A 132851-nucleotide genomic window follows, 5' to 3' on the forward strand; every position below is an offset into this window, starting at 1 on the left:
ATTGCATATGACTTTTGTTGCATCGCGATCTGAGAAAGATGTATTCACTATTTCTGCCTTTCTGCAGTTGATCATTAGGTTTTTATGCTCTAGTACATGGTCAGTTTTGGTATAAGTGCCATGTACTGCAGAGAAAAAGGTATATTCCTTTCTATCCTCATTCAATTTCCTCCATAAGTCTACCATATCTAGTTTTTCTAACAATCTATTTACTTCCTTAACTTCTTTCTTGTTTATTTTATGATTCAATTTAACTAAATCTAAGAGCGGGGAGTTAGGTCTCCCACTAGTAGAGATTTGCTGTCTTTGTCTTCCTGTAGCTCTTTCAGCTTCTCCTCTAAGAATCTGGATGCTATACGATTGGGTGCATATATATTCAGTATTGAAATCACTTTATTGTCTATGGTACCTTTTAGGATGATATAGTTTCCCTTCCTTATCTCTTTTAACACTATCTATTTTTTCAGCTGCTTTGTCTGAGGTAAGGATTGCTACCCCTGCTTTTTTGACTTCAGCTGAAGCAAAATATATTTTGATCCAGCCTTTTACCTTTACTCTATATGTATCTCTTTGCTTCAAATGAGTTTCTTGTAAGCAGCACATTGTAGGATTCTGGTTTTTAATCCACTCTGCTATTTGCTTATGTTTTAAGGGAGAGTTCATCCCATTCACATTCAAAGTTATAATTACTAATTCCTTATTGCCCTCCATGCTATCTTCCCTCTGTTTGTATTTCCCCTCCCCCCTTATCCATATTCTCCAGTATTTTGTTTCTGAATACCACCCCCTTGAGTGTGTTTGGCCTATATACTATATCCACCCCTCCCCTTTCTTTCCCCTTTCCTTTTTTCCATTTTCCCTTCCCTTCCTTCTGTTAGTTCCCCTTTTTCTCCTCCTTCCTTTCTCTCTCCCCCCTCCCCTTTTCCCCTTTTAATACTTGAGAGGTTAGATGTTTTTTAAGTCAAACTGAATATGTGTGTAAGTCAACTTTAAGCCAAGTCTGATGAGAAGAAGATTCAGGTATTTCTCATCTCCTCCCTTCTTCCCCTCTATTACCATAGGTATTTTGTACCTCTTAGTGTAATGAGATTTACCCCAGTGAATCCCTTCCCTCCTCCTGTCTCCTTCCTGTCCTCCTTTTTAAGGAGGTAGTGTTTTTAAATCATTCTATCTGAGTCATAAAAAATTCTGAGTATCTGTCACTTCTAGCTAAGTACATTCTATCTAATAGAGTTACAATTCTTAAGCGTTATTAGAGTTTTTATCCCAAGTAGGGTTGAATCCAGTTTTATCCCATTGGATAGCAGTCTCATGGATAAGTCATGAGTGTCCATCATTTCTGCCTAGGTATATTCTCTCTGTTAGAGTTACAATTCTCAAGAGTTATGAGAATATTTTTCCCCATGCTGGAATATAACCAGTTTCAACTTATTGGATAGCAGTTTTTTCTTTACCCCCAGCTTTTTTTACCTTTTCATGTGTATCTTGAAGCTCCTGTTTGATGTCCAAATTTTCTATTTAGCTATCATCTTTTCATCAGGAATTTTTGGAATTCTTCCATTTCATTAAATGTCCATCTTTTCCCCTGAAAAAGAGGCTCAGCTCTGTGGGATAGTGGATTCTTGGAAGCATTCCAAGCTCCCTTGGTCTTCAGAATATCTCATTCCAGTCCCACCAATCCCTTAATGTTGATGCAGCCAGGTCCTGCATAATATTTACTGTGGCTCCTTGATATTTAAATTGTTTCTTTCTGGCTCCTTGCAGGATCTTCTCTTTTATCTGATAGTTCTGGAATTGGGCCACAACATTCCTTGGTGTTTTTGATTTTAAGATCTGTTTCCAGAGGGGATCGATATATTCTTTCAATAACTACTTTGCCCTATGGTTCCATGATATCAGGGCCATTTTCCATCACTAGATCCTATAATATTAAGTCCAGGCTTTTTTTTCCTCTTCAATGTTTTCAGCAAGTCCAATAATTCTCAGGTTGCCCCTCCTTGACCTATTCTCAAGGTCAGTGGTTTTGCTCATGAAGTATTTTACATTTTCTTCTATCTTTTTCAATTTTTTGATTTTGTTTAACAGGTTCTTGCTGTCTCATGAAGTCAGTAGTTTCCGCAGACTCCATTTTTTTAGAGAGGAGTTTTCATTTACCTTTTGCAACTCCATTTCCAATTGGTTAATTCTACTTTGAAAGAGCTTTCCATTTGATCAGTTGAGGTTTTGAGAAAATTATTTTCTTTTTTGCATTTGTCCAATTGAGGATCTGAGAGATTTATTCTCATTTTGTATTTGTCCAATTGAGGATCTGAGAGATTTAGTCTCATTTTGTATTTGACCAATTGTATTTTCCAATGATCTGTTTTCTTGTTTCAAGGTGTTAATTGACTCTCCCAAATTTTCCAGTCAATATTTAAACTCCTTCCTTATTTATTCAAGAAAGTCTTTCTGTGATGGAGACCAGATCATATTCTCCTCAGAAGTTCTAGGTCTTTTTGAGTTAGGGTCTTTTCCTTCCATGTATTTTTCTATGGATCCACCTTTCTGCTGACCTTTTTTCATTTTGCTAAGACCTTGAGTTGGGGAGGGGTTGGTTCACAGAGGTTTGATGTTGGGATCCCTAGAGGCTTTACTCACTGAGTGCAATTTCTCCGGCCAGTAGGATGTGCTGGTTGCTTTCTCTAGAGTGTTTGTGACCTTGATTGAGGCCCTGTCCCTTGGCCTGGAGGGAGCAATTGAAGCTGTTAAATATCTTTGCCTTCAATCAATGGTGTGCTCTAAATTGGGGTGAGGTCATCCCTCTCCCTTTTTATCAGATGGGCTGGTTCTTCTGCTCACACACCTGTGCCTGGGGCAGAAGTAGTCTGTAATTGTGTTTGTTTTGGGAAGAGGCCTCAGCAGCAACGGAGGCCTGGACTCAGAGTTCCTCAGACCAGAGGAGCCCAGGGATGGGGTCTGCAGCTCTCCTGCATGGGAACTCTCCCCCCAGCCCTGTCGGCAAGCTCCAGAGGGTCAACGCCAACACCAATGCCTCTGCTCCCTAGTAGACCCACATCCCTGTGGTCTAGCCCCGCCACTGATCAAGCAAGTCCAGCACTGGGGCCCTCAGGCTCCCAGGGCTCCAATCCAACCCCTAATCAGGCTGATCCGTGGCTGATCCACCCTCTGTTTGCAGACTCACCCACGGCTGTGGAATACAAATCCTGAGGTAGATGTTCTTTCTCCTGTCTTTTCTTTCTGGGTTTTGTGGCTCAGATTTCTGTTAAGAGGTTTGCTTAATATCATAGATGGGGAAAGATCAGGAGATTTTAAAACTGTGTCTTTCTTCTCCCTGCCATCTTGGCCAGAAGACTCCTGTAGTTTTCTAAAGAAGCTCTTGTCAAAGACTTCTGTTGTGTCAGAGGTTGGAGGCTACAAAGACTATCATCTACCAAACATAGCCATGAACTACTCAGAGGGGGGGGTCCAGTGAGCCCAGCACAGTGACAGTCATTGCTGAAACATCCTGCTGGAGAGGAACCCACAAACATCTCAGAAAGAATAAAGAAATATAGAAGTTTCTGAGATGTGGAGTCCCCATGCATATGTTTTATATGATCTCTATATTTATTCTGTTTTTCATTGATATAATTGCAAGAGGGTGTGCTATGAATTCATTTGGGGTGTGAGGGGGCAATATTCTATTGGAAATCTAGATATAGTATTGAATCAACTTTTTTTGACCTAATGGTGTCCTCATGCTAAGTACTGATTGGAAAAATCCATCAGTGTGAACTTGTGAGTCCTGAATTTGGCATTACTCTGGAGATTTCTCCCTGTAGTTTGTTGAGTTCCTTCAAGGTGCAATCCCTCTTCAATGGCCACTGGAGAGGTAAAGAAACTGATATACTTATGTTCTTTGCCCAAAAATTAGTATCTTGGAAGCTATTTAAGTACCATTTGTGGTCCCATGGATTTCACCTTAAGAGAGTTGGAGTCATTGGTCTTGATGTGGGTTGAGAAATTCTTGTTATGGTCCAATATTGTTATTGTCCTAATTCTCTCATTTATAAATGAGGGCAATAATAATACCTCTAGTAATTACTTCACAGTAGGGGCATCTAGGTGGCACAGTGGTTAGAGCATCAGCCCTGGAGTCAGGAGGACCTGAGTTCAAATCCAGTCTCAGACACTTAATAATTACCTAGCTGTGTGGTCTTATAAATTTAAATAAATTTAAAAATAAGTAAAGTTAAGCACAATTATCACTATTGAAGGCAGACAGAGTTAGAATGTTTGTCCTTCATTTCCAAAGAAGACCACAACAACAAGAAGGTGATGCCAAGACAAGCACACATGAACTGGATTTGGGTGAGGGGGTGCTGTGCTAAGTTACCAGTCTCAATCTCTCCTCCAAAGTCATCTGGATACAGAGGCCAGGTATGATTCAGGACAACTGGAGATGGCTCCAGATGCAAGGCAATGAGGGTTAAGTAACTTGGACAAGGTCATGTGACTAGTAAGTGTCAGAGGCTGTATTTGAGCTCCCATTCTGATTCCAGGGCTAGTGCTCTATCCACTGTGCCTTCTAGTTGCCCAGACAGAATTAAAGTGACTTGTAAAGGGTCACATAGTAAATAAGTGTCTGATGCCTATTTGAACTCAGATCTTACCTGAGTTCTAGATTATCGGGTGAGCACTCATTTTCCTTGTTCTTGGCCTTAAAAACACTAAGTGAATCTATTCAAGTATTGGAGTGGATGCTGAGTCAGCAAAAGTCAATATTTTACCAAGTACATTCCTTTATGTTAGAAATAGTTATCTTTTAACTCTCTTTAATCTGAAATTCTTCTTAACTGTATTGATAAATCTTTATTACATTTAACTGAGGAAGCCAAATTCTCATTGTCAACCCAAAGAGTCAGAAATGTGTTTGTTTTCCAGTCCAAGCCTTTCCCTTTCCTTTTATATCTTCAGACATTTATTCATTTCAGATTGAGTCACCTGAATTTTTCCTTTCTTGATCCCAGATCATTCTAATACATCTAAGAGTCTCATTTACCCTGTAAATGGAGATATGAAATACTGAGGTTTTCATAGTGAATTCCACATGATTTTATGCAACTGCCACCTTTTAATGACTTCTCCACAAGTTGATTTTCAATTATTCAATTTTATTCTAATCAATTTAACTCAGTCAACATTTATTAGACCATTACTGAACCAGGCAGCATTCTGGGTGATGAGGAAACAGAGAATTCAATGAAATAGCAACAAAAAAAAGCCAATCCCTGCCTGCTGGGAGTTTACATTCTCTTGGGTGAAAGGTACATATAATACATATAAAAAATAAGTTGAGGAAAGAAAGGATACTGATAACTAGGAAAAAGACCAATATTTTTTCATTGGAGTTAACCCTTAAGGATTGTCAGGTAGAAAGGAAAGTTGAAGGAACAACCCTAGGTCTAGGGGCACAGCCTGGGCAAATGCATGTCAGTGGGAGATTAAGAGACAAGTTTGTCCTGAAGAGAGGTAGCAAAAGGAGAATCAGAAGAACTAAGTTTGATTGGAACCAATTTGTGGTGGATTTGAAATGCCTGGTAGGCAGAAGAATTTATCTTTGATCCTAGATGCAAGAAGACACACTGGAATTTTAGAAGAAGCTAAGTTGAAAACATCAGAATTTGAGTTGTTGCAGCATCATGTAAATGGGCACAGGGTGTTTGAGACTATTTTAAAAATGAGAGAATCAAGTCAATAATAATTTGAGTCACATTTGAGTCCCCTTTCCAGTGCAAACATCCTGGAAAAGCAATATTCTTCTCTAGGGCAGGACTATCAAAGGGCTGATATTCAGGCTGCTAACATCTGAACACTCTGAGTAAGGGCAGCATCAGGTAAGTGGGCACAGGGTGTCTGAAACTATTTTAAGTGCATTTGTATTTATTGATCTGGGTTTGTGCTGTCTCCCCAGATAGTATGTGAACTCCTGGAGATCATGGCTGCCTGGATATGATGTTTTTATCTCCCTGTTCATAATTTTTTAGCACCAAAATAATTCATCATCCTCAAATACAGAAACTTTTTCATTCATTCCTGAATCGATAGACATGCCTTCAATTACTTACTCTTTGCCAACACGAAAAGAGCGGCTATAAATTATTTTTGTACAAGTACGTATTTTCTCCTTTATTAATAAAAATCTCTTTGGGATAAAGACTTAGCAGTGGTATTGTTGGATCAAAGAGTATAGACAATTTGACTGGTCTTTAGGCACAGTTCCAAACTTCTCCAGGGTGAATGGATCAGCTCACAATTCCACCAGCAATGCATTAGTGTCCTACTTTTCCAACAATTATCATTTTTCTTTTCTGTTACATCAGCTAAATATTAGGTATGAAGTAGTACAATACAGATTAGCAAGTATTTATTTTACATTTGTTGATTGATTTACATTAATGAAAGCTTTTGGAAACCTAGAGTACATACAGAAGCACTGGTACTCTAAAAACTATATGCATTGCCTCCCCACCATGAGAAGAGTACAGCCCAGATTAAACTACAGTGGTTTTTTCTTCTCAATCATACTCCTGGAACAATTCTAAAATTGGCTTATTTTCACTGTGATGTCACCCTCATCTCTTGGTTGTGTTTCTCCTTTAGAAGATCTTCCATGAATAAATGGGAAAAAAAGGAACAAATATGAGGATGATTAATGGAGAGGAACGAAGGAAAAAAGAATTTTTCAAACACCCACTATGAGCCAAGCACCACCCTAAGGATTTCAAATATTTCCTCATTTGATTGAAGGGAAAGAAACTTGTCTGAGTTGGAGAGCCAAGAGGCCCTGGATGGCCACTGATCACTGGCTAGCAATAAAATGAGCACTTGACTTTGCCTGCACCCTGGTGGTCTTCCCTTTTTCCCAATGGCTTTTATCTCAAACTTCTATCAATCTGGGCAGCTAGGTGACTCAGTGGAGCACCCACCATGGAATCAGGAGGAACTGAGTTCAAATCCAGCCTCAGACACTTAATAATTGCCTAGCTGTGTGACCTTGAGCAATTTACTTAATCCCATTGCCTTAAATAAATAAAAAAAATTTTAAAAACCCAATCCAACAAATATTTATTAAGCATGTGTTATATGCTGGTCACTAGGGATACAAATGAATAGTGCACAGTGGAAAGAGTCCTGCTTCTGACTCATTTTACTTAAGTGATTGGGGCTGACCTGTTTTTTTTATCTGTAAAATAAAGGAATTAGACACTTTGAGGTCCCCTTGATACAGAGAATTATGAATGTAGCTTTATTGCTGTTAAAATTGTGTTTATTATGGAGGGTCATTTGTTCCTGAGATGTAAATTGACCCCCTGTTGATTGTATCGTGTCCCCCCTTGACCCTGTTATTATATATCTTGTCCCCCATTTTCCTTCCACTTAACCTTAGGTTAGAAGGACCAGCAGGACACTGGTGTGACCAGAAATGACATGTTGAATTTAGAGTCTCACACCTTGGGACAGGAAGGGATCTGTACATAGTCTGCCATTGGAAGATACCTGGTCCAAGATATAGGGCCATTCCCTAAGTTCCACTCCTTGCCCAACCTACTAAAAAAGGGTATTTAACAGAAAGGATGCCCCTTCTGGTTTTTTCTTGATTCTATCCTTCGATCTTGCAGGATGTCTACATCTCTCTTTCCTTCCTAGGCCATATGCTCCCATGCTAGGCCCTAGTGGGTCACCATGGGCCCCTGTGCCATGTGACTGGGACTGCTTCTCTCTCCCCCCCCCATCTCTCTCTTCTCTCTCACTCTCACTCAAACTTCACCTATCCTATTCTAAAAGTGGTTACTGATTTTCAAGGTGTTTTAACCTGTATATTTGTAATAATTTGCTATAATAAAATCCTGAGTAGTTTTAACATCACAGATAGCATGCAGATTCTTTTTCTTTTTAGTGACTCTTAAATTCCTATGCTTATCCAGTAATTCCAAAAATCCCAGCAGACACACTTTGGCGACCTCAGGAAGGGACCACATTGAATCTCTCTGGATCTGCTTGGACATCGAAGGGGTGAGAGAGACTGAACTAGGCTATCTTTCTGAGTCTGGCTAAAGTGAACTCTCAGGAAAAACCCTCCCCATTTAGGCCTCTCCTTTGCTCATGGGAATTTGTGGGGAAGAATGACCATACTGATGCAGGGGAAAGATGAAGAAATTTGTGAATGTAGAAATTTGGTAGAGATGTAAATTGACTACTCTTGAGATGCAAATTGACTAAAAGTAGAAAACTATAATTGTAACAGAAACAATTTGTATTCTCAAATTGGGTGGAGATCCCCATTACCATTGATTCATTGTTTAGTGTAAAATTTGTATCCTGATCTCCTTAGACTTTACCCTCTACCTAATTCCTGGTCCAGCATAGGGGAAGGGAGTGTACCTTTTGCCCTCTGGATGAGAGACAAGACATAAAAACCTGGGTTGGATTCCAGCTCAGTTTTCTCTGATCATGGACCAGCCAACACTGTTCTCTCTTCTCTTCTCTTCTCTCTCTCTCTCTCCCTCTCTCTCTCTCTCTCTCTCTCTCTCCTCTCTTCTCTTTCTGTCTGTCTGTCTCTGACACTGTCTCTGTCTCTCTGTAATAGAGTAAAACTCTCTCTCTCCTCAGGATGGCTGGGGGGAGGGGGGAGAAAAGATTTCTCATCCTTTTTAGGTTGCAGAAGTTTATCCTATGTCTCAGCTGGATTTCAAATCTATAAGATCTCCCCAAAACCTGGTCCAGCCCCATAGCTTACAATTAGGAAACCCCCATACCTTCTTCCTGGATTGGGGAGAAGGGAGCCAGGTGAATGGTCTTTTCCTTAGACTCAGCACCAGATTACTAATTCCCCATTCCCAATAGGCATTAGCTCCCACTGAGGAGGCCCCATCTTTGAGAAGGCAGGAGAGAATGGGAAGCAAAATATGCCTCGGGGTCAGTAGACTAAAAGAAGGAAAGGGAAGAATGAAATTTGTGCTGGGAATTAATAAGCTAAGATCTTTGTAATAGTGTAACTGGATTTGAACTTTAAGAATGTATTTAACTATTGTAAGGAATTTTAACTATTGGTTGGCTATTTTGAGTTCTTAATTTATCATATGAGGTTCCTCAAGAAGTTCTAATTGGGGGTGGCTAGGTGGCATAGTGGATAAAGAACAGGCCCTGGAGTCAGGAGTACCTGGGTTCAAATCCGGTCTCAGACACTTAATAATTACCTAGCTGTGGGGCCTTGGGCAAGCCACTTAACCCCATTTGCCTTGCAAAAACCTAAAAAAAAAATTCTAATTGATTTTAAAAATTATTTTTTGACTGGTCTTAACTGGTATGATTCAAAACTTAATAATATATGTGTGTTTATTTAAAAATATATTTTTTTGAAAATAAGACATCTTTGTGTAATTTTTTCAGTGAGTCTTTTCAATTCCCTCCACTGACCAGTAAGGTTTTGTCTCTACATTTGAGATTTAATAAGCTGGGTCAGAGTTCCTTAAAGTCCCACTACATAATTTGATCAGAAGTTGTCTGTGTTTGTGTCTGTATCTAAAACCCCTGTGTGTGTGTGTGTGTGTGTGTAATTCAAATCTGAAATTATTCCTGATTGTTAACTGAATTAAATTGTTATTCTTTCATTTTTAATTTAATTTTTTAAAAAAGGCTAATTCAAAATTAATGTAATAAGATTGGAGCCTACCTCCTTACTAGGGAATTTTAATACATTTATCCTCAATTAGAAATTGTAAAGACTATTTTCCTTTAAATCAGATTTAAATTAGAAAATAAAAAGCACAATTTGTGTTTGCATTTGAAAGTGTGCAAGTTATAAATTTTATGTTATGAATACCTTTGTATAATACCTGTGAAACAACCATATTCAGCCTATCTTAATTAATTGAACCTGGTTTACAAAAATGTAGTTATTTGTAATTTGTTAACTGGACTGGGTGACTTTTTGTTTCATTTCTTTGTGATTGTAAAAGTGTCTGACAGAAATCAGTTAGTTAACTATTGTCTAGCTTCAAGTAATGGAAATAAGTGTTAATTTCTTTTGGTCTAAGACTTATCTTGCCCTCAAGAAGCTTTGAAAGGGGGACAGGAAGACTTCTGATGGGTAAGGTTTCCCCCATATTGTGATTAAAAATAAAAATGATAAATTGAAAAGTAATTTAATCTCTAATTTCAAGCTATTTAGAAGTTCTGTAACAAACTTGGGAATTTATGTTACTAAGAAGACAAATATATAATTAGGATTAATTGTATGTGAAGAAACTTGGGAGTCTATCTGTGCTATAGAATAATATATAATTATGTTATCAGAGATATTTACTGATTTCTTTTGGGAAAGAAAATATTGTACTAAATTCTATAATTTGATTTGTTTTGATTTTGAACTTATATTGGTAATACAATGTTAATAATCTCACAAGGCCTTTTGTAGTTAAAAGAGGAAAGTGTAATTTTTGTCTTTCACATATTTATGGAAGGGTATATATATATATATATGTATATATATGTACATATATATATAAACACATACATATGTGTGTATGTGTGACTGAAAGTAAAATCTACTTAACATCTATCATTTGAAAGTAAGAGAATACATTGTCTAATTTGATATTCTTTAAATTGGAATTAATACTTCTGAACTACACACTTCTGATCAGAAATGAGTCTCTTAACCTTCAACTAATAGTTATAAAATGTTACTCTGCTATGTAAGGCCTAGCTCCTACAATATTGACTAGGCCTGTGTCAATACCACCTGTCATCTCAGTGATGGCACCAGCGAATTCCTTTCCTGATCAACAAAACTCAAGAGACATTTTGGATGAGGAGAGAGAAAATCTTATTGTTATTTGGAAACGTTTACTCTTCCGCCTAAGTGATATTCTTGTCAATAGGAATTTTAAGCAAATATGATAAGATTTGAGAGAATCGTATTGTATAACCATGTCGTCTATATGAAATCTCATTGGCTCCCTAATTCAGTTTTTATTATTCTTTGTTCATTCTGTATAAAATGCCCTAAAATTTTGTATCAGATGGGGCAACAAGGTGGCGCAGTGGATAGAGCACCAGTCCTGAAGTCAGGAGTACCTAAGTTCAAATCCAGCCTTAGACACTTAATAATAACCTAGCTGTGTGGCCTTGGGCAAGCCACTTAACCCCATTGCCTTGCAAAAAAAAAAACAACTAAAAAAAAGATCATTTTCTCTAGATCTCTTATACCAAATTACAGCCTGGCACACTCTTGATTCTTCTTAGTGCTCAAGTCACCTGAAACTCTGGTTATAGGTAATTTCTATATTACAATATACTGATGATTGATCTGTGTGACATCAGATATGTTAAAATAGGAAAATGACAACATGCTAATGAAGCAATTAAGTGAGGTTTGATTTTAACGCTGCAGATGGAGTGGCCTTTCAGAGAACAATCTCAACCTCAATTGCAGTAGGCTTATTTTAAGGGAGGCACTAAATTGGCAGACCTGGAACCTGGCTCACTGAAAAGGATTATCTGGAACCTCTGCCTGTAAAAGACATCTAATACATCAGGGAACATAGCTTCATGTCCCTCTCTGTTCTTTAATAGCAAATTCCCATAATCATGCCAGGTGCACTATAATTCAGTATGAGAGTGAGCCATGGAACTCTATCTTCTAAATCTTAAATAATTGTCAAGTTATTTTGTCTTGGCTTTTTCTTAACATAGAATGTGTTTTTTTAATCACAAGTTCCCTTAGGGGAAAGGAAATATCAGTATTGCTGCTTATTTCAGGATAATGCCTATTGGTCTAGTTTTTATAACTGTGTTAAGGAGAGGTCCATGCTTCAACTAGAATTTTGTTCATTCCAAACTTGGCTAAAGTCAAGGTAGAAAATTTTGTTGCAAATTATTTAAAGCATACGTGCGTTTTCAAACTGTTTGTTCACTACATTTGTTTATATTATTCTTAAGCTTTTGGTTACAACTTAATGTAGACTCCATTAACGAATCTGTGTTATATTAGAACCCATGTCCTTATAAAAAGTATTCTAATAATGGCTTAGGATCATAAAGTATAATTCTTGCTCGTTATAGACCTAGTTTTTTTTTCTAATCATTGAGTCTCTGTTAGATAGCTTTCTCTATTAAATAGCACTCTCTTTTAAAATATATCTCTCTGGTTGTTGCTTGCTCAATCTTTTTTTCCCTTGAGTTTCATTTCTCTAGTTTGCCAACTGTACATCTCCAAGATCAATCTCTGTAAGATGCCAGTCTGCTGTACCAGTCCTGCTGGCAATCATTCACTGGACCCTGCCTCAATGGAGTTCTCACTACAATGCATTCATCTCCAAATGGACTCTGAAAGGTCCAGAAGAATTTGGGTCCCGAATAATTTTGAGGGGGTAAATGATGCAGAGAATTATGAATATAGGTTTATTGCTGTCAAAATCTTGTTTATTGTGGAGGGCTGCTTGCTCCTGAGAGCAAACTGACCCCCTGTTGATGGTATCCTGTCTCCCATTGACCCTGTTGTTTTGTATCTTGTCCCCCATTTCCCCCTCCACTTAACCTTAGCATAGGAAGGACCAATAGGACACTGGCATGACTGGAAATGGCCTGTTGAACCTAGAGGTCTCACACCTTGGGACCAGAAGGGACCTGTACATAGTCTGCCATTGGAAGATACCTAGCCTAAGATGTAGGACCACTCACCAAGTGCCACACATTGCCCAACCTACCACAGAAGGGTATTTAACAGAAAGGACCACCCCTTCTGGTCACTTGGGATTCTATCCTTTGATCTTGCAGGATGTCTACATCATTCTTTCCTTCCTAGGTCATGTGCTCCCATGCTAGGCCCTGGAGGTGCACTATGTGTCCATATGCCACATGGCTGGGGCTGTTTCTTTCTCTCTCTCTCCCTCTCTTTCTCTCTCCTCTCTCACTCTCACTCAAACTTCACCTACCCTATTCATAAAGTGGGTACTGCATTTCTAGGAGTTTTAACCTGATATAATAAAATCCTGAGTAGTTTTAACATCCCAGAGAACATGCAAATTCTTTTGCTTTTCAGTGGCTCCCAAATTCTTATGCTTGTTCAGTGACCCCCCAAAATCCCAATGGCAACTCTAATTCTCTGATTAAATTAAACATTCTGAACTTTTGAGAAATTGCAATTCCACTGGACAAATCTTTCTTTCTGTGGCCAATGGAGAAATCAACTGGGTTTGAGGTGGAAGACTTGGGGTCAGATCTTCTATTTTTGCAAGATCCTACCCCACTTTGGACATGCTTCCTCAACTATAACTTAAGGAGATTAGATTTGATAATCTCTGATGTGGATGTCAGAGCTGGGAAGGACCTAATATATACAGGGATATATGGTTATAACCCCCAATATCACACGATTATTAACTGGTAAGCTAGAACTTGGATCCAGATCCCAAAATGAGCACCTTTACATGTTATCACAAGATGTCTGACCACTCTTTATCTCCTTGACTGCCTTTCTATCCCCTTCCTGCTACCTAATGTTCAGGAAACATTGAGGGGCCCTTGGTTTCCTGGACCTTGTTTTCTTCTTATCATTCCACCTCTCTGATCATCTTTCTGTATCATTAATTAGCTTCTCATACTCTTTTCTACTTCCTCAAAGGGAATGGAAAGAATGTTGGTTATTTTTGGCTCTGTTGTGTGAAGGTATTACAATAGTATTACTGGCTAGTGTGAATACAAAGATAAAGTCAGGGACAGTCCCAGCCTTCAAGGAATTTACTATCTATACAAATCATACACACTCCTTTCTTCCCCTTCTCTTATAAGAACAAACTCCTTAGACCCAGTTGGACTTATCTAAAAGAAAACTGTTGAGACTGATGCCTTTCTTTCTCTCCTAACCTTTCTGGTGAATATCATAGAATACTTCCCTCTCTCCATCTAATCATATCCCACCATCCTTTTCCAGCCCTGGAAAGGTCCTAAAAGCAATACTTCTGGAATGACCTTGTCAGTCAGTTCCCCTGTGGCTCCACTCTCCCTCCCTGAGACTCTCCAGAACTAAATATCCTATTATCCCTATAATTCTCTCATAAGTGTTTTCTTTCCCTTGTAGAATATAAGCACCATTCTCTGCCACTTACTAGCTGTGTGACCTTAAGCAAGTTACTTAACCTGATTGTTCCTCATCCAGGGCTCTTTCCTGTGGACCTTATCTGTATCTGACCACTGGACCCAGATGGCTCTGGAGGAGAAAGTGAAGCTAGTAACTTAGCACAAACCCCCCCTAACTCAAATCTAATTCATGTGCCTGTTGTGCCATCACCTCCCTGATGCAGTGTTCTTCTTTGAGAATGAAAGACAAACATTATTATTATTATAAGTTCCATTACGGGAGATGCTGTTCACTTGCATATTTGTCTCTCAAGTGTTTAGCACAAAGTTTTATTAAGCATACAATCATTTTAAATGTATACATGCCTTCATTCCTCTAGTCCAATTTTCTCTATTTACAGATGGGGCAAACGAAGCAGAGAAAAGTTAAGTGACCTTCCCAAGATTTCACAGGCAATACTCACCCACGTTGTATATCTTGGATAGTGTTCGGCATTGTCTGGTTCTGGGTTTCAGGGAGGAAGAAAAAGATCACAAGGCTGGCAGTGACAGCTATGATTCCCAAAATGAACTGTGGAAGAACTGGAATGTAGTACTTGAGTATATTCACCAATGGGGCTAGAATCACCCCAATCCGATCTATTGTAAGAATAAATCCATAGCTCATGCTCCTGTAAGGACAAAGACCTGATTGTCTTAGATATGCCCAGTTAATTTTCCCCTTCCCCTACTCCTTCTTAATAGAGTCCTTAGAGCATATCCATGGAATATTGAAATTCTTAAAAAACTACAGGAAACTTAGGTCTCCTGGAATTTATGCATTTGAAAGGAATGAAACTTTTTAGACTCCAAATGATCATTTCAACAAGTAAGTAGATATTTTAGTTTCATCTTACCTCAACAGTTCTATTTACTATTTTTACTCTTTTCTTCTGATATCTAGAGCTGATTTTCTTATAGCTCTACTCCTACTGTAGTGTAAACTACTTCAGACTAGGGACTGTTGGGGAATGTATTGACTCAAAAAACTAGGAATACTATAGGCAGCAAAAACAAATTATGTTGAAAGATAACACAAAGAAGAGTTATGAGAAGACCCCTTCCACCTCTCCCCAACTTCTTTGCAGAAGTCAGGGGTCCAAGGGCATGAAATATAGTAGATATTTTAGACTTTTTCAATGTCCTAATCACTTTTGCTGATTTTTTTTTTTACTCTTCCATCTCTTTTTCTTTTATAAATATTATTTGTTATATGGTATGGGTTTCCAGGAGGAGAAGAGGGAGAAGAGAGGAGAAATTTAAGTGATATGAAAGCAATAAATATTCCTACTTTTTTTTAAAGAAGGAATAACCAGGGGCAGCTAGGTGGTGCAGTGGATAAATCACTGGCCCTGGAGTCAGGAGTACCTGGGTTCAATTCTGGTCTCAGACACTTAATAATTACCTAGCTGTGTGGCCTTGGGCAAGCCACTTAACCCCATTTGCCTTGCAAAAAAACCCTAAAAAAAATAAAGAAGGAATAACCTCAAAAGCTTTATTATTTTTCCTCTTCTTCTGATATGTATGGCTGATCTCTCCTCCTAGTGGAGTGTAAGTTACTTTGGACTAGGGACTGTTGAGGTATGTATTAACTGAAAAAAACTAGGAATTCTATAACCAACAAAAACAAAATATGTGCAAAGATAACAAAGAAGAGTTATGAGAAGACTCATCTTCCCCCTTAATGAAATTTTTTTCTTCTTTCTCTCCTTTTCTCTTTACTCTTATCATCCTAACTCTAAAGTTTTCTTTTCCCCTCCATCTCTTCCTTCCTTCCTTCCTTCCATCCATCCATCCTTGCTCTTGTGCATACAACCTAACACTAAGGATAAACTATAGGACCTGAAATCAGAAAGACTTGGGTTTGAATACATGAACCTTGGCACAGACTTGTATAGAATCACAGAATCTGAGAGTTGGGAAGAACCTCAGTGGTTACCTAATTCAACTTATGCATGAAGTAATCCCCCTTATAATTCACTCAACAAGTGGTTGTCCAGCTTCTGTCTAAAGGTCTCTAAGGAGAAGGGACTCACCACCTTTAAGGGTAGTTCATCATGAGCCCATTTATAATATTGAAAAACTTTCCTGACATCAAAGCTAAATGTGCCTTTTGAACATTTACTATTATACCTGGTTCTGATCTTGCTTAGAGCCAAACAGAACAAGACTACCCCCCCTCCACAAGACAACCCTTCAAAAACTAAAATTCCAGACCTCTGAATCAGCTTTTCTTTAGATTAAACATGTCAAGTTCCTTCAATTACTCCTCTTAGATCATAAACTCAAGAATTCTCTCACAGGTTGGGCACAAAAAGTTCATGGATTCTCTAAACTTGCACATCTTGTCTTTCTTTTGTGACTTCAATTCTGCATTGCTCATATAGCACAGCACTCTCTCTGAGAAGGGCATGTCATGCTGAGTGGCCCTGTTCCAGTGTCTTTCATGCTGCAAAATCAATTCCAAAGTTCTTAAGAAAGGCCTTGAATGTTATTTCCCTGTGAGCACTTCCCTATGTGAGTTACCCATGAAATAATCTTTTGGGACAAGCCTATGATTCGCATTCAAACAATATGGCCAGGCTATTGGAGTTGCACTCACAGTAGTAACATTTGAATGTTTGGAAGTTTAGCTTACAAAAGGACCTCAGTGTCTGGTACCCTCTCCCACCAGATGGTCTTCAGAAATTTTTCTAAGACAATTCAGTTTCCTGGCATGAGACTGGCAAACTGTCCAGATTTGACAGGCATACAACAATGAGGTCAGTTCAATGGCTCTGTAGAACTTCAGTTTGGTACTCAGTCAATACTTCTCTCCCACACTTTCTTTTAGAGACACCCAAATACTGAACTTGTTCTAGTAAAGTGTGTGTCAACTGAAATATTAATTTGTACCTCCCTAAAAAGTATACCGCCAAGGTAAGTGAACTTATCCACAGTATTCAAAATCTCTTCATTTACATTAATCAATGTTCCACATATGACTGGCATGGTGCTGGCTGATAGAGCACTGATGTTTTCCTGGTGTTAATTGTTAGGCCAAAATTAACACAAGGAGAGAGTCAATCCTTTCTTTGTTGCATCTCAACTTCAGAGGCTGCATTGAGGGCACAATCATCTGCAAATAGAAGATCAGGCACCAATTCTCCCTCCACTTTGATCTTGGCTTGTAGCCTTTCAAGTTGAGGAAGTTGCTATCAGTGATGTAGCTGACCTTGATGCATGAAGGCATTTGATAACATGGTTGAAAACATCATGCTAAATCCTTGGGAGCAAGGACACATCCTTGCTTACTCCATTGGTGACTGGGAAATCACGAGAGTCCATTAACCAGAACTGGAACAAGCATACCGTCATGAAAGTGATGCTCAATACTGATGAACTTCTTCAGACAACTATATTCTGACATAAATTTTCCACTGGTTCTGGCAACAGACAGTATCAAATGCCTTGACAGTTCTACAAACATTGCATAAACCTCTGTTCTGCTCCTGGCCTTTCTCCTGGAATTGTCGGTCAGCAAACATTAACAACCATTTCTTAGCCCTTTCTGAAGCTACACTAGCTAGGAGGTAGATGACCATGTACCAGACAATGGATCAGCCTATCAAGCTAATTTACATCTTACTGAGAACAAGAAGAATCCCTCTCTATAGAGAAAAAAGGAGGTGGATGGGCTCCAGAAAAACAAGAATCTTGCAGGGAGTGACTAAGGGAACTACTAGTCTGTGATTGTCACAGGACAATTTATTCCCTTTGCCTTTATAGAAATGAACAATGGTAGTATCCTTGAATTCCTAGAGAGAAACTCCTCTTGCCATATAACCAAAAGATTTCTATCAACTTTTGTATGAGCAATCAACCTCTCATCTTATAAATCTAACTGGAATAAGTATCAGGTTCTTTGCCACTTGAAAGGAGCCTAATGCCATTCAAAATCTCTTCTTCTTTTGAAGCTTCATCAAAGAAAGAATGGACTTCAACATGAGGTAAAACTTCTATGAATTCAGCATTGATTGATTGTAAGAAACATGCATATTTCCAAAACTTAGAACCATCATAAGTGGACCAAAAAGGATGGGTGTCCATAATAGAAATGGGCATACCCTATACATGAAATCAGGGCCTTTATCTCCTATCTAGAAACAAACTCCTGTCTTTTGTCCTCAAGTGACTGGATATTGCCAAGGTTAAAGGCCTATCCAAAGTACCCAATTCTCTCCTTTTGTGGGTTCAAATTCTTTTTCACACTTCCCCTTCCCCACTATCTGGCAGTCAGGTTTTGAAAGGGATAATACAGATTTGTGAATCTGACTCCTGGTTCCACTTCCTTCACTAATTCACCTAACCTAACTTAACCAACATTCCAGAGAGTCTATTACTATGGCTTCTTCATCTTCCCTAGCAGTTTCTCTGTAAGATATACTTTCCTCAGTTTCCCACAACTAATGTAGAAATCACTACTAATCACTTATCACATTGATGATAGGCTATTGAGAGCACTATGAAAGAGCCAAACCCATCTTCCTAGGATCATTTTCTTATTACTAATCAATATGGCTCCTTCAGCACTGAGTGGCTGAGATGCATGTTAGGTTCCTGACCAAAAAAATAATCTTCAGGGTATCATAAATGAATTTTAAATTGTAACTTTACACATAAAACTGAATTTCACCTGCCTTCTTGCACAGCCAAGAATCCTACATCTCTCTGAGTTTCACTTCCACTTTACTTTTGATCTTTCCTTATTGTTCTGGATAAACAATCCTAATGGAATATTTAATTGCTTCTAAATTTCTCCATCATTTTTATCAAATCAGTCTTGATGTTTGCAAGAGTTCTGTTCTGATTGAACAAATGCAATTCTATCCACCAATCTCTGAAACCTAGCCACTCTTTTTCTGCTTCACTGTTGCTTACTGTATTGGTCCAACAAGCTAGCAAGAAATCTCAGAGAAGTGCTCCAATCTGTTGAATTAATTCTTCTAGTAGTCATTTTGCTTTGGGGCACATCCTTCCATTGAAGGGAAATATTTAGCTTGGAGAGTGTAAGTCAATAGTCATTCCAGCCATATTGGCTTAGTCACTCTCATACTCTGACTACTTCTCTCCCCACAGTCTCTTAGTCTATTAGATGTCAATTTTTCTTGAGGTGATGCATCCAGGAAGTTTTATTGTATTTAGGTAAATGAAAGACAGTGTTGAGGATGAGAGGATCATGAGATGCACAAGTTTTCAGTAGTGGGTGACCATTGCTCTTACTGTTTCTAATTCCATTCCTCTCAAGGACTCCCTGCATTGTCTTGTAGTCTGACCTTTTTCTAACATTAAAGTCAGTCAGAATTGGGACAGCTAGATAGTGCAGTAGGTAGAGCACTGGCCCTGAAGTTCAAATTTGACTTCAGACACTTTTTTACTTACTTAGCTGTGTTACCTTGGGCAAATTATTGAACTTCAATGCCTTGCATAAAATAAAAAGGCACCCAGAATAATGCTTGCCCCATTTGGGCACATTGAAGATAAAGGTTTACAGGTCTTCATAAATTTTTCTCTGACCTCATCAGGGTTCATCATGGCAGGAGCATAGACACTGCTGATACTGGTGTGGTATTTTCCTGCAAGTGACATTCACATTGTCATGAGTCAATCATTCACTTCTTTTGGTAGACATACAAGCTTATTACTAGATTAGTTTGTACTGCAAAACCTACCCCAACTTCCCAGCCTTCATTTGACAGTCTTATTTCAATCAGGGCTGCCATTTTGATGTGACACCTGCAGAGTTCTCTTGCTAAAACAGCTGCTTGTCATTCAGATTGACTGGATCTCCTGTTTTCTTAAAGTATGTGTGCATTCACTGAACCAATGGGGAGTAGAATCATCTTTGCAGTAGCTTTCTTATATGGGGTGAGTACATGAGTGTCTCTATGTCATTGTGTGTGTGTGTGTGTTTCAAATATAGGGTTGTATTCCTGTGTCAAAATAATCAGTCCAGGATTGGAGAAGCAGACAATTTTAGTGCACCTTTCCTAGCCCCTCCAAGGGGGCTCGCAAATCTCACTCCCACTTCCAGTGAGATGACCCTGGACTGTCTATGTGAAGGGTTGTGACTACAGCTCTGACTATACCTACACCTGCTGCTTCATCACTTGCCTATTGTCACAGGACTTTGAGATGGGTAAAAATGGGAGAATAATATGTAGGATGTCTTTTGAATCTCATACTAAGACATTGACTCATTCTTTCTTCCAGAGTCATCACTGTGGCTAGACAGAGTTAAGGTGACTGTTTATGGTTTGAGATGCAGTGGATGACCTCACATCTTTGATATCTAACCAAGTGTTAAGCAATCCATAGCACTTCAATTGCCTTCATGGCCATTGGAAAAAATTGTTTTCATTTGCCCATTCCACCAGGGATTCTTCCCATGCTTGAGGAAGGATAGTTTGTTAGTAGTTTTACTTTGAAATTGAAAAGGCCCATGAAATCATATAAATGATGGCATGATTTACCCATTATATTAATTATAGGGAGAGGAATGTTGTGCAAAGACATCCTTCTCACTGCCTTTATGAGAACTTTCTCAATCCATGGTCTGATTTCAGGGAAAATAAAACTTCTGGTGATGGTCTGAATGCTTGAGGAGTCTTTGGTCTTGTGAATGTGGCTTCTCTCCAATATCAATGAGGCCCCTCAATGCTCCAGCATCAATGGCCTGGAACAACGTGTACTATCCAAGCCTGACTCTCAATGATATAATCAGTAGCATGAACTTTTCCTCCCAGGACTCCAACCATAGCTTTCCCCACAGTCTAAAGACTTTGGTTTCCTAAAGGTTTCCTGGAGGGAGGGGGACAAGTGAATAAGCCACTAATACTAGTTGGCATCATTTAATGTCAGAACTCCAGCTTTTCTTCCCAATTAATTAAAACAGTCTTGACAAATACTTTCACTCTGGTCCATCTTGATAATTCACCAATGTGTTTGAGATCCCTTAGTTACCCTCAAACTAATTTAGCCCCTCTGCTGAAACTGTTTATTGGCTGATGTACATACTACAACTTTTTTTTGCAAGGCAATGGGGTTAAGTGGCTTGCCCAAGGCCATACAGTGGCCAAATTTGAACTCAGGTTGTCCTGACCTCAGGGCCAATATTCTATCTACTGCACCACCTAGCTGCCCCAAAGTTAGTGGTGTAATGGCTACTTTTTATCCCCAAAAGCTCTGACCTACCTGACTACTGTAGGTAGGAGCTCAACAGAATAGACAGTTCTACAGGAACTGCAGACCACAACACAGCTAATTCCTAGTATTGTCAAAACAACTCGCAAAATTCCTGTAAAGCAGAAGACCAAAATGTATAAATTAAGCAGAGTTCAACACATCTTGGAACCAACCATTTATTTGCTCATGTATACACCCTGTAAATTCACAGGTCCACCCATATAATCATCCCTCAGTTTGTCCCCCCAGTCATACATCTGCTTCATCTACCTATCCATCTATCAATTTTATTAGAGACAGCTAAGTTAGTATAGTTATAGGGCTCTACAGCCAGAGTCAGGAAGTTCAAATCTTGCCTTTATAACTTTCTAAACTGGGAAAGCCTCAGTCATTTAACCTCTCTCAGTCCAGTTTCCTCATCTATTATATGAAGATCTTGGGTGGTTCTAAGGGGGAAAAATGACATAGTACATGCAATTTTCAGATCTTAAAGAGCTCTGTAAAGGGTAACTATAATTTATTTGTTTCATGTGACAAACACTAAAAACATATTGCATTTTATTGTGTGTAAGGCTCTGTGCTAAGTCTTGAAGAGGTAATGTGAATATAAATTCAACAATCCCTTCTTTAAGGAGCTTGAAAAAGCTAAATTCAAACTATATGTCATTCATTCACTATCTATTCTATTCACTTGTTTATCCTATCAATTCATCTTTTTGATTTTCTGCCTCTCTACCAGTCCAAATTCTATGCTTCTAACCATCTGTCCCACTGTCTATTTATCTATCTACCCAACCATCTATTCACTGACCTATGTATCCACTCATCCACCTATTAATGTATCCATTTATGTTTATCTATATAATCTGTCAATCTGTCTGGCTATCCATCCATTCATTCATCCATCTGACTGCCCATCCATCCATCCATCCAACCATCTGTTCAGTGATCTAATTATCCACCTTTTGATTTATGTACCTATATCTATCTATTTATCTACCATCTATCTATCATCAATCCATCTATCCATTTTTCTATCTTTTAATCCTCTCTACCTAGTCATCTCTCCTGACAAGGGTTTGAATACTAGTTCTGTCATTTATTAGCTCTCCAGTTCTGACCAAGTTGGTTCTCCTATCTGAGCTTATTTTCTCTTTTTTAAAAAATGAGAAGGTTGAAGAAGTGCCATGAACCAGTGAAAAGAGTGATGCCTTTGGAACCAGTGGACCTAAGTTCAAATTCTGCTTCTGAGGCTCACTGAAGCTACACATAGATATAGCTATAGACATAGCTTTCTAGTACACTAAGGTTTAAAGAAACTTGCTCAGGATCATTCAGCTGGGAACTATTTGAAGTTCAATTTAACCTCACTCCTTTCTGAATCCAGACCCAGGACTCTATCCTCTAGGTCACCTGGCTACCCCTCATCCTCTGCTACTCCTCCCTCCTCTTTACCTAGTTCCCCAAACTCTCTTACCTTGAGGCAGAAAAGCACTGGCAAGTATTGACAGTCCACCAAGGAGGAGGCAAGCCACCACAATCATTCTACGGCCAAAGCAGTTCATGATGAACATGGAAACAAATCTGCTTACCAAGGTAGAAGCCCCCATCAGAATCTGGAGCATTTGAATATTGCTTCCCAAGTTCTGAATATCCAGAGAGAGCCCATAAAAAAGCATAGCTGTTGTGAAGCTACAGCAGATGGGGGAAAAAGAGAGAATCCATCACACTTGTAGCCCAAAATTTGCCATTAAATGCAGTTCCATTCAACAAGCCTTTTATGAATGCCTGTTGGGTACCAGGGTCTATACAAGTGCTAGGAGTTCATGTTCTGCTAGGGCTGGCTCTGCTCCATGAACACAGTTAAATGAATAGCAGAAACATTTGGGAGGGCAAGGGGATCATTAAGGAATGATCAGAAAAGGCCTCTGTGGGAACTGGTGTCTGGGTTTGAGCTTTGAAGGTAGCCAAGGATTCCAGGAGGCAAAGGTGAAGAGGAGTGGGTTGTAGGCCTGAGGAACTATGATGCAAAGACAGAGAGTGGAAGATGGACTCCTTAGTTCAGGAAATAGCAAGAAAGTCATTTGGGTTGTAATGTAGAAAGTGTGAAGGGTTGTAATTTCTTTCTTTAATAATCAACTTTTTCTCAATTATATTTAAAAACAATTCAATAATTTATTGTTTTTCTTTAAGTTTTGAGTTCCAAAGAAGAACTGTAAATGACTTATATATTCTCAGCAATGCTAGGATCCAAAATAGTCCCAAAGATCTCTCTCTCGCTTTCCATTTTTCTTTCTCCTAATTTTCTTCCACATAATGGCTATGAAAATGTTTTGCAAGGTTGCACATATATAGCCTATATCATGTATAGCCTTTCAGGGAGAGGAAGCATTTTCCAATTATTTAGATCTGGCTTTATTTGTGTGAGAAATATTCTGTAATTATGTTCATATAGTGTCTGAGTTGGTCTTCAGAAGTAGTGTCAAAAGTATTTTATATTATCTACAGTTATTTTAAAAGGAATATCTCTATCACTGCTGAACTTTGTTGGTAATATACAGAAATGCATATATTTATGTGGGTCCATTTTATATCCTGCAACTTTGCTAAAGCTATTAATGATTTTGACTAACCTTTGATTAATTCTCTAGAATTTTCTAAGAATACCATCATACCATCTGCAAATCATCATCATGGTATTACCTAATTTCATATAGTGTTTTAAGGATATTTAGAAGGAAAAGAGGGGAACTGGGGGATAGAGAGGAATATATGAGACATCAAAGTCTAATATAATGAGGAGATATGATCACTCTGGTCTCAGAAAGAAAAGAAACCTACAGGGTGAGAAGTAGGAGAAAAATATTGAAATGATGAGAGAAAGAAGGTATTACTTTGGAAGTGGGAGAGGATTCCACTCAACAATACTAATATGAAGGTATAGAATTAGTGGGATAGGAGGATGAGAACCTTACTCTGGATGAAGCCTAAGGTTTTGGTGTTTGAAAACGAACAAGTTCTGGAAGGGGGGATAGAGCTGAAACCACTGGGGCCATTGGTAACTAGAGGCACAGGAAAGCATGAATATAGAGAGGAAATTTCCAAGTAAATATAGAAAATATAGAAAATATAGAAAAAATGATCAACAGAGGGACCTCCCATGGGCTCATGAAGTCTCTGACATCTGAAATAATTGGTGTTGTTCTGGGAGAGAGAGACTCAGTGGAAAAGAGCAATTTGTGGGGTAAACCCTACCAGACAGTGATAGAAAACACATAGAGTGAAGAGTCATGAGAATGGTTCTCTTAGATGCTTCAATGCAAGATAAGTACAGGCTATAGTGGAAAACCAGAGAGTTAGAAGGGTTATGAATCAGATAACAAGCAACTGGAGGACAGAGAAGATGGATAATAAAGAAATTCTCTTTTTAAAAAGTTGCAGATATGGTGTTCACAGAGAATCCTCCTTCTGTGATCTGCCTTAGATTGGAGTGAGCTCTGTGTGTGTGTGGTACATTAGCCTCTTTGTATTTGATTTCTATATATTACTTTAATATATATATATATATGTATATATACATATATATATATATATATATATGGAGCTAATAGTATTACCCCTTGTTAATTATTTGGGCTTAGAGACTTTCCACAGTTACATCTGTGATTCAAAATATCCAAGCTAGGAATATGCTTTATTTATTAAAATAAAAAATATGTGGATCAAAAAAAAGTTGTAAGTAAGAAATTTTTTAAAGTAATGAAAAGAACTAGCTGAAGTGGAGGAGAGGAGAGAGAATTCTACTTGACTGAGAGCAAAAAAGGAGGAATAGAGAATGAGATAAAAGTGAGAGAGAGAAAAAAGAACTAATAAGCAAAACACTGAAGGGGAAAGGATAGCAAACAGGGAGAAGAGAGCCAGTGAAATGTGGATCACCTTAAAAAAGATTAAAGGAAAGTAACTCAGTGGACACAATACTCTGCTTACAGCAGTCCAAAGGAGAAAATCTTACTTGCCCAGGGTTACAGGGTCCACGGTCCAGGGACTTGTCCAAAGTCACAGGATATGTCTTAGATGTGGGAGATCACAAAGTCAGCTCTATTTTCACTGCCCACTTCTTAGAGTGAAAATACCCTCTTCTTTTCCTGAACCAGCTTCTAATCATAGTCAAAACCAAGGTTTGTGATTTTTCTTCTAAATTGCCTAGCCAGTATTTTGCATCTCCTTTGATTGCAAAGAGATTCCCTTTTTCCCAAGAAACCACTTTCTAACTAATACTTTAACCTTGGCAAAAACTTTAGGGATCCAATAGAACTCCAACTTCTTGCCTTTACTGAGGTTTTCATTCTTTTTCATGTCACTTTTTCCCCCAACATGATAAATGAGGGGACTTTATCCTTTCCATCTTCCTCCTCTTCTTTAGGTGAATACCTGACAAACACAGAGAACTGGGCAGGGGGAGTAGAAGGTCATTTCTCCCAATTTATTGTTTGCATAGTGAACCTTTGGGCTCCAATGTCTGAGGTACAGGTCAAGTGACATTGAATGTCTCTACAGAAGAAATATTTTAGGCTAGGAATGATAATCTTATCACATGTTTGGCCTTCAAATATGATAGCTTTACAGTTGAAGATGATATCATGTATCTAACTATGCCTTGATGTAGATTCCCACTCATTCATGCCTTCTCAAACTGTTTATATCTTCCCATAGGATTGCCACAGAGGACCATGCCCCTGTCCCTCATCATTTGACCAGTCCATACTGTCTTCCTCCCAGAAATTCCTTAATGAATTTTCTCTACTTCCTGTCCTTCAAATTTGCTCATTGTATAACTCACTCACACATAACATGTACCTTCCCATAACCCTCTGGGTGATATTCCTTTCCAGTTCTTTGAAGACTGGTGTTCCACATCTCACTGTCATACACAATACTGGTAGTGTATCAGCATTAGAAAGAAGGGTCACTGTTTTTGGAAGAGGCTTATAGTAATTAAAGGGAGTTTTGCTTACAACCTAAGTATGCTTATCTTCTACTATTGGTTTCTTGATTCAACACATTGGTCACATGTACTATCTCTACCAGTAAATTAGATCCCACTTAGAAAGTGTGAAAAAGGTTTCATCAAAGGGAAATATTTAAATTTAAAAAAAACAAGAGATATAGGGCGAAACCTGAGAACCAAGAAGAAAAAGGTAGTAAGTAGATTTTTTGTATTAAAGAGAGGAAAGATATTCTCCAGCCTTCATATAGGCAAGATCTACAGATCAAATCAGAATCTTTTTAATTGACATGAAAGACATCTCAAAAATGATGCATGATTTCATCTTGCATGTCAGGAGAGGAAGAGGGTAAGTAACTGGGCTGCCCAACTGTGGCACTGATACTTGGGAAATATAAAGAGGTCAAGGGAGGTCTGTGAAGAGGCTAAAGTACTCACCCTTGACTCAGGATCTCTGGAACAACATGGACAAAAAAATATTTAAGGAGAAAGAAAATGAGAATGGGTTTTAATATCCATCAGATGGTATCAGAGAGATAATCCCTGTCCCTAAAATTTTGGATCCATAGAAACATAATATTAATTTTTGAATTCCTTATTTCCATGATCACTTAAGAAAGTTCTCGGGCTGCTTCTTGCAAAGACTTTTCTTCTCTGAAATATGTTTCAGATGTGTTCCAGCAAAATGGTGAAAGATATCATACTCAGGTCACCTGAAGATCACCTGAAGAAATTGAGATGCTTCATTTGGAGGATAGAAGACTTGAGTAGGAGTGATATGAGCCCTGAATTCAAGGACCTGAAGGGTTGACATATGCAAGAAAGTAAATATTTCCTCTTCATGGTGCCTGAGACAGAATGATTAAGAGCCAGAGAGTGAGTAACAGGGAAACAAGTTTAGGCTCTATGTAAAGAACAACGTTATCATTCAGGTTGTCTGAAAGCAGAATGAATTGTGCCAATAGACTGTGTATTCCTTCTCATTAGAAGGTTTTAAGCAGAAGCTGAATAATTGTTAGTGAGACTTAAGTCATTAATACTGGTGAGAGAATTTCTTAATTTCAGGCTAAATTGGATGACCTCAAAAGCTTCTTGTTGAGTTTCTTAGTTGTGTCTGACTCTTCATGACCCCATCGGGCCTTTTCTTGGCAAAGATACTGGAGTGTTTTACCATTTCCTTCTCTGGCACATTTTATAGGTGAGGAACCTGAAGTAAAGAGGTTCAAACAACTTTCCCAGGGTCACACAGTAAGTGTCTGAGACCAAATTTGAACTCAGGAAGGAAAGTCTTTCTGACTTCAGGTATAAAAGGTTATCCTCTGTGCTAACTAGCTCTAAGATTCCACAATACTGTGACTCACTGATACAATGATTGAAGCTCAACCTAACTTTTTCTAGCACCCATTTATCTGTCTCCCTGCGGTATTCTTTTGGAGGTGCCCATAGACTTTATTATTCCTTAAACATTATAACATTATACTGAACGTACCCTTCGAAGGACAAACACAGGATTCTAGTTTTCAGGACTGGAAACCGGAACAAATCCAACATATTGTAATGGGCCTTTGATGCAATGAGCTTCTCCCCTGCAGTGGATCTCAAAGTCTTTAAAGAGAAGAACCAAGGATAGAATGAATCTGGAGTTTGGAGTATGGAAGTACATAAGGAAGGAGCAGGAAGGATTTGGTTGGTAAGAGGTTCTAAGCAGGAAGAGTACCACTGAGAACCCTCAGTTCACACAAGATCAGCAGAAAGAACAGTTGTACCCAGGTGTATGACTACAGCATTAGGGGTGTAACTGTGGACTCATAAACCCCCTATAGCGATGCTCCTCCATGGAACTATTGACATCTAACTTAGACATAGACATGGAAATCTATGGAACATCAATGCATTTTAAGAAAACTAATGAAAACACATCAGAGGACTATCTGAATTATAAGACTAAATGATTCTCAAACTTAGTGAGCTCTAATACATGTAAACCATAAACATTAAAAGTCAATAAAAGGAAAAAATCTGCACTTTAGCATTGACTCTGGAATCAGAAAACCTGGATTCAAATCTTGCCATTCACATTCTCTGTGTGACCTAAAATGGTCCTTTATTCTCTCTGTGCCAGAGTTTTCTAATTTGTAAATTTAAAGGTTCAACTAGAAAGCTTCTGGGATACCTTCCATCTTCAAGTCTGGGATATATGGTCCCTGAATAAATATTGATCACACACTCTCCCTCTGTGTGTCTCTCCAGGCACTTGTAATACAACAGAAAGAATGCTGACTCTGGAGTCAGATTGCTTGTGCTCAGATCCCTCCCTTAAGACTGGTGTGAACTTGTGCAAGTTCCTTGAAACCTCTTTGGACCTCCAGTTCCTCATCTGGAAAATAAGGGACTGGACTAAGTGGCTTCTAGACCCTTATATAGGGATTTATTAGTGTAAGACCTTATTTGCCCTACACATGACTACTTTAACTGATGATGCTATATTTTACAGTTGTTGAAAGTGTTCACCAGATTTGTGGGAAAAAATACTGAGACTTTCTTTTTATACTATTTCGTGAAATGCCTTTACTATGACTTGTGTTGTTTGACTTTACAATAAAGGTGACCCTACCAGTGGGAGCTTGTGATTTCTGATTCTGAGAGATTGTAGTGTAGAGAGAATATCATGTTTCTGAAGGATGGTTCCTCTCCTTGGAATGAGACAGAAGACTGAGGCTTTAGCTTTGACAGCACTTTCACCTACTGTGTGAATTTGGCATCATAGAAATTCAAAACTTAGGAATCAGAGCTGGTTATGCTTGGATAATGCACTTATAAGTTAGACAAATTCCCTAGAAACTATATATATATAGATGAAGAAGCTGAGACCTGAAAGATTAAGTGATTTGCACCCAGGATGTGGTTGAGGAAGTTGACTAAAATGTTTAGCATTCTCCCACATTCTCAGTGGCTTCTGTGCCATCCTTGTGTTCCTATAATTTACTAGAGTACAACTCATTAAACTCCTTTCATACAAATTTGATTAGGATTCTTTTTCTAAATTTTCCATTTGTAAGTAAGTGACCTTTGGTAGCCTAACCACAGTCGTGGCTGTTATGGGGCCAAAGAGAGGCAGGGAATAAGCCCTTATTATTTCTATATGACAAGCACTGTGACTAGTGCTTTAGAAGTTTAATCTCATTGAATATTTATTATATAATTTTCTCATTAACCATTTTACATTGTTTCTTTATAGAAACCATTAGTAAAAAAGAAAAGAGAAGGAAAGTAGAACTAGTAGACAAGAAGGAATATGAAGAAAAGAAGTCAGGAGGGCAGAGTGATGCAGGAATCCATAAAGCAGAGAGAAGGGGAGCAGCTGGCCCTGGAGTCAGGAGGACCTGAGTTCAAATCCAAGCTCAGACTCATAATAATTGCCTAGCTGTGTGACCTTGGGCAAGTCACTTAACCCCATTGCCTTAAATAATTTTTTTAAAAAGCATGGAGATGGAAAGAGACTCCCCTTTCCCACCTCCCTCCACCAAGGCAACTTCACCATCTTCCCATAATTCAAGTATCTCTTCTTCCCCCATTCCTCTTTCTGATACAGCTGGGAAGTCTGAAAAATTAATGTCTTCAAACAGGCAAATTTATTATTGCCTCCAGGGACCTCAATCTCTCTGTCCCCCATACTTCTCCAGTATGAATGAAAGCATTTCCCCCAATCCCTTGTTGTTTCCTGACCCACTGAGATTTGGAGAAGCATTATTAGAGATGAGACTTTCCTCTTCTTAGGCCTCTAGCTACTTCAGTTTGACCTGAAAACCCATTTCCCGCTTGCTAGTCCTGACTCCTCCTTCCCCTCTCACCTCTACAGTCAGGTTTAAATCCTTTACTCCATTGAGTTTTGCAACTTTTCTGAGCACCCTTAAGGCATCATCATATTTCTTGTGGACAATCAGCCATCTAGCAGATTCTGGCAACCACCTAATGAAATAGTGTAGGACAGATAGGATTAATTCTCCATTTTTCCTTCTTCAAAGTCACATTTTTTGGTTGCATTTGTTTGTTGTGGCGGAGTTGGAGTTATTTTTAAAAATTCTAAAATTAATTACTTTGTATTTCATTATTCAATAGAAAGTTCACATGTAAAAGTTTTCATTCTCAATTATGTCACACGTCTCATAATATGACCAGTTACTGATCAACTATTGTACTTCTTTTTTGAATTTTTTTTTAAAAATTTAAAGCAATGGGGTTAAGTGACTTGCCCAAGGTCACACAGCTAGTCAATGATTAAGTGGCTGAGGCCACATTTGAATTCTGGTCCTTCTGCCTCCAGGGCCAGTGCTCTATCCATATAGTACTTCTGGATTTTACTCTTTATATGAGTCAGAACAGGTTTTTTCCTTTTTTTGTTTTTGTTGTTCAAATTTGTCCTATTCAATAGATAGATTAGGCAGCATTTAAATCACCCTTCAATTCCTTGAAGCTCTAACTGGGAGTAAATCTCCTCTTTCTCTGTGCCATGGTAAGAGGAGATCTCAGGTGCATAGTTCAACAAGAATTCTATTGTATCAGCAAAGCAAATATAGATAAAAGAATTCAATCATGTGAATATGTCTTGAATTTCTAGTCAAGAAATGAATATTTCCCTTCATTCTAAGTGAAACTTGTCTGACCTTTTCTATTAGAATTGGTTTGTTTCTCTGATTTTCAGACTTCCCTCCAAAACCTCTTCATTTTCTTATTATGCTAGTAAAAGAAAAAAAAATAAATCAATATCGCAAGTTTAGCACCATGACATAATAAAAATAATAATGTTAAAACAAAGACCTTCTGAAGTTACCTAATATTTCTTCTTGTTGTTCTGATTAGGAAAATTAAATATGTGCTTAATAAACCCTCTTCATATTGTAAATACAGTTTTTCCTAGAACATCTTTGAGAGTAGCAGAACAGATTACTCTTCTTTTGGACTGTGTGATCTTTACTGCTTTGGCCAAACCAGTTCAAGAATTCTGTAACAGAATTTTATATCTTGATGAGCTAGGAGTCTCCTTGGAAACAAGAGAAAGAGTCAAAAAATAAGAAATAGAAATAAACTATTCTAATTTAACTAATGTTATTACTACAGCATAGATCATTAACTTCATTCCATACAAATTTTATTGGGACTGTTTTTTAATGATCACTCAAGTTCCTAAAGTCACGAACAATAGCATAATTATACAAGACTTTCCTAATGCTGTTTTTTTTAATTTTAGAAAGGTTTTATTTATTTTGAGTTTTACAATTTTTCCCCCAATCTCTCTTCCCTCCCCCCACCCCCCACAGAAGGCAGTTTGTTAGTCTTTACACCATTCCTATAATATCCATTGATCTAAGTTGAATGTGATGAAAAAGAAATCATATCCTTACAGAAGAAACATATAGTATGACATATAGCAGAATTACGTAAGACAATTTTTTTTAGATTAAAGGTGCATAGAAAGTCTTTGGTCTTTGTTCAAACTCCACGATTTTTTCTCAGGATACAGATGGCATGCTCCATTGCAGATAGCCCAAAATTGTGCCTGATTGCTGCCCTGATGGTATGATCAAGTCCATTAAGGTTGATCATCACTCCCATGTTGATGTTAGGGTGTACAATGATCTTCTGGTTCTGCTCATCTCACTTAGCATCAATTCATGCAAATCCTTCCAGGCTTCCTTGAATTCCCATCCCTCCTGGTTTCTAATAGAACAATAGTGTTCTATGACATACATATACCACAGTTTTTAAGCCATTCCCCAATTGATGTACATTCACTCAGTTTCCAATTCTTTGCCACCACAAACAGAGCTGATATGAACATTTTTGTACAAGTGATGTTTTTACCCTTTTTCATAATCTCTTCAGTGTTTAGGCCCAGTAGTGTTATTGTTGGATCAAAGAGTATGCATATTTTTGTTGTCTTTTGGGCATAATTCCAAATTGCTCTCCATAAAGGCTGGATGAGTTCACAGCTCCACCAACAATGTATTATTGTCCCAGATTTCCCACATCCCTTCCAACACTGATCATTGTCCTTTCTGGTCATAATGGCCAGTCTGAGAGTTGTGAGGTGGTACTTCAGAGATGTTTTAATTTGCATTTCTCTAATAATTAGTGATTTAGAGCAATTTTTCATATGACTATGGATTGCTTTGATTTTCTCATCTGTAAATTGCCTTTGCATATTCTTTGACCATTTGTCCAATGGCTTGTCTTTTTTAAAAAATTTGACTCAGTTCTCTGTATATTTTAGAGATGAGTCCTTTGTCAGAAACACTAGTCATAAAAATTGTTTCCCAATTTACTACATTTCTTTTGATCTTGGTTACAGTGGTTTTGTTTGTGCAAAAGCCCTCAGTTGTGAAAGGATCATAAAGCTAGTAAGTGACTAACCTCAGAGTTGAACTCATGAAGAAGAGTCTTCTTGACTCCGAGTCCAGTACTCCATCTATTACATCATCTAGCTGCCCTTAGCAATCTTAAAGTTCACTTAGTCTGACCAATCATTTCACAAAGTAAGAAACTTGGGTATGCAGAGGGTAAGTGATTTATCTAAGACTTCATATTTAATAAGGAGTAAAATTGTGATTTGAACTAATGACTTACGATTTGAAACATAATGATTTTTCTATTCTACTCTTGAATCTTGGAATATTCTTCTTGGTACATTGGCAAAAGTCTATTTATCACAAATAACTGTCATTTCATTTTCTTTACTTCTTATAAAGCAGAGATAATTTGATGAAGGTCTCCAGGTCCAAGTCTATCTCATTCACTCATGGATTTTAATTCGTGACATTTTTCCCAAGATGGGAAAAATGCTCGTCCTCTTACTAGATTCTAAACATCCTGAAATGAGCTTTCCTAGTATAAACAAAAGTTTGAGATTCTTCATCCTCCATTCCAATCTCACAAAGAAAGAGCATGAAGACACTTACCAAATAGTCAGGAAGAAGGTGAAGAAGGGGGCAAAGACTATCAGCTGGAATTTACGCCATTCCTGGATGCCATAGGCCCGAACCCCAAGAAGTAGATGCCCCACACTGATGCATAGTCCTATGAAGACTGCTGTCTGGGGTCGGTGCTGGATGGTGGTCCATTCAATGACTGAAAGGAAACCCCAGCACAGGATTAATTTCAGATACATGTGAGTTCCCAAAATTCTCACTTATGCAAATCTTGAGGAAGCCCCCAAAGAAAACTTACCAATGGCCCCACTGCTAAACATGGCTCCTGATATTGAAAACCCAATCAGGAAGCAAAGACAACAGTAAACTGAGAATGTCTGAGCAAAGGCAGGCCCAGAGCTGGAGACAGCCACCATGAGGAAACTTGGAGGCAGCATTCGTTTTCGCCCAAACCTATATCATGGGAAACCTGATGCTTGTGACCTCAGGACAAAGGCATAAAGTCATCCCTCCACCCACCAGTCTTTGCTTACTCATAGTCTTCATTGCTAAACCAACTCTTAAATGCCTTCCCCTTCATCTCCTTCCTCTAGCTTCCCTGGATTCTTTAAGTTTTAGTTGAAATTACACCTTAGGAATTACACCTCAGTTCCCCTTAATGCCAACATCTTCCTTCTGAGACTACCCACAATTTATCATGTATGTTTCTTACATGTGTCTACTTGTTTCCATGTTTTCTCCCCCACTAAAAATGAGCTCCTTGAAGGCAGAAACTAATTTTATTTTGTTTTCTTTCCTTAGTACTTAGCCCACCCAGTTCCTGGCACATAGTAAATGTTTCAGAAATACTTGTTGATAAAAGGAGAAGCAAGATGGTGGAGTAAACAGGAACGCAACAGAACTCTCCCCCAAAGCTCTCTAAATACCTTTAAATAATGGCTCAAAAGAAATTCTAGTGTCATAACTCACAAAAAAAAAAAGAGTGAAACAATTTTCCAGCTCAAGATAACTCAGAAAATCAGCAGGAAAGGTCTGTTGCACCAGGGTGAGAGAGGTGAGAGAGGTGGATGGTTCAACACAGACCCCACCAGTGCAGGCCTGGCCCCAGCAAACCAGGAGCAGACTTGGAAGCCTCAGAATGAGCAGTAGTGGCTATTTTCTGAACTCTCATCTCACAGAGAGTAAAAAGGTTGAACAATAGGTCAAAAGGAAATTATATAGGTCTCTTTGCAAACAGGACTCTGTTGCTCTGACCATACTTGGATCCTGGTTGCAGTCCTGGGTAGCAGTTCAAGGGAAAGGAGGAGTACTAGCACACCAGAACTTGGGGCCACAGAGGAGAAGGGATCTCTTTACAGTTCTAAGACAAAAAAAAAAAAGAATTCTCGTGATCGCTTACAGACAAGAACATAGGCCTGGAGAATAGCAAACATTTATCCTTAGATCATATCACCTTGGAAGAATTGAAACCATACAGATCCTCAGAAGTATCTCTGAAAACTGCTACACAAATCCCTAAAAGTTTGGGACAGGGTGCCATCCACCCTGGAAGCAGAGCCGTTTTCACAAAGAGTTAAAATCAATTCATAGATTGGAGAAATGACCAAACAACAGAGAAAAAAATATGACCACAGAAAGTTCTAAGTGAGAAAAAAGTTCAAAACCTGCACTCATGATCAACTTTGAAGGATGCAGCTCCTCTCAAGAATTCAGAGAACTAGGACAACCCTGGGAGTCTTGTTATGGACAATATCATCCACATACAGACAAAGAAAACAAAACAGAACAGAACAGAACAAAAGAAAAAAACAAAAAAAAATAAACTACAGATCTGAAAGTATACTAGGATCACATTTTAAAATTTTCTCATATTTCTATGCCATGGTTTTCTTTCTTTTCCCTCATTCTTCTTATTTCCCTAATTCTTCATACAGAAAGTGACCAATATATAAGCATGTTAAAAACAAATATACATGTACAATGTTCACTAGACTGACATTGAGGGGAGACGGGTGGGAAGGGAAGGTAGAAGAAAATTGTACAACATAAACATGTATGTGGATGAATGTGGAAAATTTTTTATTTCATGTAATTGGAAAAATAGAGTAAAATATCAATAAAAATGCAAACTCAGAAGAAGATAGCAATGTCCCAACAGCCAAAGCTTCCTAAAAATTTGAATTGGTCTTAGGAAATTAAAAAGAATTTTTGAAAATAAAGTAAGAGAGGTAGAGGAAAAAAATGAGACTGATGTAAGAAAATCATGAAAAACAAGTCAGCAGTTTAGTAAAGGAGACACATAAAAAAATACTGATTAATTCCTTAAAAGCAGAATAGGCCAATTGATTAAAGAAATCCAAAAAGTCAATGAGAAAAACATCATAAAAAGCAGATTTAGTCCAATGAGAAAAGAGACACAAAAATTCACTGAAGAAACAAACTACCTACATGGGTAGATGATTCTGATAATGCCTGAGAACATTCTCATTATTAGAGAACCTAGAGTGTGTGTGTGTGTGTGTGTATACAAAGATAGAGACAGAGAGACAGAAAGACAGACAGAGAAAGCAGGTATGAGATGAATAAGAAGTAATATCTAAAAAATGAAATTAAGAGGTGAGAGAAGACTAGACTGGAAGAATGGGAAAATTAAAATGGTAGAAATTGTCTTACTTAAAAGAGGCAAGACAAAAGGTTTTATAGTGGATGAAGAAGAGAGATGAAGTGAAGGGAGAGTGAGTGAACTTTACTCTCATCAGAAATGGATCAAAGAGGGAATAACATACACACTCAATTGAGTATAGAAATAAATCTTTCCCCATAGGAAAGTAAAAGGGGAAAGAGATAGGGTGTGTGTGTGGGTGGGTGGGGGTAATATAATAGAAAGGAGGATAGGTTGGAGGAAGGATAATCGGAAGCAAAACACTTTTGAAGAGGCTCAGGGTGAAAGACTAGATCAAACCAGGGATGGGTAGATGGAGATAAATATAATTAGCCATGGTGACTGTGAAAAAAATTTGGAAGCAAGTTTCTCTGATAATGGCCTCATTCCTGAAATATAAAGAACTGAGTAAAATTTATAAATGAATGATCAAATGATACAAACAGTTTTCAAATGAAGTTATCAGTACCATGTATAGCCTTATAAAAATGTTCTATCTCATCGTTTGGAGACAAACAAAACAATTACGAGGTACTACCTCATACCCATTAGACTGGTTGATAGGACAGAAAAGGAAAATGACAAATGTTGGAGGCGATGTAGGGAAAATGAGATATTGACATGCTGATGGATTTAACCAATCCTAGAGCAATTTTGAGTTAGGCCCAAAGAGCAATAAAACCATGCATGCCCTTTAATCTAGCAATGGCACTACTAGGTCTGCATTCCAAAAGAGATGGGGAAAAAAAGGAAAAGGATATTTGTGACAGTTCTTTTCTCGTAGTAAGGAATTTGAAAGGAGGGGAGCAAGTCAGTGGAATGACTGAATTAATTGTGGTATGTGATTATAATGGAATGCTAGTTTGCTATAAGAAATTATGAACAGGGGGCAGCTAGGTGGCACAGTGGATAAAGCACCAGCCCTGGAGTCAGGAGTACCTGGGTTCAAATTGGGTCTCAAACACTTAATAATTACCTAGCTGTGTGGCCTTGGGCAAGCCACTTAACCCCATTTGCCTTGCAAAAAAACCTAAAAAAATAATTATGAACAGGAAAAATGATAAAAATCCCACATGTACAAAAATATTCATAGCAGCTCTTTTTTGTAGTGGCAACAAATTGGAAATTGAGGGGATGCCCATTAATTAGTAAATGACTGAACAAATTGTGGTATTTGTATGTTATGGAACACTATTGTTCTTTAAGAAATCATGTCGGATGAGATTTCAGAAAAGTTTGAGAGAATTGCATGAATTGATGCTGAATGAGATAAGCAGAAACAGAACCTTATACACACTTACAACAACATGGGGGTGATGATCAACCATGATGGACTACCTCATTCCATCAGTGCAATAATCAGAGACAATTTTAGGAGATTTGCGATGGAGAATACCATCTGTATCCAGAGAAGCAACTGGTGAAGCATAAACTAAGACAAAGCTTATTATCTTCACTTTTTAAAAGTTGTCTTATATATTATGTAATTTTGCCATCTCTAATGTTTTCTTCCTTTTGGATCTGATTCTTCTCTCACAAGTTCAATTCTGAACAATAGTTATCATGGATGCAAATGTGAAGCCTGTATCAGATTGTCTTCTGTTGAGGGGAGGGAGAGGGAAGGGAGGGAAAGAGAAAATTGTAAAACTCAGAACCTTGTAAAAAAATGATTGGTAGAAACTACCATTGTATGTAATTGGAAAACAAATAAAATGTTTATATAATAAAAAAGAAATCATGAATAGTGCGTTTTTCCCCGTTAGTTCTAATTCCTCTTTCACAACATGACTAATATGGAAATAAGCTAAACAAGATAGTAAATGTAAACCTTTTACCAGATTGTTTGCTGCCATCTGGAGGACAGTGGAAAGGAAAGACGATTAAAAAAAATAGAACTCATCAACTTGCAAATGGATGAATGCTGAAAACTACCTTTACATGTAATTTTAAAAAATTTTTTTAAGTAGGGAAAAACCTGAAAGGCATACATGTACTACATATACAATAACAGCAAAACTAGAGGATAATCAGCTGTGAATGACTTAGCTTTTCTTGGCAAAGATCCAAGACAACTTTGAAGAATTTATAATGAAGAATGCTATCTATCCCCAGATAAAGAGTTGATAGTTTTAAGATTGAAGCAGATTGAAGCAAACTGTTTTCCTTTATTTATTTTTCTTAACATTTCTTTTTTAGGGGCAGCTAGGTATTACAATGAATAGAGCACAGGTCCTGGAGTCCGGAGGACCTGAGTTCAAATTTGACCTCAGACACTTAATAATTACCAAGCTGTGTGACCTTGGGCAAGTCATTTAACCCCACTGCCTTACAGAAAAAAACCTAAAAAATATATTTTTAAAAAATATTTCTTTTGGGGGGGGCAAAGGGAAGCCTATGTTTTATTTCTCCCCATGACTATTATGGAACTGTTTTGAATGCCTATAAATTTATAATCACATCAAATAGCTTCTTTCTCAAAAGGGTGGTGGGGGATAAGAAAGAGAGAGAATTTGGAATTAAAGCTTTAAAAATAAAATATTAACAGAAATTTTAAAAAAGAAAAAAGAGAAAAGAAATAAAAATAGTAAATAAGTATTTATACTTTTATTTGCAAATTTAGTTTCTTAAAGGGCCTCAAAGAAAAAAAAAGAAATTCTTGATGATTGACTATTGACTGAATGACCTTTGTCCCATATTTAGCCCATCACCAATCTGACCATTTTACTGTTCTTTCCAGTCTTGGATTCAAATCCACCCACAGTCCTGAATCTAGCCCTAAATGTTCTCCTTGCTATTGTGAACTGTTAACATAGCATGGGGGGGGGGGGGGGGATATTGGATCGGAATTCTGCTTTTGACTTGAAGTCTCTTTATTTCCCTGGATCTTGAAATCCTCCTTTGTTAAAAAATTGGGAGTGGACTAAATGATCTATTTTATCATCTTCCAACTTTCAGTCTTATGGTCATAGGTTCCCTGGGTTTCAAAAGTATCTGTGTCCAGATGAAACTCACCTGTCTATGAGACAGCCCCATGTGAGATATCCCACCAGAATCCCAGAGAGAAATATTGACTGAGACAAGGACCTCAGTGACTGGGAGTCACACACCAGGTCCCACTGAAAGAGAAGATAAGAGTATTAACTTTTAATGTGAGGAGAGAGAATGCAGGGCTCAAGACTCTTGTTGATGATGTGATAAGAAAAATTGTGGTGGGAAATACTTTGGCTCAGACTTCTGGCCCTACTATGATAAGAAAAAGACACTGACACTGTCATACAATTAGATAGCATACAAAGTTGAATTTGGGACATTCATTTCTAGCCTGTTTTGACCCTGACCTTCCTTATATATCCATTCTTATCTTCCTTCTTCTGATATGTACTTTTATCTTCCCCTCCTGCTTTCTGTAAAATTCCATTGTTCCCACACTGCTTATATATTTTATATTCCATGTAAAGCTGCTGAAGTTCTTTGACATTTATTCTCATACAAATGAATCTGTATTTTGAGCAAAAAGAAAATCTGCAGAATAATTCTCTGCATTATTGATCTGGTATTTTGCAGAAATCAATAGATGGATCCTCTACTAAAATATTTTTTACCACAAAGGGAGCTGTGAATTAGAAGGGTGGCAGAGGAGAGAAATTTAATTGTATCATTCATCAAATCAAATTCCAAATCACTGTTACCACCGCAAAAGGGAAAGGAAATCTTCATGGAATGGGAATGATGCAGCAGAAAGAATCTCTTACCTCAGTCACAATGAAAGAAGTGATGATGCTTTGGTCATAAACCCCAACCATCAACACATAGCTCCGTCTCCAGCAGGCTCTGGCTTTGTCCTGTGACATTTGGGGACAAGGGCAGCCACTGTGGCCAGGAGAACCGGAGACATCTTTCTAGTTTCCCATTGGAATCCAGAGGGATGGAAAGCTTTAGTAGGGAACTAAAATTAAGGTTCTCACTGACACTGAGAAAAGTTGAGGTATTGTCAAGGAAAGGAATTCGACACCGATGATTAGGGACAAAGGCTATGAAATTCTCTAGCAGAAAATGGCTACTCATAAATATTAGAGGAATAACCAAAGAAAACATCTGAAGTATCTGAAATCTTCCCCGGTTTCCAACTTCAGAGAGAAGATCCTCAAATGCCATCACGACTGGGATATTGGTCTCAAGAAGAGAATTCCTTCAGAGAGATACCTACAGAAGAAAGTTGTCCTTTGATCACAACCAAACTTCAAATATTTATATTTTTATCCCAGAATCTTTCTCCTCACATTAATGGAGCTTTGTAGACAATCAATGTTCTTGGGTTTGTGCAGAGAGAAGGATGCCAAAATACTGCAGACCATTCACCAAGAAAAACTGGAATAGCTTTAATATCTAGCTGGATGGTTTCATCAGTACCAAGCCTGTATACTCAAATACAGGATCCCTAGTAGAGCTCCACTCTACACATGTAGTCCATGTTAATGACAGGAAGATCTGTTTAAAAAGGGCTCATGAACTTCCAAAACAAGAGAAATGTTTTCCTCAGGAAAAAACAGATAATTCTGAGCCAGTTTTCTATGTTAAGTATGACAAATAATTTCCAGAATGCATCAGTTAAAAATCAACTTCAGATTGAAGATGTGTAGCTTTGAACTGGCTAAGTTCTCATGGTTTTCTCATTCTGATTTGGGATTAGCTCCTCACCTTTGATACTGGCCCATTCTTCTTGCTTGCTCCTTGTACTCATGAGCAAGGGGGCTGCACACTCCTCTTACATGCTCTGCTTGGCTTGGCAAGAGAATTATGAGAGAGGATATAGTCATGGAGCCAGCAGTCTGCTTGGCTCCACTACCTGCTTTCCTGGAAAGAAGCTCCTTCAAGATCAATACCAACTCTGCAAAATGTATGGGTGCACTTGACTCCAGTCCAGTCCCCAAAGTAATATCTCTAATGGGAGGCTGAGTCTTTGTAGGGGAGCAGGATTATGTAGGAAATAACAAATAAAATTAAGAGAATACAGAGAAATTCAGAGAAAATGGCAATTTTGTGCTAACCAAATGCACAATAAAATAAGCAGGACTAGATGAACAATTTATAAATTAAGAACACTAATATAAATAACAATAACACTGGAAGGCAGCCTAACTCAGGAATTTCAAAAGCCAACCTTAATCACAGAGAATTAGAACCTAGTTCCATGCTTTCTGGGGATCTAGAACCCAGGGGAATATTGGGGTCAGACTCATCCTTTGTGCATCAAACATGATCATTTTGTCAATTTTCCTGAATTGTTTTTCTATTTGATATGATTTTGCCATGTTAGGATGTCTATGGATAGACAGGCATCTTAAGGGGAAGGAATAGAAAGAGTTCTCCTTTCCTAGGGACTTCCCTTAGCCTGGGTCTTCCTCTCTGAGATGCCCTTAGACCCACAGTTTCTACCTGGGTTCACTTGAACTCACTGACTCTGGGACTTCTCATTCAGTCAATGAACTTGGCTTCAGCTCAGAAAGGAGATGCTGAACCTTTACACTTAATTTAATATCTCCTCATTGACCTTTGCTATTATTGGATTCTGGTTTTCAAAGACCAACTGCCCAGAACTTAGGAGGTTTAATTTACCTTCTTGCATCAGGACCTTTGATTCCTTTATCTTGTTATCTAAACTTTGAACAATTGTGTACAAACCATTGAAGCCAGGGATTTTACTACAGGTTCCATCCTCAAATTTTGCTTGCTTTGAAGTTATGAAGGTCCCAATTACTGGTCTTCATATTAGCTACTTATTTTAGAATCCTCCTGGGTGGACTGTCCTAGGCCACTTCCTCCTTCCCCACCCCTTTTTATTTAAAAATACTTTTGTCTGTAATGAGGATGATGTTGATGATGATGATGATGATGTTTGTCCTTCATTGTTGAAGACCATGACTCTAGGGAGGTGAAACCATGACAAGCACATGAATTGGATTTGAGTGAGGGAGTGTTGTGCTAAGTCATCAACCTCTCTTTCTCCTCCAGAGCCATTTGAATTCAGTGGTCAGTTATGAATCAGGATGACTGGAGATGACCTTGGATGTGAGGTAATCAGGCTTAAGTGACTTGCACAAGGTCACACAGTTAACAGGTATCAGGTGTCTGAGGATGGATTTGAACTCCTGTCTTCCTGACTCCAAGGTCAGTGCTCTTCCAATCCAGGTTTCCAATGGATAAATGGACAAAGGATATGAACAGGACATTTTCAGAAGAAGACATCAAAGTTAACTTTAGTCTTATGGAAAATTGTACTAAATCACTATTATTAAAAGAAATATAAATTAAAACAATTGTTTTACACCTATCTGATTACCTAATATGACAGAAAGAGATAATGATAAATGTCAGAGGGAATATGGAAAGCTTGGGATGCTAATACACACTTTTGATGAAGTTATGAACTGATCTAATCATTCTGGAGAGTAATTTGGAATCATGTCCATACATATAAAACCTTTGATTCAGCAAATCCACTACTTGGTCTGTTTTCCAAAGAGACCAAAGTAGGAAGGATCTATTTGTATAGAAATATTTTTATCTCCGCTTTTTGTGGTAGCAAAGAATTAGAAACTGAGGGAATGCCCATTAGTAGGAGAATGACTGAACAAGTTGTGGTATATTAATATTATTATTATTATTGTTATTGTTATTATGGAATACTGTTGTGCTATGAAAATGAAACGAAGGATGCTTTTAGAAAAATCTTAGAAGATAGCAAAGTGAAGGGAGTAGAATCAGAACACTGTACAAAGTAGTAGCAATACTGTCCAATGATCAATTGTTATTGACTGAGCTATGGTCTCAGCAATACAATGATCCAAGACAGCTCTAAGGACTAATAATGAAAAATGCCATCCAGTTCAAGAAAAAGTAATGATTGAGTCTGAATAAATATTAAAGCATGCTATTTTTTTCTGTTTCTTTTTTTCTTTTTAGATCTGTTTCTTTCAAAACATGACTATTATGAAAATGTATTTTGATGATCACAAAGGTATAACTGATATCAAATTGCTTAGTGATTCAGGAAGGAGGGAGTAGGAGGAATGACAAAGAGAATTTAGATCCAAAAAAAAATTTATATGAATGGAAAAAAATTGTCTGGCTGTGTAATGGAGGGAAAACAAAATAGTAAAAGGAAAGAAAGCTGCCTATTTATATCCTTTGGCCATATATCAATTGGAGAGTGATATATCTGGATTTTTCCTTTCTTTATTCCCAAGTAATTCTGTTAGAGCTTCGAGTCTCACTACGCTGTTCATGAAGATAGAAAACTTGTGAATTCCACTTGATTCATGCCATCTGCCAAGTCTTATTGTCCTCTTTTTATATTGATTAATAATCATTCAATTTGAGGCAATTCCATTTAATAAAGCCTTAGGAGACAGAGTACCATTCTGAGAGCTGAGGACACAAAAAGGAAACACACAAACAAAATTAGTCCCTGCCTTCTGGGAGTCCACATTACATGGCAAATGGAAGACAAGGCACAAATAAAGAAGGAATATAACAGGCAATTTAAGTAAGGAAAGTTCACTAATAACTAAGAGAATGAGGAATATTTTTTTCCATTAGAGTTGGGACCCAAGGATTATCTGAGGGAAACCCAAGTTGGTAAAACAACCCAGGTGCCAAAGCTAAACCTGAGAAAAGACACTTCAATGGGAGGTTGCAAGACAAGGTTGGGTAGAACAGTGTCATGATAAAGGCAAAGTCTTTGAATCAGAGCAGTTTCAAGTAAATGGGCACATTTTATTTAATTTTAATTACATTTAATATTTATTTTTCTGGATTTGTGTCATCTCTCCACATAGAATGTGAGCTCCTGAAAAGCAAAGCTTGTTGATTGATTCACTCCTCCTAAAACTTTCTGGAATCCTGAGACCAAGCAGGACTATCAATGCAGTGTAATGGGAACCTCACATTGGATCAGGCTCAATGGTTTTCTTCTCTATCGGATTCCTGGAGCAATGCTAAAACTGGCTTATTTTCACTATCGTGTCCCCCTCATCTTCTGCTCTTGCTTCTCCTCTTGAATGCCTTCCCATGAAAACAAATGTGAGGATATGCAATGGGGGAAAGGGAAGAGAATAAGCATTTTTTCCTACTGTGTCCCATCATGCCACATGCTTTTCCAAATGTTACTTTATTTGTTATGGTGGCAAATTTTGCTGAGATTACCAGGAGGCCCTTGGTCATTATTGGATACAATGAGCCTATGTCTTTTGGCACCCCTTTATGGTAATACCTTCATTTTTTAAAAAAAAAAAAAAGAATTTTCAGGGTGACTAGGTGGTGCAGTGGATAGAGAGAGCACTGGCCCTGGAGTTAGGAGTACGTGAGTTCAAATCTGGCCTCAGTCACTTAATAATTACCTAGCTGTGTGGCCTTGGGCAAGCCACTTAACCCCATTGCCTTAAACCCCACCAAAAAATAAATAAAAAATAAAAATAAAAAAAAAAGACTTTTCATCTCAAAATTCAATCCAACAAGCATTTATTGGGCATTTCATGTAACTGGAGATACAAAAACAGTCATCTATTATGGAAAGAAACCTTCTTCTTGATGCTTCTTCCCTATGTGACTGTGCCCAAATTATTTGATTTTCAGAACTATAAAATGAGGGCACTTGACTCCCTAAGTCCCAACCCCTTCTTTGATGTATGGTAATATGGAACATTCCAAACACCAGACAACTTTAAATTTTCCTGCTCAAGTGTTGCCTTCTGTGGCCCAGTGGAGAAATGAGCTGGGAACAGATCTCAGCTTCACAGCTTTGGCAAGAAATTTTCCCAATTTAGGCCTGCTTCCTCAACTATAAATGAGGGGATTAGACTTGATGACCTCTAAATTGGCCTTCCAGAATTAGGAAGGACCCCAGTTGTCTCACCCCTGTATGATCATAATACCCAAGGTTACATGATTATAAACTAACCAATTTGAACTTAGAACTAGGACTTCATAATCCAAGTCAAATGCCTCTCCATTGCATCACAGGACCTCTGACCACTCTTTATATCCTTTACTAGATCTCCATCCCCTTTCTGATAACCTTAAAATCAGAAAACATCACAGAGTCCTCTCCATTCTTCTCTCTCCTTCGTTTCCCAGATCCTGTTTTTTTCCTTCTTGTTACTCTTTTATGTCTCTGACCAATTTTTCTGAATAATTAACTGGCTTCTCATGCTCCTTCTAACCCTTCAATGTGAATTGAAAGAATGTAAGATTTCTTAGTTTACTTTTATGTGAAGGCATTCCAATGGTGTGTTGGGCATTAACAATACAAAGATCAAGTTAGGAATAGTCCCTGCCCTCAAGGAGGTTACCATCTATACAAATGACACACATTCCTTTCATACTATTCTCCTAGAAGAATAAATAGACTTCTTAGGAAGGATAGGACTGATCTCCATCAAAATTATAGAGTCTGAAGACTGATGTTCTGCCAACTTCTCAAGCTCTTTTGGCAATGTTATAGGCCCATTCCTTCTATTCTCACAAACCTATTTCTAGTTCTGGAAAGCTACTGAAAACAATACTGTCGTTGTGGCCCATAGAATAGCTCATGGAATAACCTTGTCAATCAATTCTCCTGAATTCTACTCACCATCCATTAGACTCCTCAGACCAAAACACTCCTTCAGGTCCATGATGATTTAAATGACTTTTCCAAGAGACCACAGGCAATACTTACCTATATTATATATTTTGGATGCTGTCAGGCAATGGTTTATTCTGGGTTTCAGGGAGAAAAAAAGACCACAAAGCCAGTAGTGATGGCCATGATGGCAAAGATGATTGCTGACATGGCTGGATTATAGTGCTTCATTGTAATCACCCATCCTTACCTCCAAGAGAATGTAGTCTTTGCCTATATTCCTGTCAGGGCAAAGGAAATCTTATTGTCCTAGACTTAATACCTATTCAATATTCCCTTTTTCTAACTCCCTCTTAGCACAGTCTGTACTATATAGGAATTATTTCTGGAGTAATACAGTTCTTTCCAATGACAAGAAACTTGGGGATTTGGGGAATTTATACATTTGAAAAGAAAGAAACTTGCTGTATCCTCTAATGATGTCAAAAAGCAAGCAGATATTTTAGTTTGATCTTGCCCCCCAAATTGTATTTTTCCTCTTTCTTTTTGTATCTAGAGTATGACATGCCTTCATTAGTGGCATCCTGAGATGGATGGGTACCACCATTCTTTTATATCTCCTAGAGCTTAGACTATCGGTTTATTCATTTCCTAGAAATGCTAAGAAAGCAATATACACAATGAAGACAATAAAGTGAATGGAAAGAATGACACAAAGAACTATGAAAAGATAGACTTCCTTCTCCCCTACCCCTCTGAAGATCAATGAGCATAAAATATTGCTGATGTCATCATACTTTTTTAGTGTATTAATCAGTTTTCCACTTTTTACTTTCCTTTCTCTTTTTTCCCCTTAAAAAAAAGAAAGTTTTAGAAGGGAACAAAAATTAAGGTTCTCACTGACACCGAGCAAAGTCAAGGTATGATCAAGGAAGGAAACGGGGTACTGGTGCTTAGGGAGAAAGGTTCTCTAGCAGAAAATTGGCTACTCATAAATATTAGAGGAATAGCCAAAGAAAATACTTGAAGGACCTGGAATCTTTTCCCATCTCCAACTTCAGGTAGGAGATCTTCAAAAGCCATTACAACTGGAATATTGGTCCCAAGAAGACAATTCCTTCAGAGAGATACAAGGGAAGGAAGGAGTCATTTGATTGCAACAAAACATAGGATATGTTTTTTAGATCACTAAGCACACCTCCTCCAGAACTGCCCTCCTCATGTTGATAGAATGATGTAAGAAGACAGTGTTCTTGGGTCTGTGTGAAGTTAAGGACACCAAAATACTCCAGATCCTTCATGTAGAAAAATCACCACAAGTTTAGTATCTATCAGGAAAAACACATCAGCACCAATCTTGGGTAATTAAATATCCATTGTATAGGGGTACTTGTGCCCAAAGGATATATAGTTGACCTCCAACTTCTGAGGTAATGACAGGGAGACTCATAAAAAGAATTCCAGATACTTCCAGAAAAGAACAATGTTTTCGCTCTAAGCCAGGATCAGAGTAGTATAAGTTTTTTTGTGTGTTAAATATGACAAAAATAAATTTCCAGAATTCATTGTTTAAAAATCAACTTCAAATTAAAGATGGGAGGCTTTGACATGGATAAGTTTTTTGAGAGTCAGAGAGAATATGCTACAGAAAAGCATTCTCCTAGGCACATCCACTCAAGGTTTCCTATTTCTGATTGTGGTAAGTTCTTTCTCTTGCTCCCTGTCCTCATGAGCAAGGGACTGCACACCCACCTGACCTGTTCTGCTTGGTTTGGGTGAGAATAATGGGAGATGACATAGTCAGAGAGCCATCAGTCTGTTTGGCTTCACTGTCTCCTTTCTCTGATTGATCTTTCCCAGAAAGAAGTTCCTTCAAGTTCAAAAGTCAGCTTTGTGAAATACATAGCTGCCTATATGAAAACACCTGGCCCCAATTCAGTCTCCAAAGTAATGTCTCTAGGGGAGTTTGGGTTTGTGCAGAAGACCTAGATTAGCTTTTGTTTGTTGTTTGCTCTTCATTCTGAAAGAATAGGAGGTGATGCTATGACATGCCTATGAATTTAATTTGAGAGAGGGGGATGTTGTGTAAAGTCAAACTCATTTTCTCCTCCAGAGCCTTTTGGGTCCAGTGATCAGACATGCACCAGGATGACTAGAAATGACCCTGGGTGTCAGGCAATCAGGGTTAAATGACTTGCCCAAGGTCACAGTTAGTAAGTATCAAGGGTCTGAAGATGAATTTGAACTCAAGATCACCTGACTCCAGGGCCAGTGCTCTATCCACTGTGCTACCTATCTACCCCTTAGATTAGATAAGAAATAACAAAAAAAAGTTCAAAGAAAATGGAAAGTTTGTATTAACTAAATGCACAATGAAATAAGCAGAAGTAAGTGAACAATTCACAAAATGAGGACACTGATACAAATAATAATAACACTGGAAAGCAGCCAGACTCTGGGGAATTCTTGAGGACAATGTATTGGATTCCACTTCCATGCTTTCTGTAGAGGTAGAGGGCCAGATGGAGCTTCAGCATCAGACTGTTGTTTAGGGCATCAGATATGATCATTTTGTCAGTTTTTCTATACTGTATGATTTTTTGTCATGCATTTTTGTTGAAAGACAGGGATCTTGAGAGTCCTTTCCTGGAAATTTTCCCAGCCTGGGTTTTCCTCTCTGAGATGCTCAGGGTTTCCCCCTAATCTCATCTGAATTTACTGAATCTGAGACTTCTCATTCAGTCAATGAACTTGGCTGTACCTCAGAAAGGAGTCCCTAAATCTTTATTTTAGTTTAATACCTCCTCAGGGGTCTCCTTGATATCGATGCATCCTGATCTTTCAAAGATTAAGAGATTGGGCTTGCCTCCTTGCATCAGGAACTCTAATTCTTTTTTTCTTATTTTCTAAACTATGAACACTTGGTATGAGCTATTGAAGTCATGAATTTTACTACTGACTCCTTCTCTGGATTTTGTTTGCTGTGAAGTTATGAGGACCCCACTGCTAGTATTTGTTTTATGGAAACCAATTGGGTGAATTGGCCACATTAATTTTTTTTTTAATTTAAAACCTCTGGTAAGGGACAGTTAGGTGGCACAAAGGAATAAAGCACAGGGCCTGGAGTCAAGAGGACCTGAGTTCAAATCTAGCCTCAGACACTTAATAATTGCCTAGCTGTGTGACCTTGGGTAAGTTGCTCAACTCCAGTGTTCTAAATAAAATAAATAAATAAATAAAGTCTTGGGTAGTCTTGCAGGGTGCATTTTTAAATTTATTTTCCAATTGCATGCAAAGATAGTTTTCACCATTCTTCCTTTTACAAACTTTTGAGTTCCATATTTTTCTACTACCCTGCTCCGCCCTTCCCTCTCCCCTTGGAGACAATTCAATATAGATTTTACATGTATAATTCTTTTTCACATATAGCCATATTAATCATATTGTGAAAAAAAGAATTTGAATTAAGGGGGAAAAGACATTAGAAAGAAAAAAAACAGAACAATTTTAAAAAGTGAGCATAGTATGAATTTCTTTGCATTCAAAATTCTTAGTTTCCTTACTGGCTGTGGATGGCACTGACCTTAACAGGTCTCTCAGGATTATCCTTGATCCCTGAACTGCTGAGAGAAGTTGCTTCCATAGTAGCCTGATTATCTCACAATGTTTCTGTTTATGTGTACAATGGTCTCCTGGTACTAATTCATGCAAGTCTTTCCAAGCTTTTATGATTTCTTTTTCTTTTTTTTTAAGTTATTTTTAGGGATATTTTTGCAAGGCAATAGGGTTAAGTGGCTTGCCCAAGGCCACACAACTAGGTAATTATTAAGTGTCTGAAGCCGGATTTGAATTCAGGTACTCCTGACTCCAGGGTCGGTGCTCTATCCACTGTGCCACCTAGTTGCCCCTGCTCATGATTTCTTACAGAACAGTAGTACTCCATAACATTCATATATAATAGCTTGTTCAACCATTCTTCAATTGATGGGCATTATAAGAAATATTTCACAAAATTTCACAGACACATCTGTTACTTAACCTTTGCTTTACAATGTCTTTCTCCTTCCTAATTCCTTTAAATTAGATCCATTTTTACTTTTATTCTAAGACTAGAATTATGCTGAAACATAATATATTGTGCTCTATTCTTTTAGCTCTCAGTTTTGAATTTCTCTGTTTTGAATGTATTTAATGTAAACAACACATTGTAGGATTCTAGTTTTTAATCCACTCTGCTATCCCATTCACATTCACAGTTTAGATTATCAATTCTGCATTTCCCTCCATCCTATCTTCCCTTTCTTTGTCCTTTTTTCTCCCTTCTTATTCTTCCTCATTAATGTTTTGCTTCTAACTGCTACATCTCTCAATCTTCCCTCCCTTCTACCGGCCCCTTCCCTTTTCTTCTCCCTTTCCCTTTTTACTTTACTTTTAATTTTTCTTATTTGAACTTTAACTTTACTTTTGCTCTCCACTTCTTTTTTTATTAGCCTGACTTTCTTTCTTTCCCTTTCCTCCCTTCCCTATAGGATAGGATAAATTTCTAAGCCATTTGGAAATTTATGTTATTTCCCCCTTTGAACCTAATCTGTTGAGAGTAAGATTTACTCTGTACTCAGCTTTCCCTTCTTTCCTTTTACTATAATCAGTCCTTAGTGGTGTTATTTTTCCTCTAATGCTTTCTGCAAGTGTGTTCTTACAATTCTTTTTTAGTTATGTTTGTCTCTAAACATTTTAAAGCACCTACAATGCTAAACTGTACTGCAATTCTACAATGCTACACAATACAACATCAAAAGAGTCAAAAGGCAGTCCCTGCCCTCAAGAAGCTCACAGTCTAATGAGACAAATGACAAACAAGTATATACAAACCATAGACAAGATAATAGGAAAGTATTAAGTGAGACAAGGCAGTGAAATCAAAAGAGATTGTACTTCAACCCAGTCAGTGATCTGTCATTCCCATATTTTATATCATTGTTCAATAATTTTTTTCCAAGTGTAAATTTTTAACCTTTTATTTTTGAAATTTGGATTCTAAATTTTCTCTTTCACACTTTTTTTCCTCCCTCTTCCCTCAACTGTGAAGCAGTTTGATGTTGGCAATAACTTTGTAATCATGCAACACATATTTCCATATTTGTCCTTGTTATAAATGGCTTATAAATACATAGCCCAGAATGATTAAAATGGCTTTTATTAAGACATTTTAATGAAAGGACCACTTCTTTCTAAAAGAAAGAGGGGTCCCAAATCCCTAAAATGCTAGGTCTTATATCCACTTTGAAAGGCCTGTACCTCCCCCTTCTTGCCAATCATTGGCTGGGGTCACAATCTAATTGAAACATTTTCCCCAGCCCACAGGGGAGGAAACAGTAATCACCTTAGCATGTGAAGAGCCTAGGTTAACTCAGAACTGAGTGGCATAGACTTGATCTAATTTCAGGTTTTGATCAGGTGGAGGCTAAGTCTTTTGTCCCAGACTCACATACCTGCCCATAGACACCAGTGTAATGTAAACTAACAATCTTGCCTTCACATTCTTGTGGAAGCCAAACACCCCTATATTCCTTACATCATTCTGTAAAAGAAAATATACAACAAAAAAAATTAAAATTAAACTACATACATACATACATAGACATACATACAATAAAGCAAGAGAAAAAATAGTAGATTGTAATGTGCATTCCTACTCCATCAGTTCTTTCTTTGGAGGTGCATAGCAATTTTCTTTTTTATAAATTTATTTTTATTAAAGATATTATTTGAGTTTTACAATTTTCCCCCAATCGTGCTTCCCTCCCCGCCCCCACAGAAAGCACTCTGTCAGTCTTTTCTTTGTTTCCATGTTGTACCTTGATCCAAATTGGGTGTGATGAGAGAGAAATCATATCCTTAAAAAGAAGAGAAGTCTAAGAGGTAACAAGTTCAGACAATAAGATATCTGGTTTTTTTTTCTAAATTAAAGGGAATAGTCTTTGAACTTTGTTCAAACTCCACAGCTCCTTATCTGGATACAGATGGCACTCTCCTTTGCAGACAGCCCAAAATTGTTCCCGATTGTTGCACTGACGGAATGAGCAAGTCCTTCAAGGTTGAACATCACTCCCATGTTGCTGTTAGGGTGTACAGTGCTTTTCTGGTTCTGCTCATCTCACTCAGCATCACTTCATGCAAATCACTCCAGGTTTCCCTGAAATCCCGTCCCTCCTGGTTTCTAATAGAACAATAGTGTTCCATGACATACATATGCCATAGTGTGCTAAGCAATTCCCCAACTGAAGGACATTTACTGGATTTCCAATTCTTTGCCACCACAAACAGGGCTGCTATAAATATTTTTGTACAGCTAATGTTTTTACCCTTTTTCCTCATCTCTTCAGGGTATAAACCCAGTAATGGTATTGCTGGGGCAAAGGGTATGCACATTTTTGTTGCCCTTTGGGCATAGTTCCAAATAGCTCTCCAGAAGGGTTGGATGAGTTCACAGCTCCACCAACAGTGTAATAGTGTCCCAGATTTCCCACATCCCTTCCAACAATGATCATTATCCTTCCTGGTCATACTGGCCAATCTGAGAGGTGTGAGGTGGTACCTCAGAGAAGCTTTAATTTGCATTTCTCTAATGATTAATGATTTAGAGCATTTTTTCACATGGCTATGGATTGCTTTGATCTCCTCATCTGTAAATTGCCTTTGCATATCCTTTGACCATTTGTCAATTGGGGAATGGCTTTTTGTTTTAAAAATATGACTCAGTTCTCTGTATATTTTAGAAATGAGTCCTTTGTCAGAATCATTAGTTGTAAAGATTGTTTCCCAATTTACTACATTTCTTTTGATCTTGGTTACATTGGTTTTATCTGTGCAAAAGCTTTTTAATTTAATGTAATTGAAATCATCTAATTTGTTTTTGTTGATGTTCTCCAACTATTCCTGTCATAAATTGTTTCCCTTTCCATAGATCTGACAGGTAGACTAGTCCTTGATCTTCTAATTTGCTTATAGTATTATTTTTTATGTCTATGTCCTGTAACCATTTGGATCTTATCTTGGTAAAGGGTGTGAGGTGTTAGTCTAATCTAAGTTTCCTCCATACTAACTTCCAATTATCCCAGCAATTTTTATCAAAGAGGGAGTTTTTATCCCAATGGCTGGACTCTTTGGGTTTATCAAACAGCAGATTACTGTAATCATCTCCTGCTTTTACACCTAGTCTATTCCACTGGTCCACCACTCGATTTCTTAGCCAATACCAAACAGTTTTGATGACTGATGCTTTATAATATAATTTTAGATCAGGTAGGGATAAGCCACCTTCTTTTGCACTTTTTTCCATTAAGCTCCTGGCAATTCTTGACTTTTTATTTCTCCATATGAATTTACTTACAATTTTTTCTATCTCGTTAAAGTAATTTTTTGGACTTTTGATTGGTAGGGCACTAAACAGATAGTTTAGTTTGGGTAGAATTGTCATTTTTATTATATTAGCTCTCCCTATCCATGAGCTGTTGATATTTGCCCAGTTATTTAAATCTCATTTAATTTGTGTGAGAAGTGTTTTATAATTGTTTTCAAAAAGATTCTGAGTCTGTCTTGGCAAATAGACTCCCAAATATTTTATATTGTCTGAGGTTACTTTGAATGGGATTTCTCTTTCTAGCTCTTCATGCTGTTTCTTGCTAGACATATATAGAAAAGTTGAGGATTTATGAGGGTTTATTTTATAACCTGCAACTTTGCTAAAATTGTTGTTTCCAGTAGTTTTTTAGATGATTTCTTGGGATTCTCTAGGTAGACCATCATGTCATCTGCAAAGAGTGAGAGTTTTGTCTCTTTCTTCCCAATTCGAATTCTTTCAATTTCTTGTTCTTCTCTAATTGCTGATGCTAACATTTCTAATACAATATTGAATAATAGTGGTGATAATGGGCACCCTTGTTTCACCCCCTGATCTTATTGGGAATGCCTCTAGCCTCTCCCCATTGAATAAAATGCTTGTTGATGGTTTCAGATAGATACTGCTAATTATTTTAAGGAACAGTCCATTTATGCCTATACTCTCTAGTGTTTTTAATAGGAATGGATGCTCTATTTTGTCAAAAGCTTTTTCAGCATCTATTAATATGATCATATGATTTCTGATGGGTTTCTTCTTGATATAATTGAGTATACTAAGAGTTTTCCTAATATTGAACCAACCCTGCATTCCTGGAATAAATCCTACTTGATCACAATGTATTATCCTAGTGATGACTTATAATCGTTTTGCTAAGATTTTATTTAAGATTTTTGCATCTATATTCCTCAGGGAAATAGGTCTATAAATTTTCTTTCTCTGTTTTAACTCTTCCTGGTTTAGGTAACAGTACCATATTGGTTTCATAGAAAGAGTTAGGCAGAGTTCCATCTTTCCCTATTTTTCCAAGGAGTTTATATAGAATTGGAACCAATTGTTCCTTAAATGTTTGGTAGAATTCACTTGTGAATCCATCTGGCCCTGGAGATTTTTTTTTAGGGAGTTCAATAATGGCTTGTTGAATTTCTTTTCCTGAGATAGGGTTGTTCAAGTATTTAATCTCTTCTTCATTTAACCTGGGCAACTTATATTTTTATAAATATTCATCCATTTCACTTAGATTATCAAATTTATTGGCATACAGTTGGGCAAAATAATTTTGAATTATTACTTTAATTTCTTCCTCATTGGTGGTGAGTTCACCTTTTTCATTTATGATACTAGCTATTTGGTTTTCTTCTTTCTTTTTTTAATCAAATTGACCAGAGGTTTATCAATTTTATTGGTTTTTTCATAATACCAACTTTTGGTTTTATTTATTAATTCAATACTTTTTTTGCTTTCGATTTTATTAATTTCTTTTATTTTTAGAATTTCTGATTTGGTATTTAATTGGGGGGTTTTGATTTGTTCTGTCTCTAATTTTTTAGTTGCATGTTTAGTTCATTGATTTCCTCTTTCTCCAATTTATTTATTGTCCGGGGTCTTCTTCCCCGGACTCCCGAGTGAGCTCCTCAGTGGGCACTGCTTCAGGCGTCCCTGGTGTTTTCCCTCCCCCGGGGATCAGCGAGGAGGGACTCAGGCAGACACTTCTTCAGGAGGCATATGTTTTATTAGGTGCAGAGGGATCCCCCGAATAGCTCAGGGTGATGGCTAATATAGGGGGTTCGTTCTGGGCTGCCACCCCGATCCGCCCCGAGGGCAGGACCTACCACCCGATTGGAGCAATGGACACAGGCCAACCAGGTGAAGCCACTGCTCCCCTTAAGGAACCGTATCTTCTTTAGATTGGCCTGACCTCACTCTCGGGGAGGTCCTATCCACTCAGGCGGTCAGGGCCGACCCCCGACAAACTCCCCCTTTTTGTTTAACACAATTAGCGCCCCACCTGCTTATGGGGGGGGGCAGAGCACCCTGGCTCGGTTCGGTCAGTAATCATACAGGGGCTGCCCGAGCCCGGCGATGGCGTGGGCCTAGAAGGTCCGCCTTCAATGCCTCCAGAGAACGAGAAAAGATGAAGAACAATAGTTTCAGGATACATGGGAAAAAGAGACAAATCATAATAAACATTCCTACAGCCGGCAAGAAGGAAAACAACCATCTCAGGTGGAGGGCACCCGTAAACCATTTTAGAAAGGAGTCTTCTTGATCATCCCACTCAGCTCTGAAATGGGAGGAAATGTTGTTGAGCTGGGCTATCAGCATATCTAATTGGTGGATGTCATTGGAGGTGTTGTAGGCTAACATCGCCCCCTGTAATGCCTGTTTTACTCTACCCCAGTCTGATGGGAACTGTGACATATTTACAGGCAAATTAAGCACACAGAGAGGCTGATACTTATAATGGCATTGAAGTTTCATGTACCCTGCCATAAGGGCCAGTCTATCCCCTAACCAGAGGACTGTTGTTTCCAATGCTCCTATTTGCTTCTGTAGAAGGGAGTCAACATGTTGCTGGTAATGCCAGAGGGAGACCTGGTTTGTTATGAATGTTTGGATAGTAGAAGCTAACATAGTCACCTCACTCTCTAGTTCCTGGATCTGCCATTCCTCATACATCTCAATAGCCAAGTTCACCAAACTCAAAGCATCCCCGATCCCATCCCTCCTGGTACGTAACAACTTTTCCCCCAACACTGCACGGTACAATTTTTTCACCAAAGAATCAGCGGGGGACAACGCAAAATCTTCTGCTTTGACAGGTAGGAGTTGGTAGGGAGGGGATACAGCTAGGAACACAGCATACCCAGTATGATTATACCGTAAAACATTTGTAAAAATCGGGTCAGTACAAGTGATGTTAAAAAGGGGTAAACCAGCGGACTCCCCCTTTAGTTGAATAGTCAAGTTAGCAGGGGGACAAAGAAGGAAGAGAGCGTCCGGAGGGGTGTGCGCGGTGGCGCTCAGCCGGTAGCACAAGCGGTCTGTGCCGTCCTTGGTTTGATGGCAAGAGATGTTAAGAGTCTTAAACACATTATACCATTGTTGGAATGAAAAGTCATGACAGGCATCGTCATTACGAGGGCATGGCCACAGGCGAAAAGAGGCGTTCACTCCTCCTAAGGCCACTCCTATTTTCCAGAGGTCGGGATGCATCTGTCCATACGGTAAGGCAACAGGAGTGGGAGAGGGTCTCATGGTGTACGTGGTGTGGTTCTGCTGTCCATCCCAAAACCATAACTCAGTGTTGTTAGGTAGCCCAAGTGGTCCTAGTCTTGGGATGCCCGTGGAGCAGGGTACCGTAGGTATGAATACTTGCGAACGGTGGCCTATTGGGCAGGGTGGTAGGGAATGTAAAGGCACTATGGAATTAGAATTCTCCGGAGGGTGCTGCTCAATGGCCATGAATGAAAGATTAACCGCAGCAGTATGGTTGTTCAGGTCCGGAATCGGCCTCGGAGTTTCTGTGCTGTTGTATGGCTCTAAGGGTATACAATGATTCTTAACAGAGGTTCCGTTATCTGGGGAAGAGGAGGTGTTCCCACCCGGCCATAGCCCGTGTGGAGGACGGGCTACCACACAAATAGGCGTGGTAATGGAGAGCAGGGTGAGGGGCTTCTTTAATGGTCTTTCCATCGGTATAGGTAATGTACCGTGTTCATGTAAGCCCAGCACAATGGTGGCGTTGCCATGCAACTTTAATGGCACTGTCTGGCTCCCCCATCCCATTATACGAAGGGACGGTACTCCCCTCGCAACAGCCCAATATGTCTCTCCTCGTTCATCAGCAGCCCTCCGTATAGGAGAGGTCAGATTGTACCACTTCCCACCCTTGCCCCAAGGAAGAGGGGTGGCGGGTTGCAATCCACATAGCAAACCCATGATACTTAGCCATACAGGAGCTTGTGTCTTCATAATTCTTCGTGTCCTGCTAGGTCGTTGCCTTCTTCTGCTCCGATATCTTTTCCTTCGTCTCTTCATAGGCCCTGGTCCATTTGACGGGCACCCAGCGTGTTCCCTCACCTGTTTGGAGACATAAGAATCCCTTTCCCCACACCTTAACCTGTGCAGGGCCGTGCCAACGACCCTCCTCATCTCTCCACCAAACTGTGGTCGGACTTTGCAAGTGTGCTTTTTTATCATGTTTTTGTGTTTGTTGTTCATCATGTTTTTGTGTTTGTTGTTCATGTTTTTGTGTCTGTGTTGATGTTGACAGCATCTGTTTCATGGCAGGGGTGATGCCTTGTTCATTATCAATCAAATAATTCCTAGTGAATACTGCTGTTGCTACCTGGGCTGCAGTGAGCCTACCACGCACTCCCCCTTTTTGTTTAATGAGAGTGCGCTTCAAGGATTGATTGGCACGCTCCACGATGGCTTGACCGGTGGGGTTGTAAGGGATACCGGTAACATGAGTGACACCGAATTGGTGGCAGAAGCGAGCAAAAGCAGAGGAGGTATAGGCCGGGCCGTTGTCGGTTTTTAACAACCGAGGTATCCCATGGGTGGCAAAGCAGTGAAGACAATGAGCTATCACATGGCGTACAGCCTCACCAGGCTGCAAAGTGGCCATAATAAAGTTAGAAAAAGTGTCCACAGTGACATGAATCAGGCTGGCCTGAAAGTGGGTGACATCCATCTGCCAAATGTCATTAGGGGCCAGGCCCCGGGGGTTGGTGGCACGTACAAGCGGGGCAGGGCGGAAAGGGACACAATGCCTGCATTGTCGGACAATGCGACGTGCCTCTTCCTTAGGAAGACCATAAAGCCGTGCAAGTGTTTTTGCTGGGAGATGAAATGTGTCATGAACAATAGAAGGATCTGCATACATGACTATCTCACTTTTGATATCAGGGTCAAGGAGAGCCGAGTCAGCTATGGCATTCCCTGAGTATATTGGGCCAGAAGTGGACACATGAGATCTGACATGTAAGACATAGAGGGGGTCAGAGCGGTGTAGGAGAGACCGTTGTGCTTGGTGTAAAAGATCTATGACTGCAGAATTGGACAAAGAAAGATCTGCTAGAGCTAACTGTTGCAATAAGACAAAGCAGTAATAGCTATCAGTGATTAAGTTAAAAGGCTCATAAGCACACAGTTCTAAGGCTATCACAATGGCCTGCAATTCATTCTTTTGAGCTGAGGTATATGGGGTTTGTAGCACCTTCAATATCTTCTTGTCTGGAATATAAATAGATGCTCTATGGTGTTTGGTAGCATCCGTAAAAACATTGACTCCCTGTACTGGCTGAGGAACTACAGGGTTGGAGGGATACTTCAAAGGGAGTTGCAACCATCCTCGTAATGAGGGAGGTGGATGACCCTGAGAAGTGGGATAAATAGACAATAACATGGCCCACTCCTCAGAGTTCTGTGCTAGATGAGTAAGTATTGCAGGATCCTCTTGGAGCAGTAATATAGGAATGGTACCAAAAATAGTGATTGCAGCTTCCGCTGCTTTCAAAAGGAGTTGTGCATCCACTTCAAACTTGGAGGATATAGACTTCATGGATTTAGATGAATGTACCCATTGTAAAGGACTGTAACTTGGAACACTACTCCGGCCTTACCCAATGAAGGATGACACACCAGAGTTACATAAACCGGAGCGGCTGGATCTAATCGGGCAACAGTTGATGTGGATGCTAAGTCCTGTATCTGAGTAACAGCTTTTATGGCTGCAGGGGTCCATGTACGAGGCGAGTTCAAATCAGATGAGCCTTTTAAAATATTATACAATGGATACATCATATCATTGGAAATAGGAACTACATTCCTCAGCCATTGGATTGAACCAATTAATTTCTGAAAGTCATTTAATGTAGAAACTTGAGCTGTATCAATCTTAGGAGATTTCTTCACTAAATCCTTGTATACCTGATGTCCTAAATATGTGTAGGGAGGTTCTGTTTGTATCTTTTCAGGGGCAACTTGTAACCCATATGCTGCTAGGGCTGAGGTAATCTTTTGTAAAATAAGCGAGACATCAGTCCGCTGGGATGCAGAAATTAATATGTCATCCATATAATGAATAATAATGGCTCTCGAGTGTTCTCGCCTAATGGGCATCAAAATCTGTGCAACATAAACCTGACATAGAGTGGGACTGTTTGCCATGCCTTGTGGAAGGACTTTAAACTGAAAACGCTGAGCAGGTTCTTGATAATTTACAGCAGGTACACTAAAGGCAAAGCGTTGTCTATCTACAGGGTTAAGGGGTATACTATAAAAACAATCCTTTATATCTATAACAGTTATGGGCCAAGTCTTTGGAATGGCAACTGGAGAAGGCAACCCAGGCTGGGTGGTACCCATAGGTTGTAGAGTGGCATTTACTTTTCTTAGATCTACTAACATTCTCCATTTCCCACTTTTCTTTTTGATTACAAAAACTGGGGAATTCCATGGGCTGGTGGATGGCTCTACTTGTCCAGCCGATAAAAGTCCTTGTACTATGTTAGCAAGGGCCTGTAATTTCTCTTTGGTGAGGGGCCACTGATCTACCCAAACCGGTTTGTCGGATCTCCACGTCAGTGGTATGGGTTGCGGCCCTCCAGTGACCCCTAGTGGTTTAAAGCTGTGTCTGTAGTCAGAGACAAGCCCAAATTTTGCAAAACATCCCTCCCCCATAGGGACATAGGAATAGTAAGTACCAAAGGGCGGAAAATCCCTGCTATATCATCACTTTTCCATTTTAGAAATCTTAGAGACTTTTTCGCCAAAGTTCCTCCTGAAACTCCCGTGATATCTTGGGGAGTTTTTGAAAGTTCCCAACAGGGCTGCCAATCTTTTGTGGATATGACCGAGACATCAGCACCTGTATCAATTAAACCTACAATCTCTCTTCCCTCCACTATAAGTGGTAAAGTGGGACGGTGGGCTGATATAGCCTGTGTCCATGCCACAAATGTGTCCTCATTGGTACACTCTCTCCAATCCTTATCTATCCAGGGGAGGGAAATAGCAAGAGCAACAGTCTCACCGCCTTTTAGTTCTATTGGATAATGGTGGGGATTTGTAACAGTTATAGAAGTCTGGCCTGGGCTTAGGAGCTGTGTGTGGACAATGACCTGGGGAGCGAGAGCAGTTCCAATCACTAAACGGTGGAAGTCCCTAGGGGAGGCTTTAACAGTAGTCGTAGTCCATGGGCTCAATTCTGTGCTCTCTGAGAGGGGAATAGTAACCGAGGGATTTAATAGGTCAGCCCTGGGGTCGGGCCCTCGGCTTCCCGACCCCTCTTCCCGTTTCCCTGCGGCCCATCATTGCTATACTTCTTATTTTTCTGTCTACAATGCTTTGCTATATGACCAGGTTTACCACAGACAAAGCACTTCATTGCACTCTTCTGGGAATTACGGCACTCAGCTTGAAAGTGACCGGCCTTCCCACAACGAAAACAGTTTCCTTTGCCCTTTGATCTAGGCACCAAGCTTGTGGTTTGTAAAGCATCAACGAGGAGGTTAATAGAGGTTTGGAGAGGATCCGGTGGGGGTTCCTCGTCTAGGGCCTTATCAATTATCTCCTCTAAGGAGGGGTCAGCAGGAAGAGTAGCTAGCAAGCCTTTTGAATGAGTTAGCCCTCCCTTTATCAACTGAATGATTAAGGGCTGTGCTGCATTTCCTGTCCCGAATTTCCCTTCCACAGTAGTCTGCACTCTGCTGATAAAATCTACAGCAGACTCCTTGGCTCTCTGTTTCAGCTGCTGCAGGGGAGTCGAGGCTGCTCGAGCCAGTTTGTTCAGGGCATTCAGTCCTGCTATCTGCACTGCCCTGACAATGGGTTCTGAAAGTTGTAATTGAGCCTCCACAGTGTTAAACTGGCCACATCCAGTGAGTTGATTAGTTACTAAATCAGAATTATTTGGGTCTATGATCTCAGCCTGTAGCCTGGCCTCTCTGCGCCAGTAGGCAGCCCAGGCGGTGTAATGTGATGACTCTAACACCGCTTGTAAAGTTTCATCCCAATCCATGGGGAGCCAGGCGGCAGTCTGAGTGTTAGAACTTATGAGCCGTTTTACATAGGCAGATCCTGGCCCATAATTATGGACTGCCTCTCTGAGATCTTTGATAAATTTGTACGGTATTGGGCGGCGAACTCTAACCTGTTGGCCGTTTTCTCTTTGCACAAATATTGGGTAAGCAGCTGCTGAGGAGGTAAGATAGTCTAGGTCTTCTTCCTCTACTTCCTCCCCATCCTCCAAAGCCTTATGAATGGCCTGCTGTAAACGAGTCCGGCGGGGTGCCTGTCTGGGGACGGTCGCCCCAGACCCTTCCTTTCCTGTTATCAGCACGTGGCTCCAGCCATCTGCACCCTGTCCACAGATCCCTTGCCATTCTGTATGTTTGCCCTTTTGTTCTAAAATCTTACTATCACTTTTTACCGGGGCAGGCGATCGACTCGCGGCAGCCAGTTCTTCCCAAGGGTATTTGGGGGCTGGTTCCCTCCGGTCATCAAGCCCCTCATCTGGGGGCGGGGGCCATTCAGGTTCCCCCAGTAATGAGGGTCCTGTTTGTGATTCTCCGGACACGGCTCCTTGTGGGGGCTGCGGGTCAAGGGCTGCAGCCACCACGGAGTAAATTACAAAGTCTGTGTCCGTTAGAAAGCCAGGTTTTTCTGTGTTGTAAGAGGACATTTGAGTTCCTACCACTCTCCACTTCTGAGGGTCAATGCCGGTGTGGGAGACCCAAGGAGAGACAACCAATATTTTTTCCACCCAATCCTTACATTCTTTTATACGGACTCTTATACCATGAGTCTTTACTAGTGCATGTACTTGACATGCTAATACTCCTGAATCCTCTGGCTGTAAATGCTTAGACATTCCTTTGCCCATCTTTACTCCCTCTAGGTGTCCCGTGGACCTAGGGTGTCTGCCTCTTCTGTTTTTACTTAAACAGGCTTACCTCACTCGGCGGGGTCTTCGGGTGTCCCTGTTCGGGGGCCAGTTCTGTCCGGGGTCTTCTTCCCCGGACTCCTGAGTGAGCTCCTCAGTGGGCACTGCTTCAGGCGTCCCTGGTGTTTTCCCTCCCCCGGGGATCAGCGAGGAGGGACTCAGGCAGACACTTCTTCAGGAGGCATATGTTTTATTAGGTGCAGAGGGATCCCCCGAATAGCTCAGGGTGATGGCTAATATAGGGGGTTCGTTCTGGGCTGCCACCCCGATCCGCCCCGAGGGCAGGACCTACCACCCGATTGGAGCAATGGACACAGGCCAACCAGGTGAAGCCACTGCTCCCCTTAAGGAACCGTATCTTCTTTAGATTGGCCTGACCTCACTCTCGGGGAGGTCCTATCCACTCAGGCGGTCAGGGCCGACCCCCGACAATTTATATAAGCATTTAGAGCTATAATATATCCCCTGAAAGTCGCTTTGAATGAATCCCATATGTTTTGGTATGTTGTTTCATTATTATCATTATCTAGGATAAAACAGTTAATTCTTTCTACAATTTGTTTTTTGGTCCACTCATTTTTTTAAAATGATGTTATTCAGTTTCCAATTTGTTCTGGGTCTATATCTCCTTGGCCCAGTATTGCATATGACTTTTATTGCATTGTGATCTGAGAAAGATATATTCACTATTTCTGCCTTTCTGCAGTTGATCATTAGGTTTTTATGTCCTAGTACATGGCCAATTTTTGTATAAGTTCCACATACTGCAGAGAAAAAGGTATATTCCTTTCTATCCCCATTCAGTTTCCTCCATAAGTCTACCATATCTAATTTTTCTAACGATCTATTTACCTCCCTAATTTCTTTCTTGTTTGTTTTATGATTCGATTTATCTAGATCTGATAGCAGGAGGTTGAGGTCTCCCACTAGTAGAGTTTTGCTGTCTAAGTCTTCCTGTAGTTCTTTCAGCTTCTCCTCTAAGAATTTGGATGCTGTCCCACTGGCTGCATATATATTCAATATTGAAATGACTTTATTGTCTGTGGTACCTTTTAGGAGGATGAAGTTTCCTTCCTTATCTCTTTTAATGCTATCTATTTTTGCTGCTGCTTTGTCTGAGATAAGGATTGCTAGCCCTGCTTTTTTTACTTCAGCTGAAGCAAAATATATTTTGCTCCAACCTTTTACCTTTACTCTATGTGTATCCCTCTGCTTCAAATGAGTTTCTTGTAAGCAGCATATTGTAGGATTCTGGTTTTTAATCCACTCTGCTATTTGCTTGTGTTTTAAGGGAGAGTTCATCCCATTCACATTCAAGGTTATGATTACTAATTCTTTATGATTACTAATTCTTTATTGCTGTCTGTGCTATCTTCCCTCTGTTTGTATTTTTGCCCCTTTCCCCCCTTTATCCATATTCCTCAGTATTTTGTTTCTGAATACCACCCCCTTCAGTGTGTTTGCCCTCCTATATCACACCCTCCCCTTTCTTTCCCCTTTCCTTTTTTCCTTTTCCCTTCCATTCCTTTTATTATTTCCCCTTATTTCCCCCACACCCCTTCCCTTTCTCTGTCCCCCCCTCCCTTTTTCCCCTTTTAATACTTGAACGTTTGGATGTTTTATAAGTTAACTGAGTATGTGTAGGTTGACTTTAAGCCAAGTCTGATGAGAAGAAGATTCAGGTGTTTCTCCTCTGCTCCCTTCTTCCCCTCTATTACCATAGGGTTTTTGTACCTCTTAGTGTAATAAGATTTACCGCATTCAATCCCCTCCCTCCTCCTGTCTCTTTCCTGTCCCCCTTTTTAGGGAGGTAGTGTTTTTTTTAGATCATTTTATCTAAGTCATAGAAAATTCTGAGTGTCTGTCCCTTCTAGTTCAGTATATTCTGTTGAATAGAGTCAAAATTCCTGAGAGTTATTAGAGTCTTTCTCCCAAGTAGGGTTAAAGCCAGTTATATCCCATTAGATAGCAGTCTCATGGATAGGTCATGAATGTCCATCATTTCTGGCTAGGTTTATTCTCTCTGTTAGAGTTACATTTCTCAAGATTTATGAGAATCTTTTTTTCCCCCATGCTGGGATATAGCCAGTTTCAACTTACTGGATTGCATTTTTTTTTCCTTTTACCACCCCCCCTTTTTTTTACCTTTTCATGTGTCTCTTGAACCTCCTGTTTGAGTCCAAATTTTCTGTTTAGCTCTGGTCTTTTCATCAGAAATCTTTGGAATTCTTCCATTTCGTTAAATGTCCATCTTTTTTCCCCTGGAAGAAAAGGCTCAGCTTTGCAGGAAAGTAGATTCTTGGCTGCATTCCAAGCTCCTGTGCTCTTTGAAATATCTCGTTCCAAGCCCTTCGATCCCTTAAAGTTGATGCAGCCAGGTCCTGCATGATCCTTACTGTGGCTCCTTGATATTTAAATTGTTTCTTTCTGGCTGCTTGCAGGATTTTCTCTTTTATCTGATAGTTCTGGAGTTTGGCCACAACATTCCTTGGTGTTTTCATTTTAGGATCTTTTTCTGGTGGGGATTGATGTACTCTTTCAATAACTACTTTGCCCTCTGATTCCATGATATCAGGGCAGTTTTCCATCACTAGATCCTGTAATATTAAGTCCAGGCTTTTTTTTCTCTTCAATGTTTTCAGGAAGTCCTATAATTTTCAGGTTGCCCCTCCTCAATCTATTCTCAAGGTCAGTGGTTTTGTTGATGAGGTATTTTACATTTGCTTCTATTATTTTCTACTTTTTGATTTTGTTTAACTGACTCTTGCTGTCTCATGGAGTCATTAGTTTCTGTAGACTCCATTCTTTTTTGGGGGGAGCAGTTTTCTTCATTAACCTTTTGCAACTCCTTTTCCAATTGGTCAATTCTACTTTTGAAAGAGCTTTCCATTTGACCAATTGAGGTTTTGAGAGAATTAATTTCTTTTTGCATTGCTCATTTGAGGATCTGAGAGAATTATTCTCATTTTGTATTGGTCCAATTGATGATCTGCGAGATTTATTCTCCTTTTGTGTTTGTCCAATTGTACTTTCTAAGGTTTTGTTTCCTTGTTGCAAGGTATTAATGGTCTCTCCCAACTTTTTAAGCTCCTTCCTTATTTCTTCAAGGAAGTCTTTATGTGCTGGAGACCAGATTGTATTTGCCTCAGAGGTTCCAGGTCTCTCTGAGTTGGGGTCTTTCCCTTCCAGGAATTTTTCTATGGATCTACCTTTCCACTGACCCTTCTTCATTAATGCTAAGACCTTGAGTTGGGGAGGGGCTGGTTCACAGGGGCTTGGGATTGCTAAAAGCTTTACTCCCTGTGTGCAGTTTCTTTGACTGGCCAGTAGGTGGTGCTGGTTGCTTTCTCTGGAGTGTCTGTGACCTTGGTTGCGAGGCCTTCTCCCTTTGCTTAAAGGGAAGAGTTGGAGCTTTTGAATTCTTTTGCCTTCAATCAATAGTGGGCTTTACCCTGGCCTGAGGTCATTCCTCAGCTGGGCTGGTTCTTCTGCTCACACACCTGGGCCTGAGGCTGAAGTAGTTTGCATTTGTTTGTTTGGGAAGAGGCCTCAGTGCAATGGAGGCATGGACTCAGAGTTTCTCAGACCAGAGGATCCCAGGGATGGTGTCCGCAGCTCTCCTGCACCAGAACTCTCCCCCCAGCCCGGTCCCCAAGCTCCAGGGGGACAGCCCCAACACCAGCGCCTCTGCTTCCCTGTGGACCCAAGTCCCTTTCGTTCAGCCCCACTGCTGATCCAGCAGGTCCAGCTCCCGGGCCCTCAGACTCCAGGTTCCAATTCAGCTGTTGATCTGGCTGATCTGGGGCTGATCCTCCAGACTCACCCACCTGAATTTGGCCAAAGCTGCAGCGGGAGACAAATCCTGAGGTAGATGTTCTTTCTCCTGGCTTTTCTTTCTGGGTTTTGTGGGTCGGATTTCTTTTAAGAAGTTTGTTTCATGTGATAGATGGGGAAGAGATCACGAGACTTTAGAACTGTGCCTGTCTTCTCTCCGCCATCTTGGCCGGAAGTTAGCAGTTTTCTTTAAAGAGTCCTTTGAGCAGTTTTGTTTTGTTTTTTTTGCTGAGATAGCAAAAAAATAATTTATTACAATTAATCATCATGGGGGCGGCTATGTGGCGCAGTGAATAGAGCATCGGCCTTGGAGTCAGGAGTACCTGGGTTCAAATCTGACCTCAGGCACTTAATAATTACCTAGCCGTGTGGCCTTGGGAAAGCCACTTAACCCCATTGCCTTGAAAAATCTAAAAAACCCCCAATTAATCATCATACAATATTGCTCTTACTGCATACAATGTCCTTATGATTGTGCTCACTTTCACTCTACATCAGTTCACCTAAGTTTTTTTTTTTAACAGGTTTTTGCCAGGCAATGGGATTAAGTGACTTTCCCAAGGTCACACAGCTAGGTTTTTATTAAGTGTCTGAAGTCAGATTTGAATCAGGTCCTCCTGACTCCAGGGTCAGTGCTCTATCCACTGTGCCACCTAGCTAACCCCTTTTTAATAGGTTTTAAAACATCCTATATATCATTTACTATAACACAATAGTATTCCATCTGAATCTTATGCTACAATTTGTTCAGCTATTCCCTAATTTATGGGAATCCCCCCACTTTCAAATTACGTACCCTCATAAAAAGAGCTGCTATAAATATTTCTGCTCCCAGATGCTTTTTATGTAAAAAAAAAAAAAAACCTCTTTGACCTACAGATCTAGCAGTCATATTACTGAGTCAATGAATATGAACAGATTCATAATGCTTTAGCTATATTTTAAAATTATTCTCCAGAATGTTTGGATTGGTTCACAATTCCACCAAGATACATCAGTCAGCATAGAAATTTTCCCATATGCTCTCCAACATTGTCATTTTTCTTTTTTGCATATTAGGTGCTCTGATGTGTGTGAAATGTTTAAAGGTTTGAGCTGTTTAAATTTGCATTTCTGTAATCAATTATGATTTAGATGGCTATAGATAAATGATTTCTTCATCTGAAAACTAACTATTCATATCCTTTGGCCATTTCTCAATTGAGAGATATCTTGTATTCTGATAAATTTTAATCAATTCTTCCTACATTTGAGAAATGAAATCTTTACTAGACTTGCTGTAGACATCCCCTCCAACCCCACCCCCGCCAGGTTTCTGTTTTCCTTCTAATTTTGGTTGCATTGATCTCATTTGGGCAAAGCCTTTTTTTATTTAATTCAAATTATTCTTTATTATGGTATTATCCTTCATGTCAAAATCAGGTACCCATTTTAACCTTATCTTGGTATCTGCAACCTGAGCTGATGGCCTATCCTTTGTTCTTCTTTTACCTGGAACCATCATCTATACATTGATTTTGCCAAACAGTTTTCCAATTGTGTCAGTGGTTTTGTCAAATACTGAGTAAAAGTCTGGATCTTTGGGTTTAATCAACCACTAGGTTACTATGGTCTTTTGCTACTGTGTCTTCTGTATTCAATCTATTTCCATGATCCACCACTGTATTTTGAGACAGTGTCAGATTTTTTCCATGATTACCACTTTAAAATACAGTGTGCAATATTATATGGTGAGGTCACCTTCTTTTATATTTTTTCCCTTTCATTTCTCTCAATATTCTTGACCTATTGTTCTTACGGATGACTTCTGTTATTATATTTTTCTATCTCTATAAAATAATTTTTGGTAGTTTTGTTCCAATGGCACTGAATATTTACAGGAAAAATCACCCTTTCATCTTATTGACCCAATCTATGCTTGAGAAATAAGGTTTTTCCAGTAGTTAAAATCTGACTGTATTTGTGTGAAAAGTCTTGCTGTTGTAATTGTATTCAAAGAGGTTTGTCTTTGTAGGCCCAAATATTTTATATTGTCCAGTTATCTTAAATGGAATTTTTCTATCTCATCCTACTGAACTTTGTTGGTAAGATATAGCAATTTAGATGATTTATGTGGGTTCACTTAATATTTTTCAACTTTGCTAAAATTGTTTATTATTTCAACTAGTTTTTTAATTAATTCTCTATAATTTTTAAAGTATATCATTGTATAATTTGCAATGGTTGTTTTGTTTCCTCATTGACTATTCCATTTCATTTGATTTCTTTTTTCTACTCTTATTGCTAAAGCTAGCATTCTAATACAATATTGAATAATAGTGATAATAGTGGTTGTCCTTGCTTCACCCCTGATCTTATTGTGAAGGCTTCTAGCTTATCCCTGTTGAGAGGGATAAAGCAATTGCTGGTGAAGACTTCTCAGAGTTTTGGGAAAATGATCTCTGCTCTGTCTTGTAAAGCTGTCCCCTTCCTGAGGATATTGTAAGGTCTTATCTTCACAGAAGTAGACCCCTGTAAAAATAACTTTACCTAGTCTTGCAAAAAAAAAAACAGGACAGGTTGTCAAGAAAGAATTATGTCTTGCCTTACCTACAGCTGTGATTTCCTGGGCAGAAAGACCCTGACAGGTGATCACAAGATTGTGAGCCCCTGACCATAGAGAGGAACAGGATGGGGGGTATGAGGAAATGCAGTCAAAACTTGTTTATCACAGTTTATAAAAAAATCTATCTTGCTTATTCCATTTCACCTCACTCTGCTAGACATGCTGGTGCAGGTGATGTCCTATTTCTGCAGAAATGGAATAAAACTGCTTTCTGTTTATGCCTTGAGAAGCCTCTTGTTTAATTAATTAGGTTGTTGGTCATCTGTTCCACATACTATTACAAATAATTCTTGCTGATGGTTTTAGAGGAATGCTACAAATCACTTTAAGTAAAGTTCCATTCATTCTTATGTTTTCTATTTAAAAAAAAATTGGTCTTTACTGAAAATTTTCTTTTGCATTTTTGGGGATAATCATATGATTTCTATTGGTTTTGGTATGAATGTGGTCAATTACACTGATAGTTTTCCTAACCTTGAATGAACCCTGCATTTCTGATATAAATTCCAGCTGCTCATAGAATATCACCTTTGAGATATATTGCTGTAATCTCTTTGCTAGTATTTTAATATTTTTACATAAATATTCTTTATGAAAGTGATGTGTAGAAATAAAGAAGCTCTTGTCAAGGACTTCCATTGTGCCAGAAGTTGGAGGCAACAGAGACTATCATCCACCAAACATAGCCATGAACTACTCAGAGCAGGGGGGTCCAGTGAGCCCAGCACAATGACAGTCATTCCTGAAACATCCTGCTGGAGAGAAACCCAGAAACATCTCAGAAAGAACAAAGAAATATAGAGGTTTCTAAGATGTGGAGTCTGCATGCATGTTTTATATGATCTCTATACTTATTCTGTTTTTCATGGATATAATTGCAAGGGGGTATGCTCTGAATTTATTTGGGGTGGGAAGGGGAAATATTCTATTGGAAATCTAGCTATATCATTGAATCAACATTTTTTTTTTAACCTAAAAGTGTCCTCTGGCTAAGTCCTAATTGGAAAAATACATCTGTGTGAACTTGTGAGTCCTGGATTAGGCATTACTCTGGAGCTGTCCCCCTGTAGTTGTTGAGTTCCTTCAAGGTGCAGTCCCTCTTCAATGGCCACTGGTGAGGAAAATAAACTGATATGTTTATGTTCTTTGTCCAAAAATTAGTATCATGGCAGCTACTTAAGTACCATTTGTGATCCCATGGATCTCACCTTAAGAGAGTTGGAGTCATTGGTCTTGATGTGGGTTGAGAAATTCTTGTTATGCTTTTGGTAGATGCTCCAGAGAGACAATAAACCTCTCCAATGTTGTTATTGTCTCAGTTCTCTCATTTTTATTTTTTTATTTTTATTTTTATTTTTTTTTAGATTTTTGCAAGGCAAATGGGGTTAAGTGGCTTGCCCAAGGCCACACAGCTAGGTAATTATTAAGTGTCTGAGACTGGATTTGAACCCAGGTGCTCCTGACTCCAAGGCCGGTGCTTTATCCACTATGCCACCTAGCCGCCCTTAGTTCTCTCATTTTTAAATGAGAGCAATAATACCTATAGGATTTATTTCATAGTAGGGGCAGCTAGGTGGCACAGTGAATAGAGCACCAACTCTGAAGTCAGGAGGACCTGAGTTCAGACACTTAATAATTGCCTAGCTATATGACCTTGGACAACTCACTTAACCCCATTACCTTAAATAAATTTTTAAAAATAAGCACGCTTAAGCACAATTATCACCATTGAAGACAGAGTTATAATGCTTCTTCATTTCCAAAGAAGACCACAACATCAAGGAAGTCATGCCATGACAAGCACACGTGAATTGGATTTGGGTGAGGGGATGCTGTCCTAAGTCACCATCCTCATTTTCTCCTCCAAAGTTATCAGAGTCCAGAGGCCAAATATGATTCAGGGCAACTGGAGATAGCCCCGGATGTCAGGCAATCAGGGTTAAGTACCTTGCCCAAGCTCACATGGCTAGTGTCAGAGGCTGAATACAAACTCCCATCCTCCTGATTCCAAGACCAGTATTCTATCCATTGCGCCATCTAATTGCCCAGACAGAATTGAAGTGACTTGTAAAAAGTCACATAGTAAATAAGTGTGTGAAGCCAATTTGAACTCAGATCTTACCTGAGCTCTAGACTATCTGGTGAGCACTCGTTTTCCTCCCCCTTGGCCTTAAAATGATTGAGTAAATCTATTCAAGTGTTGAAGTAGATGCTGAGTTGATAAAAGTAATTATTTTACCAAGCACATTCCTCTATGTTTGAAATAGTTATCTGTTAACTCTCTTTAATCTGAAGTTCAGGGCTAACTTCTTAACTGTATTGATAAATCTTTATTATATTTAACTGAGGAAGCCAAGCACATTCTTGTTGTCATCCCAAAAGAATCAGAAATGTGTTTGTCTTTCAGTCCAAGCCTTTCCCTTTTCTTTCATATCTTCAGACATTTATTCATTTCAGACTGAGTCACCTGAATTTTTCCTTTCTTGATCCCAGATCATTCTCATACATCTAAGAGTCTCATTTACCCTATAAATGGAGATATGAAATACTGAGGTTTACACAGTGAATTCCCCCTGATTTTATGCAACTGCCAACTTTTAATGACTTCTCCACAAGTTGATTTTCAATCATTCCATTTTATTCTAATCAATTTAACTCAATCAACATTTATTAGACCATTACTGAACCAGGCAACATTCTGGGTGATGAGGAAACAGAGAATTCAGTGAAATAACAACAACAACAAAAAAACAGTCCCTGCCTTCTGGGAGCTTACATTCTATTGTGCAGAAGTTACATATAATACACATACACATAAAAGATAATTTGAGGAAGGAAAGGACACTGATAACTAGAAGAAAGACCAATATTTTTCCATTGTAGTTGGCCCTTAAGGATTGTCAGAAGGAAAGGAAAGTTGAAGAAACAACCCCAGATCTAGAGGCACAGGCATCTCAGTGGGAGGTTGAGAGATAATTTTGGCCTGAAGAAAGGTGACAAAAGGGGAATCATGAGAACTAAGTTTGTTTGGAACCAATTTGTTGTGGATTTGAAATGCCTGGTGGGTAGAAGAATTTATCTTTGATCCTAGAGAGACAAGAAGACACACTGGAGAGTTTGAAGTAGCTAAGTAGAAAACATCAGAAATCACATTTGAGTCCCCTTTCCAGTGCAAACATCTCGGGAAAGCAAGATTCTGCTCTAGGGCAGGACTACCAAAGGGCTGATATTCAGGCTGCTAACATCTGAACACTCTGAGTAAGGGCAATATCAGGTAAATGGACGCAGGGTGTCTAAGGCTATTTTAAGTGCATTTGCATTTATTGATTTGAGTTTGTGTTGTCTCCCCAGATAGAATGTGAACTCCTGGAGAGCAAAGTTGCCTGGATATGATATTTCTAGATCCTTGCTCAGAATTTTTTCACACAATAATAATCCATCATACTCACATACAGAGGCATGCCTTCAATTACTTACTCTTTGCCAACACAAAAAGAGCTGATATAAATTCTTTTTATACAAGTAGGTATTTTCTCCTTTATTAATAAAAGTCTCTTTGGGATAAAGACTTAGCAGTGGTATTGAATGAAAGAGTATAAACAATTTGATTGGTCTTTAGGTACAGTTCCAAGCTGTTCTCCAGGGTGAATGGATCAGTTCACAACTCCACCAACAAAGCATTATTGTCCCACATTTCCAACAATTATCATTTTTCTTTTCTTTTGCATTAGCTAAATGTTAGTTGTGAAGTAGTACAGTACAGATTAGCAAGTATTTATTTTACATTTGTTAATTGATTTACATTAATGAAAGCTCTTGGAAACCTAGAGTACATGCAGAAGTACTGGTACTCTAAAAATTGTATGCATTGCCTCCCTACCATGAGAAGAGTAAAACCCAGATTAAACTACAGTGATTTTTCTTCTCAGTCATACTCCTGGAACAATTCTAAAACTGACTTATTTTCACTGCGGTGTCACCCTCATCTCTTGGTCGTGTTTCTCCTTTGGAAGATCTTCCCAGGAATTAATGAAAAAAGAAAAAGAAACAAATGTGAAGGTGATTAATGGAGAGGAGGGAAGGAGAAAAAGCAGTAAATACCCACTATGAGCTAAGCACCACCCTAAGGATTTCAAATTTTACCTCATTTGATTGAAAAGAAAGAAACTTGTTTGAGTTGGAGACCCAAGAGGTCCTGGATGGCCATTGATCACTGGCTAGCAATATTGACTTTGCCTGAGCCCTGGTGATCTTCCTTTTTTCCCCAATGGCTTTTATCTCAAAATTCAATCCAATCTAACAAGTATTTACTAAGCATGTGTTATATCTAGGTCACTATGGATACAAATGAATAGTGCATAGTGGAAAGAGTCCTGCTTCTGCCTCTTTTTATTTATGTGATTGTGGCTGCCTAGTTTTTCTTATCTGTAAAATAAAGGAATTAAACACTTTGAGGTCCCCTTGATACAGAAAATTATTAATGTAGCTTTATTGCTGTTAAAATTGTGTTTATTATGGAGGGTCATTTGCTCCTGAGATGTAAATTGACCCCCTGTTGATTGTATAGTGTTTCCCCTTGACCCTGTTATTATGTATCTTGTCCTCAATGTTCCTTCCACTTAACCTTAGGTTAGAAGGACCAGTAGGACATTGGTGTGACCAGAAATGACATGTTGAACTTAGAGTCTCACACCTTGGGACAAGAAGGGACCTGTACATAGTCTGCCATTGGAAGATACCTGGTCCAAGATATAGGGCCATTCCCTAAGCTCCACTCCTTGCCCAACCTACTACAAAAGGGTATTTAACAGAAAGGATGCCCCTTCTTGTCTTTTCTTGATTCTATCCTTCGATCTTGCAGGATGTCTACATCTTTCTTTCCTTCCTAAGCCATATGCTCCCATGCTAGGCCCTAGTGGGTCACCATGGGCCCCCCATGCCACATGGCTGGGACTGCTTCTCTCTTCCCCCCCTCTATCTCTCTCTTCTCTCTCACTCTCACTCAAATTTCACCTATACTATTCTAAAAGTAGTTACTGATTTTTTAAGAGTTTTAACCTCTATATTTGTAATAATTTGCTATAATAAAATCCTGAGTAGTTTTAACATCCCAGGGAGCATGCAGATTCTTTTCTTTTTTAGTGACCCTTAAATTCCTATACTTATCTGATAACCCCAAAAGTCCCAGCAGCCCCACTATGGTGACCCCAGGAAGGGACCACATTGAATCTCTCTGGATCTGCTTGGACATCCAAAAAGTGAGAGAAACTATGAACTAGGTTAACTTCCTGGATCTGGCTAAATTGAACTCTCACTAAAAACCCTCCCCATTTTAGGCCTCTTCTTTGCTCCCAGGAATTTGTGGGGGGAGAATGGCCATACAGTCTAGAAATTTGACCCATCTTTTGTGTTGTTTAGGTTGACCAGCTGGCTTTTTCTTTCAGGGATGCCTGGGTCTAGGTCAGGGAGGGGTCTGCTGTGTACCAGGCACAGACCAGAAAAGGCAATGCTGTAAGGTTTTTGAAGTGGTTTGTGAACCCTTAGGGCAAATTGTCTTTGAGGTAATCCAGGAGTGCCTGGGGGGGGGGGGGTGTTTTTCCCCTGAAAAGTTTAATTGGCCTTTTGAGAAGAGGGTGGGGTAGCCATTTACAGATTCTCTCTGCCTCCCTTCCTGAAGGGCAAACTCTTTAAGGCTCATCCTGTGTTTCTCTTTCTCTATCAAGGTCTCTTTTTCTCTCTCTCCCTTTCTCTCTCTCTCTCTCTCTCTCTCTCTCTCTCTCTCTCTCTCTCAGAAGAGAAATAGTGTAAAACACTCTCTCCCTCCTGGGGAATGGCTGGGGGGAGGGGGGAGAAAGGAGTTCTCATCCTTTTTAGGCTGCAGAAGTTTATCCTATGTCTCAGCTGAATTTCAAATCTACACTACTAATGGATAAGAACTCCCCAAAATCTAGTCTGGCCCCATAGCTTAGAAATAGGAAACCCCCATACATTCTTCCTGGATTGAGGAGAAGGGAGCCAGGTCTTTTCCATAGACTCAGCACCAGATTACTAATTCCCCATTCCCTATAGGCATTAGCTCCCACTGAGGAGGCCCCACCCTAGAGAAAGAAGGAAGGAATAGGAAGCAAAACAAGTCTCAAGGTCAGTTGACTAAAAGAAGGAAAAGGAAGAATGAAATTTGTGCTGGGAATTAATAAGCTAAGATCTTTGTAATAGTGTGACTGGATTTGAACTTTAAGTATGCATTCAACTATAGTAAGGAATTTTAACTATTGGTTGGCTATTTTGAAATCTCAATGTACATATGAGGTTCCTCAAGAAGTTCTAATTGATTCTAAAAATTAGTTTTTCGACTAGTCTTAATTGATACGATTCAAAAATTAATAATATGTATGTGTTTGTATGTGAGTGTATATTTAAAAATATATTTTTTGAAAAAGAGAGATCTCTGTTATTTTTTCAATGAGTTTTTTCACATCCCTCCATTGACCAGGAAGGTTTGATCTCTACATTTGAGATTTAATAAACTGGGCCAGAGTTCCTTAAAGTCCCACTACATAATTTGATCAAAGAGTTGTCTGTGTTTATGTCTGTATCTAAAACCTGTGTGTGTAATTTCAAATCTGAAATAATTCCTGACTGTTAACTAGTTAAAATTTTATTTTTTCACTTTTGAATTTAATTGTTTTTAAAAGCCTAATTGAAAATTAAAGTAATAAGACTGGAGCCAATTTTAATACTATTTGATCTCAATTAGAAATTGCAAAGACTATTTTCCTTTAAATCAGATTTAAATTAGAAAATAAAAATCAGAATTTGTGTTTGCATTTGAAGTGTGTGAATTATAACCTTTGTATTATGCATACCTTTGTATAACACCTGTGAAATAACCATATTCAGTCTATGCTAATTAATTGAGCCTGGTTTACAAAAATGTAGTTATTTATAATTTATTAACTGGACTGGGTGACTTTTTGTTTCATTTCTTTGTGATTGAGTGTCTGATAGAAATCAGTTAGTTAACTATTGTCTAGCTTCAAGTCATGAAAGTAAGTATTGATTTCTTTTGGTATAAGACTTATCTTGCTCTCAAGAGGCTTTGAAAAGGGGACAGGAAGACTTCTGATGGGAAAGGTCCCTCCCCTTGTGATTAAAAAGAAAAATGATAAATTGAAAAGTAATTTAATCTCTTAATTTCAAGCTATTTACAAGTTCTGTAACAAATTTGGGAATATATATGTGTCACTAAGAAGACATATAATTAGGATGAATTATATGTGAAGAAACTTGGGAGTCTATGATACTGAATAATATATAATTATGTTATCAGAGATATTTACTGATTTCTTTTGGGAAAGAAAATATTGTACTAAATTCTGTAATTTGATTTGTTTTGATTTTGAACTAATATTGGTAATACATTGTCAATAATTTTACAAGGCTTTTTGTGGGTAAAAGAAGAAAGTCTAATTATTGTCTCTCACATGTTTATGGAAGGGAATATGTGTGTGTGTATGTGTGTATGTGTATGTGTGAGACTGAAAGCAAAATCTGCTTAACACACCTGTCATTTGAAAATAAGAGAATACATTGTTTAATTTGATATTCTTTAAAATGGAATTAATACTTCTGAACTATACATTTCTGATCAGCAATGAGTCTCTTAATCTTTAACTAATAGTTATAAAATATCACTCTGCTATGTAAGGTCTAGCTCCTACAATGCTGACTAGGGCTGTGTCATTACCACCTGGTCATCTCAGTGGTGGCACCAGCAAATTCCAAAAACTAAAGAGACATTTTGGATGATGAAAGAGAAAATCTTATTGTTATTTGGAAACATTTACTCTTCAGCCTAAGTGAGATTCTTGTCAATAGGAATTTTAAGCAAATATAAGATTTGAGAGAATCATATTGTAAAACCATGCTATCTATATGAAATCTCATTGGCTACCTAATTCAGTTTGTATATTGTACCGAATTCATTTGTATTTTGAATATGGCTGGTAGTTAAATAGGATTAATGTGAAGTTGTCTTTATAAAAGTTTCTAGCAATATGTGTAAATTGGGATTATTGATATACATATATTATATATATATATATATATATATATATACATACATATAATATATATATATCCCCAAACTGTGGTTGTTTGCTTTGAGGAAGATATAATAATAGTGGTAATTTGAGATTTCTCTATGACAATCTCTAGCTAATTGTTATGTGAAAAGTCTGGAGATGATGAGCAATCTCCTAGAGAAAGGAGATGTTTAGTTATTTTAAACACAGTTAATAACTAAATGGGTTCATTGCAAAAAGTTGCTTATATATTAAAAAATTCAGTTCTAAATATAAATTAGGATTATTATATTTTTAGCTCTCAAATTCTGCTTATTGTATTTCATCTACACGACTGTCCTTAGGTACATGAGTAACGATTGAATTAAGATTATTTTCTCTAGATCTCTTATACTAAATTACAGCCTAGCACACTCTTGATTCTTCTTAGTGCTGGTTATAGGTAATTTCTATATTACAATATATTGATAATTGATCTGTGAAGACATCAGGTATGTTAAAACAGGAAGACAATAAACCTATGAGGTTTGATTTTAATGCTGCAGATGGAGTGAGTGGCCTTTGAGAGAATGATCTCAACCTCAATTGCTGTAGGATTCTCTTAAGAGAAACACTAAAGTAGCAGACCTGGAACCTGGCTCATTGAAAAGGATTATCTGGAACCTCTGCCTGTAAAGGACAGCTAATACATCAGGGAACAAAGCTTCATGTCCTTCTCTGTTCTTTAAGAGCAAGTTGCCATAATCATGCCAGATAGACCATAATTAGGTATGAAAGTGAGCCATTGGAACTCTATCTTCTAAATCTTAAATAACTGGCAACTTATTTTGTCTTGGCTTTTTTAACATAGGATGTGATTTTTTTTTAATCACAAGTTTCCTTAGGGAAAAGGAAATATCAGTATTGCTGCTTGTTTAAGGATAATGCTTATTGGTCTACTTTTTTAACTGCTTTAAAGGAGAGGTCCATGCTTCAACTAGAATTTTGCTCGTTCTAAACCTGGCTAAAGTCAAGATAGAAAATTTTGTTGCAAATTACTTAATGGGCATGTGCATCAAACTGTTTATTCACTACATTTGTTTATACTATTCTTGAGCTTTTACAACTTAATGTAGCCTCCATTAATGAATCTGTGTTATATTAGAACCCATGTTCTTATAAAAAGTATTCTGACACTGGCTTAGGCTCATAAAGTATAATTCTTGTTCTTTATAGACCTAGCTTTTTTCTAATTATCGGGTTTCTGTTAAATAGCTTTCTCTATTAAATAGCACTCTCTATTAAAATATATCTCTCTTGTTTTTGCTTGCTCAATCTTTTTTTCCCTTGAGTTTCGTTTCTCCAGTTTGCCAGCTGTACATCTCCAGATCAGCTTCTGCAAGATGTCAATCAGCTGTGCCAGTCCTGAAGGCAATCATTCACTGAACCCTGCCTCAACAGAGTTCTTCCTGCAATGCATTCATTTCCAAATGGACTCTGAAAGGCCCAGAAGAATCTAGGTCCCAAATAATATTGAGGGGGGAAATGATGCAGAGAATTATGAATGTAACTTTATTGCTGTTAAAATCTTGTTAATTGTGGAGGGCTGTTTACTCCTGAGATGTAAACTGACCTCCTGTTCATTTCATACTGTCTCACCTTGACCCTGTTTTCATATCTTGTCCCCCATTTTCCCCTCCACTTAACCTTAGGATAGGAAGGACCAGTAGGACACTGGTGTGATTGGAAATGGCCTGTTGAACTTAGAGGTCTCACACCTTGGGACTGGAAAGAATGTTGGATATTTTTGGTTCTATTGTATGAAGGCATTACAATAGTATTATTGGCTAGTGTGAATGCAAAGTTACAGTCAGGGACAGTCCCAGATTTCAAGGAACTTACTATCTATACAAATCATACACACCCCTTTCTTCCCCTTCTCTTAGAAGAATAAAGAAACTCTTTGGGCCCAGTTGGACTGATCTAAAAGAAAACTCTTGAGACTGATGCCTTTCTTTCTCTCCTAACCTGTCAATATCATGGGATACTTCCTTCTCTCCACCCAATCATACCCCACTATCCGTTTCTAGCTCTCGGAAGGTCCTAAAAAAATTACTTGTGGAATGACCTTGTCAGTCAATTCCCCTGTGACTCCACTCTCCCTTCCTGTGACTCTCCAGACCTAAACATCCTATCATGCCTATAATTCTCTCATAGAGGTTTTCTTTCCCTAGTAGATTATAAGCACCATTCTCTGCCACTTACTAGCTGTGTGACCTTGGGCAAGTTACTTAACCTGATTGTCCCCTATCTAGGGCTCTCTCCTGTTGACCTTATCCATATCTGGCCACTGGACCCAGATGGCTCTGGAAGAGAAAGTGAGGTTGGTGACTTAGCACATCACCTCTTCACTCAGATCTAATTCATGTGTTTGTTGACCCTGACATAGTGTTCTTCCTGGAGAATGAAGGACAATCATTATTATTATAAGTTCCATTAGGGGAGATGCTGTTCACTTGCATATTTGTCTCTCAAGTGCTTAGCACAAAGCTTTATTAAGCATACAATCATTTTAAATGTATGCATGCCTTCATTCCTCTGGTCCAATTTTCTCTATTTACAGATGGGGCAAATGAAGCACAGAAAAGTTAAGTGACCTTCCCAAGATTTCACAGGCAATACTCACCCATGTTGTATATCTTGGATAGTGTCAGGCATTGGTTGGTTCTGTGTTTCAGGAAGGAAGAAAAAGATTACAAGGCTGGCAATGATGGTTATGGTGCCAAAAATGATCTGTGGCAGAACTGGAATGTAGTACTTGAGTATATTCAGCAATGGGGCTAGAACCGCCCCAATCCGATCTATTATGAGAGTGAATCCAATGCTCATGTTCCTGTGAGGACAAAGAAGATCTGATTATCTTAGATATGCCTGGTTAATTTTCCCTTTCCCCTTCTTCCTAGTTAATAGAGTCCTTAGAGCATATCCATGGAATGCTGAAATTCTTTTTTTTTTTTAGGTTTTTGCAAGGCAATGGGGTTAAGTGGTTTGCCCAAGGCCACACAGCTAGGTAATGATTATGTGTCTGAGGCCCCATTTGAACTCAGGTCCTCCTGACTCTGGGGCCAATGCTCTAGCCACTGTGCCACCTAACCACCCCTGAATGCTGAAATTCTTAAAAACTACAGAAAGCTCAGGGTCTCCTGGAATTTTTACATTTGAAAGGAACAAAACTTTTTAAACTCCAAATGATCATCTCAACAAGTAAGCAGATATTTTAGTTTGATCTTACCTCAATAGCTCTATTTACTATTTTTCCCCTTTACTTCTGATAGCTACGGCTGATTTTCTTATATCTATCTTCCTAGTATATTGTAAGCTTCTGCGGAATAGGGACTGTTGAGGTATGTACTGACTCAAAAACCTAGGAATGCTACAAGTAATAAAAGCAAAATATGTGGGAAAATAACACAAAGAAGAATTATGAAAAGACTCACCTTCCCCCTCAATCAAGTTTTTTCTTCTTTCTTTCCTTTTCTCTTTACTCTTATCATCCTAACTCTAATGTTTTCTTACCCTTCCATCCCTTCCTTCCTTCCTTCCTTCCTCCCTACCTTCCTTCCTTCCTCTTCTTCATACAGCCTAACACAAAGCACAAAACTGAAATCAGAAAGACTTGGGTTCAAATCCATGAACCTTGGCATGGACTTGTATAGAATCACAGAGTCTGAGAGTTGGGAAGGACCTCAGTGGTTACCTAATTCAACTCATGCATGAAGTAATTCCCCTTATAATTCAGTCAACAAGTGGTTGTCCAGCATCTGTATGAAAAAGGACTCACCAACTTTTAAGGTAGTTCATCATGAGCTCATTTGTAAATAATAGATAACTTTCCTGACATCAAAGCTAAATGTGCCTTTGACCATTCACTATTATGCCTGGTTCTGATCATGCTTAGAGCCAAACAGAACAAGGCTATCCCCTCCTCCACAAGACAACCCAAAAATTAAAATTCCAGACCTCTGAATCAGCTTTTCTTAAGATTAAACATGCCAAAGTCTTTCAATTGCTCCTCTTAGATCATAAAGTCAAGAATTCTCTGACAGGTTGGGCTCTAAAAATCCATATTTCTCTAAACTTGCACATCTTGTCTTCCTTTTGAGAATCAATGTTATGTCCCTGTGAGCACTTTCCATGTGAGTTACCCATGAAATAATCTTTTGGGATGAGCCTATGATTGGCATTTAAACAAAATGGCCAGGCTATTGGAGTTGCACTCAAAGTAGTAACATTTGAATGCTTGGAAGTTTAGCTTATGAAAGGACCTCAGTGTCTGGTACCTTCTCCCACCAGAAGATGTTCAGGATTTTCCTAAGGCAATTCAAATGCCAACAATTCAGTTTCTTGGCGTGAGACTGGCAAACCGTCCAGATTTCATAGGCATACAACAATGAGGTCAGCACAATGGCTCTGCAGAACTTCAGTTTGGTAGTCAATCAATACTTCTCTCCCACACTTCCTTTTAGAGACGCCGAAATACTGCACTTGTTCTGGTAAAGTATGTGTCAACAGAAATATTCATTTGTTCCTCCCTAAAAAGTATACCGCCAAGGTAAGTGAACTTATCCACAGTATTCAAAATCTCTTCATTTACATTAATCAATGTTCCACATATGACTGGCGTGGTGTTGGCTGATAGAGCACCAAAGTTTTCTTGGTGCTAATTGTTAGGCCAAAATTAACATGAGGAGAGAATCATTCCATCCTTTGTTGCATCTCAGCTTCAGAGGCTGCATTGAGGGCACAATCATCAGCAAATAGAAGATCAGGCACCAATTCTCCCTCCACTTTGATCTTGGCTTGTAGCCTTTCAAGTTGAGGAAGTTGCTATCAGTGATGTAGCTGACCTTGATGCATGAAGGCATTTGATAACATGGTTGAAAACATCATGCTAAAAACCTTGGGAGCAAGGACACATCCTTGTTTACTCCATTGGTGACTGGGAAATCATGAGAATCCACTAACCAGAACTGAAACAAGCATGCCGTCATGAAAATGATGCTCAATACTGATGAACTTCTTCAGACAACTATATTCTGACATAAATTTTCCACTGGTTCTGGCAACAGACAGTGTCAAATGCCTTGACAATTCTACAAACATTGCATAAACCTCTGTTCTGCTCCTGGCCTTTCTCCTGGAATTGTCGGTCAGCAAACACTAACAACCATTTCTTGGCCCTTTCTGAAGCTACACTAGCTAGGAGGTAGATGACCATGTACCAGACAATGGATCAGCCTATCAAGCTAATTTACATCTTACTGAGAACAAGAAAAATCTCTCTCTATAAAGACGAAAGGAGATGGATGGGCACCAGAAAAACAAGAATCTTGCCAGCAATGACTAAGAGAACTACAAGTCTGTGATTGTCACAGGGCAATTTATTCCCTTTGCCTTTATAGAAATGAACAATGGAGGTATCCTTGAACTCCTAGGGAGAAACTCCTCTTGCCATATAACCAGAAAATTTCGATCAACTTTTGTATAAGCAATGAATCTCCCATCTTATAAATCTTACTGGACTAGAATCAGTATCAGGTTCTTTGCCACTTGAAAGGAGCCTAATGACATTCAAAACTTCTTCTTCTTTTGAAGCTTCATCAAGGGAAGGATTGGCTTCAACCTGAGATAAAACTTCTATGACTTCAGCAATGACTGATTGTAAGAAACATGTATATTACCAAAACTCAGAATCATCATAAGTGGACTAAAATGGATCCTTTTAATTAAGACATCCTTAAGGGTGGGTGTCCATAATAGAAATGGGTGCACGTGATACATGAAATCAGGGCCTTTTATCTCCTGTTTAGAAACACAAGTCCCTCCTTTGTCCTCAAGTGACTAGATATTGCCAAGATTAAAGGCCTATCCAAAGTATCCAATTCTCTCTCCTTGTGAGTTTAAATTCCTTTTCACACTTCCCCTTCCCCACTATCTGGCAGTCAGGTTTTGAAATGAATAATACAGATTTGTGAATCTGACTCCTGGTGCCACTTCCTTCACTAATCCACCTAACCTGCTAATTCTATAGCTCTTGTTTTCTTATGCCCATCCATCCCCTTTCCTCTCTATAGAGATTCACCTCATTCTCAGCAGTATGTAAATTAGTTTGACTTACATCTGTAAAGCAGCATTCCAAAGAATCTATTACTATAGCTTCTTCATCTTCCCTAGCAGTTTTTCTGTAATATATACTTTCCTCAGTTTCCCAAAACTAATGTAGAAATGAAACCTAATTACTTATCACATTGATGATAGCCTGTTGAGAGTACCATGAAAGAGCCAAACCCATCTTTCTAGGATGATTTTCTTATTACTAATCAATATGACACCATCAACCCTGAGTAGCAGAGATGCACCTTATGTTCCTGACCAAAAAATAATATTCAGGGCATCATAAAAATCTTTTAAAATGTCACTTTACACATAAAACTGAATTCCACCTGCCTTCTTGCACAGGCAAGAATCCTACATCTCTCTAAGCTTAACTTTCACTTTACTTTTGATTCTTCCTTCTTGTTCTGGATAAGCAATCCTATTGGAATATTTAATGGCTTCTGAATTTCACCATCATCTTGATGTTTGCAAGTGTTCTGTCCTGATTGAGCAAATGCAATACTATCCACCAATCTCTGAAACCTGGCCACTCTTTCTCTGCTTCACTGTTGCTTACTGTATTGGTCCAACAAGTTAGCAAGAAATCTCAGAGAAGTGCTCCAATCTGCTGAATTAATTCTTCTAGTAGTCATTTTACCTTGGGGCTGCTCCTTCCATTGAAGGGAAACATTTAGCTTGGAGAGTGTAAGTCAATAGTCATTCCAGCCATACTGGCTTAGTCACTCTCATACCCAGTTTCTCTCCTCACAATCTCAGTCTACTAGATGTCAATGTTCCTTGAAGTGATGCATCCAGGAACTTTTATTGTATTTAGATAAATGAAAGACAGTGTTGGGGATGAGAGGATCATGAGATGCACAAATCTTCAGTAGTGGGTGACCTTTGCTCTTACTGCTTCTGATTCCATTCCTCTCAAGGACTCCCTACATTGTCTTGTAGTCTGCTCTTTTTTCTAGCACTAAAGTCAGTCAGAATTGGAACAGCTAGGTGGTGCAGTGGATAGAGCACTAGCCCTAGAGTACAAATTTGGCCTCAGACACATATTACTTACTTAGCTGTGATACCTTGGGCAAATTACTGAACCCCAAAATCTTGCAAAAAAAGTCCCCCAGAATTATAAGCTTGCCCCATTTGGGCACATTGAAGATAAAGGTCTACAGGTCTTCATAATTTTTTCTCTGACCTACTCAGAGTTCATCATGGTGGAAATATAGGCACTGATGATGTTGATGTGGCATTTTCCTGCAAGTGACATTCACATTGTCATGAGTCAGTCATGCCCTTCTTTTGGTAGTCATACAAGCTTATGATTAGATAAGTTTGTATTGCAAAACCTACTTGAACTTCCCAGCCTTCATTTATCAGTCTTATTTCACTCAGGGCTGCCATTTTGATGTGATCTTGCAACAAGAACTGCTTGTCATTCAGATCGACTGGATCTCATGTTTTTATAAGTATGTGGGCATTCACTGAATCAATGGGGAGTAGAATCATCTTTACAGTAGTTTTCTTATATATGGGTGAGTATGTATGTTTCCATATGTTATTGTGTGTGTGTGTGTGTGTGTGTGTGTGTGTGTGAAACACAGGGTTGGAGTCCTGTCTGTCGAAATAATCAGACCATGGGTGGATAAACAGATAATTTTATGCCACCTTTTCTAGCCCCTTCGGGGGGCTCCCGAAGCTCACTCCTGCATCCAGTGAGATGACTCTGGACTGCTTGTGTGAAGGGTTGTGACTACAGCTCCCACTGTATCTACACCTGTTGCTTCATCACTTGCCTGTCAGCTCAGGACTTTGAAATGGGTAAAAATGGGAGAATAGTATGGAAGATGCCTTTTGAGTCTTGCACTAAGACATTGACTCATTCCTTCTTCCAGAGTTATCACTGTGGCAGGACGGAGTTAAGGCAACTGTTTATGGTTTGAGATGCAGTGAATGACCTCACATCTTTGATGTCTAACCAAGTGTTAAGCATTCCATAGCACTTCAATTGCCTTCATGGCCAATGGAAAAAATTGTTTTCATTTGCCCATTCCACCAGGGATTCTTCCCATGCTTGAGGAAGGATAGTTTGTTAGTTGTTTTACTTTGAAATTGAAAAGGCCCATGATATCATATAAATAGGGAGAGGACATCCTTCTCACTGCCTTTAGCAGAACTTTCTCAATACATGGTCTGATTTCAGGGAAAATAAAACTTCTGGTGATGGTCTGAATGCTGGAGGAGTCATTGGTCTTGTGAATGTGGCTTCTCTCCCATATCAATGAGGCCCCATCACTGGCCTGGAACAATGTGTACTATCCAAGCCTGACTCTCAATGATCTAATCAACAGCATGAACTTTTCCTCCCAGGACTGCAACCATAGCTTTCCCCAGAGCCAAAATATTTTGGTTTCCTAAAAGTTTCCTGGGGGGGTTGGCAAGTGAATAAGCCACTGTAATACTAGTTGGCATCATTTATTGCCAGAACTACAGCTTTTGTTCCCAATTAATTAAAACAGTCTTGGCAAATACTTTCACTCTGGTCCATCTTGATAATTCACCAATGTGTGTGAGATCCCTTAGTTACCCTCAGACTAATTTAGCCCATCTGCTGAAACTGTTTATCGGCTGATGTGCATGCTACAAATTTTTAAAACCCCATATTAGAGTTAAGGAGACACAAGAGAGTGAGGAGCCCTCACACCAGAGATGATGCTGTTCCCTGAACACAGTCTACACCCCACTCTGGCCATGAAAGCAGTTCTGAATAACTGATGCATCTTTATATAATCCTTGCCTCTCCATTTCCCCCCCAAGACATCATTATCTAGATCAATAAAAATACTTTACCAACAGCTTTGTTAAAGCAGAAGTGATTCTAAAGAATTTGTGATGGAAAATATTAATCAAAGCATCAATCAATATGGAGTCTGAATGCAGAACAAAACATATTTTCAATTTTTAAAATTTATTTTAATTTTTATGGTTTTTCCTCTCATGGTTTTTCCACTTTTTGTTCTGATTCTTCTTTCACAAAATGATTAATATGGAAACATGTTTAACACAGTTATACATGTCTAGGGGAGTGAGGAGAGGAGGGAGGGAGGAAAATGTGGAACCGAAAACTTTGCCAAAAATATGATTGTTGAACTCTATCTTTACATGTAACTGGAAAAAATGAATAAATAAATCTATTTTTAAAATGAAAGTGAACTAATTGTAAAATGGAAGTCATCCACAATATTCCCTTTATCTATTATTTCGATAATCCTACGCAAAAAGGAAAGCCGATGAGGTTAGTCTGGCATGCTTTGTTCTTGATGACACCACCATGCTGGCTTTTCAGAAACAATGTTTCCTTTTCTAGAGATCCACAAACCATATTTTTAATGTTTACTTTAGAATTTTCTAGGAATTCAGGTAAAACTCCATGATCTAGAATTTGCAGACTGAATTCCCACCCTCCTTTTTAGAAATTCAAGTATTTGTCCTTCTCTAATCTAGTGGCTCCTTTCCCATTCTCTGTGAGCATCAATTATCACTGACTAAGCTTGACCATCACTGTATCACTCCATCATCACTTTCTCTTTAAGACCTCAGAATGTAGTTCATCTGGGTCATCCAAGTTGCTAACTTGTTTTCCCTAACATCTCTTGGATACAAACAGTGGCATGCTAGCAACTATTCATTAAAAAGAAGCTCTCCAGAAAGGAAATCAGTCCCTTTGGGGAGTCTGTTGCCTACATACTGACTACTGATCAATAGCTATTCTAAGAGAACCACAGAGAATCACCTGGAAACAGTCACAGAACACCTGCCCATGCTTCAGCATTCACATCAGACTGAAGGCAGGGTGGATGCTTGTGAGGGAAGAATTCTGATTGTCAGTCCCTGTTTATTTCTTCTTTCCATGATAATGATAATACTACCTAGGATATAACATTCACATAATGCTTAACATATGTTCTCTCATTTGTTGTTCCTAACATCTCTGGGTGGAAAGTGATGCTATTACACACATTTTACAGATGAAGATCTAAGGGAAAGACAGGTTAAGTGATTTACCCAAGGTCACACCACTAGTCTTTTTCTGAGATTAGATTTGCACTCAGATTTTTCAGATTCTGTATATCTATTATAATATCAAGGAAATCCTAATGACATATCTAAACCTGTGTGAAACTTTAAAAATGCTAAATGAATGCTAACTATTATGACCATAGGGCAATGATGTGTCTTCACACATATATTTCAAGTCCATGTTCAGACCAGGATCAAGGTAAGGGAGAGATCAAATTTCCTGGTGCCCACAGACTTGGTATCATCCATCTATCCTGCTAGTTCATGATGTATAGCTGAACTTGCTACTGTTTCAACTTGGCTAATTCTTCATATTGACTCTGGTTCTACTTCTAAAGAAATAGCTCCATGACTTCATTTCAAGACCTCTTCAGAGACCTCACTGTGACATGGAGGGCACTTCAATTGTCTTCAACTGGGTCTTCAATGAGACAGAAGAGTACCAAGCTGGAAAGATTTCCTGTGTGATCTCTACAATTTTTGTGTGAGAACCAGTTTAGATGTCACATCTAACTAGATCTGAATAACCAGATTAGTTTCATAGAAGATGGAAGTTTTTTATCCAAGCAAAGAAAAGTCTTTTCAGTTTGAAAGGAGCTAATAATGGTTTGTGTGTTTGTGGAAGATGGAGAGAGTTAGGATCTGTGGATCTGGATGGTGAAAGCCTGGTTTTCTCAGAGAGAAAATTCTCAGGTAGAATCTCTCTGGCATGCATTTGGGGGATTTAATCTGTTGAGTCTTTCTACATCCTCCCTTTCCACAGATATGGCAATGGCTGCTTCTTCTTTTTTTTTTTTTTGTTTCTTTGTTTTGTTTGTTTTTGTTTTTTGAAGGCAATGGAGTTAAGTGACTTGCCCTAGATCACACAGCTAGGTAATTATTAAGTGTCTGAGGCCTGATTTGAACTCAGGTTGTCCTGACTTCAGGGCCGGTGCTTTATCCACACCATCACCTAGCTGCCCCAAAGTTAGTGGTTTAATGGCTACTTTTTTATCCCCAAAAGCTCTGACCTACCTGACTACTGTGGGTAGGAGCTCAACAGCATAGACAGTTCTACAGGAATTACAGACCATGCAACAGCTAATTCCTAGTATTGTCAAAACAACTCGCAAAATTCCTGTAAAGCAGAAGAACAAAAAATGTCAATTAATCAGAGTTCAACATATCTTGGAACCAACCATTTGTTTGCTCATTTTTTCACCCTGTAAATTCATATATTCACCCATATAATCATCCCTCAGTTTATCCCTCTAGTCATACATCTGCTTCATCAATCTATCAATTTTATTAGAGTTAGCTAAGTGGTACAGTGACAGAATTTCTAGACAGAGTCAGGAAGTTCATCCTGCCTTAAAACTTTCTAAGTTGAGGAACTAAGTCATTTAACCTCTCTCAGTCCATTTTCCTCATCTATTATATGAGGATATTGGGTTGTTCTAAAGGGGAAAAAAATGACATAGTGTATGCAATTTTCAAGTCTTAAAGAGCTCTGTAAAGGGTAACTATAATGTATTTGTTTCATATGACAAACACTAAAAACATATTGCATTTTATTGTGTATAAGGCTCTGTGCTGAAGAGGTAATGTGAATATAAATTCAACAATCCTATCTTTAAGGAGCTCCAAAAAGCTAAATTCAAACTATATGGCATTCATTCACTATCTATTCTATTCACTTGTTTATCCTATCAATTCATTTCTTTGATTTTCTGCCTCTCTACCAGTCCAAATTCTATGCTTCTAACCATCTGTCCAACTGTCTATTTATCTATCTACCCAACCATCTATTCACTGACCTATGTATCCACTCATCCACCTATTAATATATCCATTTATATTTATCTATATAATCTGTCAATCTGTCTGGCTATCCATCCATTCATTCATCCATCTGACTGCCCATCCATCCATCCATCCAACCATCTGTTCATTGATCTAATTATCCACCTCTTGATTTATGTACCTATATCTCTATCTATCTATCTATCTATCTATCTATCTATCTATCTATCTATCTACCATCTATCTATCATCAATCCATCTATCCATTTTTCTATCTTTTAATCCTCTCTACCTAGTCATCTCTCCTGACAAGGGTTTGAATACTAGTTCTGTCATTTATTAGCTCTCCAGTTCTGACCAAGTTGGTTCTCCTATCTGAGCTTATTTCCTTTTTTTTTAAATGAGAAATTTGAGGAAGTGCCATGGCCCAGTGAGTGAAAAGAGTGATGCCTTTGGAACCAGTGGAGCTGAGTTCAAATTCTGCTTCTGAGGCTCACTGAGGCTACACATAGATATATATATATATATATATATAGACATAGCTGTCTAGTACACTAAGGTTTAAAGTAACTTGCTCAGGATCATTCAGCTGGGAACTATTTGAAGTTCAAATTAACCTCACTCCTTTCTGACTCCAGACCCAGGACTCTATCCTCTAGGTCACCTGGCTACCCCTCATCCTCTGCTACTCTTCCCTCCTCTTTACCTGTTTCCCCAAACTGTCTTACCTTGAGGCAGAAAAGCACTGGCCAGTATTGACAGTCCAGCAAGGAGGAGACAAGCCACCATGATTGTTCGACGGCCAAGGCAGTTCATGATGAATATGGAAACAAATCTGCTTACCAAGACAGAAGCCCCCATCAGAATCTGGAGCATTTGAATATTGCTTCCCAAGTTCTGAAGATCCAGAGAGAGCCCATAAAAAAGCATAGATGTTGTGAAGCTACAGCAGACAGTGGGGAAGAAGAGAGAATCCATCACACTTGGAGCCCAGAATTCACCATTAAATGCAGTTCCATTCAACAAGCCTTTTATAAATGCCTGTTGGGTACCAGGGTCTACACAAGTGCTAGGAGTTCATGTTCTGCTGGAGTTGGCTCTGCTCCATGAACACAGTTAAATGAATAGCAGAAACATTTGGGAGGGCAAGGGGATCATTAAGGAATGATCAGAAAAGGCCTCTGTGGGAGCTGGTGTCTGGGGTTGAGCCTGGAAGGCAGCCAGGGATTCCAGGAGGCAAAGGGGAGGAGGGTACAGGTACTAGGCTTGAGGAACTATGATGCAAAGACAGAGTGGAAGGTGGACTACCTAGTTCAGGAAACAGAAAGAAAGTCATTTGGGTTGTAATGTAGAAACTGTGAAGGGTTGTAATTTTTTTTCTTTAAAAATATTCAACTTTTTCTCAATTATATTTAAAACCATTCAATAATTTATTGTTTTTTCTTTAAGTTTTGAGTTCCAAAGAAGAACTGTGAATGACTTATATATTCTCAGTAATTCTAGGATCCAAAGTAATCCCAAAAGATCTCATAATGAAAAACACTGTCTCTCTCTCTCTCTCTCTCTCTCTCTCTCTCTCTCTCTCTCTCTCTCTTCTTTCCCCTAATGTTCTTCCACATAATGGTTATGAAAATATTTTCTGAGGTTGCATATATATATATATATATATATATATATATATATATATATATAATATACTATATCATGTATAGCCTCTCAGGGAGAGGAAAAGGCAATATTTCTCAGTTGGTTAGATCTGGCTTTATTTGTGTAAGAAATATTCTGTAATTCTGTCCATACAGTGTCTGAGTTTGTCTTGGCAGGTAGTGTCAAAAGTATTTTATATTATCTACAGTTATTTGAAATGGAAGATGGGGGGGGGCATGAGCCCTGACTTCAAGGACCTGAAGGGTTGACATATGCAAGAATGTAAATATTTCCTCTTCATGGTACCCAAGAGAGAATGATGAAGAGCCAGGTTGTGAGTAACAAAGAGACAAATTTAGGCTCCAAGTAAAGAACAATCTTATCATTCAAGTTGTCTGAAAGCAGAATGAATTGTGTCAATAGTCTGTGGATTCCCTCTCATTAGAAGGTTTTAGGCAGAAGCTGAATAATTGTTAGTGAGGCTGAAGTCCTTAATACTGGTGAGAGAATTTCTTAATTTCAGGCTAAATTGAATGACCTCAAAGGCTTCTTGTTGAGTTTCTTAGTTGTGTCTGACTCTTCATGACCCCATGGGGGCTTTTCTTGGCAAAGATACTGGAGTGCTTTACGATTTCCTTCTCTGGAACATTTTGCAGGTGAGGAACCTGAAGTAAACAGGTTCGAACAACTTTCCCAGGGTCACACAGTTAGTAAGTGTCTGAGACCAAATTTGAACTCAGGAAGGGGAGTCTTTCTGACTTCAGGTATAAAAGGTTGTCCTCTGTGCTAACTAACTCTAAGATTCCACAATACTGTGACTCACTGATACAATGATTGAAGCTCAACCTAGCTTTTTCAACCACCTATTTATGTGTCTCCCTGAGGTATTCTTTTGGAGGTGCCTGTAGCCTTTACAATTCCTCAAACATTATATGGAACATACCCTCCGAAGGACAAACAGAGGATTCTAGTTTTCAGGACTGGAAACCGGAACAAATCCAATATGTTGTAATGGGCCTTTGATGCAATGAGCTTGTCCTCTGCAGTGGATCTCAAAGTCTTTAAAGAGAAGAACCAAGGATAGGATGAATCTGGAGTTTGGAGTATGGAAGGACATAACGAAGGAGCAGGAAGGATTTGGTTGGTAAGATGTTCTAAGCAGGCATTGAAGAGTACCACTGAGAACCCTCAGTTCACACAAGATCAGCAGAAACAACAAATTGTTCCCTGGTCTATGACTACAGCATTAGGGCTGTAACGGTGTGTTGTTTTCCTGCTGGCTAGCTTACCCTTTACTCAGACAAACATTGAAGAGGTAGGAGAGAAAGATGAAAAGTTCTCCCTTTATTCAACCTCCCAGAAAGTGCTTACATACCCTTTTTCACTCCCAAACCAGAGGCATTCTCTAATTGCAAGTCAAACAGTGACCTGGTGCTTGTGGACAACAGGTGTTAAAAATTTACAACCCTCAACAGTCTCTTACAACTGTGGACTCATAAACCTCCTATGGGTACTCCTCCATGAACTACTGATGGCAGTCAACTTAAACATAGACATGGAAATCTATGAAACATCAGTGCATTTTAAGAAAACTAATGGGGGCAGCTAGGTGGTGCAGTGGATAGAGCACCGGCCCTGGAGGCAGGAGTACCTGAGTTCAAATCCAGCCTCAGACACTTAATCATTACCTAGCTGTGTGGCCTTAAGAGCCACTTAACCCCATTTGCCTTGCAAAAACTAAAAAAAATAAAAATAAAAATAAACTAATGAAAATACATCAGAGGACTCTCTGAATTATATGACTAAATGACTTTCAGAACTTAGTGAGCTGTAACAAATATGCTTCATGGAAGTTAAAAATCAATAGATAGAAGAAAAAAATAAGCACTTTAGCACTGACTCTGGAATCAGAAAACTGGATTCAAATCTTTCCATTCACATTCTCGATGTGACCAAGCTGGTCCTTTATTCTCTCTGAGCCAGAGTTTTCTAATTTGTAAATCGAAAGGTTCAACTAGAAAGCTTCCGGGGTACCTTCCTCTTGGGATATATGGTCCCTGAATAAATACTGAACACACCACACTCTCCCTCTGCGTGTCTCTCCAGGCACTTGTAATACAACAGAAAGAATGCTGACTACAGAGTCAGATTACTTGTACTCAGATCCCTCCCTTAAGACTGGTGTGAAGTTGTGCATGTTCCTTGAAACCTCTTTGGACCTCCATTTCCTCATCTGGAAAATAAGGGACTGGACTAAGTGGCTTCCAGACTCTTATATAAGGATTTATTAGTGTAAGACCTTATTTTCCCTACACATGACTACTTTAACTGATGATGCTATATTTTACAGTTGTTGAAAGTGTTCACCAGATTTGTGGGAAAAAATACTGAGCCTTTCTTTTTATACTATATCATGAAATGCCTTTACTATGGCTTGTGTTCTTTGACTTTACCCTACCAGTGGGGGCTCATTATTTTTGATTCTGAGAGAATGTAGTCCAGAGAGAACATAGTGCTTCTGAAGGATGTTTCTTCTCCTCCTTGGAAAAGGACAGAAGACTGAGACTTTAGCTTGGACAGAGAACACTTTCTTTCACCTACCATGTGAATTTGACATCATAGATATTCAATATTTAGGAATTAAAGGATATAGATGAGGAAGCTGAGACCTGAAAGATTAAGTGATTTGCACCCAGGATGTGGTTGAGGAAGTTGACTAAAATGTTTAGCATTCTCCCACATTCTCAGTGGCTTCTGTGCCATCCTTGTGTTCCTATAATTTACTAGAGTACAACTTATTAAACTCCTTTCATACAAATTTGATTAGGATTCTTTTTCTAAATTTGCCATTTGTAAGTAAGTGACCTTTGGTGGCCTAACCACAGTCATGGCTGTTATGGGGCCAAAGAGAGGCAGGGAATAAGCCCTTATTATTTCTATATGACAAGCACTGTGACTAGTGCTTTAGAAGTTTAATCTCATTGAATATTTATTATATAATTTTCTCATTAACCATCTTACATTGTTTCTTTATAGAAACCATTGAGCAAAAAAGAAAACAGAAGGAAAGTAGAACTAGTAGACAAGAAGGAATATGAAGAAAAGAAGGCAGAAGGGCAGAGTGATGCAGGAATCTGAAATACAGGGAGAAGGAAAGAGACTCCCCTCTCCTACCTCCCTCCACCAAGGCAACTTGGCATCTTCCCATAATTCAAGTACCTCCCCCACCACCATTCCTCTTTCTGATACAGCTTGGAAGTCTGAAAAATTGATATCTTCAAACAGGGACCTCAATCACTCTGTTCCCATACTTGTCCATTATGAATTAAAGTATCCCCCCAGTCCCTTATTGTTTCCTTACCCACTGAGACTTGGAGAAGCATTATCAGAGATTAGGCTTTCCTCTTGTTAGGCCCCTGGCTATTTAGGTTTGACCTGAAAACCCACCATTTCCCACTTGCTAGTCCTGACTCCTCCTTCCCCTCTCACCTCTATGGTCAGGTTTAAATCCTTTACTCCATTGAGCTTTGCAACTTTTCTGAGCACCCTTAAGGCATCATCATATTTCTTGTGGACAATCAGCCATCTAGCAGACTCTGGAAACCACCTAATGAAATAGTGTAGGACAGATAGGATTAATTCTCCAGTTTTCCTTCTTCAAAGTCACATTGTTTGCTTGTGTTTATTTGTTGCATGACAGAACTGGAGTTCTTTTCAAAAATTCTAAAATTACTTACTTTGCATTTTATTATACCATAGAAAGTTCACATATAAAAGTTTTCATTCTCAGTTATGCCACATGTCTCACAAGATGGCCAGAGTTACTGATCAACTACAGTACCTCTTGATTTTACCCTTTATATGACTCAGGACAGGCTTTTTGTCTTGGTTCAAGGGATGTAAAGTCACTTGTAAAGATGGCAATGCTTATGGAACTACAATGCTTGAAGGTTTGAATCACATCCTGTCACCAATTTATCCAAGCTCCCCAAGATGTCTACAAGATTGGAGATTTGGGAACTGAATCTGTTGGTTGAGTGGAGACTAGTTTTCTAAAACCAGGTTTGCGCCAGTCAAATGAAGTAAAGTCTATTAAAATGTACCATGCAGCTTTAAGTGAGACTCTGCCTGGGTATAATGCTGGTTTCAATGTCAAGAATGTGCCTGTCAAAGATGTCAGCCATGGCAATGTGACTAGTCTTAGAAAGAATGACCTATTTATGAATGGATTCACTTTCCAGGTCATTATCCTGAACTATTCTGGCCAAATTAGTGCTGGCTATGCACACTGTTCGTATTGCTTACAAGTTTATTGAACTGAAGGAGAAGATTCATCATTCTGGTAAGAAACTGAAGATGCCTCTAAATTTCTGAAATTTGGTGCTATTGCCATCATTCACATGGTTCCCAGAAAGCCCAGAAAGCATCTCTGATTATCTTCCTCTGGGTCATTTTGCTGTTCTGATGTGAGGCAGACTGTTGCAGTTGGTGTTATCAAGGTGGTTGACAAGAAAGCTAATGGAATTGGCAAGGTCACAAAATCTGCCCAGAAATGAATATTCTCAACTTTACCTTCCACCCTTTTATTCATCAGGAAGAAGAGTCTCAGAAATATTTGTTTCAATTGACCATATAAGTTTAATAGCAGAACACTGGTAAATGATTACAGTGCATTGTAAAAGTTTCAGGAGGTCATTTGTCTCCTGGCAGTTTTACCTTAGAAGTAATCAGTACAGCAGTAATCAGTAATTTTTAAATGGAAACAACTTGACCAAAAATGTGTCACAGAATTTTGAGACCCTCAAAATAGTTTAATGTGAAAAGAATAGAAGCCTATTGATTAATTAATTGATTATTGCAAGGAATGGTGCACTGGGGTTGGGAAGAAGAAAGTAATTCTGATATTAAAAACAAAAGGCATCAATCAAACTTTCCATATTCTCCTAAAATTTCAAGGTTTCCTCACACACCTTCATCTATGTTCCTGTCTCCATACATTAAAAAGCTAGAATATTCTCATCTATTCCACTGCCTGCCACCAAGTTTGTACACATCAATGTGCAATCTCCAATAGCGTCTAGAGTAGAAATAGAATTGATATTCAAAAATTTGCAAAAAGAAAGATTTTCCTTGAAATCAAGTCTTAATATCTTTAACATTGATGTTCTTCAGGGCAGTTAAGTGTAACAGTGAATAGAGGACCTGTCCTGGAGTCCGAAGGATCTGGGTTCAAATCAGGCCTCAGACACTCAGTAATTTTAGCTCTGTGACTTTGGGCAAGTCCCTTAATGCCATTGTCTTGCAAAAAACAAAAACAAAACATTGATGATTTCCATGTGATATTATACAGCATGTGGACTGTCATAGCATCTTTACAATTGAAACTGTTTTCTTCTTTAACCTACTTCAACTGTTATTTTATGAAGAAGCATTATAAAAATAATTGGATGAAATACTATTAAGAATACAGACTAGAAAAAATACTAAGTGGGAGAATTAGAGAGAACTTGAAGAGCATGTTTTTCCCATCATAGCTGGAAAGAAGTTTGAAAAGATATAAAAATGATGGAAAGACCTTTTGGATATAAATATCTTAATCTTTATCTTCTGTAAATAAAGAAGCATTTATTATGCTGGAGATACAGAAAAAAGCAAAAACAGTGTGCATCATAACACATTCTGACATTCTTATGGGGAGACAACCCACAAAGGTAAAATATATTTAAATATTTTAGATATAAATTTATATATAAATTTCTATATGTACATATAAATATATATTTCTATTGAATCTTAACATTTTCCTCAGAAATACAATTTTTACCTCCAGTCCATTGTTTTTGTTATTCAGTTGGTTCAAATTTCTGACTTTTGTATTGTAATCTGAGATTTTCTTGGCAAAGATACTGGAATGGCTTGTTGTAAGGGACTGTTGTGTGTGGGAGTACTGTAAACTTTCATCACCTAGGGTCCTGGAGCACCAGAGTTTTATTTTACTGATTGATTGTAAAGTGCCACATCAGTAGGAGTAGACCAGGGACTGGGGAGGATATTTAAGCATTTGTATTTGGTTTAATAAATGGAGTACTTGAAGATCTGGGAGAACTTTAATGCAAACTTGTCATCCTTGTCTCCCTTGTCTCCTACCCCTTCAACATTCGCCTGGGTAAGGATAAATAGCCAGCTGGAGCCTAACACTTCCTGAGCAGCTAGTCTAACAGGAACATGACAGCTTGTCATTTCCATCTCCAGTTCATTTTTACAGATGAGCAACTGAGGTAAATAGGGTTAAGTTCCTTGCCCAGGATCACATAACTAAGTGTCTGACCTCAGATTTGAACTCATAAAGAAGAGTCTTCTTGACTATCCATTACACGAGCTAGCTGCCCTTAGAAATATTAAAGTTCACTTGGTCTGACTATTCATTTCACAAAGGAAGAAACTTGGGTATGGGGAGAGTGAATGATTTGTCCAGGGTTACCTATCTAATGAACAAAATTGTGATTTGAACTAATGACTTATGATTTGAAATTTAATGATTTTTCTATTTTACTCTTGAATCTTGGAATATTCTTCTTGGTACCTTGGCAAAAGTCTATTCAACACAAATAACTTTCATTTCATTTTCTTTACTTCTTATAAAGCAAAAATAATTTGATGAAGATATCCAGGTTCAAGTCTATCTCATCCACTCATGGATTTTAATTTTTAACTGGTCTCCAGATTCAAGATGGGAAACATTCTAATGCTCTTACTAGATTCTAAACATCCTGAAATGAGCTTTGCTAGTATAAACAGAAGTTTGAGATTCTTCATCCTCCATTCCAGCCTCATAAAGAAAGAGCATGAAAACACTTACCAAATAGTCAGGAAGAAGGTGAAGAAGGGGGCAGAGACAATCAGCTGGAATTTGCGCCATTCCTGGATGCCATAGGACAGAACTCCAAGAAGTATATACCCCATACTGACGCATAGTCCCATGATGACTGCTATAAGGTGTCGGTGCTGGATCGTGGCCCATTCCAAGACTGAAAGGAAACCCTAGCGTAGGATTAATTTCAGATACATGTGAGTTCCCAAAATTCTCACTTATGCAAATGTTGAGGAAGTCCCCAAAGAAGACTTACCCAGGGTCCCACTGCAAAACATGGCTCCTGATATTGAAAACCCAAGCAGGAAGCGAAGACAACAGTAAACTGAGAATGTCTGAGCAAAGGCAGGCCCAGCACTGGAGACAGCCACCATGAGGAAACTTGGAAGCAGCATTCGTTTTCGTCCAAACCTACATCATGGGAAACTGGACAGTCGTGATGTCAAGGCAAAGGCCTAAAGTCATCTCTGGACCTGGAAGTCTTTGCTTATCTATAGCCTTCATTGCTAACCCCACTCTTGAATGCCTTCCCCCACATCTCCTTCCTCTAGCTTCCGTGGATTCTTTAAGTTTCAGCTAAAATTCCACCTTTAGAAAGAAACTTTCCTCAGGTTTCCCTTAAAGTCAACACCTTCCTTCTGAGACTACCCACAATTTATCATGTATGTTTCCTGCATGTGTCTAGTTGTTTCCATGTTGTCTCCCCTACTAAAAATGAGCTCCAGAAAGGCAGAAACTATGTTCCTTTTGTTTTCTTTCCCTAATTGTTAGCCCACCTAGTTCCTGGTACACAGTAAATGTTTCAGAAATACTTGTTGATGGAGGGAGAGCCAAGATGGTGGAGTAAACAGGGACTCAACAGAGCTCTCCCCACAAAGCTCTCTAAATACCTTTAAATAATGGCTCAAAAGATATTCTAGTGTCATAACTCACAAAAAAAAAAGAGTGAAACAATTTTCCAGCTCAAGATAACTCAGAAAATCAGCAGGAAAGGTCTGTTGCACCAGGGTGAGAGAGGTGAGAGAGGTGGATGGTTCAACACAGACCCCACCAGTGCAGGCCTGGCCCCAGCAAACCAGGAGCAGACTTGGAAGCCTCAGAATGAGCAGTAGTGGCTATTTTCTGAACTCTCATCTCACAGAGAGTAAAAAGGTTGAACAATAGGTCAAAAGGAAATTATATAGGTCTCTTTGCAAACAGGACTCTGTTGCTTTGACCATACTTGGATCCTGGTTGCAGTCCTGGGTAGCAGTTCAAGGGAAAGGAGGAGTACTAGCACACCAGAACTTGGGGCCACAGAGGAGAAGGGATCTCTTTACAGTTCCAAGACAAAAAAAAAAGAATTCTTGTGATCGCTTACAGACAAGAACATAGGCCTGGAGAATAGTAAACACTTATCCTTAGATCATATCACCTTGGAAGAACTGAAACCATACAGATCCTCAGAAGTATCTCTGAAAACTGCTACACAAATCCCATCCACCCTGGAAGCAGAGCTCTATTTTGACAAAGAGTTAAGATCAAGACATAGACTGGAGAAATGAGCAAGCAATAGGAAAAAAAAATCTAACCATGGAAAGTTCTAAGTGAGAAAAAATTTCAAAACATACACTCATGATCAACTTCGATGGATGCAGCTCCTCTCAACAGTTCAGAGAACTAGAACAACCCTCGGAGTCTTGTTATGGACAACATCATCCATATCCAGACAAAGAAAACAACGCAAAACAGAATAGAATGAAAAACAAACAAAAAATATACTACAGATTTGAAAGAACACTATGATCACATTTTTAAATTTCTCTTATATTTCTATGCCATGGTTTTCTTTCTTTTCCCTCATTCTTATTTCCCTAATTCTTCATATAGAAAGTGACTAATATGTAAGCATGTTAAAAACAAATGTACATGTACAATGTTCACTAGACTGACATTGAGGGGAGAGGGGCAGGAAGGGAGAATAGAAGAAAACTGTATAACATAAATATGTATATGGATGAATGTTGAAAAACTTTTATTCCATGTAATTGGAAAAATAGAGTAAAATATCAATAAAAACAACTTCAGAAGAAGATAACAAAGTTCCTACAGCCAAAACTTCCTAAAAATTTGAATTGGTCTCAGGAAATTGAAAAGAATTTTTGAAAACTTTTGAAAATCAAATAAGAGAGGTAGAAGAAAAAGAAAAATGTGACTGATGTAAGAAAATCATGAAAAACAAGTCAGCAGTTTAGTAAAGGAGACACACAAAAAAATACTGATTAACTCTTTAAAACCATAATAGGCCAATTGATTAAAGAAATCCAAAAATTCAATGATTAAAAAACATAAAAAAAAAGCAGAATTGGTCAAATGAGAAAAGAGGCAAAAAATTCATTGAAGAAAAAAACTATCTGCATGGGAAGATGATTCTGATAATGCCTGAGAATGTTCTCGTTATTAGAGAAGTTAGAGTTTGTGTTGTCTGTTTGTGTGTGTGTGTGTGTGTGTGTGTGTGTGTGTGTGTGTGTGTGTGTGTGTGTGTGTGTAGAGAGATATAGAGGCAGAAAGATAGGCAGAGAAATCAGGTGTGAGATGAATATGAAGTAGTATCTAAAAAATGAAATTAAGAGGTGAGAGAGGACTAGACTGGAAGAATGGAAAAATTAAAATGGGAAGAGGGAATAACATACACATTCAATTGAGTATAAAAATAAATCTTTCCCCATAGGAAAGTAAGAGGGGAAAGAGATAGGGTGGGGTGGGGAGGAGGTGATGTAATAGAAAAGAGGGTAGGTTTGGGGGAGGGATAATCAGAAGCAAAACACTTTTGAAGAGGATCAGGGTGAAAGACTAGATCAAACCAGGGATGGGTAGATGGAGATAAATATAATTAGCAATAGTGACTGTGAAAAAAATTTGGAAGCAAGTTTCTCTGATAATGACCTCATTCCTGAAACATAAAGAACTGAGTCAAACTTATAAATGAATGATCAAATGATACAAACAGTTTTCAAATGAAGTCATCAGTACCATGTATAGCCTTATAAAAATGTTCTATCTCATCGTTTGGAGACAAACAAAACAATTCTGAGGCACTACTTCATACCTATTAGACTGGTTGATAGGACAGAAAAGGAAAATGACAAATGTTGGAGGCGATGTAGGGAAAATGAGATATTGACATGCTGATGGATTTAACCAATCCTAGAGCAATTTTGAGTTAGGCCCAAAGAGCAATAAAACCATGCATGCCCTTTAATCTAGCAATGGCACTACTAGGTCTGCATTCCAAAAGAGATGGGGAAAAAAAGGAAAAGGATATTTGTGACAGTTCTTTTCTCGTAGTAAGGAATTTGAAAGGAGGGGAGCAAGTCAGTGGAATGACTGAATTAATTGTGGTATGTGATTATAATGGAATGCTAGTTTGCTATAAGAAATTATGAACAGAAAAAAATTATGAACAGAAAAAATGATAAAAATCCCACATGTATGAAAATATTCATAGCAGCTCTTTTTGTAGTGGCAACAAATTGGAAATTGAGGGGATGCCCATTAATTAGTAAATGACTGAACAAATTATGGTATTTGTATGTCATGGAACACTATTGTTCTTTAAGAAATCATATGGGATGGGATTTCAGAAAAGTTTGAGAGAATTTCATGAATTGATGCTGAGTGAGATAAGCAGAAACAGAACCTTATACATACTAACAACAACATGGGGTGATGATCAACCATGATGGACTACCTCATTCCATCAGTGCAATAATCAGAGACAATTTTAGGAGATTTGCAATGGAGAATACCATCTGTATACAGAGAAGGAACAGGAGCATAAACTAAAACAAAACTTATTATCTTCACTTTTAAAAATTATTCGGGGCAGCTAGGTGGTACACTGGATAGAGCACCAGCCCTGGAGTCAGGAGTACCTGGGTTCAAATCAGGTCTCAGACACTTAATAATTACCTAGCTGTGTGGCCTTGGGCAAGCCACTTAACCCCATTGTCTTGTAAAAAAAAAAACTTAAAAAAAGGGAAAAAATTGTCCTATGTATTATGTAATTTTGCTATCTCTAATATTTTCTTTCTTCCTTTTGGATCTGATTCTTCTCTCACAAGTTCAGTTTTGATCTATAAATATCATGGATGCAAATGTGAAGTCTATATCAGATTGCCTTATGCTGAGGGGAGGCAGAGGGAAGAGAGAGAGAGAGAGAGAAAATTAAAACTCAAAACCTCACCAAAAAAATGATTGATAGAAACTACCATTGTATGTAATTGGAAAACAAATAAAATATTTATATAATAAAAAAGAAATTATGAACAGTGGGTTTTTCCCCTTTAGTTCTAATTTCTCTTTCACAACATGACTAATATGGAAATATGCTAAACAAGATTGTAAATGTACTTTTACTAGACTGGTCGTTTCCATGGGGAGGGTAGAGGAAAGGAAAGTGGATTAAAATATATGGAACTCATCAACTTGCAAATGGATGAATGTGGAAAACTACCTTTACATGTAATTGAAAAAAACATTTTTAAAAGTAAGAAAAAAGAGGTGATGAGCAGGACATTCTCAGAAAAACCTGGAAAGACTTGCATGAGCTGATGAAAAGTAAAATAAATGTACTGTGTATACAATAACAGCAAAATTGGAGGATAATCTGCTGTGAATTGAGCGAGTTTGGGTTAAAAGTCAGTTATTACTAAAAGGCCCAGGCTTTGGTGATCCTCGGGCTAAAGACTTTCCCATGGAACTCTGCTTGTGATTACACAATTGTGTCTTTCATGACCTTACTTATACCCAAACTTCTTGACCTGGGTTACATCCTCCTAGGTTACATCCTGCCCAAGTCAGAGAAACTCTATTGTTTTTATCCTGTATGCTAATTTTGTGGTTTTCTGCTATAAAGAACTGTCTGATACTTTCAATAAATGGCTGTGCTAGTTGTATCTTTCTTTTCTCTCCTGAGCCAAATTAATCCCCATGATGGACAGAACTCAACCTTGAATGACTTAGGTTTTCTTAGAAATGCAAAGACTCAAGACAACTCTGAAGGATTTATGATGAAGAATGCTATCCATTCCCAGAGAACGAGTTGATAGTTTTTAGAAAACAGATTAAAACAAAATTTTTTTGTTTTATTTATATTTATTAAGATTTCTTTTGGGGGGAAGGGGGGAGCCTATGTTTTCTTTCTCCTCCATGACTATTACGTAAATGTTTGCATGCTTATAAATTTATAACCACATCAAATTGATTCTTTCTCAAGGGGGGGGGGTGGAGAAGAGGAGTTAGGAAAAGAATTTGGAATTTAAAGTTTTAAACATAAAATAAATTTTAATAACGTCTTGGATCCACCTCCACCCACAGTCCCAAATCTAGCTGTGAATCTTCTCCTTGTTATTGTGATCTATTGACATAGCATGGGGAACAAAGAAAATATTTGCTCTGAATTCTGCTTTTGACTTTAAGTATGGGACCTTGGAAAAGTGTCTTTATTTTCCTGGATCTTGGAATCCTCCTTTCTTAAAAAATTGGGGTGGATTAAATAATCTATTTTATCATCTCCCAACTTTCAGTCTTATGGTCACAGGATCCCTGAGTTTCAGAAGTATCTGTGTCCAGACGAAACTCACCTGTCTGTGAGGTAGCCCCATATAAGAAATCCCACCATAATCCCAGAGAGAAATATTGATGCACCAAAGGACTTCAGTGACTTGGAGTCACACACCAAGTCCCACTGAAAGAGAAAAATCAGAGCATCAGATCTTAATGTGAGGAAAAAGAATACGGGTTGCAGGACTTTTGTTGTTGATATGATAAGAGAAAAAATAATGATGGGAAATACCTTGGCTCAGATTTCTTGCCTCACTATGATAAGAAGAAGACAATGAACCTGTCATACGATCACACATCATGCAAAGTTGAATTTGGGACATTCATTTCTAGCCTGTTTTGACTCTGACCTTCCTTATATATCTATTCTTATCTTTCCTCTTCTGATATGTATACTTTTATCTCCTCTCCTGCTTTCTGTACAATTCCATTGTTCCCACACCGCTTATATATTTTATATTCCATGTAAGGCTGCTGAAGGTCTCTGATTTTTATTCTCATACAAATGAATCTGTATTTTGAGCATGAAGAAAATCTGCAGAATAATCCTCTGCATTTTTATATGGTATTTTGTAGAAATCAAAAGATAAATACTCTAATAAGTTATTTTTTATCACAAAGGAAGCTGTGAATCAGAGAGGTGGCAGAAGAGAAAAATTTGTATCATTTATCAAGGAAAAAAATTGTATCATTCATCAAGGAAATTAAATTCCAAATCAGGGTTACCCCTTTGAAAGGAAAAAGGAAATCTTCATGGGATGGGAATGATGCAGCAGAAGATCCTCTTACCTCAGTCACAATGGAAGAAGTGATGACGCTTTGGTCATAAATCCAACCATCAACACATGGCTCCATCTCCAGCAGGCTTTGGCTTTGTCCTGTGACATTTGGGAACAAGGGCAGCCACTGTGGCCAGGAGAACCGGAGACATCTCTCTAGTTTCCCATAGGAATCCAGGGGGATGGAAAGCTTTAGTAGGGAACTAAAATTAAGGTTCTCACTGACATTGAGCAAAGTCGAGGTATTGTCAAGGAAGGGAATCCGACACCGATGATTAGGGACAAAGGCTGTGAAATTCTCTAGCAGAAAATGGCTACTCATAAATATTAGAGGAATAACCAGAGAAAACATCTGGAGGATCAAAAATCTTCCCCTGTTTTCAACTTCAGAGAGAAAATCCTCAAATGCCATCTCGACTGGGATGTTGGTCTCAAGAAGAGAATTCCTTCAGAGAGATACCTACAGAAGAAAATCGTCCTTTGATCACAACCAGACTTCAAATATATATATATATTTTAATTCCAGAACCTTTCCCGTCACATTAATGGAGCATTGTAGACAGGCAGTGTTCTTGGGTCTGTGCAGAGTGAAGGATGCCAAAATAGTACAGACCATTCACCAAGAAAAACTGGCACAGCTTTAATATCTAGCTGGAAGGATTAATTAGCACCAAGCTGGTACACTTAAAAACTTAATCTATAAAATGATCTACAACCACAGGATCCCTAGTAGAACTCCACTCTACACATATGGTCCACATTAATGACAGAAGATCTGTTAAAAAAGGCTTGTGAACTTACAAAAAAAATAGAAATGCTTTCCTCTGGGAAAAACAGAGATAATTCTGAGCCAGTTTTCTATGTTAAGTATGACAAATAATTTCCAGAATGCATCAGTTAAAAATCAACTTCAGATTGAAGATGTGTAGTTTTGAACTGGCTAAGTTCTCATGGTTTTCTCATTCTGATTTGGGATTAGCTCCTCACCTTTGATACTGGCCCATTCTTCTTGCTTGCTCCTTGTACTCATGAGCAAGGGGGCTGCACACTCCTCTTACATGCTCTGCTTGGCTTGGCAAGAGAATTATGAGAGAGGATATAGTCATGGAGCCAGCAGTCTGCTTGACTCCACTACCTGCTTTCCTGGAAAGAAGCTCCTTCAAGATCAATACCAACTCTGTGAAATTCATGGGTGCACTTGACTCCAGTCCAGTCCCCAAAGTAATATCTCTAATGGGAGGCTGAGTCTTTGTAGGGGAGCAGGATTATGTAGGAAATAACAAATAAAAATAAGGAATTCAGAGAAAATGGGAAATTTGTACTAACCAAATGCACAATAAAATAAGCAGGACTAGGTGAACAATTTATAAATTAAGAGCACTAATGTAAATAACAACATTGGAAGGCAGCCTAACTAGGGAATTTCAAAAGCCAACCTTAATCACAGAGAACTAGATTCCAGTTCCATGCTTTCTGGGGATCTAGAACCCAGGGGAATATTGGGGTCAGACTCATCCTTTGTGCATCAGACATGAACATTTTATCGATATGCCTGAATTGTTTTTCTATTTGATATGATTTTGCCATGTTAGGATGTCTATGGATAGACAGGCATCTTAAGGGGAAGGAGTGGAAAGAGTTCTCCTTTCCTAGGGACTTCCCTTAGCCTGGGTCTTCCTCTCTGAGATGCCCTTAGACCCACAGTTTCTACCTGGGTTCACTTGAACTCACTGACTCTGGGACTTCTCATTCAGTCAATGAACTTGGCTTCAGCTCAGAAAGGAGATGCTGAACCTTTACACTTAATTAATATTTCCTCATTGACCCCTTTGATATTATTAGATTCTGGTTTTCAAAGACCAACTGCCCAGAACTTAGGAGGTTTAATTTACCTTCTTGCATCAGGACCTTTGATTCCTTTATCTTGTTATCTAAACTTTGAACAATTGTGTACAAACCATTGAAGCCAGGGATTTTACTACAGGTTCCATCCTCAAATTTTGCTTGCTTTGAAGTTATGAAGGTCCCAATTACTGGTCTTCATATTAGCTACTTATTTTAGCATCCTCCTGGGCAGATAGTCCTAGGCCATTTCCTCTTTCCCCGCCCCTCTTCATTTAAAAATCTTTTTGCCTGTAATGATGATGATGTTGATGATGATGATGATGATGATGTTTATCCTTCATTCCTGAAGACCATGACTTCAGGGAGGTGAAGCCATGACAAGCATATAAACTGGATTTGAGTGAGGGAGTGTTGTGCTAAGTCACCAACCCTCTCTTTCTCCTCCAGAGCCACTTGAATTCAGTGGTCAGTTATGAATCAGGATGACTGGAGATGACCTTGGATGTGAGGTAATCAGGCTTAAGTGACTTGCACAAGGTCACACAGTTAACAGGTATCAGGTGTCTGAGGATGGATTTGAACTCCTGTCTTCCTGACTCCAAGGTCGGTGCTCTTCCAATCCAGGTTTCCAATGGATAAATGGCCAAAGGATATAAACAGAACATTTTCAGAAGGAGACATCAAAGTTAACTTTAGTCTTATGGAAAATTTTACTAAATCACTATTAATAAGAGAAATACAAATAAAAAATATTGTTTTACACATATCCTATTAGCTAATATGACAGAAAGAGAAAATGACAAATGTTGGAGGGAATGTGGAAAATTTAGGCCATTAATACACACTTTTGATGAAATTATGAATGGATCCAATCATTCTGGAGAGTAATTTGGAACTATGTCCATAGGCTTTACTTACAAACCCTTTGATTCATCAAGTCCACTATTTGGTCTGTTTTCCAAAGAGACTAAAGTGGGAAGGACCTACTTGTACAGAAATATTTATATCTCCTCTTTTTGTGGTAACAAAGAATTAGAAATTGAGGGGATGCCCATCAGTTGGGGAATGACTGAACAAGCTATTATTATGGAATACTGTTGTGTGATGAAAACGACAAGAAGGATGGGGTTTTTTGTTTTGCCTTGGTCTTTTTAGAGTTCTGCAAGGCAAATGGTGCTAAGTGGCTTGCCCAAAGCCACACAGCTAGGTAATTATTCAGTGTCTGAGGCCGGATTTGAACTCAGGTACTCCTGACTCCAGGGCCGGTGCTCTATCCACTGTACCACCTAGCCACCTTAAGAAGGATGTTTTTAGAAAAATCTTAGAAGATACCAAAGTGAAGGGAGTAAAACCAGGAGAACATTGTACAAAGTAGTAGCAATACAGTCCAATGATCAATTATGGTTGACTTAGCTATATTCTCAGGAATACAATGATCCAAGACAGTTCCAAAGGACTCATAAAGAAAAATGCCATCCAGTTTGAGGGGGAAAAAAACTGATTCAGTCTGAATAAATATTAGAGCTTGCTATTTTTTTTGTTTGTTTCTTTTTTTTCCTTTTTAGGTCTCTCTCTGTTTCTTTCCAAATATGACTTATGAAAATATGTTTTTATGATCACAAATATATAACTGATATAAAATTGCATAGTGTTTCAGAAAGGAGGGAGTAGGAGGGAAAAAAGAGAATATAGATCTAATAAAATTTATATGAAAGTAAATAATTGTCTAGGCATTTAATTGGGAGGGAAAATGAAATATTAAAAGGAAATAAAATTGCCTATTTATCTTTTGGCCATTTAGCAATTGGAGAGTGATATACCTGGATTTTTTCCTTTCTTGTTTCCAGGTAATTTTGTTATAGCTTAGAGTCTCACTATGCTGTTCATGAAGATACAAAACTTGTGGATTCCACTTGATTCATGCCATCTGCCTTGTCTTATTGTCCTCTCTTTATATTGATTTATAATCATTCAATTTGAGGCAATTCCATTCAATAAAGCCTTAGGAGACAGGGTATCATTCTGAGAGCTGAAGACACAAAAAGGAAACACACGAACAAAATTAGTCCCTGCCTTCTGGGAGTTCACATTACATGGCAAATGGAAGACAGGGCACAAATAAAGAAGGAATATAACAGGCAATTTAACTAAGGAAAGTTCACTAATAACTAGGAGAATGGGGAACATTTTTCCATTAGAGTTGGGACTCAAGGATTATCTGAGGGAAACCCAAGTTGGTAAAACAAATCAGGAAGCAGAACTTCAGCAAAAACACTTCATTGGGAGGTTGCAAGACAAGGTTGGGTAGAATAGTGGCATGATAAAGGCAAAGTCTTTGAATCAGAGCAGTTTCAAGTAAATGGGCACATTTTATTTAATTTTAATTACATTTAATATTTAATTTGGGGGATTTTTGTCATCTCTCCACATAGAATGTGAGCTCTTGAAGAGCAAAGCTTGTTGATTGATTAACTCCTCCTAAAATCTTCTAGTCTCCTGAGACCAAGCAGGACTACCAATGCAGTGTAATGGGAACCTCCATTGGATCAGGCTCAATGGTTTTCTTCTCCATCAGATCCCTGGAGCAATGCTAAACTGGTTTATTTTCACTATCGTGTCCCCCTCATCTTTTGGTCTTGCTTCTTCTCTTGAATGCCTTCCCATGAATGAATGGAAATAAAAGAAACAAATGTGAGTTTATGCAATGGGGGAAAGGGAAGAGAATAAGCATTTTTTCCCCACTGTGTCCCATCATACATACCACATGCTTTCCCAAATGTTACTTTGCTGAGATTGCCAGGAGGCCCTTGGTGATTATTGAATACAATGAGCCTTTTTCTTTTGGCACCCCTTTATGGTAATGCCTTCATTTTTTTTGTTTGGTTTTTTTTTAGGTTTTTTCAAGGCAAACAGGGTTAAGTGGCTTGCCCAAGGCCACACAGCTAGCTAATTATTAAGTGTCTGAGACCGGATTTGAACCCAGGTACTCCTGACTCCAGGGCTGGTGCTTTATCCACTATGCCACCTATGCACCCCCTCATTTTTTTAAAAAAAGACTTTTAATCTCAAAATTCCAACAAGCATTAATTGGGCATTTCAAGTAACTGGAGATACAAAGACAGTCATCTATTATGGAAAGAAACCTTCTTCTTGACACTTCTTCCCTATGTGACTGTGCCCAAATCATTTGCTTTTCAGAACTATAAAATGTTGGCATTCAACACCCTAAGGTCCAACCCCTTCTATGATGTATGGTAATATGGAACATTCCAAACACCAGACAACTTTAAATTTTCCTGCTCAAGTGCTGCCTTCTGTGGCCCAGTGGAGAAATGAGCTGGGAACAGATCTCAGCTTCACAGCTTTGGCAAGAAATTTTCCCAATTTAGGCCTGCTTCCTCAACTATAAATGAGGGGATTAGACTTGATGACCTCTAAATTGGCCTTCCAGAATTAGGAAGGACCCCAGTTGTCCCACCACTGCATGGTCATAATACGCAAGGTTACATGATTATAAACTAACCAATTGGAACTTAGAACTAGAACTTCATAATCCAAGTCAAATGCCTTTCCATTGCATCACAGGACCTCTGACCACTCTTTATATCCTTTACTAGATCTCCATCCCCTTTCTGATAACCTTAAAATCAGGAAACATCACAGAGTCCTCTCCATTCTTCTCTCTCCTTGGTTTCCCAGATCCTGTTTTTTCTTGTTGTCCCTCTATGTCTCTGACCAGTTTTTCTGATTAACTGGCTTCTCATGCTCCTTCTAGCCCTTCAATGTGAATTGAAAGAATGTAAGATTTCTTAGGTTACTTTTATGTGAAGGCATTCCAATGGTGTGAGGGGAATTGACAATACAAAGATAAAGTCAGGAATAGTCCCTGCCCTCAAGGAGGTTACCATCTATACAAATGACACACATTCCTTTCATACTATTCTCCTAGAAGAATAAATAGACTTCTTAGGAAGGATAGGACTAATCTCCATCAAAATTATGGAGTTTGAAAACTGATGTTCTACCAACTTCTCAAGCTCTTTTGTCAATGTTATAGGCTCTGTCATTCCATCCCATTCCCTCTATCCTCATGCACTTCTTTCTAGCTCTGGAAAGCTACTGAAAACAATACTGTCATTGTGGCTCTTAGAATGGCTCATGGAGAAGGCGGAGCCAAGATGGTGACAAGAAAGGATCGTGTCTTAGGCACTCTCTCATAAAACTCATAAGCTAAGGACTCTAACTAAATTTTTGAGAGACAGAACCTACAGAGGGACCCAGTGAGGCTGTTCTCCTACTCAAGGTAACCTGGAAAAGAGCAGAAAGGTTCTGTTCCCCCGGGGTCGGAGGGGCGGCATGCCAGAGGGGTGGCCCGCCAGAGCCAAAGAACTTCAGCCTCCCAGAGGCAGCTCCAGGGTACTGCGGCTCCAAGTAGCGGGGAGTCTCCTGAGTTACACCCCGGGGAGCACCGGGCACAAAGTAGGGGAACAGCAGGGGGACCTCTGCCAGAGCAAGCACGTGGAGCCCAGGCATCAGGGCACACAGCGAGCAACGTGGTCTTTTGGCAGCCCAGATACAGGAAACAGAAGCAGGCGGAGCCGGTAAGCAGGAGTCCCCAGGGCATGAGCCCATTGAGCTGAGGGAGGGGAGTGAAGAGAGAGAGAGACTGCTGAGCTCTGTCCTCTGCCCCTGGAAAAGGACTCAGGGGCTCTGACCACATTCAGATCCTGATCACAGTCTAGGCCCCCCCCATAGAACAGCAGGGGCCCCCCCCAACCTCAGCCCCGTGGCAGAGGGGGGGCGCTTATGGTCATTCACAGATCAGGAGGGAGGACAGAGCCTCACACACTGAGATCCTTGTGGGAATGTTCCAAAAGCTCAGAAAGCACCCCAAAACCAGGTTTAAGCTGGGAAAATGAGCAAGCAGAGAAATAAGAGGAAGACCATTGAGAAATATTTTGCAAATGAGCCCAAGAAGGATCAAAATACTCAGACTGAAGGTGAGGAAGCACAAGCTCCTGCATCTAAAGACTCCAAGAAAAACAGAAATTGGGCTCAGGCTATGACAGCACTCAAAAAATACTTTGAAAATCAAATGAGGGAGTTAGAAGAAAAACTGGGAAAAGAAATGAGAGAGATGCAGGAAAAACATGAAAATGAAGTCAGCAGCTTAGTCAAGGAAATCCAAAAAAAAAGGCTGAAGAAAATAGCATGCTAAAAACCAGCTTAGGTCAAATAGATAAAACAGTTCAAAAAGTTATTGAGGAGAAGAATGCCTTAAAAAGAAAAATTGGCCAGATGGAAAAAGAGATAAAACTCTCTGAGGAGAACAAATCCTTCAGACAAAGAATAGAATTCATGGAGATTGATGAATTTAACAGAAATCAGGAATCAATACTTCAAAACAAAAAAAAATGAAAAATTAGAAGAAAATGTGAAATATCTCATTGAAAAAACAACTGATATGGAAAACAGACTTAGGAAAGATAATTTAAAAGTTATTGGAATACCTGAAAGTCATGATCAGGAAAAGAGCCTTGACATTATTTTCAAAGAATTACTACAGAAAAATTGCCCTGATATTCTAGAAGCAGAGGGCAAAATAGAAATGGAGAGAATCCACCAATCCCCCCAAGAAAGAGATCCCAAAAAAACAACCCCTAGGAATATTATAGCTAAGTTCCACAACTCCCAAGTCAAAGAGAAAATATTACAAGCAGCCAGAAGGACACAGTTCAAATATCGTGGAGCTGCAGGCAGGATCACACAGGACTTAGCAGCAACTATGTTGGAAGCTCATAGGGCTTGGAATACAATATACCAGAAGGCAAAAGAGCTTAGAATGCAGCCAAGAATGAACTACCCAGCAAGGCTGAATGTCCTCTTCCAGGGAAAAAGATGGACTTTCAATGAACCAGGGAAATTTCAAATGTTCCTTTTGGAATGGCCAGAGCTGAACAGAAGGTTTGATCTTCAGATACAGGACTCAGGTGAAGCATAGAGAGTGGAGGAGAGGGGGAAAATATGAGGGACTTAATGATGATGAACTGCATGTATTCCTGCATAGAAAAATGACACTGATTATACTCATATGAATCTTCTCAGTTAATAGAGCAAGGAGAGGGAGCTTTTATAGTTGAAGCACAGGAGAAAGCTGAATTCAAAGATAAAATATGGTGCAAAAATGGAGTCAATAGAAAAAAAGGGAAATATAATGGGAGAAAGAAAAAAGGAGAGGGGGGAATAGACCAAGATATTTCATATAATAAGGTTTTTCTTTATTACAATGAGCTATTGCAATGATATGGAAGGGGGGAAGCAAGGGGGAATGAAGGAATCTTTGCTCTCATCAGAGGTGGCTAGGAGAGGAAACAGCATATATATACTCAATGGGGTATAGACATCTGGAGTAAGAAGGAGAGAAGGGGGACAGAGGGAAGGGGGGGATGTGAGTGATGGAGGAGAAGATGGACCATGGGGGGAGAGTGGTCAGATATAACACATTTTCTTTTTTACTTCTTGCAAGGGGCTGGGATTGGAGGGCCTGTCCTGGACCATAAGGCCAGGTGGATGCTGGGCCTAAGGGGTGGTGCAGGAGCTCAGGGTCTCTTGGCCCCAGGACCAGGGATCTCTCCGCTGTGCCACTCAGCTACCCTACAGCAGAGTCAGTGAAAGGAGAGAGAAAATATAGTACATGGCAGTGGATAAATAGGAAAGGAGGGAGTTGTGATCAGCAATGGCAACGGTGGAAAAATATGGAAGTAAATTTTGCGATGGACTTACCAAAAAGAATGTGATCCACCCGCGACAGAGTTGTTGGTATTGGAATAAAAACTGAAGCACATTTTTTTTATTATTATTATTGGGGGGGGTGCAGGGCAAATGGGGCTGGGCGGCCTGCCTGGAGACACATAGCAGGGTGATCTTTGGGTGTCTGGGGCCGGATTTGGACCCAGATGCTCCTGGCTCAAGGGCCAATGGTCTGTCCGCCACCCAGACACCCCTACTATTACTACTATTTTATTTTATTTGGGGTCTTTTCTTTCCTTTTTTTTGGTTTTTGCAGGGAAGTGGGGTTCAGGTGGCTTGCATGTCACATGGCTGGGTGATTGTTGGGTCTACGGGCTGCCAGATGTGGGCTCGGGTGCTCATGGCTCCAGGGCTGGTATTCTGTCCATTGCACCACCTGGCCAAACCTACAATTATTACTATTATTTTTTTAATTTTAATTTTTTTTCTCTCCCCTTTACTTTATCGCTCAAGCAAGTCTATATTTATGGGGGAGGGGTATTTTAATTTACTCTTAAACAAGAATATTTTATTAATGTAAAAAAATTATTTGTACAAAATGAGAATAATATTAAAAAAATTCTATGTAACTGGGAAAAAATATTAAATTAGAATGGCTCATGGAATGACCTTGTCAATCATTTCCCCTGAATTCTACTCACCATCCCTTAGACTCTCCAGACCAAAACACTCTTTCAGGTCCATGATTCTCTCATATATGTTTTACTCCCAGGAAAACAGAATCTCCTTCTGGGTAGGGAATTATTGTTTACATGTTTGTTTCCAAAGTGTTTAGCATGGCAGACAGTATTTAAGAAATACTTTCATTTCTTCTTCTAATCCAAATTCCTCTTTTTACAGATGAAGAAAATAAAGTTCTGATGATTTAAATGACTTTTCTAAGAGACCACAGGCAGTACTCACCCATATTCTATATGTTGGATGGTGTCAGGCAATGGCTTATTCTGGGTTTCAGGGAGGAAGAAGAACACAAGGCCAGTAGCGATGGCCATGATGGCAAAAGATGATCGATGACATGGCTGGATCATAGTGCTTCAGTGTAATCACCCATCCTTATCTCCAGGAGAATGTAGTCTTTGCCTATATTCCTGTCAGGGCAAAGGAAATCTTATTATCCTAGACTTAATACCTACTGAATATTCCCTTTTTCTAACTCCCTCTTAGCACAGTCTGTACTATATAGAAATTATTTCAGCACAATAAAGTTCTTTCCAATGTCAAGAAACTTGGAGATTTGGGGAATTTATACATTTGAAAAGAAAGAAACTGTTGCTCTGTGGGAACACAGGCTATTCTAATGGACCGCCACCTGGCAGGAGCTGGCATGCCGCCCTTAGAGAAAAGATGCACTGGAGTCCTTGGGAGCTGGACATTCTGCCCCACAGACCAAGGGCACTAGCCACAGCTGTGTTTTACCACCTCCCCCCTAACATACTCCCTTATACTGTAACGCAAGATGCTGTTCATATCCCATTTGTGTACCCCCCCCCAATTACTTCATTATTCTTTGTTCTACACCGGAAGACCTAACAGTATATATGTAATAGCTAAGCAGTAATAAAATTGAGCTGGAAGCATAATGCAGTGGTGGCTTGACTCCTTATTCTCAGCTCCCCTCTGGGAGGGAGGTCGCCGCTGTGGGCCCCAAGGTGAAGCAAGCCACAACATTGCCTATGCTTGAATAATGTTAAGAAGCAAACAGATATTTTAGTTTGATTTTTCCCCCCAAACTGTCTTTTTCCTCTTTCTTTCAGTATCTAGATTATGACATGCCTTCATTAGTGGCAGCCTGAGATGGATGGGTACCACCATTCTTTTATATCTCCTAGAGCGTAGACTATCGGTTTATCCATTTCCTAGAAATGCTAAGAAAGCAATATACACAATGAAGACAATAAAGTGAATGGAAAGAATGACAACTATGAAAAGACAGACTTCCTTCTCCCCTATCCCTTTGAAGAAGTAAGAGATCCATGAGCATAAAATATTGCTGATGTCATCATACTTTTTTAGTGTATTAATCATTTCCACTTTTTACTTTCCTTTCTCTTTTTTCCTCCTTTAAAAATATTCTTTGTTATATGGAATGGCTTGGGACAGAGGAGAGGGAAGGAAAGGAAGAATGGGAGAAATTTAAGTGACATGGAAACTAAAATCTTGGCAACTGGTTCCATCAGTTCCTGGCAAAGAGGAAGAAGAAATGGAAGCAGTGTCAGATTTTCTATGCTGAGGCTCCAAGTTCACTATAGACAGGACTGCAGCATGAAATTAAAAAATTCTTGTTCTTTGGAAGAAAACCTATGGCAAATCTGACAGTCATCTAAAAAACAAAGGCATCACCTTGATCAAAGCTATAATTTTTGCAGTAGCAATGTGAAAGAGGGACTATAAGGAAAGCTGAATGTCCAACTTTACCATAGCTTTCTTTCTAAGAAGCAAGGATCTTTTAATTTCATGACTGCAAGGAGATCAAATCCATCAACACTTAAAGAAATTAATTAAGGCTAGTCACTGGAAGTTCAAATACTGAAGCTGAAGCTTAAATATCTTAGTCCCATAAGGAGATTACAGGACTCATTTGAAAAGTCCTTTATGTTGGGATGCTGGGAAAGGAGGGGAAAGGTTAGAAGGATGGCATAGGATGAAATGAGTAGATAAATGTTAGGAAGTCATTCCTGAAATCAAGGTTAAATGTGCCTTTTGAATATTCACCAACTCTCCTGGTTCTGATCTAGCTCAGGGTCAAACAATACAAGATGACTTCCTCCTCCACAAGGCAGCCTTTATGTTGGGATTCTGGGAAATAAGGAAAAAGGTTAGGAGGATGGCACAGGATGAAATGAGTAGATAGAGTCATGGAAACAATGATTGTGAACTTAAGCTTTGAGAGATAGTGAAGGATAGAAGGGCCTGATGTCTTAGGTCCAAAAGGTCACAGAGAGTTGGAGTTGGACACAGCTGAAGACTGAAGGCCCAAAACAAATATTATCAATAAGATTTTAAAGGATTAATGTTTTCTTCATTTTCAGAGTTCATAATGAAATCCTTTTTGGTTTCTCCTTTTCTTTTCCCTTTATTCTTCTTTCTCTCTCTCTCTCTCTCTCTCTCTCTCTCTCTCTCTCTCTCTCTCTCTCTCTCTCTCTCTCTCTCTCTCTTTATCTTTTTCTCATTCTTCTTTCCTCCCTACCTTCCTGTCTCGCTTCCTTCCTTCCTTCCTTCCTTCCTTCCTTCCTTCCTTCCTTCCTTCCTTCCTTCCTTCCTTTATTAGAGGATAGATTACAGAACCTGGAGTCAGAAAGATTTGGGTTTGTACACATGAACCTGGCATGGACTTGCCTAGAATCACAGAATTGAGAATTGGGGAGGACTGCAGTGGTCATCTAATCCAACTCATGCATGAAGGAATCCCCCTATAATACACCCTACCTAAGGTAGTCTAGGATCTCTAAGGAGGAGGGATTCACCACCTTTTGAGATAGCCTATCATCAAAATTTGGGGAAAACTGTAATTGTTAGGAAGTCATTCCTGAAATCAAGGTTAAACATGTCTTTTGAATATTGAACATCTCTCCTGGTTCTGTTCTTTCTTAGGGCCAAGCAAAACAAGGGGACTTCCTCCTCCACAAGACAGCCTTTCATATACAAAAATTCAGTATTTGTGTTCCCCCTGAATATGGTTTTCTTCAGATTAAACATACCAAGTTCCTTCAATTTATTCATCTAGGTCATAAGCTCATGACCTTTCACCATCCTGACTGTCCTCTACTGGATACCTGTCAGGTCACTGACATCTGTGATGCCCAGATCAGATGTTCCAAGAGCAAATATCTGGAATTATCTTTTTTGTTCATCCCTCCTCAATATTGCAGATTCAAATTTCTTTCTAGACCATCCACAGATAATATCAGAACAGATTACTTACCCTGTGATTTTCAGATCATTAGTGCTAAGGCAGAACCATTTTAAGAATTCTCTAACAGGGGCAGCTAGGTGATACAGTGGATAAAGCACTGGCCCTGGAGTCAGGAGTACCTGGGTTCAAATCCGGTCTCAGACACTTAATAATTACCTAGCCGTGTGGCCTTGGGCAAGCCACTTAACCCCATTGCCTTACAAAAAAAAAAGAATTCTCTAACAAACTTTTATACCTTGATGAACAAGGCATCTCCCTGGACCTAAGACATAAGTTCAAAAACTTAGAAATAAACTATTCCAATTTATAGAATGTTGATCCAAGAGTAGAGGTCATTAAATTCATTTCATACAAATTTTATTGGGACTGTTTTTTAAAATTATCACTCAAATTCCTGACATCACAAATGGTACCTTAATCTCATAATAAGAATTTCCCAATGTTGCTTTAAGGAACTATTGTGCTGCATTGGATCAATAGCTATTAATAGATCTCTTTGCTCAGATCATAAGAAGTCCTCCTGACAAGCAGAAAAGACCTCGGGGCTTCAATATTAGAACCAAAGTCGATGATATACGTTCTGACACTTAATTTTTCAGAGTGTATATTCAATCAAAGTTTCAGGTATAATTCTTGTACAAAGGGAGAGAAATAAATTAGTGCCTGTTACAAGTAACTCATTTTCAGGATTTAGACGCTGCTCTTTCCAGGGTCTGTTAGCTGGCCAAAGTTTTCTTTTTTTAAATGATGGACTCTCATCACTCATCATTTTTCCCATTTTCCCATAGCCTCCTCTCCATAATCTTTTTTGATCCTCATCTTGTACCTGTTCCCTTATCTTCCCCTTCCTTATATGTGTGGATGTTTCCATTCTCCTAGTGACAGTAAAGAACTGCGTGGACACCTACTCTGCAGGAGTATCAACAAACCAGAATCCATATGCCATTTTCTTCCCTTTACTTGTGCCCATGATTTCCTACATGTGATCACTTATGCCAGTAAGTTCATAGAGCTGTTGCTCAGATCTGTAGTAGAAAAGGTTCCCAACATACCAGGTGCAGCATTTCTCCAGTAATTTCTCTTGATTTGGTCGCCTTAGGTATACCAGGTGAGGTTTGGACCCAGCTATATGGAGGAGTTGCTGTCCAGCACACTTAGGAACCCACTTGACACAGAAAGATGGGCAGCCTTCTAGGAACTCACAGAATTCCAAACCAGACTTTCTTAATCTTTACCTTGTCCTGTAATTGGGTCCATAAAGGATAGAGATCAGTATTGGATTGATGATTTCTCTGTAATAAGGAACTTCCAGGAAATGAAAATGTCTCTACCATTGAAATTTTGTCTTGATGGGTTGCCTAGAACATTGATAGATATAGTGACTTGCCCAGAGTCCCACAGATAGTTTCAGTTAGAGACAGGGCCATGTTTTATATGTATTTAAATAAATTTACCTATGACCTGGAGTTTTATCACTTACTTTAGGTGGGGTGGGGGTAATTACTCAGTCAACTCCCTGACCTTTTTACAAACACACACACACACACACACACACACACACACACACAAAGAGAGAGCGAGAGCATAAACCATGCCTTTATTTATAATAGCAAGACATGGATGCAATAGTTCTTTCCTTTGTTTCCTTCTTCCTTCCTTCCTTCTTCCTTCCTTCCTTCCTTCTTCCTTCCTTTCTTCCTTTCTTCCTAGTATTAACCAAGAAGTTTATTTTCTTTTTTAATTTTTTCTTTTAATAGTTTATTTATTTTATATTATTACAATAATCTTGTTGTAAAGGTTAACATAAAACACCCTCCTCCCCAAAAAAAGATAGAGAAACCTCAAGAGAAATGAAATGGGGGGGGGGGATGTTTTCCAGTCTATGTTCAGATTCTATTGATTCTGTCTCTGGAATGTGTTACCTTCTTTATCACAAGTCCACCAGAGAAGTTGCTTCAACATCTTTTCCCACAGTCGCTATTACTAGCTGTATTTCCCTCCATTCTATTCCTCCCCACTCTCATTTATTCTATTTTCTCTCTCTCTTCTTTCACCCTGTCCCTGCTCAGAAATATATTGTATCTGATTACCCTCTCCCACAATCTTCCCTCTCTTCTATTCCCCCATTCCCATCTATTCCCCCTCCCCTCCCCCATTGCCTTTATCCCATCCCTTTCCTCTCATTTTTCTCCAGGGTTAGATAGATTTCTATACCCTATTAAGTGTATATTTTATTCTTCACTGAGCCATTTCTGATGAGAATGAAGGCTCATTCATTCCCCCACACCTTCCCTGCTTCCATTCCATTGCAAAAGCTTTTTATTGACTCTTTTATGTAAAATATCCTAGCCCCTTCTTCCTCTCCTTTCCCTTCCTCCCAGTACTTTCCTTTATCAATCATTGACTCCATCTTTTTACTATATTATACCATTGTATTCAGTTCCCCCCCCATACATTGTCCATATATGTTCTTTCTAATTGCTCTTATAAATTAGAAGGTTCATTTGAGTTATCATTATCTTCTTCCCATGCAGGAATGCAAACAGTTCAACATCATTATATTCCTCATAATTAGTCCTTCTCATTCACCCTCTCTAGGCCTCACGTGAATTCTGTATTTGGAGATCAAACTTTCTGTTCAGCTCTGGTCACTTCAAGTTTGAAATTCCCCTATTTCATTGAATGTCCATCTTTACCCCAGAAGAGAATGTTCAGTTTTTGTGGGAAGTTAATTCTCAGCTTTCCAAAATATCATATACCAAGCCCTACACGCCCTTAATGTAGATGCTGCCAAATCCTGTGTAATCCTGTAGACCCATAGTACTTGAATTGTTTCTTTCTGGCAGTTTGTAGTATTTTCTCTTTGACTTAGGACTCATATTCCGGGGAGTTTTTCTTTTGGGATCTCCTTCAGAAGGTGATTGGTGGATTCCCTCAATTTCTATTTTACCCTCTGATTCTAGTATCTAGGGGAATATTTGCTGTATTATTTCTTGAAAAGTGAAACCTTGGCTCTTTCCCTGGTCATGACTTTCAGGCAGCCCAGTAATTTTTAAATTATCTCTTCTACACTTAATAATTACCTAGTCGTGTGGCCTTGGGCAAGCCACTTAGCCCCATTGCCTTGAAAAAACCTAAAAAAAAAATTTATCTCTTCTAGATCTGTTTTCCAAGTCAGTTGTTTTTCAAATGAGATATTTCACATTTTCTTCTAATTTTTCATTCTTTTGGTATTGTTTTATTGTTTTGTGATTTCTCTCAAAGTCATCAACTTCTTATAACTCCATTCTACATTTGAAGGAGTCACTTTCTTTGGAGAGCTTTTTTATCTCCTTTTCCAACTGGCCAATTCTGCTTTTTAAGGCATTCTCCTCATTTGCCTTTGGGTTGCTTTTTCCAATTGGCCTAAACTAGCTTTTAACACATTATTTTCTTCAGTATTTTTATAATTGTGTCCACCAAGCTGCTGACTTGATTTTCATGATTTACCTGAATCATTCTCATTTCTCTTCCCAATTTTTCCTCTTACCCCCCCTTACTTGTTTTTCAGTCTTTTCTGAGCTCATCCACAGCCAAAGTCCATTTCCTATTTCTTTTGGAGGCTTTGGATACAGAAGTTTTGACTTGTTCATCTTCTGAGTAAGTACTTTGATCCTCCATGGGACCAAAGTAATTTTCTTTGGTAAGGTTCTTCTTTTTCTGTTGTTTGTTCATTTCCTTGCCCTATGACTGATTTACCGCACTTCCAAGGCTTTGGGGGTGTTGGGGCACCCCACTGGATCCTCAATTCCTCCAAGGTCTTCTGAGAGGCTTTGACTGCTCTCTTGACTGTTTTCTAGTCTGTTTTCTAGCCATAGGCCCTCCCCCTGATCTGGAGGTATGAGGAGGGTCCCTGTTCCTGTATGGTGGTATGGGGCCCCAGCCTGGGACCTGGATCTGAATGTGCATAAACAGCAGAATCCTGCCTCAGGGAGAGCAGAGAGACCTCTGCAGTCTTTCCCCTCACCCTTACCATCTATGGGCTGAGTGCTCTGGAGGTGCTGGGTGGCTCTTCAGGTTCCACCTGCAGGCTCTCACCACAGTGCTGCTCTGAGGTCAGTGCTGGTCTGGGTTCTGTACTCACTCTGGTGTGGTCAACCCCCCCCCCTTCAAAGGGTCCTTGGTGATCCCTGGGCCAAGAAGACTTGGAATCCACCTCCTCTGCTATGGACTCAGGCATCCCCAGGGAACCAGGTACCCTGTGGGCTGTTCCTGGAAGGTTGGACTGGTTTGCTCCAGCCCTGCTGTTCTGTGGTCCAGCTACAATGTGGCTCTTTCTAACCCCCAATCCTGGTGAAACAGACCTTTCTCCTGGATCTTTTAAGTTGTCTTGGACTGGGGAATTGTATCACCCAGTCTTTCTATGGGTGCTCCTCTAAATTTTAGCTAGAGTTATAATTTGATGGCTTTGGGAGTTTTTTTTGGGGGGGGTGGGGATGTTTCCAGGAATTCCTGCCCTCACACTGCCATCTTGGCTCCACCCTGTCTGTTTTCTTAAAGGAAGGTTTAGGGCCTCACAACAATGCAGGGAAGAAGATTTTATTACTCTACTGATTTTACAAATGAGAAAACTGAAACCCAGAGAGGTTCTTCAAGATCACATATCTGAGGCAGGATATGAAGTGGTCTAGTCCTTTAGAGTCAACAGTCTCTGCCTAGGAGGCAGAGAGGGAATTTTCCTATTCATTCTCATTGCAAGGGTCATAGAATCATAGATTTAGACTTAGGAGGAATCTCAGAAGTCATCTTAACCTACAATTATAACTTTAGAAATAGAAGGAATTCAAAAGAATTAGTGTGACCTGAGGGTTGGTAAATGATTTGTCCTAGGTCACTTAAGAAGAGGCAAAGATGGGATTTGACTCATGACTTCTGGTTTGAAATTTAATGAACTTTCTATCTCATTTCTTATATTTTGGAACATTTTTGGGGGGATAAGTCATTATCACTAATAGCTTTCATCCACAAATAGGTTTTAACTCCTTGTTGGCACCAAAGTCCATTATGGGAAATATTCCCTTCCTCTTAAAGATTCAAAACATCCTGAAATGAACTTTTCTATACATAGATAGATAGATAGATAGATAGATAGATAGATAGATAGATAGATAGATAGATAGATACAGGTATAGGTATAGATATAGATACATAGATATATAGATATATAGATATATAGATATACATATAGATATGGATATATAAGTTTGAAATCTTCACTGTCCCACTGCAACTTCTCAGAGAGAGAGCTAGAACCTCATAGGTACTTACCAAGTAGTCAGGAAAAAGGTGAAGAACAGCTTGAACTTGTGCTATTCCTGGATGCCATGGATCACAACCCCAAGGAATACATGCCCCGGACTGATGTAGACTGAAAATGATTATTACCAGGAGCTGGTACAGACTGGTGGTCCATTCCTGAACTGAAAGGAAAACCCAGCACAGAATTAATTTCTGACAAAGATGGGATCTCAAGTGCAAAGTCCTAAAATAGATTTACCTATATCAAGTTAGAATCCTGATGCTGAAGACCTAGCAGGAAATAAAAACAACAAGTAAACAAGGAATGACTGGGCAAAGAGAGCTCCAGTGCTGGAGCAGCCACCAAGAGGAAATCTGAAAGAACCTTTCATTTTTGCCAAACCCACAGGCTAGGTGTGACCTCAGGGCAGAGACATAAAATCTTCTCTCCACCCAGCACATACCAGGGAACTTTCTGAATTGTAGACCTGCTCAGTCATGCTCTCTCCTTATACCTTACTTTTGCCAAGACCCAGGGCACAGACACCAATAGTGACCGGGCTGAGTTGAGTTTTCAGTTCAACCAAATTCAGTAAAATTAAAAAGCACATAATTATTTAGCTCCTACTAAGTGAAGGGTGCTTAAACATACTTGCTAACATAGAGATCATAGGATCCTAAATCTGGGGCTTTAGAAATCATCTAGTTCAACCTCTTCAATTTACAGATGAGGAAACTGAGACCTAACAGGTACTCTGACCCTAGGCGCTGGGTTCTTTCCTTCTGAACAACCTTGGTTTTGAAGATCATGTGTGATAGCCATCAAGAAGGACTACTAGAACGATCACATAAGTTCAATACAAGAAGAATCAAACAAAAAACCCTGGGTGATGGTTAATCTGTTTATTGTACCTTAATATCAGGAGGCTGACTCTGAGGCCTGACTCTGAACTAGAAGATAGTGTGAGGGGTAAGAAGGGGAAGGGCCAAAGCCAAACCTTTATTAAACACATGCTACATCCAGGTGTTGTACCAAGAGCACCAGTCTCAGACACTTACTAACTGTGTGACCTTAGGCAAGTCACTTACCTAACTACCTTGCATTCAGGGCTATCTCCAGTCATTCTGATTCATATCTGGCTGCTGGACCCAAGTGGTTCCAAAGGAGAAAGCTGATGACTTTGCACAGTCCCCCCGACTCAAATCATGGGCTTATCTTGGCATCACCTCCCTGATATCTTGCTCTTCTTTGAGAATGAAGGACAAAACATCATTATATATCATAAGTTCTTTACAAAAATTATTCCACTTAATACTCCCAATAATGCTGTGAGGAAGGTATACATATTATCCCTGTTTTTCAATTGAGAAAAATGAGGCACACAAAAGTTAAGTGACTTGCCCAAGATCACAAATCTAGTAAGTATCTAAGGCAGGATTTGAATCAGATTGGCTTGAATCCAGGCCTAGCACTCTATCCCCTCGAGCCACAAAGCCTCCTCTGTCTAATAAGCTCAATCTATCCAATGGGTTTCACTTCTTAGAAATTGATTCTGAAGTTTTTCACATTCAGGCTGTACCTTTGCTCATTCCCCTCGAGGTGTTCTCACTTGATGAAGATATCAGAGAATATAGCATCTCTAAGAGGGGCAGGCTGACTGACCATTGAATTATTTCTTCCCCTTATAAATTTATATGAAGAAAGAGATCATACCCCCCAAAGGAAAAGTCACAGATGATAGTCACCTAATGTCTACTATACTATATTGTACACAGCAGGCATTTAATCGATGCTTATTTGAAATGCAAAGTTCTTTGAATGATCCCAAGCTTTTCCCAGGGGGAGAAAAAGTAATCCATAAATATAGATGGATTAGAATATGATTTGGGGATCAAGTGACCTGGGTTCAGTTTTTGACTGCAGCTTATTATCTGCATTCTCGAGAAGCAAGGGGGAATCACTTAACCATTCCAGCCATTAAATGAGATGGTTATACTCATTTGCCTCTGGCAGATTTCTTCCCTCCCCTACCACTTATTTTTAATCTCTCCTTATCTACTGGCTGCTTCTTGCTTTCTTCAAACAAATCTTAACCCTCCTTCTTATGAGGGTTAACATGTTTCCTACATTCTCATACATTGATCCATCTACTCCTAATAGTTCAGATCCCAGCTCTTCCCTCTATTTTGTGGCTAAACTCCTTCACAAGTTTGAATCTACAATCAATGGATATCTCCATTTCCTTTCCTCTCACTCTTTTTCTTAACTCTGCTGTCTGGCTTCATATTCCATCATTCTAATGAAACATTGAGCTCTCCAGTTCTCGATGGTCTCTTTACTGCCCTATCCAATGGCCTTTTCTTCATGATTCATTCTCCTTGACCTCTCTCCAGACTTGGGCACTATTGATCATTCCTCTTTGATATTCTATCCTCTGTAGGTTTTCATGACACCATATTTTTCTGGTTTTCTTTCTACCTGTCTGATTATTCCACCTCAGTCTTCTTTGCTGGATCTTCACTAAGGTGATGGTTATATATATATACACATACACACACATATATATATTATATATATGCATATATAATTGCACTTGTTGAATTCATCAACTCCCACCTCTATGCAGATTATTTTCCACTCCTAATATTCAAACTTAAACCCTCTCCTGACTCAAACTTCCCACCGGACATCTCAAACTGATATATTATAGATAACTTTAACTCAACATGCCCCAAATGGAGTTCATTATCTATCCTCCCAAATCTTCCCTTCTTCCAAATTTCCTTATTATTCTTTTTTAAGATTTTGTTTTAGTCATCTTTTCACTGCTTTTACTTCTCTCTTCCACCCTTGAATTAAGATCATGAGAAAAATAAAACCTATTTTTTAAATGTATAAACAAAATAAATTCACACATTGTCCATCCATATCCCCAAAAGTTATCTCATTCTGCATTTTTCACTTCTCTCTCATGTAGTGCCTAGCATGTTTCAACACTAGTCTTTCAGAATCCTTCTTGGTCATTATACTAAGAATAGTTCAATGCATTATTATCCATCATATTTATATATCTTAACTTATTTATCTATTCTCAAATTTATGAGCTTCCCCCAAAAAAAGCCATAAATATTTTGGTACATAGAACTAATCTATTCCTTAATTTACCTTCTTTCTAATTCTTTATCACCTTTATATTCCCTTTCCAACCTCTAATTCCTGCTGAGTAAGGCATATTTCTGTATCCATCTCTTGTGTTTGTGCATTTTTTCTTCTTTTGATTAGTGGAGATTTTTGAGTATATGGATTATTCAGGGAAGACTCCCATTTCTTGTGGGAGGTCCTGCCAATCCCTTTCCTTTCTTTTCTTAACTTAATATTTTATTTTTCCCAATTACATGAAAAAACAATCAACATGTCTTTTAAGTAATAAATTTTCTCCTTCATTAAATGTCCTTCCCCTTCCCAGGCACAGTAAGCAAAATAATATAGATTATACATATGCAGTTATGCAAAAAATATTTCCATATTTGTCAGTTTGTCAAGGAAAACATATTCAAAAAATGCAAGAAGAAGAATAATGTAAGTTTTTTAAAAGTATGTTTAAAATTTCATTAATACTCTATCGGGAAGCTAGGTGGCTCAGCCGCAAGAGTACCAGCCCTAGAGTTAGAAGGACTTGAGTTCAAATCCAACCTCAGACACAATATAATTACCTAGCTGTGTGACCTTGGGCAAGTTACTTAACCCCGTTGCCTTGCAAAAACAAAAAAAAAAAAGACTATCAGTTCTTTCTCTAGAGGAAGATAGTATTTTTCATCAAAAATTCACTGGCCCTGGAGTCAGGAGTTCAAATCCAGTCTCATGCTAGTCTCTTAATAATTACCTAATTGTGTGATCTTGGACAAGTCACTTAACTCCATTGCCTGCTAAAAAATAAATAAAATAAAAATAAAGTAAATTCTTTGCAATTGTTTTGGATCACCGTATTGCTGAGATTAGCAGATTCCTTTACAGTTGATCATTGTACAGTCTGGCTGTTTCTACTGGTTCTGCTCATGTTTCTGAGAGCATCCTGATTATCATTCCTAACAGCATAGTAGCATTACATCACAATTGTATACCACACCTTGTTCAGTCAAACATTTCATGAATGTATACAATTTTGTACAAGTTGTCTCCCCCATGAAAGGTTCACTCCATGAGGGTAGGAATAGTTCTGATTTTTCTCAACAACCCTAATTCTTAGCAGAGTTTCTGACACAGAAGAGTTTTAAAAATGCTTATGACTGACAGCTGACTCACTGATTTAAGCCCCAAGTTCAGCCCATCACTCACCTATTTTACTGGGTTCTTTTTTAGCATTTGATCCACCTCAACCCACAGCTCCAAATCTACCAGTGATCCTTCTCCCTGTTATTTTAGGCAGTTAGTATTGTGTAGAAAGAATGCTAGACTTGAAATCAGAAATCAGAGAGAGACCTTGGTGCAAATTCTACTTTTGGCTCTAGCTTTGTGGCCCTGAGCAAGTCTCTTTACTTCCCTTGGTCTTGATTTCCTCCTTTCTCAAGTGAGATGGACTAAATGATCTATAATATCATTTTCCAACTTATAGTTCTAGGACCCTAGGCTCCCTGGATTTCAGAAACATCTATGTTCAAGTGAAACTCATCTGTCTGAGAGATAGACCTATATGAGATATCCTACCAATCTCAGGCAAAAAAATAGTGACTGAGACAAGGACTTCAGTGTCTGGGAGCCACACAGCAGGTCCCACTGAAAGAAAAGATAAGAGTATGAAATCTAAGGCAAGAGAACATAGGACTCAAGAATCTTGTTGCTTTTATGATGCTGTGTGGAAAGGAGATTTTATTTTCATATAAATCAAAATGATATGTATAATGAATATGCTAATAATTTGGATTTCTCAGACTCTGAGAACAATACAGGTCGAAGTGATTTGTCAACCACCCTGAACCATACCTGCCTCTGTGAAGTGAAGAAAATCAAAAAATTGTATAATCTATTCTATATCCAAGCAAAATAATAAAGTATCCCTAAGACTGAACAGTCAATTGAACTGATCCCACAGGACTTGAGGACACCTGTATTGATTTGCATTCATGGGCTTATGTGAGAAAACCCCTCAAGTCTTAGAAATAATTATTTTGATTCATTTTTCCCTCCCTTTCCATTTGTGAGTCAAATATATGTTCTCTGCCTTCATTATAGCAAGATGGAGTCCTAATCAAGAAAATTCCCTCCTGGTTTGCAACTGTTCATTTACAATGAAACGAATGAATTCAGCTGCTCCTTGATTACTGACACACTGTCTCTGCCCTGCTTTGTTTTCCCCAGGTTAGAGACCAGTTCAATACAATTCTGTTAACAGCTGTGATAGGGAAAAACCCTATCCTAACTCTAACCCTAAGTCCTTGCTCCACTGTGATAAGAAGAGGACACAACTTCCATCATACCAATTGTAGAATCAAGTGTGGGGCATCAGTTTGAAGCCTCTTTTGAATCTGACCTACCTAAGCCAGGTATCCTTATGTTTCCCTTCTAATGTGGGAATTCCATTGCACCCATGCTACCTATATAAAGGTGCTGAAGCCCTGAGCACTCTGATTTCCCTCTCCTCTACAGATGAGCCTGTGCTTTGAGTAAACAGAATTTGCAGAATAGCTCTCTCTGCATTCTTGATTTGGTTTTTGGCAGCAGAGCCCAATCCATGGATCCCTCATTAAAACTTTATCACAAAGGGAGCTGTGAAGTAGAGGAGTGGCAGAGAAGAGCAATCTTAATCTATCAGTCACCAAGGAAATCAAGTTCCACCTCAGAGCTACCTTTTCAAAAGAAAAAATGAAATCTTCCTGGAATGGGAACGAGGCAACAGGAAAAGACTCTTACCTCAGTTACAATGGAAGAAGTGATGAGGCTTTGGTCAGAAACCCAGTCATCCACAACCTGGCTCCATCTCCAGTTGACTCCAATTTTGACCTGAGACATTTGGAGGCAAGGGCAATCACTGTGGCCAAGAGAACCAGAGATATCTCTCTAGTTTCCCATGGGATCCAGGGGGGTGGAAAGCTTTAGTAGGGAACTAAAATTAAGGATCTCATGGACATTGAGCAAAGTTGAAATATTGTCAAGAAGGGGAATCCACACTGGTGCTTAGTTAGGGACAAAGGCTGTGAAGCTCTCTAGCAGAAAATGGCAAGCTATACATTTTGGAGGGATAGGCAAAGATCTAGAATCTTCCCTTATCTCTAACTTCAGGTAAGAGATCCTCAGAGGCCATCAGGATTGGGGATGCTGGCCCCAAGAAGAGGATTTCTTCAGAAAGCCACTGAAGGAGGAAAGTAGACATTTGACTGCCACAAAATCCAGGATGTATTTTTAGACCAATGAAGACACCTCACCAAGAACTGGTCTCATCTGCTGGAGCACTGAAGGCAGAGTCTTCTTGTGCCTGTGTGGAATAAATGATGACAAAATACTTCAGACTGAACACTATGAAAAATTGTACACATTCAGTTTCTACCTGGAAGGAAACATTATCACTTAAATGTTCATTCTATAGGGGCACTTGTGCCCAAAGGATCCCTAGTAGAGCTTCAACCTGCACTGGGAGACTCATAAAAAGAGCTGGAGATACTTCCTAGAAAGAGAAATGTGTTCACTCTAAGTCAGAGTTAAAATAGCATCAGTTTCCTGTGTTGAGTATGGCAAAGATAAATTTATGGAATGGATTAGTTAAAAATCAACTTCAAATGATGAAGAGCTTTGACATGGTTGAGTTACTTGAGAGCCAGGGGAAATGAGTCCTTGAACACTTCCTCAGCCCCTTTCTAAATCATTTTACCCTTCTTAAACTTAAAACTCTTTGTGTCAATAAACATTTGTGAAGTGCCTTCTAGAGTGAAGATACAAAAGGAGGCAAAAGGCAGTCCCTTCCCTCAAGGAGCTTACAATCGAATGAGAGCAAAGGCAAGGAAACAAGTATAGAAAGGATAAATAGAAACAATTAAGAGAAACCAGACAATGGAATCAAGAGAGATTATATTTGAACCCTAGTCAGGAACCTGTCATAGTTTAAACCATGGCCTGGAAATCCCGATTTCCTTCACAGATGTCCTCTTCTTAGTTGATATCCCTGTTCCCAAATCGATTTTTATCATCTACATTCCTTCCTTCCCTTTACAGAATAGGTAGATCAGAGGATGTTACTGATCAAAATGGGGACCTCTTCCTGTCATTTGTCGAGTTCCATTAAAGGGCATAATCTCTTCTCTGAAAATTCATTAGGACAACAAATCCTTATGCTTATGTTCATCTTCTTCATCAAAAGTTTTCCCTCTTAGTCATTTGGGTACTATTCATAGTCACATGGATCTCACCATGAGGGAGTCTGGGTCATTTTTCTTGTGGAATGCTAGAAAATTCTCTGTTAAGCTTTGATACATGCTCCAGAAAGGCAATAGACTTCTCCAAAGTTTTGAATCACTCCATCATTCTGACTCAACTTCCTCATCTGTAAAACAAGGAGAGTAATACCTCGAATACTTCATAGGTACATGCAATTAACATCATTTCACAGATGACAGAACTGAGGTAGACAGAGATGAAGTGACTTACCAAAGATCACATAGTAGTGTCTGAGGCTGGATTTGAACCAAGTTTTACCCTAGCCTAGAATATCTGGTGAGACTAGTTTCCCTCCCTGTTGTCTCAAAAAACTTGGAGTTAATCTGTTTCAAGTACTGAAGCAGATGCTGAGTTACCAAAAAGTCAATATTTTACTAAGCACATTCCCCAGTGTTTGAAATAGTCATCTTTTAAACCTCATTAATCTGAATTCAGTATTAACCACTGTACTATACTGATGAATCTTATTACTTTCCTGTCTTTGATATGGTTTAAGATCTCAAAGATGGTGTCGTCTGGTTCACTTGGAGAGTAGATGCAGGTGGCAGGAAGCAGGGGGTAGATCAGTCCACTAAGCAGGCCTTAAATGACTTCCCCCAACAAGTAGAACCTGATATGGTTGCAAGCAGAACCTAGCTGCCACATGTCTCCTCGGGTCCACCTGACCCTGGAGTCTTTAGTGACCTCTTCAGTCTTTCTGGTGGGTTGAGGAGGTGTCAGCTGATCTCCCTGTTTGATCATTAGCAACAACCTCTTGGAAAATTTTACTATTGCCAGGCAGTGGAGTGGAAATTCTTGACAATGACACCATCTTCCTGGAAGGCCCTGGAAACCTCAGCTGGAATGTACCTGAGCATCTCTGTCCCACTGGACTAAAAATATAGCTAGGTTCCTGTATCAGACTGGCAGCTCTTTAACCAGCCAGTGTTGAATGCCAATAGGTCAGTCCTGGATGACTATATTGGCAATTAGACATATAATTCAAGTGTCTTCACCTCCATCACTGTCACAGAAGTAAGAGATTCCAGCATCAGCCCTGGACTTTGGAGAGGAGAAGGAATATTCAGTACATTGAGTTGGGATGATTGCTGACCTCTCTCAGTTGAGGCCACACTCAGAGACCCTCACATAGCCATTCCCACTTCTCATCATATTCTATTGTATTTCTTTCCTTTTCTTCCAGTAGAATTTTATATGTGATTCCTAGTCACCTGAAATATATTTATAAAACCATGCACGCAGTGGGAGTTCTCAAGGATAATGTCATCTATGGCTGTTTCAAAGGTCTGTTTTGGTGCTCTGATTTCATATCACAAATCACCTATTGAACCCCCCCCCCCCAGTATCCTCTCATTCCTCTCCTTGGAGACAGTATCTCTGCTGGCCTCCCTGGACTCAGCTCCCAAAGGCCAGGTCTCTTCTCTTCTGCCAGGGGTACTTTTGGAAGTTACCTCCTGCCTCAACTCTGTATATTTTTTCTATTGGATGTGGTATTTCTGCTCTAAATTTCCATGGCTAAGAAAAGTGGGGAAAGATAGAGAGGAGGTAGAGAGTAATTTCCCCCCAACTACCCAGTGCTAGAGGTTTCACACTACACACAATGGTTTTTTGCCTCTAATGTGTCCAGAGCTGGAACACTTGTCATTTTCAAAGCTACCTATCAATTCCATAAGGGAAAGTCTTCAGCTTTGTAAAGAGCTAATATGAAAGAAATCCAAATTTCTATTTCCTAGACTATATTTATACTTTGTTTTCTCTATTTTCTGCCCCTTACCTTCTATGATTTCATCACCTCAGACCCCCCTCCCAAAACTTAAATTGGGCATGAGACTTGAAAATCTGTCCAAAAAAAAACACAAAATGGGTCAACTTGCAAATGACCATGTGAGATAATATTCAAAAAGCAGTTTGAGTAGATGTTTAATAACTAACTGCCTTTTCCCTTCCTTCTGGAAAACACTCTACCCATCTGTCTCTTCTTTCCAGTTAAAACATATTTCTCTACCTTCCTTCTCAATCCAAGTAGACTCTGGTCTGGGCAAGAAATGGCAGTCCAGAATCAAGAATTCTAATTTAGTTTGGCATTGTGTGACTTTCTTTTTCTCAACCCATGGAGTCTGAGAATCAATCAGGTCACAGGTTGGAAACTTTATTCCTGATACAATCTTTCATCAAAACTTTCTGGCATTACACAAACCCCAGGCCCCTGAAGGGTCATGATTTGCTTCTCCATCCCTAAGTACACAAAACAGAAACTGAGTGTTATCATTGTTCTTCCCTGGACTCAGGTTGAAAGGAGAATGTGTTGAGGCAGAAATAAGGGTTTAAAAAAATGGTAAAAAATAAAAACCACATATACAAAAATATTTATATCAACCCTTTTCATAGTGTCAAATAATTGGAAATTGAAGGGACGCCCATCAATTGAAGAATGACTGAATAAACTGCGGTATATGAATGTGATGGAACCCATGGCTCTATAAGAAATCATGAGGGGAGGTTTCCAGGTTCAGAAAAGTATGGAAAGACTTAAATGAACTGATGTTGAGTGAAATGGGCAGAACCAGAAGAACATAAACACACTAACAACAACATGGGGTCATGATCAACTATGATAGACATTCATTTCAGCAGTACAATAATCAAAGATAATTCTAAAAGACTTTTAATGGAGAATACCATCTATATACAGAGAAGAAACTGTCTACTATCATCAATTTTTAAAAGTTGTCATATATTATGCTTTTTTCGCTCTAATTTTTTTCAGCCTTTTGATTTGAGTCTTCTTTCACCACATGATTTATATGGATTTATGTTTAACAAAGTGTTTTATATATATTTATATATATATATATATATATATATATATAATATATATTTTATTTTTCTTTCTCTCAGAGAAGGGGAAGAGGGGAGGGAGAAAAGGTGAAACTCAAAACCTTGCCCAAGGTGATGATCAACCTTGAAGGACTTGCTCATTCCATTTAGTGCAACAACCAGGGACAATTTGGGGCCATCTGCAAAGGAGAATACAATCTGTATTCAGAGAAAGAATTGTGGACTTTGAACAAAGACCAAAGACTATTACTTTCAAATTAGAAAAAAACTGTTATCTTATTATGTAATTTTACTATCTCATACTTTGTTTTTCTTTCTTAAGGATATGATTTCTCTGTCATCACATTCAACTCAGATCAATGTACACCATGGAAACAATGTAAAGACTAACAGACTGCTTTCTGTGGGGGGTTGGGGGAGGGAAGCAAGAATGGGGGAAAAACTGTAAAACTCAAAATAAATAAAATCTTTCTTAAAAAAAATAAACTAATAAAACACAAAAAAATTGCCCAAAAATGACTGCTGAAAATTATAATTCATGTGTTTGAAAAAATAAGTAAATTTTTAATTCTCTAGGATCTTGCCAAAACCCATACGTGGATGGCATCCTTACAAGTGCCAACATTGACCCAACATTTGGGGGAATTTTTATATAATTTAGACAAAGAGCAGTAAAACTTTAAGTGGCCAGCCAATGAGATTTCACAAAGATGACATTGGTCTTACAATTACAATTTTCTCAAATCTTCTCAAATATTGACTAAAAATTCCTATTGACAGGAATTTCATTTATGCTGAAGAGTAAATGTTTACAAACAACAATAGGATTTTCTCTCTGCTCATCCAGGATGTCCCTTATCTTAAAGTTTGTTGATCAAGGTAATAACTCAGGTGTAGCCAGCATTGTAGGAGACAGACCTTGCATAGCAGACTGAATTTTATAACCCTTAGTTAAAGGTTAAGACAAACTTCTGATCAGAAATATATAGCTCAAGAAATATTAATTCCATCCTAAAGAATTTCAGGTTAGACACATTATGACAAGGGAGGGGGGGAACTTATCAAGGAATGGTATGGAGTGGACATATTGATTAGATTGTTCCCCTGTCCACAAGGACCAATCCTGGCTCTGAAGGGAGGAGAAGTCATATATAAAACTGGATCTTGTTTCTGACAGTCGGTCCCTCACTGGAGGAGTACACCCATTTTTCACAAGAAATATAAATAAATAATTCTTCTTTCAGGCTAAATTTCATCATTAGGAACCAAACACCCCACTCTGTGAAAAAGGGGTTTGAGGATTCCACTTCTAAAAATTTAGGGGCTCTTATGGGATTCCCCAAATCTCTGATGCTTCC

The 132851-nt window shown here is 38.8% G+C and overlaps 3 protein-coding genes and 1 long non-coding RNA gene across 7 annotated transcripts; all 4 read right to left on the reverse strand.

The window, feature by feature from the left end:
• Nucleotides 1-14584: 14584 nt before the first annotated feature.
• Nucleotides 14585-40135, reverse strand: LOC141519407 (solute carrier family 22 member 11-like). The gene is given in 10 exon segments (XM_074231654.1): nt 14585-14795; nt 21397-21499; nt 22865-23079; nt 27882-27997; nt 30244-30361; nt 33349-33517; nt 33617-33771; nt 38993-39096; nt 39733-39774; nt 39776-40135. Coding segments are annotated over 10 exon segments (1593 nt in total).
• Nucleotides 40136-54630: 14495 nt separating this feature from the next.
• LOC141518864 (uncharacterized) lies at nt 54631-62397 on the reverse strand. Of its 2 annotated transcripts, none has more exons than XM_074231232.1 (2): nt 61968-62397; nt 54631-57087 (listed from the first exon to the last, which is right to left on the reverse strand). In XM_074231232.1, exon 2 carries the CDS (start codon nt 57043-57045, stop codon nt 55060-55062), a length of 1986 nt encoding a protein of 661 aa, XP_074087333.1. In that variant the 5' UTR covers nt 57046-57087; nt 61968-62397; the 3' UTR covers nt 54631-55059. The 2 variants fall into 2 exon arrangements, with proteins under 2 accessions (XP_074087333.1, XP_074087334.1); XM_074231233.1 differs by having other exon boundaries at nt 54631-57109.
• An 8607-nt stretch (nt 62398-71004) lies between these two features.
• Nucleotides 71005-104392, reverse strand: LOC141518867 (solute carrier family 22 member 11-like). 2 transcript variants are annotated; one of them, XM_074231239.1, is made up of 11 exons: nt 104372-104392; nt 103395-103844; nt 102626-102729; nt 97258-97412; nt 96990-97158; nt 93620-93737; nt 91074-91189; nt 89212-89426; nt 87716-87818; nt 79146-79352; nt 71005-72411 (listed from the first exon to the last, which is right to left on the reverse strand). In XM_074231239.1, the coding sequence occupies exons 2-11, from the start codon at nt 103794-103796 to the stop codon at nt 72345-72347; spliced, it is 1656 nt and encodes a 551-aa protein (XP_074087340.1). In that variant the 5' UTR covers nt 103797-103844; nt 104372-104392; the 3' UTR covers nt 71005-72344. The 2 variants fall into 2 exon arrangements, with proteins under 2 accessions (XP_074087340.1, XP_074087339.1); XM_074231238.1 differs by lacking the exon at nt 104372-104392 and adding an exon at nt 104186-104246.
• Nucleotides 104393-107602: 3210 nt separating this feature from the next.
• On the reverse strand, nt 107603-129286 carry LOC141516639 (uncharacterized). Of its 2 annotated transcripts, XR_012476768.1 has the most exons (6): nt 128866-129286; nt 128628-128761; nt 127138-127699; nt 121260-121411; nt 112943-113127; nt 107603-107885 (listed from the first exon to the last, which is right to left on the reverse strand). It is a non-coding gene; the product is annotated as an uncharacterized LOC141516639 (long non-coding RNA). The 2 variants fall into 2 exon arrangements; XR_012476769.1 differs by lacking the exons at nt 107603-107885; nt 112943-113127 and adding an exon at nt 117588-117658.
• Between the last annotated feature and the right edge of the window lie 3565 nt (nt 129287-132851).

Source organism: Macrotis lagotis, chromosome 3 (assembly GCF_037893015.1).
Source record: "Macrotis lagotis isolate mMagLag1 chromosome 3, bilby.v1.9.chrom.fasta, whole genome shotgun sequence".
NCBI lineage: Eukaryota > Metazoa > Chordata > Mammalia > Peramelemorphia > Peramelidae > Macrotis > Macrotis lagotis.

Coding starts and splice junctions, on each gene's coding strand:
- LOC141518864 (XM_074231232.1), bottom strand. CDS start 57,045: ATGAAGAGACGAAGGAAAAGATATCGGAGCAGAAGAAGGCAACGACCT.
- LOC141518867 (XM_074231239.1), bottom strand. CDS start 103,796: ATGGCATTTGAGGATTTTCTCTCTGAAGTTGAAAACAGGGGAAGATTT. Junction 97,413..102,625: donor TGGGGCTACCTCACAGACAG/GTGAGTTTCGTC, acceptor CCCATGATGTAG/GTTTGGACGAAAACGAATGC. Junction 72,412..79,145: donor ATCCAAGATATACAACATGG/GTGAGTATTGCC, acceptor ATTCCTGGGAAG/ATCTTCCAAAGGAGAAACAC.